Genomic DNA, 131,538 nt, shown 5'->3' with positions numbered 1-131,538 from the left:
ATACGCCCTCGCTCAAAGTCCGTCAACTGCACATACGGTTCACGTCCACGCTGTCGCGGCATGCTACCAGTGCTAAAGACTGCGATGGAGCTCCGTATGCCACGGCAAACTGGCTGACACTGACGGCGGCGGAGCACAAATGCTGCGCAGCTAGCGCCATTTGACGGCCAACATCGCGGTTCCTGGTGTGTCCGCTGTGCCGTGCGTGTGATCATTGCTTGTACAGCCCTCTCGCAGTGTCCGGAGCAAGTATGGTGGGTCTGACACACCGGTGTCAATGTGTTCTTTTATTCCATTTCCAGGAGTGTAGTTGGTGGAGCTGAGCTGGGATTTGTTGATTGAAATGGGAACTGTGTTTAATGAGTGATTGTTTCAGGCTATGTAAAAAACCAATGCAAGAGATAAACAGTGACAACTTTTGCCAAGAGAATTATTTGTGGTGACAGATCTGAGGAAAAGATTTGCCAGATCTTACATCTGGAGCATTGCACTATATAGTGTGGAGACCTAGACATTGAGGAAGGAAGATGAAAGAAGATTGGACGCACTAAAGATGTGGATATGGAGAAGAATGGAAAAAGTGAAATTGGAAGACCAAGTAAGGAATGAGCAAGTATTAAGAAGAGTTGGAGAAGAAAGAAACATGCTGAAAGTCATCACAAAAAGAAAATGGAACTGGATTGGACATTGTTTGAGGAGGGACTGTTTATTGAAGGATGAAATAGAAGGAATAGTGGAGGAAAAAAGGGGAAGAGGGAAAAGAAGATATCAAATGCTGGACAATATCAAAGGAGGCAAATATTCAGAAATGAAAAGACTGGCTATGGACAGAGAAATCTGGAAGAGGCTTAACCCTTGACAAGACCCGCCATGAGGCAGAATACCATACTACTACCACAGTGTATGGTAAGACCGAAGGGAAAGAAAAATCTTCACCTGCTGTGGGAAGATCGCAAATCATCTGTTGAATATTATTACCAGATGATAATGGACCAAATTCTCAGACTGCACCACTGGAATTCAAATGAGTAACTGCTTTTAATTTTCTAATTTTTAATAGTGTTGTGTGATTTTTTCAGACACACACACACACACACACACACTGGCCATTAAAACTGCTACACCAATTGTTACACCACGTAGATGACGTGCTACAGACGCAAAATTTAACCGACAGGAAGACGATGCTGTGATATGCAAATGATTAGCTTTTCAGAGCATTCACGGAAGGTTGGCATCGGTGGCGACACCTACAACGTGCTGACATGAGGAAAGTTTCCAACAGATTTCTTATACACAAACATCAGTTGACTGGCGTTGCCTGGTGAAAGTTGTTGCGATGCCTTGCGTAAGGAGGAGAAATGCGTACCATCACATTTCCGACTTTGATAAAGGTCAGATTGCAGCCTATTGCGATTGCGGTTTATCGTATCGCGACATTGCTGCTCGCGTTAGTTGAGATCCAATGACTGTTACCAGAATATGGAATCAGTGGGTTCAGAAGGGTAATACGGAACGCCGTACTGGATACCAACGGCCTCATATCACTAGCAGTCGAGATGACAGGCATCTTACCTACATGGCTGTAATGGATCGTGCAGCCATGTCTTGATCCCTGAGTCAACAGATGGGGATGTTTGCAGGACAACAACCATCTACGCGAACAGTTCGATGACGTTTTCAGCAGCATGGACTATCAACTCGGAGACCATGGTGGCAGCTACCCTTGACGCTGCATCACAGACAGGAGTGCGTGAGACGAACCTGGTTGCACGAATGGCAAAACATCTTTTTTTCAGATGAATTCAGGTTCTGTTTACAGCATCATGATGGTTGCATCCGTGTTTGGCGACATCGCGGTGAATGCACATTGGAAGAATGTATTCGTCGCCATACTGGTGTATCACCCGGCGTGATGGTATGGGGTGCCATTGGTTACACATCTCAGTCACCTCTTGTTCGCATTGACAGCGCTTTGAACAGTGGATGTTACATTTTAGATGTGTTACAACACATGGCTCTACCCTTCATTCAATCCCTGCGAAACCCTACATTTCAGCAGGATAATGCATGACCGCATGTTGCAGGTCCTATACGGGCCTTTCTGGATACAGAAAATGTTCGACTGGTGCCCTGGCCAGCACATTCTCCAGATCTCTCACCAACTGAAAACGTCTGGTCAATGGTGGCCGATCAACTGGCTCATCACAATACGTCAGTCACTACTCTTGATGAACTGTGGTATCGTATTGAAGCTGCATGGGCAGCTGTGCCTGTACACGCCATCCAAGCTCTGTTTGACTCAATGCCCAGACGTATCAAGGCCATTATTACAGCTAGAGGTGGTTGTTCTGGGTACTGATTTCTCAGGATCCTATGCACCCAAATTGCATGAAAATTTAATCACATGTCAGTTCTAGTATAATATATATGTCCAATGAATACCCGTTTATCATCTGCATTCTTCTTGGAGTAGCAATTATAATGGCCAGTAGTGTGTGTGTGTGTGTGTGTGTGTGTGTGTGTGTGTGTGTGTGTGTGTGTGGCGCGCGCGCGGTGTTGTATGATCAACAACGAGACTATGAAAATGAATGAAGAGAACCGTGTTGGTGGTGAATCTTCTGTAGAAAACACTTTGGACCTAGGATCAAGTATCAGTGAACTATCGTCCAACAGTAATCCAAGTGTAGATCAAAGTTTTGGCGGAGATGGTTCCAGTGAAAATGTCACCACGAGTACTCCAATTGCACAGGGAAGAGTAGGCGGAGATGATTTGTTAATGTTATTAATGCAGCATATGAAAGAAACAAAGGAACAGATGGGACAGGTGAGGCAAGAAGCGAAGGAACAGATGGGACAGATTAGGCCGAATACTAGTAAGGTAAGGGAAATCCAGGATGGTTTGGCAGCACTAAAAATTACCGTTGAGACAGGGCAGGGTGAACCCAATACTCATGTAGGAGCAGTAGAAGGAAGGTTAGAGATATTACAAACTGATTTCACACAAGAATTGTCCAAAAATGAGGAAAGATTTAAAAAGCTAGATAAACATGTGGAAATAGAAAATTCTAAACTTACAGTAGAGGTTGCTCAGACTAGGAGAATCTTAGAAGAAAAAGTAGAAACTTACAAAAGGAACTTTGAGTTAAAACTTACAGACATTTCTAATCAAATAAGTAATGTAGAACTGAAAGGTGATGAAAAAATTGATTTATGTAAAAATAATGTTGTAGATTTAAGTAACAAAGTTGTAGAATTGCAAGAAGGTGTAGCCCAAAGAAATTTTGTTAGCAATATTAATTGTGTATGGGGTGGCATACCTTTAAAATGCTTTCCAGGAGATGGGAAATTGCATCCTGTTGATTTTTTACAGAATTGTCAGGATAATTTTAGTAATGATGTGACAGATAATGTTAAAATTAAATTTGTTAAGCAATTTTTGGACAGGGAGGAAATCTCATGGGCCAATCAGAATGTAAATTCTACCATATGATATGATGAATTTGAAAGAAAGTTCTTAAATATGTTTTGGTCACAAATTAAGCAAGCTAGGATTAAAAGTGAGTTTTTGAATGGTCGGATGTATAGGGAAGGTGATGGTAGCATGAAGTGTTTTTTTGAAAGCCAGTAGAGGAAATTAATACACTTAGACAAACCTTCTGATGAACTAATACAAATAGATGCCTTAAAAAAGAGATTACTGAAAAGCGTACTGTGGGAGTTGATTTATGGACCAGACGACTCTGTAGATCAGTTCTTGAGATACGTAGATAAATGAGAGACTAAATAATGGCAGATTTTACAATCAACCATCTGTGGGGTGGAATCAGAGCAGGAATCAAGACAGGAATGATAATCAAAATCAGAACAATAATAGTGGTTACAATAGAAGTGATAACAGATTAATCAACCATAGTAATTGGAATGGAAACAGAGGACATGACAACAGGCAGAGACCTTGGAAGAATAGTAATAGACAATTAGATAATCACCAATCAAGATGAGGCAATTTATACTGATGGACACCTCATGGGAGCTTGTCAGTTTTGGGAGGCAATTTAAACTGACAGACGCCTCATGGGAGCCTGTCAGTCTGGGGCGAGAAATAAGTACCGAAATCAGGCTAAACACCACCAGCCTAGAGACATTGAAAATAATTACACAAGACAGAGTAATCAAAGATATTGGAGTGAAAATGACAGAACTAATATAAGAAGAGCACATCAGATTAGCAGATTAAAGTTTGACAGTAAATTCTGGAAAAGTATGAATGAAAGTGTGGAAGAGAGAAGTATTAGCATCTGTAAGAATGTTGAAGAAGTTCCGTTAGAGGAAGAAACTATTCCAAGTCTATATAATCAGTGTGGTGAAGATGTTTGCAAAGAAAATGTTGGTTCTGACAGTAATCTTAATGAGTTTGGATTAAGTAAATTAATGGAGGAAGAATCTATTCCTGTTAAGTAATTAAGTGATGATACCTGTACTAGTGTACTTCTCAACAATTCTGATGATCATTGTAGAGATGTTGTAGAAGTGTCTAGTATTGGAGATGACAGCATGTGTAGTAATGTTGATAGTGAAAGTGTCAGTAGTAATGATGACTGGGAGGTTGAAGAAGATTTAGTTGATAGTGAAGAAGACGATGTCAGTAGTATTTGTGAAGATATGAAAACCAGATTGTACCAATGGAAACTGGGAAGGTATCATCAGATAAGGAACAGCCAATACAATTTAGATGTGATCCTAGAAACTTTATGGGATACTTACAACGGTTATAGTGACAGTGACAGTGACAGAGTAAAAAGGGTCATCAAGATTATTTGTGTTGTGGACTGGCAAGACAGCCAATTCACAATGACGGGTACCCTAAAGTCACGCGTTTATCTCATGCAGGCTGGCGTGAGATCTGGAACAGGTCAAGGTCTTATAGTAGCAAAAATAGTACGTAGCTTCTGGAATACTTAACTTTAATCCATAATTGGTGAACATCGGTCTGACGGTACATGCATCACAAGATAAATAGCAATTGATAATGGCACCTTGCTAGGTCGTAGCAAATGACGTAGCTGAAGGCTATGCTAACTATCGTCTCGGCAAATGAGAGCATAATTTGCCAGTGAACCATTGCTAGCAAAGTCGGCTGTACAACTGGGGCGAGTGCTAGGAAGACTCTCTAGACCTGCCGTGTGGCGGCACTCAGTCTGCAATCACTGATAGTGGCGTCACGCGGGTCCGACGTATACTACCGAACCGCGGCCGATTTAAAGGCTACCACCTAGCAAGTGTGGTGTCTGGCGGTGACACCACAATTTGTGAAGAACTGCATTCCAACTGGGAAGGTAGAACCAATCAGCAGGCTTACAGTGAAAAGTAGAAACTGTGTAAAAGAGGGACATGACATCAAGCAATCATCTGATGTAGCTCTAAGTAAAATTCAAACAAGTAAGAGAAATTGTGCAGGCAAAAATGGTATAAATGACTTGGACTTTAGAGAGATTGAGGATGATTTGTAGCATGAAGATGAGGAAAGCAAGAAGGAAAAAGTTTTGTGTTGCCCATATATAAGTATAGAAGTTGCAAATTATGAGGGACTTTGCCTCTTAGACATGGGTAGTCCTGTTTGTGCCATTTCTGAAAAATGTAGAGACCAGATAAGACACAGTGCTGACTTTGAAGAACATCCTGTTATTGGAATCAAAATTAAGGAAGCAACTGGTAGGCTCAGCAAAGTAGTAAACAGACAAGCCTTAATATACAGGGTGCGTCAAAAAAATGTATACACACTTTGAAACATCATAGAAAATTTATTTCCCATTCTACAATGTTAAATTTCTGGAAATGGAAAGCTTAAAGTCCTATTGGAAAAATAAATGTACTTTGCAAATGTGATTAATATTCAAACTGGTGGCCTTCAGCATCAATACATTTCTGAGTATGAGTCACCACAGATTCCGTACATCATACCAAAGTGTCCAATGAGATTTCTGCGCACACCTCCTGAATCTCATTCCAAAGTGTGTCCAGGTTACGTGGTTTACGTTTGTACACCTCATCTTTTACTGTGCCCCATAAGAAGAAATCCAGTGGCGTGAGGTCTGGAGAGCATGCAGGAAACTCAATTGGTCCCCTGCGTCCTATCCACTGGTCTGGCATATTGTGATCCAGGTATCCTCGTACGTCCCTATGATAGTGTGTTGGAAATAAAACTCATCATTACCATATAATGCACGAATGGCAGGGAATATGGAGTCAGCAAGCACTGTTAGATTCGTTTCTCTAGTAACAGTACCTTCAAAGCGAAAAGGCCAAATGAGTCCCCTTGCAGACAAACTACACCACACATTTACACCAGGCAAATTCACAGCCTTTTCAACTGTAATGTGCGGCTTATCTTCAGCCTAGTACACACAATTGTACCTATTGACAGTTCCATTGAGTTTGAATTGGGCTTCATCCGACCAAATTATGCTACCCATAAATTCTGGTTCACGTCTCACCATCTCCTGAACCCATTCACAAAATTCTAACCGTCGATCTGGGTTGTCGTCACTTAGCTGTTGCATCAGGCCTTGGACTAAACACACGAAACTTGCCTTTCTTCAGAATGCGTAGCACACTACTAGCACTTACATTACTCTCACATGCCGCTTGCCTTGAAGATTTTTGAGGCGAACGCTGAAACAGTTCCAAGACCTTGTAGCTGTACAAGTTCGCCCTGATCGACCTCTATGCACATCACACACTGTTCCATGAATTTCGAATTTATCTCGTAGACATGTAATTGTTAACCTTAAAAGTGGTTCTGTACCATAGTCAGATTAGATTAGATTAGATTAGATTAATACTAGTTCCATGGATCATGAATACGATATTTCGTAATGATGTGGAACGAGTCGAATTTTCCAATACATGACATAATTAGGTTAATTTAACAACATACTTAAGTTGATATAACAACTTTTTTTGTGTTTTTTTGTTTTTCTTTATTTTTTATTTTTATTTTTTTTATTTTTTTTGTTTTTTTCTTTTTTTTCTTAATTTATATCTAAAAATTCCTCTATGGAGTAGAAGGAGTTGTCATTCAGAAATTCTTTTAATTTCTTCTTAAATACTTGTTGGTTATCTGTCAGACTTTTGATACTATTTGGTAAGTGACCAAAGACTTTAGTGCCGGTATAATTCACCCCTTTCTGTGCCAAAGTTAGATTTAATCTTGAATAGTGAAGATCGTCCTTTCTCCTAGTATTGTAGTTATGCACACTGCTATTACTTTTGAATTGGGTTTGGTTGTTAATAACAAATTTCATAAGAGAGTATATATACTGAGAAGCTACTGTGAATATCCCTAGATCCTTAAATAAATGTCTGCAGGATGATCTTGGGTGGACTCCAGCTATTATTCTGATTACATGCTTTTGTGCAATATATACTTTATTCCTCAGTGATGAATTACCCCAAAATATGATGCCATATGAAAGCAATGAGTGAAAATAGGCGTAGTAAGCTAATTTACTAAGATGTTTATCACCAAAATTCGCAATGACCCTTATTGCATAAGTAGCTGAACTCAAACGTTTCAGCAGATCATCAATGTGTTTCTTCCAATTTAATCTCTCATCAAAGGACATACCTAAAAATTTGGAATATTCTACCTTAGCTATATGCTTCTGATTAAGGTCTATATTTATTAATGGCGTCATACCATTCACTGTACGGAACTGTATGTACTGTGTCTTATCAAAATTCAGTGAGAGTTCATTTACAAGGAACCACTTAGTAATTTTCTGAAAGACAGTATTGACAATTTCATCAGTTAATTCTTGTTTCTCAGGTGTGATTACTATACTTGTATCATCAGCAAAGAGAACTAACTTTGCCTCTTCATGAATATAGAACGGCAAGTCATTAATATATAATAAGAACAACAAAGGACCCAAGACTGACCCTTGTGGAACCCCATTCTTGATATTTCCCCAGTTTGAGGAATGTGCTGATCTTTGCATGTTACGAGAACTACTTATTTCAACTTTCTGCACTCTTCCAGCTAGGTACGAATTAAACCATTTGTGCACTGTCCCACTCATGCCACAATACTTGAGCTTGTGTAGCAGAATTTCATGATTTACACAATCAAAAGCCTTTGAGAGATCACAAAAAATCCCAATGGGTGGTGTTCGGTTATTCAGATCATTCAAAATTTGACTGGTGAAAGCATATATGGCATTTTCTGTTTAAAAACCTTTCTGGAAACCAAACTGACATTTTGTTAGTACTTCATTTTTACAGATATGTGAAGCTACTCTTGAATACATTACTTTCTCAAAAATTTTGGATAAAGCTGTTAGAAGGGAGATTGGACGGTAATTGTTGACATCAGATCTATCCCCCATTTTATGCAAAGGTATAACAATAGCATATTTCAGTCTATCAGGGAAAATGCCCTGTTCCAGAGAGCTATTACACAGGTGGCTGAGAATCTTACTTGTCTGTTGAGAACAAGCTTTTAGTATTTTGCTGGAAATGCCATCAATTCCATGTGAGTTTTTGCTTTTAAGCAAGTTTATTATTTTCCTAATTTCAGAGGGAGAAGTGGGTGAGATTTCAATTGTATCAAATTGCATAGGTATGGCCTCTTCCATTAACACCCTAGCATCTTCTAATGAACACCTGGATCCGACTATATCCACAACATTTAGAAAATGATTATTAAAAATATTTTCAACTTCTGACTTTTTGTTCGTAAAGCTTTCATTCAATTTGATGGTAATACTGTCTTCCTCTGCTCTTGGTTGACCTGTTTCTCTTTTAATAATATTCCAAATTGTTTTAATTTTATTATCAGAGTTGCTGATTTCAGACATGATACACACACTCCTGGATTTTTTAATAACTTTTCTTAATATAACACAGTAGTTTTTATAATTTTTGATAGTTTCTGGGTCACTACTCTTTCTTGCTGTCAGATACAGTTCCCTTTTCCGGTTACAAGATATTTTTATACCCTTAGTAAGCCATGGTTTGTTACAAGGTTTCTTACGAGTATATTTAACTATTTTCTTGGGGAAGCAGTTTTCAAATGCATTTACAAAAATGTCATGAAATAAATTATATTTTAAATTGGCATCAGGTTCACGGTACACCTCATCCAAGTCTAACTGCTGTAGGCTTTCCCTGAAATTTGCAATTGTTAAATCGTTGACTGAACGTATTACTTTGGAGGACTCTTTAGTGTTGCTGAATGGAACTATGTCATATATTGTAACTAGCTGTGCACCATGATCAGAAAGACCATTCTCAACAGGCTGAGCATTTATCTGGTTAAACTTATCTTGGTCTTCGGATCGCAGCTCCATTGTCAAACATCCAGTACCACTTAATTATCTGCTTCTGCGCTTCAAAGCTCAAACGCATGTCCGCCATGTTGCAGTTACTTCCTTGCCACTGCTGTCACCTGTTGAAGAAACATAACATTACTTTCTCACAGATATTTAACCTTGTAGAACGGGAAATAAATTGTATACTTTTTTTGGCGCACCCTTTATTTCACCATTAATGATGTACAGTATAACAAAGGATGTTTTGTAGTACCTGACCTAAATGAAAATATTTTGTTCAGAATGAATTGGAAACATGGAGTAAATACAGATTTTGACTGGAATAACAAAAATTGAAGGTTTACCAACCCAAAGACAAATGTAACACATGTGACTGAACTAATCATCCAAAACTGCCTAGAGAAAAATTTTCAAATTAGAGGAGTGATTTGTGCAAATGAAAAGATTGGCATTAATGAGGAAGACAATGCAGTGAAGACAAGTACACTGAATTAGTGGCCACCAAACTAAAAGAAGCTGGAAGTCTAGATAACGAACAGACAGATCAATTAGGTAGTTTGTTGTGGGTATACAAATGTGTTTAGTGAAAAACTGTGAATGTAGACTTAATCTAAAACCTCACAAATCATTTATCATCAAACCATATGGAGTACTCATCACAAAAAGAAAAGCTGTGGAGAAAGAACTAAAAAAGGTGGAAGAGTGGAAAGTAATTGAAAGGTGCAATAGTGAATACAATAACCCATTGGCGGTAGTTTCCATTTGTGATGGTGGAGTAAGACTTGTGCTCGATTCAAGACATTTAAACAAATACCTTGAGATGGAAACTGATCACCCTGAGAACATAGATGAGTTATTACATAAGTTTGAACATATGAAGTACATGTCTAGATTAGACTTAACAGCAGGTTTCCATCAGGTACCATTGGAAATTCAGTCTAGAAAATATACTGCATTTTTGTATGGAGGATGAAGTTATTGCTTTTGTGTTGTACCATTTGGCCTTGATGTATCAGCTGCAGAATTTATCTGAGCACTGGATTTTGTTTTAGGAAAAGAACTGTTAAGCAAACTAATCCTTTATGTTGAAGATATACTTGTAATAGGACAGAGTTGGGAAGAACACATACGTTTGTTGGGTGAAGTGTGCTACAGACTAAGGCAGGGAGGCATGTTATTAAAACTAGAGAAGTGCAAATTCAGAGCTAAACAGCTCAAATTTTTAGGCCATACCATCTCAAAGGAAGAAATCTTACCTGATGAAGAAAAACTTGAAGCCATTGCAAAATTTCCTGCGCCCAAGATGATGAAACAACTTAATTCATTCTATGGAATTTGTGGCTACTACCAGAAGTTTGTCAGCAATCAAGCTTTAAATGCACCACGTTTGAACAACTTGTAGAAGAAGAACACCATTTGGGTATGGGACAAGGACTGACAGGAAGCATTCGACAACATCAAGAAACAGATGTGCAATAGTAAAATGTTATACATACCTGATCTTACAGACCCATTTTGCATTATGACTGACAGGAGTGACTACAGACTGGGAGCTCATTTGTTCCAAGAAAAGATTGTAGATTGTGTGATGGAGCATAGATCAATAGCTTTTGCCAGTAGAACTTTACAAAAACATGAGATATCATATACCGTGATCAAAAAAGAATTGTTAGTAGTCTATTGGGCTTTCACCAAGTTCAAGAATTACTTATTAGGACTTCAAGTAGTAGTATCCACAGACCAAAAGGCTTTGATCTATATACAAGAGTGTACTTCGCATCACAGCAGGATAACCAGGTGGGCACATCAGCAGTTCAACTATAAAGTAAAGTATATAAAAGGTGAAGAAAATCTAATTGCTGATGCTCTATCAAGATTGCCAATGGGAGGAGAAGGTGAAAATAACAGTGATGAGTGTGAAAGGGAATTCCAGGTTATGTATCTAAAAGTGGAGAAAGATGAGAATGAAATCAGGAAAATTTGTAATGACATCCGTAGATATCAGAACCATGATTCCAACTGGAAGTTAGTTAAAAGTTATCTCGGTAAGAGAGGACATGAGGAAGTAGAGCAGTATTATATAGTGCACAAGGGTATACTTTTCAGAAGATACAGTGCACACAGTAATGCTTGGAGATTGTGTTGGCCATAGGAGTATATTGAAGTATTGATGAAGTGGGTACAAGAGAGTTTTGGACATTGTGAGACATTGAAATGTATCCAAAAGATCCAAGAAACTGTCTACTTTTACAAAATCGCCAGGAGAGTGAGGAAGCAATTATCTACATGTGACAGGTGCCAGAGGGTAAAAGTTAGTAATCGAACCTGCAAAGGATATATGCAAAACATCGTGTCAAAAGAACACAACTTATAGCAGTTAATATTTATGGATCATTGCCTAAGGCTACAGAGCAGTGCCTGTGACGGGACAGGAGACAAAGTTTTAATCTGGTGGGAGCCATTCTTCATCTTAGAGATGGCTGCAACTTCCCCGCATTTGTCTTAAAGGTGTTTGACAGAACTTACGGCTTTGTGACCAAAAAGGAGTCCCTGTAAGTCCTTGTACAGAAGAGGTATTGGAAGAGGATTTTTCTCCTTATCGTCGAGTCTTGCATTCCTCCAACAATACGGCCAAGGATGGGAACATGTTGGGATCATATTTTGTTGAATCATATGAGGCCTTTCCATTCAAAGAGACTGCCAGTGCTGTGTAACAACCAGTGGGAGAAAGTTTAAGTTGCTACATGTGCAAACAATTCCCATGGTACCACCAACTCCAAAAGGGGGCTGTCCCACATGGGTGTCCCCCAGCCACAGCAATTGCTACCTGGCCAGTAATTCGTTGCTGGGAGTCCCCATGCCCCAGTCATGAAGGGCACCTACTCCATGGCATACACATGGACTGTGCAGCACAGGCACCAACAATGCAATCCCTTCATGGTTAGGGGGCTACCACCATGCATGTACTTGACGACCCCCCCAAAGCAGGATGGGTACTGTGCTGGGTTTTGGGCATACAACAACAGGAAGGAAGGGTGGCAGGGTAGATGGGCACACAGGTGGAGCACACCACAATGGGTGACCTTCCCTGCATGACATGCACTTCTGCAAAATTTGAAAAAGACTGCAGGTCAAACCCAATAATGGCGACCACACAATTGTTAATGGAAGGTTGAGATAGTGCCAGGAGTGAAACTGAAAATCAAGACCAAAAATGTGAACCAAGTCCAGGCAGGGTCTGCACCAAAAGGACCATCTGCTGGAAAGTCAGAGAATATAAGACAGTCAAAGTGTATGTTTGCAGCATAGAAAAAGAAAGTAGTGCTGCAAAGGCTGGGGCCCCATGGTAGCCAAGCACATACTCACCTGAGTAGTGATCCTCCTGGGGCGCAGTTTTGCATGCTTCATATCTATTAGTTTAACATTCTTGAAGCATGTGAACTATATTGTTATTGTTGGAATTCTCTTCCTTCATGGCCGCGTTCTTGTGATGGTGCACAGGATTATCAGACTAGTAACAGAGAGTCAAAATGATGACCCCTCAGGCACAAGGCTGTTAACCCAAATTTATCACAAACTGACAATACAAAGATTCTAATCACTTCTTACTTTTTTGAGAATTTGAATTTATATTCTCTGGCCCTGAATGTGTACAGCTGCACATTGTCCTTCATGTCAATATGCCACTAATCAGTCCTAGGGAGATATCACCACTGCTAATTCAGCATTGAAGGAATTGTTTTACACTTGGTACTTCCAACACAGTCAGTTAGTAAATACTTTTTCTGTTGACACACCAGTTGGGAAGGTCTTTGTATAGTACATTGCAGTTATTTTTGTTATATCTCTCTACTTTCAGAACTTGCTGATTCCACTAATTAGTTCTTCAGAACAGTTATTACACAAAAGAACAAGAAAATCTCATTGGAAAAGGCATGTACCAGTACAATGGAGTTGTATTATCACAATAAGTTACTCAGATCAATTTACCTCATTTACAATTGCAATGTTATTAATTGTAGGAATGTTTGAATATTGTTTGCCCAGCCAACCAGACAGGGTTATTGAAGAATGAAACATAACCCATCTCCTGTTGCTGCTCTGCCTAACATACAAACTGAAGGAAATTAGAGCTTGCAAAATGTGTCACTGCATTTCACTTTGTTCCATGTATGAGGTGAGTTCACTAAGTAATGCAACACACTTTTTTCTCAGTCAGTTTCAGTCGAAAAAAATGGGGAATATGTTATAGGATGTACTCAGATATTCCTGCTTCAGCGCTTAGAGTTTCATGAAGTTCTGGTAGGTGGCAGCACTATACACAGCCTTTAAAATGGGTCCATAATGGAGGTGCATTCGAAGCAGAGAGCTGTCGTTGAGTTTCTTTTGACAGAAAACTAGAGCATCACAGATATTCATAGACACTTGCAGAATATCTACAGAGACCTGGCAGAGAACAAAAGAATGGTGAATCATTGGGTAAATGAAATGTCGTGTGGCTAGGGCCTCCCGTCGGGTAGACCATTCGCCTGGTGCAGGTCTTTCGATTTGACGCCACTTCGGCGACCTGCGCGTCGATGGGGATGAAATGATGATGATTAGGACAACACAACACCCAGTCCCTGAGCGGAGAAAATTTCCGACCCAGCCGGGAATCGAACCCGGGCCCTTAGGATTGACAGTCTGTCACACTGACCACTCAGCTACCGGGGCGGACAATCATTGGGTGAAGCCACTTCAGTGTGTTTGTCGTCACAAAAATGCAACTGAAGCTGTCCTCCTCCATGACAGTGCAATGCCTCACACAGCTCTGCACACCCAAGAAGAGCTCTCAGAACTTCACTGGACTGCCCTTCCTTACACACCCTACAGCCTTCCATCTACTTGGCCTAATGAAGGATATACTTCGCAGGAACCAGCATGTGAATGATGGGGAGGTTACTGATGTAGCACGACATTGGCTCTGATGATGTCCTGCAGAGTGATACAGTGTGGGCATTTAGGCCATCCCAGTAAAGTGGCATAAGGCCATCACATTGAACAGAGATTATGTTCAAAAGTAGGGTTTTGTAGGCAAAAGAGTGGGGAATAATATGGTGAACTGGAATCCTGAATAAAGCCAATCTGCTTTCAGAAAAACACTGATTGCAATACGTATTGAATGAACATCCCTTGTACATTAGTTGACTCTGAAAGACATATTTTTACTGTATAATTTATTTCAGTATTTTATTCTCTAACACATTACCTCTGTTAAGGAAAAGACTACAATGTATTAACTTGATGTACCTTGCAGCACTGCACTGGCACACCCATTTGAGACAACTGGAAGGACACCAGCGCAAGTAACACCTCTGACCAGAGAAAACATGCAGCTGACTGCAATATCTGTGTAGTCTCCAATGAAGTTAATTCAGTTTATAACCTTGTTCCGTAAGGATATCTTCTACCTTGGGCTGTAAGCAATAAAGCAGTATTGTCATATCAATGTGTCACCTCAGTTATCAGTACAATCCCTGCACCTGACAGTGACAACACTGGTGGACTGTGACAATGGGGAGACATGTCATTCTTTATCCCGATAATAAGCAGTAACAATGCATTCATGTTGCATCAGTTACACCACATCTCCAAAGGCTGTGTTCTGTATCTTTTAGCCACTCTGCCAATCGGGTCAGTAGGTGAGCACACCAAGCAGCCTTATTTTCGAAGGAGAGCTCCCATATTATTCAGTAAGCATTTCGGAAGCAATGCCACACAGTTCTAATGAACTGAAGCACTGTTGTCGGTTCACCTTGCACTGGCCAGTCACAAGCATGCGGCTGCAGATCTGTGTGCGCGCGCGCGCCAACACACACACACACACACACACACACACACACACACACACACACACACACTCTCCCTGTCTCTCTCTCTCTCCCCCCCCTCTCTGTCTCCACCCCCCCCCCCTCTCTCTCTCTCTCTCTCTCTCTCTCTCTCTCTCTCTCTCTCTCTCTCTCTCTCTCTCTGCAGCGCACACAGTACCATGAATCCAAAGCGGCTAGCAGCCAGCACATGCATGCTATTCTTTGCAGTAATGAAAAGTGTGTTTAAAGTACATAGTGTTGCTCAAATATGAGTGGAAATGTCAGAAGAAAATGAGGTTAGTTGGTTCATATTCCAGTGACACTGAAATGGCTTTGAGGATTTCTATTGTGTTTGTCGTTTATGGGTGCTTTATTTGAAACAAAACCAGCAACCCAGGATGCGGAAAGTCACTTTGTTATTGACAAATTTCAACTAGTATTTGTAGTATGTGCTAAAAACTGTAGCCATCAGGTCATACCTGAGACCTGTAATTCGAAAATGGAACTGCAGAGAAATGGTCTGAAAGTGATTCAATTTAGTCTTTAGTTCAGTCTTTCATTTCAGTCCGATTAGTCTTAAGTCACAACATCAAATAAACTCATTACTGATACAGCATGCTTTTACATGTATGTGTAAATGAAGGCCAGATACACTATTCAAAACCAGGCAATAATAGCATGACTTACTGCATAGTTGCTTGTTTTGTTTAAAATGTACCACACATAATCAAGAACAACATGAAAAAGTTTATATGTTGTTTATGTGTTGTGTAGGTAAGGTACTGAAAACATTAGTTTACATGAATCTCCACAAAGCAGTGAATGCTGATGTTGGATTTCATGATGAAACATACAGCACTACAGACTGGGAGTCACAGGAACAGATGGAGTCTAACAAAAGCAGAGACTTTTGCAAACAATCTGCAACCAAGCTCAACAGCCTGCTCAATAGAGCATTGACAACAGTAGATAAATGGATGAAGGTAACGTACGTACACTGTGATGCAATGCTGATTACAGACTGTTTTCACTAAATATTACGCATCAATGTTGCAGCTCATTTATTTATTTTCTTTTATGTCTATTTCATATGAGACATGGCAAGAATGGAGAAGTGATGTATAGGCAAAAGCTTCTCTAGCACAGAAGGAAACACAGAAAACAGGAGGAGGACTAAGTACAAAAGCTAAGCCCCTGACCTGTCTCAGGGGGCGGCCTCCTGTCTTCTTGGGTCCGTGCGTTGTTTCTGGACATGAAGAAGTACCAGACACCTTAATCATAGCATGTCAGGTATTGGTGTACTTTCTTTGGCCTCTAGCAAGACATGTGGATGCCAATGTCTCTGAGCCTTGTTTCATAAGCCATTTCGCAAGATACTTGTGCAGTTACTACCTTCCTTCCTGTAAACATCAGTGAGTGTTTCAAAGATTTCCTAAATTCAACTAATGTAATTCTGTATTGCAGGACACCCAAAATTACTCATATGATTAAGATACAATGGAAATGAGTGAATGTGTTGTCCTTCCACTGGAAGGACCAGCCATAATGTCTGCATTGGATATTTCATCAGACAATGTATCACCAGCTCTGACTACAAAATCTTTGGCTTCACCATAAGAATGTATGCTCTATATATCAGGGTTCATTCCTGCTTCACATGTAACTGAATCTTCGTGTGCTACAACTGTGAAGAAGTGCAAACATAGTACCATTGTCATTATCACCTAAAGTTAATCTGCAGAAGTTAATCGTTTTTTAATATTTTGATCTTGTAATTTAGATTATTTTGGTAAATGTAGGTGGTGCAGCTGCCAAAGATGATGATCCTCAGGTAGACATCACCAGACAACAGTTGATATGGATGCAGGAGCAAAATACCATCAGACGTGCACAGCTTCAGTGTGAAGAACACAGAACTGTTGCCATTGAAAATACAGGTGAGGCATTTGTAGGAGCAGCTGGGGTGTTTGTATGAGCCATGAAGGAGTAAATTTCAAATAAATTTCAATGTTTTGATTTTTCCCCAGCTTATTTATTGTTTAACTGTTGTATGTTCTTCCAGACTGGAAGAGTACCTGAGGCATAGGAGAGACAATGAGTAGTGTAAACAGCGAAATTTGGTTTGAATTATATTACATTCTAATCAGACATTGAAATCGAAGCAAGCAATGAAGCATAATTAAAAATTCATGTCAGTGATGCAAACTATGTATTCATGCTTTTATACTAATTTATTAAATCATGTTTGTACAAATTTGACTCAGACTTTCATTACAGTACTAATGAAACAATACTTTCACTAAAATACAGAGGAAATTGTAACATGCTGACTTGCTTTTAAAAGGTAATTTGTCTTGATTGAGGAAATAAATTCTTATCTAAAGAGTTAACATCATTTTCATTACATAAAAATCAAAGATGGCTACCTCACAGTGTCTGTTACCTCACAGTATCTGTTACTTTAACTGGGGACAAGCTTACTGAAAGATAAATTGGTTACTGTGCTGAAACGGTTAGTATGGAATGCAAATTTCACACAGACTGCAGCACAGATATAAAACAAACATTTCTATCACATAGTACATTAACCACAGGAGGAAATTCATGGGGATTCTACTCTAATAAAAGAAATTCCATGTTTCTGAAAATTTGAGACAAATACTATCTTTAGTAATGTGAATGGGCCCTGCAAGGGTTGTAGGGCCCACCAGGTGGAAGTGGGGGCAATCTGGCAATAATTCCCGCTCTGACAACTCGAGCCTCCTGCAGCAATCTGTCTCTTGCATGGCCTTCATTCACCACTGGTGGTGGCTCATCTTCATCACTGCTGCTGTCACTGTGATCTGCTTCAGATTGAGGCAGAGGAATATGGGCAGTCACACATTTGTTGTGCAAAACTGCACACGCATTTGTAATGAAGCCTGCTTTCACTGGGTTGTACTCCAGTACTCTGTGTTTATTTAAACACCTGAATCTGTTGTGTAGGTGTCCTACTGTCTTCTTCACAATGCTTCTAGCTATCATGTGGGCTTGATTAAAACTGGCTTCTTTGCTGTTAGGTAGAGGATCAGTTACTGGTATATGGAGCCACAGTTCATTAGGGTATCCAGAATCCCCTATTGAAAAAATAAATCAAAAAAATATGATAAATATGTGCAAATAATTGTAACTTCCGTTAGGTTGCATTACAGCAAAAAAAAAAAGATAGCATTTAATATTTCTTTGTAGTTACCTAATAACCAGCATTCTTCTCCTCCTCTATACAACTCTTCTATTTTCGATCTAAGTGCAGAACTGGCCCACACAAAGGAGTCACTCGATGACCCAGGGTATCGTGCCAAGATATTTATGATCATCATGTCCGAGTCACATGCCTGCAAAGTATAAATGACAAAGCAGCAAACTAGAAATATTGTTGTCATTTGTATGTGCAGCAACTCAAGGTTTCAAATCTTAGTACTTACCACTTGAACATTCAGGGAATGTGTGCCATGCCTGTTCACATACTGCTCTTCGTGAACATCAGGAGCTGCAATAATTACATGAGCTCCCTCCACATGCCCAATGACACCATGAATGGATGAGCATCTGAAGTTCCTGTAACATGTCATTTATTTGTAAAACAGTAACTTTTAGTGTAAGGAAACAATGTTCACCACAAAAGGTGGTACAATATATGCAGTACCTTTGCATAATACGAAACCTTTCTTCTCGTGTATCAGGAAAGGGGACACCAGCCCTCAGAATTGCAGGCACATTAAGAGCCTTCACAACTTCATCAATGCACCTTGAAACGCTTGGCTGACTCATGGCAGCTACATTGTCAGCCCCTACCCCCTTTTGAACAGACCCATGTCCCAAGAAGTGAAGAGTTGTCAAAACCTAGAAGAAAAGAAGTAACAAATGCATTTAATGACTGATTGGGCATGTTTAATTGATTTAATCATTTCAGGATTTGCTAAACAAATGTACCTTCAAGTGCAGAGGAATGGCTGTAGTTCTTTGACGGCCTTTCACGTACGGCCGCAGTTCCTCAACCAAATTACAGACCACCTCCCGACTCAATCTGTATTTCGCCATGAAGTTGCTCTCGGGCATTTCAAATGGATTCATCTCGTCCCTCAGGTTACGTTGCCATATTGCATGGTGCCTCATTCCATTGAGCTGACGTGTCCACCTTCGACGCTCTTGCCTCCTCCTTAAGAGTAACATGCGCACCATGTCCACTTCCATGAGTCTCAGCTGAAATGCACAGAAATGTTTACCCTGACCACATGTTTCCATGCAGGCATAATAATGACAGGGTATTTGACTGTGTTCTGAAAATTGCCGTAAATACTGTTTATGTCATTTTATTCTCAGACACATTGACATCTTGTATTGGATTTTGCATTTCAGACAATGAGTTAGGAATAGTGTGTAGTACCACATTGTACAAATATATCTATAAAAACACCCAAAAAATTGTTTCAGGCAGTGTCAAAGAATAAGAAAATGCAGAGAATGTGGTTGTAACTTGCTCCTACAGATCCAAATGATGAAGTAGCCTACTTTCCTATATGATACATCAAACGATTTGGGTCTTAAAAAAACAAAATTTAAAAAAATGCATTTTTGAGAACTCCTGCAGTTCATCAAAGTTTATAACATGTATCAGACAAATCAAAATGTTTCTCATATGGTGGTATAGTTTAAAAATATTATGGCAGGGATCTTTCATTCTGTTTACTGTTTTTAAGGACTCAATAGCAGAAAGATGGTTGCTGCCAGTTTCATTTGCAACAATTTAAGCTGTGATCTTAAATTCCTGCCTAACACCAAACTCAGAAATAAGTATGCATTTGGAAAAAATGGTGAATAGGCTACTTTCCAGTATTAAAAATATTGTTCAGTTTGCTGTTATTCTGATTCATTATAACATTTAAATAGTATTTACGGTCAATATACTCACAAAATGTCTGTTATTTTTATGTAATTAAAGCTTAAAAATCATTAAATGTCAAGATCTGGTCACATGTTCAAAAATGCACTGTTATTGGCTGATGCTCTGGTGACATCACACACTAGGAGTAAGATGAAGCTATACTTGTCTTATAGGACCGTTAGCCCAAGTTACGAGGTTTTTACACACTTTTACTGCAAATAGTTCAGCTATTTAGTAGAACACACAATTACAAGTTTTAAGTAGCAATAGAAAGGAATTTTGTGAATTAGGACAGTGGAAGCCTCCTTTATGTTCTACCCATTTACAGAGGCAATATGTGGGATGACTGACATTCTTTTTCCTGTAATTCTTCATCCTTTCCCAGCGATCTGTTGACATCTTGGATATTCAGGAATCCAGCCAGATGTACGCGTCATTCTCGCATGATATTTCAACAGCGTGCCTCGCTGTCTTCTTCAGGTGCTACCTGAGACTGGTCCTTGGGTCAATCGAGTCCAGTATTTATGCCTGGGAGGAGCTGGGCGTTCCCTAATCGGTCCGCGCCGAGTCGAGTGTTCCATCTGTGGTCCGCGCCCGACAGACTCGGCTTCAACGGACCCCTCCAGTCACGGATGTTCCAACTGCCATCAGCGCCCGTTTTGGCCGTCCTCAACGGTTGTGGTTGTCATCTGAGGTGTGTCAGACCCGATCTGATATGTTGGGTACTCTATCTCATGACTTTTACTATGATATCCACTTCTGTTTCGTGCTGGACGCTCCCTAATCGGTCCGCGCCACGTCGTGTGTTCCGTCTGAGGACCGTGCCCGCCAGACGCGGCTACAATGTCCCTCTCTGGTCTCCGGTGTTCCCTCTGCCGTCCGCGCCCGGCCTGGCCGTCTTCTGAAGTTGAGTTCAAGATTTGGGGTGTGTCAGATCTGGTCTCTAATGTCCGACACCTTGTCTCACGGCTGTTCTCTCGGTCTCCACTTCTATTTCTTGTAGAATCCCGGAGTGTCCTGCGTTGAGTTTTCACAAGCTCAAGCGCTGGAATCCAGGCAGTGCTGATTTGGTATCCCGAGTCACAGTTGATTAGATTGTCTGTGACCTTAATCTCAATGGCTTCTTTAATGACACTGTCCCAAAATCTTGAGGTCTGTGTCACAATCTTGGTGTCATTGTAATCCATTGAATGACCACGTTTCAGACAATGCTCTGCTATGGCTGATTTAGTTGCCTGCCTAAGTCTGGTATGTCTCTGGTGTTCTTTACACCTAATGTCCACAGTTCTGGTGGTCTGGCCAATGTAGGACATCCCACACTGGCATGGTATGTTGTAGATAGCTGGCTTGCGTAGCCCAAGGTCATCCTTTATATTCCCCAGCATAGCCCCAATTTTGGTGGGTGGGAAAAATATGCTCTTGATGTCATATTTCTGGAGAATCCTGCTGATCTTGGCAGAGATAGGTTCGGCATATGGCAGGTATGGCATCTTCTTTGCCTCTTCTGGTTCTTCTTCTCGATCCTTTGGCCGGTTGGCAGGTTGAAGTGCCTTCTGGATATCTCTAAAGGAGTACCCATTCCTGCTGAACACTGATTGTAAGCGTTCTATTTCTGTGGCCAGACTATCAGGATCTGACACAGTTAGTGCTCTGTGGACCAGTGTTTTGAGCACTCCATTCTTCTGTGCCGAACAAACAGAAGGGGTGGCGATGGGCAGCCCCCTATCACCAGTGGTGGCCAACCTATTTATGGAAAGGTCTGAAGAGGAGGCACTCTCTTCAGCCACATATCAACCCAAGTGCTTTTTTAGGTATGTGGATGATACATTTACCATCTGGCCCCATGGTAGAGAGAAGTTAGATGAGTTCCTGCTACATCTGAACTCTTGCCATCCGAACATTCAGTTCACAATGGAAATGGAGAAGGAAGGACTACTTCCGTTCTTGGATGTTCTGGTGAAGAGAAAGGCAGATGGCACATTTGGACACAGTGTGTACCGCAAAACTACGCACACTGACTTATACCTACAAGCCAGCAGTTGCCACCATCCGGCACAGAAGAATGGAGTGCTCAAAACACTGGTCCACAGAGCACTAACTCTGTCAGATCCTGATAGTCTGGCCACAGAAATAGAACACTTACAATCAGTGTTCAGCGGGAATGGGTACTCCTCTAGAGATATCCAGAAGGCACTTCAACCTGCCAACCAGCCAAAAGATCCAGAAGAAGAACCAGAAGAGGCAAAGAAGATGGCATACCTGCCATACGCCGGACCTATCTCTGCCAAGATCAGCAGGATTCACCAGAAATATGACATCAAGAGCATATTTTTCCCACCCACCAAAATTGGGGCTATGCTGGGGAATGTAAAAGATGACCTTGGGCTAAGCAAGCCAGGTATCTACAACATACCATGCCAGTGTGGGATGTCATACATTGGTCAGACCACCAGAACTGTGGACATTAGGTGTAAAGAACAACAGAGACATACCAGACTTAGGCAGACAACTAAATCAGCCATAGCAGAGCATTATCTGGAACTTGGTCATTCAATGGATTACAATGACACCAAGATTGTGACACAGACCTCAAGATTTTGGGACAGTGTCATTAAAGAAGCCATTGAGATTAATGTCACAGACAATCTAATCAACCGTGACTCGAGATACCAAATCAGCACTGCCTGGAATCCAGCGCTTGAGCTTGTGAAAACTCAACGCAGGACACTCCGGGATTCTACAAGAAACAGAAGTGGAGACCGAGGGAACAGCTGTGAGACAAGGTGTCCGATATTAGAGACCAGATTTGACACACCCCAGATCATAAACTCTACTTCAGAAGACGGCCAGGCCGGGTGATCAGGGAGGGACAATGTAGCCGCGTCTGGCGGGCGCAGACCTCAGACGGAACACACGATGCAGCGTGGACAGATTAGGGAGCGCCCAGCACGAAACAGAAGTGGAAATCATAGTAACAGTCATGAGATAGAGTACCCAACATATCAGATTGGGTCTGACACACCTCAGATGACAAACACAACCGTTGAGGATGGCCAAAACAGGCGCCAACGACAGTCGGAACATCCGTGACTGGAGGGGTCGGTTGAAGCCGAGTCTGGCGGGCGCGGACCACAGATGGAACACTCAACTCGGCGCGGACCGATTAGGGAACGCCCATCTCCTCCAAGGCATAAATACTGGACTCGATCGACCCCAGGACCAGTCTCAGGTAGCACCTGAAGAAGACAGCGAGGCACGCTGTTGAAATATCGTGCGAGAACGACGCGAACATCCGGCTGGATTCCCGAATATCCAAGATGTCATTCTTTTTCCTGCGTCCTGCAATGTCATTAAACTTGCTCAAAACTAAAGAATGGCAGATCTTTTGCAAATGGGTCTGTATATAATAACTAGATTGTGAACTATCACTCATGAGCTATGATCCAAAGTCCAACAAAATTATTCTTGGCAAAACTTGGTTCTGATTTCTTTTGTAGAAGGTACCCAGCAGAGACACTGCATCTGGCAGGTGTTCCATGCCGCAATAGTTAGCAGATACGACTGCAGTTAAAGAGGTTACATGTTTGAATCATGGAAGAGTCATATTTTTAAATGTTTTACACAAAGTACGACAACAGTGTTAGCAAGAACTGATCATAGCAATTGTTTCGATTGTGGGATGTATTATATATAGTTTCACATTAGTCCTAGTTTGAAAAATGGACAACTGAGGATAAATGTATTTACTTTGTGTACAAACAATTCAATGTTTTGGAAGTCATTGCTAGTAGTAAAGATACCACTATACGCCCACGATATGCAGGACGATTGGGTTATACGGAGAGATATGAAACGTGTACAACATGCAGGTGACACAAGAGATGCTTGTGAGTGAAAACTACTGTCAGCATCTGAAGCAGACTTACTTCACCTTTATGTAAGATGATGAAACTGCGAAAGTTTAAACAGCAAGGATCCTAGCTAGGCAGCACAAAGATTAAAAAAAATTGTTCCTAATAAAGTAAAAAGTGTGTGGTCACATTAACTAGAAAGTATCTTTTTGAATGTGATGCGTGAACAGTGACTGTAAATGTCAGCACATGTAAACAGCAAGGAAAACACAGTAATATGCTGTTTCTGATTGGTGTGGTGAAGTTTTGTAATTGTGATTTGGTTTTCATATGACAGGACTGTCGAGTCATTTTACAAATAAGTTACCGTATTTACTCGAATCTAAGCCGCACTCGAATCTAAGCCGCACCTGAAAAATGAGACTCGAAATAAAGGAAAAAAAAATTCCCGAATCTAAGCCGCACCGGAAATTTGAGACTCGAAATTCAAGGCGAGAGTAAAGTTTTAGGCCGCACCTCCAAATCGAAACAAAGTTGGTCCATTGTAATATGAGACACAATTTAGGTCGAATGAATGACGATAGAGCTACAGTAGTTTGGTTCGAGTCGTAAGCTTAGCAGTTAAGCTTTACAGGGTAGCCATTGCTATGCGTCAGGCGCTCCGTCCGTATTTATACGGGTATACCCTTCCTTTTTCACGTGCTTCGTCTGGTTTGAATCGATTGCTTATTTTGCTTTGATCTGATAAGTGCCGTTTTCTTTGTTATAGGTGTTCACGTCACTCAAAGCTGAAAATGCATTACTGTACTGTGTCACGTATTGTTTGTCGCATACTGATAGTGCGTGTTTACGGTCTGTCGCCGCTCGCGGCATGGCTTGCTTTTGTGCGCGCTACCGCCGCTTACAATTCAAAAAAAAAAAGAGAGAGTAATCGTCTCATTAGTGAAACAATGGCAAGAGACTGCTATTTGTTGTTACTTACACTGCTGCTTTCTTTGATAATGATCAACAAGAACCAAATAATAGACTGCCTATGATAGAACATGTTCTGAACGAGAGTTAGGCGAAAATGTTTCTCCGTTTGAAAATCTTTGCGGCCGCTTCTTTAGTACATCAAATTCTGCACAGAAATTAGTCATCTTAGAATTAAAAATCTAGTCTGTTGCCGTGCTTCATTTCTGACTGTATCACTATTAGGCATAAGAATAATGCGAATATAAACATGACACGATACGTATATTCTTCCGCGTTTGCTGTTGTCTCACTCTAGTTTCGTAGTTTATTAGGCAGACAAGATTTAAATGAGAGAGCAGCAAACATGAAAGAATACATGGCAAAATGTTGATATTCGTATTATTCTTATGGTGAAAAGAATACTGCATGTGATTCACATTTCATCAGGTTCCTATTAGCAACCATCTCTTCTCACAGGTAGGAAAAAATTCAGAAAGTAGAGTTGGCCATATTGACAAACATCCCAAACAGTCTTGCATGTCGGATTTTCGTAGTACATTGAAATTCTGCTACATTCGAAGATGAACAATACGGAATTTGTATTTACTTCGTTGGATAATGTATGAAAATGCAGTGGTCGAAACTCGAGGCGGAGAAAAAAGCTCGTCTTCCACCTTTTTTAAAAAAATTTATTTACTGACGCGGAGGTTTTGGCGCCAGTATTTGTCTTTGTGCCTACAAAGCATGCCTGTGTAGCGCTACATATATTCGACGGCAGAAGTTAGTTGTGGCAGCACCTACCAACATTTTTCAGAACTTCCACTTGCTTTGCACTCGATTCTAAGCCGCAGGTGGCTTTTTGGATTACAAAAAAACAGAAAAAAAGTGCGGCTTAGATTCGAGTAAATACGGTAAAATGTTTTTTCGTGTCAGATTAGAACCAGCAATTTATGGACATCCATTTTATAAAATTCAGCGGTTTACCACTCTAACAACTGAGCTACCGAATGATTGAGGTGTCATTAGTTAAAATGACAATTTTCACTTGGAGTTTAATTTTGTTGCATGATACTATCCTTTGTTGTAACGGTGGGAGAGCATGTCTTTGAGGTAAGTTAATGTTAACTTCACAGTGCAACACATTTTTAATTAAGTTAGTGAAATTGTGTGTCAATGTGATGGCAACTTGCCGGTACAGTGCAACCACATTTTACGCATCTTCTCATTCTCTGGAACACTTAAAAACAGCTTTTAAGGAATTTTTGTAGATATACTTGTACAGTATGGTACTACATACCAGTTATAATCCATTTTCCGACATTGAAATTCCCAAACAAGACATCACTGTGAATTAGGATTATGATGGTAGGAGCAGCGAGCTAGCCAGTGACATCACAGGCATCATATGACTCGAAGGGAGCGTTTTAGTGCGCGTTCAAATTATTTGAATTTCATTTCCATTTTATAAAAAATACTGAAAGTCAAGAGGAAAAAAGTTATGTTAGGAGCATAAAATAACATAAATAATCATTTAAGACCATTTCCAGAAACCAGTCAAATATCCTGTTATCTGTGACAAGAAAAAATATAAATGTCACAGTCAGCTATTTCACTCAGCAATTTCATCTTTTGTATTTTTAATATGCATGAGTCACAAAATCAAAGGTATTCATTACTACGAAAGCAAGCTCTTACATGTAAATAACAATCAATGCTGCAGAAAAATACTTTACTTTCATGAGTAAGAAAGTGTCAGAATGTGTTAAAAAAAAAAAAAAAAAAGAAGTTACACCCAGACCCAGCTTGACGCAGAGGAAAAAAAAATTACACCCAGTTGGACGCAAACCCATGTCCTTTATCACCACAGTCTTTTGGCTTGACCAGTTGGCCATGATAAACAATACATACCAGTTGCTCTATTTCTGCTGAATTTAATGGAGAGGAACACTGAAGGATGTCGCTGTAAACCACAAATGCATTAAATTTTGCAAAATTTCGGCTCTCAGGCTTTCCATAATTCCTTTCCATAGCTACTTGAAAGTTGCAAATGCATTTAGATAGTTAAAAACTAAACCATTTGTGGGAAAGTCACAAGTAATTTCAGCTAAAAGTCAGGTAATATACGTAAGCAGAGCCAATGTCTCAAAATTTAATGATTTTTAAACTCTTAATTACATAAAAATAACAGGTATTTTGTGAGAATATTGACCAAATATGTTTTCTGATGTTATAATCATTCACAGTAACAACAATACAAACCACATTTCTAACAAAAGAAAACAATCTCTTATGAACTCACCTTCCACTAATTGGTCCTAGTGATGCTTCAGTAAAATATAATCACTAAATATGAACCTAAAAACCACTCAATATTTCTAAAAAAAACAAATTCTAACTGTAAACAAATCACAATGAACTGAATGAGTGGCGATACCGAAACCTAACCATCTCTCGGTACAGTCATCAGAAAATCGGCAGGCGGACCAATCAGTAACAGGTCACAGAAGCTTACAGAATAGCAACTTTGACCAACAAACTGAAAATGATGTCACTACCAAGGCTAACCTACTGCACTAACTAGTATGAACGACAAGAATAGGGCCTCACCCCCTTCAAACAACACCTTAAGGGTTGATGTAAATGATATTACATTGATTTTACTGATAAAGCATAACTGTCAACCAGTGCTCAAATACAAACTCAATATGATTACAGGTGCTGCTTCTGAAAAAGACACAGGCTCCGCAACACAACAACAATGGCCACCATCTAACAATTTACTGCTGACCTACGTACAAGATTCGGCATCAAGTGCAGCAGGACTGGTTGGAATAAACATTAACAGTAATATTACCCCTGCACCAACCACATTACAAACACTATTTGGAAATAGGACCGCCATGTATGATGGAACGCAGAGTGCAAAATAAAATGCATGGTCCAGATGCAATTACCAGATACGCAACTGCGCTGAGTGCTCCTCAGTACTTCGTCAGTTACACCATTTTGCAGGACAGCAACAGGACATAATTCAGTTCAGACTCGGTATGCAATCCAATCTGCCACTGTTCTGGCCAGAATCAGCACTGCAATTAGCAACAGAAGAACATGTGTTTACTTCATTGCAAACTTTGCATGACAACCTTCGATTTGTGATCTTGCCACCTAGTACAGAATGCAGACATTATCAACAATGTCATCCTTGCACCACCCAAATGAAATAAATATGAATTGTCAAAAATCTGACTTGCTTCATCACTTGTCACGCACCCCAGAACAACCAATGAAACAGGCAATCTATGATGAACAACTCACCACCAAGACAAAATCCTAACTCTGACACCAGCTGCAGATACTACTCGATGCGAACCTCATTCCAGACACTGTATTACATATTCTATGGATCGTCAAGCTTCTGCCGCAGCTACAATTCGCCATGGCTGCTCAAGGAGGCAGAGTCACTAGGGAAGACGCTGAACCTCGGAGACAGATTGTTCACTGTGCAAAAACATAGATAACACATCAGTGCTGTGGATCACAACATGACTTGCAGTGTTAGATCTCAGTCAAACACAACACATGCCGAACCACTCCGAAAGCTCACGATGGTGACGTCACTCCCCTAGTCTGGACACCACCCTGCACAGCACACACACCACTGCTCTTGCAGATGGCAATGATGTTCCAATTGCCACCACTGCGTCAAAGTCCCTGAAATGTCGATATCGTGTCCGTCCTGTTTGGTAGCATCATACAACTACCAGCCTCCTTGCAGCTACCTAAACTGCAACAACGAGCCTCAATAGGCACAGCACCCCACGCCGACACATCAACCCACCAATGTCCACAATGTGTGCAGCAAACATTCTATGCGTCACACCCACCACTGGATGGAAAACTGTTTTGGCTAAAAGTATATGTAAATATTTCCTCGTCAGTACTGGGGTCAGACATCAATTTAGAACTGAAGGACACAAATGCAACACTATCAGGCACAAAATCCCTACAACTTCATGCCGCAAATTATTTGCATTTCACCTTGCGCAGAACCGCTAACTGTACCTTGGAACTAAGTTCAGGTCAACAATTTCCATGGATTCCATACATTACCGATGTGAGTGAACCAGTAGTAGGCATCAACTTCCTATGACACTGACGCCTTTGCCAGATTTAAAAAATGCAGAGCTAATACGTCACGATACCAGATAACTAATCCCATGGTTGTTTGCCTCACTGCCTCCTTGTCCATCAGAAACTACCTAGTGCCCTGCTGAGCATTAGCATGATGAGGACACACATTCTAACACACTAAAGGAGAGCTTTCAATGACGGAGTACCTAATGATGACACAGCAGCTTTATATGGACATCCGCAAAGCATTGGATACACTCCACACTGACAACTCAGAACTATACTCATGCACACACAATGTGTCTGCTGCATTCATGTGCATGAGCAATACAACAGTCTTTCACTCACGCATCACACAGCCAAAGTTGGCACTACATTCACCATAACCACTTTGACTGACCATGTCTCACTGTCACTACAGAAGTCAATGACTGCAAGCACACCACGTCACACACAGATCAGTATGGCACACTCTGTTTTGTCTCTCAGCAAATCAAATGAGTGTACCATCCCCTCAGACAACCAGACACAAATGAAAGTTAAACAATGCACCATCCCTAATGGTACACTGCATCAAATTCTCAAAACTCCTGTTCCACCATAAATCACATCAGCTGGCATTGACACAATTGTGGTCTGCAAGGTGGTGGTCAATGAACTATTACCATCAGGGATAGTCTGCCTTTGGACAGCTCATGGGCTTCCACAATAGAAACTGTACCAAAAACTGACAGTTCTGTGAGACACTGCCATGATTACACAGCTTCGAACAATACCCAGCTGTTAATCAATTCGTTATATTCAAGATCTAAAACACACATTAGCAGGCACCATTACTTTCAGCATCTTGATTGCATGAAAGCTTACCTCAAGATACTTATTAGCGCAGACAACATCTCTAAGACCACAATAATCAGACCATTTGGACTTTTTGCTTCCTATTCATGTCTTACAGACTAAAGAAAGCTGCTCAAACTTGGCAGCAGTTCACTGATGAAGTTCTCTTCAAATTTGACTGTCGTTAACATTTATCTTTATGATATAACAGTATTCTCCGCCATCCCACATGATCTTGAATGGCATATGGAACCAATTCTCACTCTCCTATAAGATGCGGGCATGGTCATTTATGAGGATACATCACAATTGTGGAAGGGCAAAGTGAGCTTTCTCTCGCACATACTAAATGTCACAGTGATCAAACCCACCTCAGCTCACACTCATTAAGCAGTTACCACCTCTGCAGAATTACCATGACCCGTGACACTTCTTCCTAGGCATCGCAAATTTTTATCAGTGTCTCCTGTCACAGATGGCAGTGACAGACACACACCCCCACCCCTCACTGAACTCTAACCGTGCCTAACACACAAGGAAGAAAAAGGCAAGAAGCATTTAAACTAGCTGAAGACTTCCTCCAAAAAGCGAACACTTTGGCCCATCCAGTACTCAATGCACAGCTGACTGTCACAACTGACACTAGTGATTCAGCCATTGGAGCTGCCTTACAAAGATGTGGCAGGTGAAGCACAACTGCTTGGCTTCTCAAAGAAATCCATGGCCTTGCAGTCAAAATGGACCATGTGCGATTGTAAATTACTCACTGTCTACACAGAAGTCAGATGTTTTAAAGAAGATATTGAAGTAAGAAGACATGTTATTATCTGTAAGGATCGCAAGCCACACGCAGACACCATATAGCATCCCTCAAAAGGCATTTGTCCTTGTTGCTTCAGTCATCTCGAACTTACTGTGCAATATATGACAGATGTCATCTACATGGTGCCTACAATACCATTGTAGACTACCTCTCATAGATCCATATAATTTCTCTGCAACCAGACTACAACAAAACTAGTAGAAGAGCAGATGCCATGAGCATTACAGACTTACTTAACACTGATTCCCCCAATCTCTGCATAAAGAAGACTGTAGCCAACACCAGTTTACAGGAAGAACAAACACTTGATGAAATCTTATATAGGTACTTCACTTGCTGATATATCAAGTGTCCAACAGTAAAGAAAATTTAGGAATTCGACAGGCATAGAAAACTTTAAGGCTGACACTATCTTGTCAGTTCATGTAAGAAGAGTACAAATGATACCATGTCCCTGCTGGCACACTGTTGAACACTTAAAGAGTCCCAGAACCAAGGAGGATGTGTGCTGTCCAGGGCAGTAGCTAAGTCCTTGGTACAGCATTGGTTAAACATCTTCTGGTTGCTGGCTGCGACAGAACTGCTGTCTGGGACTCGTGGGCCATCATAAATAGCCACCTCACAGATGGATACTGCGGGCCTATTTTAGGCACATGACACGGCAAATGCATGAAGAAGTGAGGTTTTCAGTTACTTCTATTGTTGCCATATACACCACCTGGTGGCCTGGCCAGAATGCTGTTGACGCCTTATACCAGCCTGGCTGCAGATTTCTTGGATTGCAAAGCCCTGTGTCGTCTGAACCATACGGGTTGAACTTGCTGCAACCTGCATGATGTATATGTTGTGCACATTGTCACTGCCTATCTAGGACACCATGGCATGTATGACCATGTATCAGTCCTCAGAGTAAAGGGCTTGTGGTACAGTGAACAAAACCCTCAAACCTCCACTCATGTGCCAAGGACTGTGGATGGAAGCTTTGCCATGGGTGCTATTAGGCATTTGAACGGCATTCAAGGAAGACCTACACAGATCACTAGTGGAAATCTTGTATGGAGAATCACTCACACTCCCAGCAGAGTTATTCTACCAACCCAGCCTCTTTAACAAGCAGATTTTCCAGTATTGATCTAAGGATGGAGAGCCCCATCAATTGTAAGCAGATGCCACCGCCTATCCCCCATACCAGTCCAAACGTTTTCGCACATAAGGCACTGAGTAACAGTGAATTCATAATACTGCAGGACAATACGATTTGGCCAACTTTACAACCATCCTACTCAGGCCATATTAAAATGGGACACACACACATCCAAAATTTTGGTTAACAGAAAAGCAATGACAGTCTCATAATGCCATCTAAAACCATTGCGGACTCTCTGCAAATACACCGTTGTATGTGACACAGACCCAAATGAAACGGACAATGATCCATGCGGATGTTTACTTCTCAACATGCAGACGGCCAGAGTGCAAATAGTGGAGCTCTTGGAATGAGAGGATATTTGGCAAGTGGACTTATCTGCCTCCCCCTTCCCAACTTAGATCCCACTGAGCATGTGTGAGACGCATTGAGGAGACATACTGCCACACATCTGCATGTACCAACAACCATCAGGCAGTTGTCAACTGTGCTGGAGTAGTAATAGAATGCCCGACCACAAGAAGTCTTCATCAACCTTATGGCCAACATGCAAAGCAGGTTGCAAAGCATGCATTGCTGTACATAGCAATGACACACACTATTAAGAACCATGCACCATCTTTTTGTAATGTGCATAGGACCATAATGAGTTGTGGTGACTTCAGTGTAATTATTGTTTTTGAATAAAAGTGTAAGCTCTCTTTGTCTCATTGCATATCTCTTTCAGCTACCTTCCATATTATACTGTAGCCTTTCTTTCTATGTAGGGTGCTAGTTTCATCAAGCAATGTTACTTGACAGTGGCACATCATATGAGAGTTACTTTAAACCTCAAGTTTTGCTTAGCAGTTTGGTTTCATATGCACATTAACATTGTTCCAAATGAAAACTTTCATGTCTGCATTCATATGCTTTCCTACAATGGCTCATTGCTGAAGAGATCACATCTATGCATTTTTTGCCTCATGACTGATTCTTGTGAATATGAGTAACTAGAGGAGGATATTATGGCTATTATGATATCTACAGAAGGAAAGCTCTTCCTCTTTTTATCAGTTTAGCCACACAGATAAAACTGGATATTCCTGCTATGTTTAACCCATTCTTAGATATGTGAAAGAGATCAGTATAGTTCCTAATTATTTTCTTAGTCTAGTTTGGAGTACCTAATTTAGAACATACCAGGGCAAGGCTTCACAGTCATGATCTCGTGCTCTGTGAGCAGGCAGTAAGTGCAGGCCCACGAGCACCAGTTATCCTCTACATCCCTCCATCAACTTATCATCATGTAAGAAAGGTGACCCTTGTAGGAACTTGAGAGGAGATACTGCATATTTTTATGGATAATTCTGCATGCAGAAATGTGTAAGGCACTGTAAATGAGATTTCACTGCTACAAATGGAACAAATAAACTAAAAATGCAATGCTGCCACATCATTTCATTATTAAGAAGATACTTATTTCTCATATTCTCAATCAGATATTATACATTTAATAACTTTCAATCACCTCTTGTACTCTCAATCTCCTTGTGCTTTTTCTCTTTTACAAGAGCATTCAGGGGTCCGCATTGTAGATGTTGCATTGAAGCCACCGTTAAGCAAATCTCTACTGAGTGTCATACACAGCACACTCTTCATCAGTGGTGTTCAACAGCTGCACAAACAGAGCAATTTACAAACATGTCTTATTGTTAAAAAATCCACATTACAAGTAAGTTTCTCCTTAGAAATGTCCAAGGTCTTTGATAATGCTCCAAGTACCAATACAACTGTTACAATAGGATTGCCTCACACAATTGTTTATTATAAAACAATACTTGCATTAGAAATAGAATACATGTTAATGATTCTTTTGAATAACTTGTATAATGTTGCATCGGTGATTAATTATGGAAATGTGTTTTTAGAGTTATTATAATTAATAGTACATTTAATTTGACTAGAAAGCGAATTTAGTACTTTCTCGATAAACACGTACATTTAGGTGACAAAATTCATGGCACGGCGAAATGCGCATATACAGATGGCGGTAGTACTGCAAACAGATAGTATAAAAGGCCAGTGCATTGGTGGAGCTGTCATCTGTGCTCAGGTGATTCACATGAAAAGTTTTCCAACATGATTATGGCCAACGATGGAAATTAACAAACATTGAACACACAATGATAGTAGGAGCTAGACACACAGAATATTCCATTTTGGAAATTGTTAGAGAATCCAATATTCCGAGATCCACAGTGTCAAGAGAGTGCCGAGAATACCAAATTTCAGGCATTACCCCTCACAATGGACGACACAGTGGCAGACCACCTTCACTTAATGACCAAAACAGAGAAGCAACGCTGGGTGAAATAGCCACAGAAACTAATGTGGGGTGTACAAACATATCCGTTATGAAATGTGGCAAAATTCTGGCATTAATGGACTATGGCAGAACACAGCCAACACTAGTGCCTTTGCTAACAGCATGACATTATCTACAGCACCTCTCCTAGGCTCATGACCTTATCATTTGTATTCTATATGACTGGTAAGAGGTGACGGTAGGGTTCAAGTGTGGCACAGACCCACAAAGCCATGCACCCAGGTTGTCAATGAGGCACTGGATGCTCTGGTCCAACTGAACCGATCACTTACCAGAAATGGTTATGTTCAGCTGCTTTGAGACCATTTGCAGCCATTTATGGACTTTATGTTCCCAAACAATGACAGAATTTTATTGATGAAAATGCACCATGTCACCAGGCCACAACTGTTCACGACTTGTTTGAAGAATATTCTGGACAGTTTGAATGAATGATTTGGCCACCCAGATTGCTCGACATGAATCTCATCAAACAACTATGAGACATAATTAAGAGGTCAGTTCATGCACAAAATGCTCCACCAGCAACACTTTCGCATTTATGGATGGCTGTAGATGCAGCATGGCTCAATATTTCTGCAGGGGATTTCCAACAACTTGTTAAGTCCATGCCACATTGAGTTGCTGCACTACACCAGGTAAAGGAGGTATACCATGACTTTGTCACCTTGCTGTATTTTAAAGTGAGTTAACTTAAAGATGTGACTTTTCAGTGCTGTTCAATTAACTTAACAGTGTAAAAATATAAATAGAATTTTGGTGTTAACACTGATACAAATCAGTTCTGTTTTGAAGTTTTTAAATCACGATGCCAATTAAATCTTACTTATTTCAATACATCCTCAATCCAGCAAGTTTGCCAAGAAGTGACTGTCTTCCAGATTCTCCATCATCTAAGCATTTTACTGAGATACAAATTCTTGAATAGGCAGTTACTTTTTGTAACACAAGGTGCAGTAAATAATGTTTCTCATGTATTTCAGTGTTGCTTCCATTATGTTGTAGTTCTGAAGATTATTTGTGTGTTGTGGCCAATAACAGACTAGATTGAGAATCATTGTGCTTCAAACTGTCTCAATGTTTATTAGCATCATTTCACTGAGTATTTTCAATCATAGTACTAATTTTGTCTTTGAAACAAACATTGCTAATTTGAAGAAAATAATTCAACTTATGTGTTACTAAGTAACAACAAGTATCATAGATGGCATTTAGGAGGTTGTTATTCCAATTACAAGTGTTATTAATTAAACTATAGTGTAAAATTATCAACTTAAAATTCTGATACTCAGCACCTTGAGATTTGATGCTCACCAACAGATCTGGTTACAAAATGAATTAACTGATACCATGTGTAAAGTGTGCAGTTTAGGTTACAGCCTGAAAATAAGTTTCTCAGACTTGTATTGTTGTTCCCTATTCTTGAAAATAGTTGTTCACAAACACAGGTAAATGTAACATTGATATTACACCTGAAGTCATCTTATGTAATCAGAGAAATGGGTTCTGAGGGAAGTGCTTGTAGAAATCTAGAACTTTCTCCTGTAGTTGAAGTTGTTAAATTCCCTTTTGCACTACTGGACAGTTACTTCAAGATGCAGACCAAAGTGAATGTTATCAATGTTCACTGAATATAAAGAGGAGAACAGATGAAAATCACTCTGTAGTGATGTCACATAGTTAAATCAGTACTGGAAATCTTCATTATGATAAAACAGAACAGATGGACAGCATTTAAAATCTGTTAATACCAGAGTCCTTCAATGAAGACAATTTTGGAAAATGAATTGCATTTGCTCCGTCCATCTGATTATTCCCAAAGTGACAATTTCATTTTGAATGCTTGTATACAGCCAATGAAATGTATTATCAACAGATCCTTAACCTGAAGTGTTAAGTCGTTTGAATGCTCCTTGTATAAGGAATCCAAGGTCACTTTCCCTTGAACACTGTTTCAGTGCAGGAACACGTTACTCATTTCCATAAACATATCTATAACACTACAAAAAAAGGAAAAAGAAAAGAAGAACAATTTAACAAATAGCCCCCACTAAGCCAGTGAACTTACTGTAACAAGGTAGACTTCTTTTCTAGCTGTCAATATCTTCAAGAACATTCTGTACTCCATTTATGGGCACATTTTCCTGAACTTATTACAGGTGACAGTTGGGGGTTCAGTGATTCGTTATAAATCATTTATGCCATATCACACCAAATGATGAAAATTAAGCATCTATTTTTTTGAAAATTTAAATGGGGAGCTGGCTTCCCACAGACTGTGAGATGATGTAAGCAACATTGAACATATTATTCTTGTTCTTTTTTCTTCTTTTCTTATGCAACACAAATGACAACACATACAGTTCACAATCTTCTTTGGTAGATATTCATCCACATTTGATAAGAGTTCATTAGAAACTCCAACGCTGTTTTTTTTTTTATGTGAATACAGTTGGACGCCCACTTCATCTTCTTGATGAAAATCCTGGTAGTAATTCCATTACTAACTGTAAACAGAACTTTAGCTGCTCTCCATTTCCTGTGACTGATGCCCGCATAACAAACACATTCAAAAAGGCAGCACTGACTAGAAAATAAACAATTTTGTGCCACCATTTTATAGATAACTGTCCAACTTTATTCCATTCTCGATTCTGATCAGAGAGATCCACACTGCCCATTATACTGTTGTACAAATTTGTGGCAATCGGACAAGCCATGCTGCACATGGAACCATCTCTTCCTTTTCCAGAAACGACTGTTACATCCTTAGGAGATTGCTGTAGACAGAACTATTACTGTTTTTCAGTCTTGCAAATCTACCACAATCATTGCATCTTTGATCTGTGCCTTGAACTCATCTCTGAAAGTGTCGTTTTTTATCATATTTCTGAAAGAACTTTTCTGCTGACTCTGACAGTATATAAAGAATATATTTCATTATCAAGAAGGCTCTTTCATTAGGGAGTATGAAGTGAAACAGGTGTCAAATGTAACACCACATTTACTGTTTCTCAAAGGTGAATACAATTCAAGTAGAACCCTTTCAACAAGAGGAAAAGTGGCGTCATTGTCTTTCTCTTTTCCACAATCGACCTGGAACTTCAGTAGACAGCCTGTCTTAGCATTATCCCTGTATTCTCTTTTTATATGCATCATGGCCATACATTGTTTTACGCTCTATCTCCTTTGAAAGGAATCATACCTTTGTCAACAGATAAGCTACCGAAATGACAATATCCCTCTAAGAAGCTACTATTTAGGGCACTAGCTTCACTTTATATATTTTATCATATCCAGGAGCAGCCTTCCCCACTGCCTTCAAATTATCATTGAAATGAAGGTTTTATGAAATTTTTTGGAAACACTTGTTGAGTCATCACTCTCAACAGTGATTCAACATGCAAAAGAGTATCTGAAACACACTAATTTGATAAAATGGGGCAATTTGTATATGCCCATAATGACAAGCAATCCAATAAATGCTTTCATTTCACAGTCTGTTACAAGTTTTTCAACACCCAATCAAAAATTTGCCACTCATGAGATGTGTACAAGTTCATTTGTTCAACAATATTCTGAATGCTATTTTCATTGCAGATATCAAGAAAATAATCATATGGATGATTCATTTTTGAAAGTGCTTTCTTTGGCAATGCTAAACTTTCTCTAATAGACTGTATGTCTAAATACTGAGGCAGTGTTTCATCACAATAAGTGTCAGGGCTCTCATCATTATCACAGAGCTTGAGTTTTGGCGACTCTGTGGGATAATCTGCAGAGACTGAACAGAACTGCAGGGACTGAAACATTGTCTACTACTGTGAGCACTTTTCGGAAAGTAGCAGGATAAAGTGGTAGGTTGTTCAGTTTACCAGATTCCTCATCTGTTGAAACATTATCCGATTCAGTGTTGTGACTCATCTTCAGGAGTAAGAAAAGATACTCTAGTATGTCTTTCTCTCTGGTAACATAATTTGTAATGAGACATACCTGAACTAAGTGAATATGCTTAATAAAACCTCAATAAACAGGTATATTGTCTACAGTAAAAGTGGTCACCTTAGACTATGGGTGTAAATATTTCCACATAATTCCAACATATTTTTGATGTGTCAGAAAGGACAACAAAATTTTCTTGAATTTTATCTACATCTACATCTACATCTACATTGATACTCCGCAAGCCACCCAACGGTGTGTGGCGGAGGGCACTTTACGTGCCACTGTCATTACCTCCCTTTCCTGTTCCAGTCGCGTATGGTTCGCGGGAAGAACGACTGTCTGAAAGCCTCCGTGCGCGCTCTAATCTCTCTAATTTTACATTCGTGATCTCCTCGGGAAGTATAAGTAGGGGGAAGCAATATATTCGATACCTCATCCAGAAACGCACCCTCTCGAAACCTGGCGAGCAAGCTACACCGCGATGCAGAGCGCCTCTCTTGCAGAGTCTGCCACTTGAGTTTATTAAACATCTCCGTAACGCTATCACGGTTACCAAATAACCCAGTGACGAAACGCGCTGCTCTTCTTTGGATCTTCTCTATCTCCTCCGTCAACCCGACCTGGTACGGATCCCACACTGATGAGCAATACTCAAGTATAGGTCGAACGAGTGTTTTGTAAGCCACCTCCTTTGTTGATGGACTACATTTTCTAAGCACTCTCCCAATGAATCTCAACCTGGTACCCGCCTTACCAACAATTAGTTTTGTATGATCATTCCACTTCAAATCGTTCCGTACGCATACTCCCAGATATTTTACAGAAGTAACTGCTACCAGTGTTTGTTCCGCTATCATATAATCATACAATAAAGGATCCTTCTTTCTATGTATTCGCAATACATTACATTTGTCTATGTTAAGGGTCAGTTGCCACTCCCTGCACCAAGTGCCTATCCGCTGCAGATCTTCCTGTATTTCGCTACAATTTTCTAATGCAGCAACTTCTCTGTATACTACAGCATCATCCGCGAAAAGCCGCATGGAACTTCCGACACTATCTACTAAGTCATTTATATATATTGTGAAAAGCAATGGTCCCATAACACTCCCCTGTGGGACGCCAGAGGTTACTTTAATGTCTGTAGACGTCTCTCCATTGATAACAACATGCTGTGTTCTGTTTGCTAAAAACTCTTCAATCCAGCCACACAGCTGGTCTGATATTCCGTAGGCTCTTACTTTGTTTATCAGGCGACAGTGCGGAACTGTATCGAACGCCTTCCGGAAGTCAAGAAAAATAGCATCTACCTGGGAGCCTGTATCTAATATTTTCTGGGTCTCATGAACAAATAAAGCGAGTTGGGTCTCACACGATCGCTGTTTCCGGAATCCATGTTGATTCCTACATAGTAGATTCTGGGTTTCCAGAAATGACATGATACGCGAGCAAAAAACATGTTCTAAAATTCTACAAGAGATCGACGTAAGAGATATAGGTCTATAGTTTTGCGCATCTGCTCGACGACCCTTCTTGAAGACTGGGACTATCTGTGCTCTTTTCCAATCATTTGGAACCCTCCGTTCCTCTAGAGACTTGCGGTACACGGCTGTTAGAAGGGGGGCAAGTTCTTTCGCGTACTCTGTGTAGAATCGAATTGGTATCCCGTCAGGTCCAGTGGACTTTCCTCTATTGAGTGATTCCAGTTGCTTTTCTATTCCTTGGACACTTATTTCGATGTCAGCCATTTTTTCGTTTGTGCGAGGATTTAGAGAAGGAACTGCAGTGCGGTCTTCCTCTGTGAAACAGCTTTGGAAAAAGGTGTTTAGTATTTCAGCTTTACGCGTGTCATCCTCTGTTTCAATGCCATCATCATCCCGTAGTATCTGGATATGCTGTTTCGAGCCACTTACTGATTTAACGTAACCCAGAACTTCCTAGGATTTTCTGTCAAGTCGGTACATAGAATTTTACTTTCGAATTCAATGAACGCTTCACGCATAGCCCTCCTTACGCTAACTTTGACATCGTTTAGCTTCAGTTTGTCTGAGAGGTTTTGGCTGCGTTTAAACTTGGAGTGGAGCTCTCTTTGCTTTCGCAGTAGTTTCCTAACTTTGTTGTTGTACCACGGTGGGTTTTTCCCGTCCCTCACAGTTTTACTCGGCACGTACCTGTCTAAAACGCATTTTACGATTGCCTTGAACTTTTTCCATAAACACTCAACATTGTCAGTGTCGGAACAGAAATTTTCGTTTTGATCTGTTAGGTAGTCTGAAATCTGCCTTCTATTACTCTTGCTAAACAGATAAACCTTCCTCCCTTTTTTTATATTCCTATTAACTTCCATATTCAGGGATGCTGCAACGGCCTTATGATCACTGATTCCCTGTTCTGTACATACAGATTCGAAAAGTTCGGGTCTGTTTGTTATCAGTAGGTCCAATATGTTATCTCCACGAGTCGGTTCTCTGTTTAATTGCTCGAGGTAATTTTCGGATAGTGCACTCAGTATAATGTCACTCGATGCTCTGTCCCTACCACCCGTCCTAAACATCTGAGTGTCCCAGTCTATATCTGGTAAATTGAAATCTCCACCTAAGACTATAACATGCTGAGAAAATTTATGTGAAATGTATTCCAAATTTTCTCTCAGTTGTTCTGCCACTAATGCTGCTGAGTCGGGAGGTCGGTAAAAGGAGCCAATTATTAACCTAGTTCGGTTGTTTAGTGTAACCTCCACCCATAATAATTCACAGGAACTATCCACTTCTACTTCACTACAGGATAAACTACTACTAACAGCGATGAACACTCCACCACCGGTTGCATGCAATCTATCCTTTCTAAACACCGTGTGTACCTTTGTAAAAATTTCGGCAGAATTTATCTCTGGCTTAAGCCAGCTTTCTGTACCTATAACGATTTCAGCTCCGGTGCTTTCTATCAGCGCTTGAAGTTCCGGTACTTTACCAACGCAGCTTCGACAGTTGACAATTACAATACCGATTGCTGCTTGGTCCCCGCATGTCCTGACTTTGCCCCGCACCCGTTGAGGCTGTTGCCCTTTCTGTACTTGCCCAAGGCCATCTAACCTAAAAAACCGCCCAGCCCACGCCACACAACCCCTGCTACCCGTGTAGCCGCTTGTTGCGTGTAGTGGACTCCTGACCTATCCAGCGGAACCCGAAACCCCACCACCCTATGGCGCAAGTCAAGGAATCTGCAGCCCACACGGTCGCAGAACCGTCTCAGCCTCTGATTCAGACCCTCCACTCGGCTCTGTACCAAAGGTCCGCAGTCAGTCCTGTCGACGATGCTGCAGATGGTGAGCTCTGCTTTCATCCCGCTAGCGAGACTGGCAGTCTTCACCAAATCAGATAGCCGCCGGAAGCCAGAGAGGATTTCCTCCGATCCATAGCGACACACATCATTGGTGCCGACATGAGCGACCACCTGCAGATGGGTGCACACTGTACCCTTCATGGCATCCGGAAGGACCCTTTCCACATCTGGAATGACTCCCCCCGGTATGCACACGGAGTGCACATTGGTTTTCTTCCCCTCTCTTGCTGCCATTTCCCTAAGGGGCCCCATTACGCGCCTGACGTTGGAGCTCCCAACTACCAGTAAGCCCACCCTCTGCGACTGCCCGGATCTTGCAGACTGAGGGGCAACCTCTGGAACAGGACAAGCAGCCATGTCAGGCCGAAGATCAGTATCAGCCTGAGACAGAGCCTGAAACCGGTTCGTCAGACAAACTGGAGAGGCTTTCCGTTCAGCCCTCCGGAATGTCTTTCGCCCCCTGCCACACCTTGAAACGACCTCCCACTCTACCACAGGTGAGGGATCAGCCTCAATGCGGGCAGTATCCCGGGCAACCACAGTCGTAGTCCGATCAGGGGATGCGTGGGACGAGCTGGCCGTCCCCGACAAACCCCCATCCCGACCCCCACAGTGATGCCCATTGGCAACAGCCTCAAGCTGTGTGACCGAAGCCAACACTGCCTGAAGCTGGGAGCGAAGGGATGCCAACTCAGCCTGCATCCGAACACAGCAGTTGCAGTCCCTATCCATGCTAAAAACTGTTTTGCTAAGAACGTCTGAACTAATCTACAGAGAGCGCAAACAAATCGACAAAATTTAAACGGTTATTAAAATACAAGATTGCCTAGTAAATACAGTAATGCTGCTACTTGCGCACTGCTGACACTGCTCGGCAGCGGAAGGAGACTAAGCGAAATTACACTATTCAGGTACTAAAACACGATGCTACACTCTCAAATACTATAATACGCCCGAAATTTATGAATTAAACAATGCAAGAACCAAAAACACGCAAAGAAATTAAGAGTTAAACTATGTAACAAATGAGTGAGCTAGGAGTATACGACTTGCTGCTCAGCTGCTTATCCAACGGCGGCAGGGAGCACACTGACTGCGACCAACCGACACTGGCCGTTCAAAACAAAACAGTAGACAAACGACTACGCGAATTTACACTATTCAGGTACTAAAACGCGATGCTACAACTCTCAAATACTATAATACGCTCGAAATTTATGAATTAAACAATGCAAGTACCAAAAACACGCAAAGAAATTAAGAATTAAACTATGTAACAAATGAGTGAGCTAGGAGTATACGACTTGCTGCTGCAGCTGCTTATCCAACGGCGGCAGGGAGCACACTAACTGCGACCAACCGACACTGGCCGTTCAAAACAAAACAGTAGACAAACGACTACGCGAATTTACACTATTCAGGTACTAAAACGCGATGCTACAACTCTCAAATACTATAATACGCCCCAAATTTATGAATTACACAATGCAAGTACCAAAAACACGCAAAGAAATTAAGAATTAAACTATGTAACAAATGAGTGAGCTAGGAGTATACGACTTGCTGCTGCAGCTGCTTATCCAACGGCGGCAGGGAGCACACTCATGTGTTTCTCATTTTAATGTAGAGACGTGTGAATGTTGAATCCATTGGTCCTTGGAGGACACCGAAGTATGTGGGAAGGTACCTCCTCACTGCCGATGAAAGGACTAATTGGCAATGTCGAAGTCCAAGCTCTCATATATTATTAATTGTATGAACTACGTTCATTATATTTCTGAAAGTGACAATCTTTGCACATACATTCTCCTGGTGAATCATGTACAGAGCACCTCTGACTTCTTGGGTACTGGAAATTTTTCTCACTTTTCCTTTCAATTCTACTACAAGTCCTGATTTATTTACATCATTTACACAGAAAATAATAAATTCCATTATAAACCAGTATTTTGCATACTTTCTTCAGTGCTGCTAAGAAAGTTTTTCATTTTTACTACCAAGGCCAGCAGCTCTTCTCAATCTAAAGTTGATTGTTTTTTGCATCTTATACAAATGGCTAGCTGCTCTGTAACAAAATCTTCACAAGCTGACTGTGAACATTGTCTGCCATTTCAAGTATGTGATACAGGATCATCATGCCGGATAACGGCACCTTTTGTAATTGATGATTACTCCTATTGCAAATTGGTGAAGAAATTGCCAGTATTACACTGCGCTGAGTAGCCATTGGTGCTTATGTGGCTCCGCTACCCAATTTCGCAGTTGTCACTTCTGTGTTGTATCGATCACAGTTTGTGCATACATTTCCCCTCTCTCCCCACCACATAACAACTGCTCTGCTTGGGAGAAGGAGACTGAGCAAGTGCAAGGGCTCACGCACAAAATCAGCAAGCTGTTAAACCCTGTAATGAGGCATCAGGAACATATAGCTATTTAGGTGATTTAATGGGTGATATTATGATGAAGTGAGCAGAATAGTTTATGCCATTTTTTCACAATTCCCAGAAAGATATACAAATTACTTAACTCTGATTTTGTCACTGCTATTCCAAATGCATTAGTAAGTTATGGAAGCCTGCACGCATAATATGTTGTTATCACATGCTCAAAGCGAGAAAGTAAAAGATCGGAGTGATTACTCTTAACTTCTACCTCCTTTAAATCACTGAAGATTTCACATAAATTTTGGGCTATGACGTTCTATATAGTACTCTCTAATTTCCCAATTATTATGCTCATATGAGTCGTATGAGTTTCAGCTACTCTTCATGTGTCCACTTGTACAGCCTGACAGCTACTCTGACCTGCCTAGGGGATCTCGTCGCATCACCAAGCCACAGCCACAGCTCACCGGAAGGCCAGTCAGACGAATGCTGCTGTTGTTATTTTCATGACCTTCACAAATTGCATATTGTGAATTTAACACCTTTAAATTTTTCTTTTTCTTTAATACTCCCTATATTAGTTAAAAGCCTCAATCAAAGCAAAATCACCACACCACATGGACCTTTGTGGAGAGGGAGAAGTGTACAACATATAATTATTACTACAAATTGTAACACCCTCAATATTCTCAATCCCTCCTTCGGGGCCGAAGTAGGGAAGCAGGGGTCCCACATGCCACACTGCCAGTGCTGATGCTGTGGTGTCAGTGTTGATGGTGCAGCACTTCCCAGGCAACTAAGAAGCTTTCCTCTCAATCAGGCACAGTGAGATTTAATTATAGCAAGTATCTGGAAGGCTATTTGTAAACTCATGTTACTGGCCTTAGTGTGCAATGGACTGATCTTTGAGTGACTGAAGTTTTCCATCATACTTCCCCATATGTAGGGACTCTGTATCCTGTTCTCCAATAACCCCTTGACCATTCTGTACACTGCTTTGAGCTTTCACTTGAGCCAAGTATTTGTATTGCCAGTCAATTACATCAGTTTTCTCTAATGGAGTCTTTCTTTTACTTGCATTTTTTTCCCAAGCTCACCTCATCTCACTTAGTGTCTTGTATACAACATCATCTGCCAAGGAAGCTTTTCTTCTACAGTATTTCACAGTAGTTTGCGTAATGTTGGCACTTTTTTAGATTCATATAAAAGTCAAACATTTTTTGATGAATTATTGATTTGTCACTTCTGTCTGTAACAACAGATTCTCTACGCAATTTCTACTGCTCTTACATGGCAATTACAGTATTTCATTTGGTTTATTTGGGTGTTCCTTTCTGAGGCAAGACTGACTTAAATATAAATTGTAGCCCTTTGATTGGGACACACAATATTATCCACCAGTACTTTTATGCCATCTTTTTAATAAAAGTGTTAATTATGTCAGAGATGACCAAACCCATTTTCCTCTGCAGATTTGTTGTCCACCTACTGTGCACATTACTTGTGATGTAGTAAACTTATCCATCAGTTTGAAGTAAGTATCTCAAATATACAAACGGAAATGACTGATACTGGTAATTACTGTAACTAACAGAAGAAACATACATGACTGGAATCGACCTAAATCAACAGACTTGGCATTATACAGCCAGACAGAAGAAACAGAAGCAAATTCTTGCGTTTCTGTATGGATTTTTGACTGTTCTTCCTGGAAAGGCCATTTCTCTTACCAACAGCTCTGCTCACTCTTCACTTCACAGAAATGGTATGTACATCATTGAATATAAGTGCCTATATTAAAAATGCTTCTGTAAAACTGTTGTGTCTGTATATCTCTGAACATGCTTATCTCCAAAACTTCTAGACGAATTTTCATTGAGTTTTGTAGACAACCTGAGTATAATTTTGGGCTCCATACAGGCTTCATTTGATCAAAATCTGTGTTTAAAAACATGGATGTGTGTGTGTGTGTGTGTTCCACATCTCCTATGAAACCACTTGACCGATTTCAATCAAACAGGGTACATATATCACTCACCATCTGGGAAGAGTTGCTGTGGAGGTGAGAACCACCTAACTATCAAAGAGGTGGGGCGAAAAAGAATTGCACGCCACAAAGTGTGAATACCCAAATTTTATTCATCCAATACTTCAGAACAAGGGCATTTAGTGACTTGAAATGAACTTTAAATATAATTTCAAACCTTTACGAAACTTTTTCTCAAGACACCTCACTCCCCCAAAATGATGAAGGTAAACAGTTTACGATCTACTACATTTTCACATCAGATATGATGTTTTAATTTACTACTACTTTACTACTATCTGTATTCGCGACACATTTTGCAGACCGTGTTCACATATACCACTGAATTTACCAGCAAAATTATATCATCATACAACATACAGTTCATGATATATATGATGCCATTAACACTGAGATATGTGAAAAACTGCCACATCATGCATGACATTTAAACCTGCTTAGCTGATTTCAATCAAATTTTGAAAGGAGCTATCTTGAACCCTGAGGAAGAATGCAGTCCTCTTTGGAAACTCTGTAGTACAAGATACTTATTGATTTGAAGAATATTACTTCAGTTATGTAAAATATTTACTTCTGAACATTATCATATTTGTGAAAATGACCTTACTGGTTGATTGTGTTACAAGATATGATACAAACTAATGACTATAATGCTTGTACAATCTTCACTGTGTTTCATCCCTACTTCACACTACTTCAATAGCATGAAGCATAGATGCACCCTCCTGCCCCTGATCCTCTGAATGCAAGGGAGGAAAGCAAGGAGCACATCACGAGCCGTGCTTACCCAAACAGGCAGACATGTGGGCAGCAGATTTTATTGCATGTGCAGTAATTTACTTACTCACCATGACTCAAAATAACAAATCTACTAATATTTGAGCACAGCTGCGGGTAACAGCTAGTCATTAATAAATCTCAGAGACCACAGCTGGATATTTTCCTTTAACAAGCAATGACAGTGCAAACTCAAATGATTTTTACTATTTCTTCAAGAGATCCATTGCATTTTGTTTATTTTTTAGCACAGAGACAACTAGTACCCTTCCTTACAGCCCTGCAACAGAAATTAGATGCATAGCAATGGCAAGGCCTTTCAAGGCACTGTAGCAATGTAACAACTACATCAGGAGTTACAATGGCAAAATACAGGAGGATTATAATTGAAGTTCCAATTTCATAACACTATAAAAAAGGAGTCGCTGCTCAGGATGACATCAAATTTGAAGGGAGTATTATCAGACAAGGGAGAAACAGAATGGAAACAATAAAAAATTTTAAAAAAGTTCCCACTAGATGGTTCTGTAAGTATCAGAACGTAAATGAGCTTGGCTGCAAATCACAGATGAATTTAAATACAAAGACTATGGTGTGAGTTGCACTTTAAACCAAACATAGTACTGTAACAATATAGTTGCTTTTCACCATATAGCAGAGATGCTAAGTTGCAGATATGCACAACTAAAAGACTCTCACAATTTTGAGAGTCCAATTGTGAGGGTCTTTTTGTTGTGCCTATCTGTGACTCAGTATCTCCACTATATGGTGAGTCGCAACTTTCCTTCTCATAATATTTTTACATTCCATCCTGAATTTTCCATTGTATGATGAAACACACTACTGTGCAATATGCTAGGCTGTACAATTTTGGCAATCCATATCTGTGACACTGTTCGGTAAGCTGATCCACCACGGCAAGGTCGTACATGTCAGATACAAAAATTCAGTCTACAATGACCAGAAACCACATAAAAAGCAACAATAAAATTGGTTTTTATTTGTCATGAGACTGCCACAAGACATGCTCAATATGTTGACCACCATTTTCTACAGTTGAAATTGAGAAACAGCAAGTTCCACAACAGACTGGTTGTCCAGGTGGTTCTGTTCAGAATGTGTTGCTTTCAATTCAGCTAAGTTTGTAACTGGAGCAGTGAACACAGCATCTTTCAGATAACCTGACAGCCAGAAGTCACACAGATTACATGATCTTGATGGCCAGGCTGTAGAGAAATTCTAGTCTTTCCAAAATGTCTCTGCAGCTGCTGCTTCACTGGCTGTGCAATGAGTGGAGTACCATCTTGCATAAAAATTATCCTACACACACATTCACACTGTTGAAGGGTTGGAATGACAATGAGGCATGAAAGACTCTGATAGTGTTTATCAGTGACAGGGCAGGTAACCATATCTGCACAACACATCGCCTCAAAAAAAAGTGGCTCTAAGATAAACAATGCCATCAACCCTCACCACATAGTTGCCTTTGCAGAATGAAGTGGTATCAGTTGACGTGCAAGCACATTTTCTATATCCCATATTCTGCAGTTCTATATATTGACATGTCCTTGGAGATGGAAATAGGCTCTGTCTGTCCACAGACTGTTTCACTAACCACTGCCATCCGAGCCAGAAATCCTAGTGCAAACCTTTATCTTACTGGCAGGTCAGCAAAAAGCAACTCCTGAACATGGGTTATTTTGTACAGATAGCAATGCAGGGTGTTTTGTAGAATTTTATGCATCATGCTCAAAGACATGTCCAAAGTTTGGGCAATTCCTCACGCACTACATGTTTGCACATCACCACCCGAGCCCTCCAGCAATGCTGTGGTCACATCATCTATTGACATCGAATCAACTGCTTTCTTCCTTCAGCCACAGTGCGCCTCAAGACAACCTGTCTTAAAATTTCATCATCTTTTTCCCCACATCCTTGGCAGACATCAGACCAACGCCTTTTTTCATACCCTTAAGTGTCTGGAACTTCTGCTGAGCTACTGGCACACAGTCACTGTTCCCATATAAGTGCTTTACCAACAACACACGATCCTGCATTGACACAGTCATGCCAAGAGTCTCGGATGTAAACTGAGGTACAGCCATGCACCTCCCATCTTATTTTGTATATCCTGGTGCTTATACTACCATCTAGTGGTATAACTTTCATCAAATTCCCCCTCCCTCATAACACCCCCCCCCCTTTCTCTGACAATATTTCCTCCAAATTTGACGTGAATCTGGACAGCAGTTTATTTTTTACAGTATTTTGTAATTGGAATTTCTATTATAATCATCTTCTATATGCTAATAAAGGAGCCGTAAGCAACTAGCTTATTGTTTGTAACTAAAAGACAATATTCAGCATTGTTTGATTTGTAATTATCAATATTAATTATTAACTAAAATCTGAAAATAAAGTACAGGGTGATTCAAAAAGAATACCACAACTTTAAAAATGTGTATTTAATGAAAGAAACATAATATAACCTTCTGTTATACATCATTACAAAGAGTATTTAAAAAGGTTTTTTTTTTTCACTCAAAAAAAAGTTCAGAGATGTTCAATATGGCCCCCTCCAGACACTCGAGCAATATCAACCCGATACTCCAACTCGTTCCACACTCTCTGTAGCATATCAGGCGTAACAGTTTGGATAGCTGCTGTTATTTCTCATTTCAAATCATCAATGGTGACTGGGAGAGGTGGCCGAAACACCATATCCTTAACATACCCCCATAAGAAAAAATCGCAGGGTGTAAGATCAGGGCTTCTTGGAGGCCAGTGATGAAGTGCTCTGTCACGGGCTGCCTGGCGGCCGATCCATCGCCTCGGGTAGTTGACGTTCAGGTAGTTACGGACAGATAAGTGCCAATGTGGTGGCGCTCCATCCTGCTGAAATATGAATTGTTGTGCTTCTTGTTCGAGGTGAGGGAACAGCCAATTCTCTAACATCTCCAGATACTGTAGTCCAGTTACAGTAGCACCTTCGAAGAAAAAGGGACCAAAAACTTTATTGGCTGAAATGGCACAGAAAACTGTTTATACCAACATTTAATACACCACCTATCAGGAGGTTTAACACCATACTTCGTTCGAAATGCACGCTGAACAACTGTCGTCGATTCACTTCTGCCGTACTCAATAACACAAAAAGCTTTCTGTTGAGCGGTCACCATCTTAGCATCAACTGACGCTGACGCCTAGTCAACAGCGCCTCAAGCGAACAAATGTACAACTAAATGAAACTTTATAGCTCCCTTAATTCGCCGACAGATAGTGCTTAGCTCTGCCTTTTGTCGTTACAGAGTTTTAAATTTCTAAAGTTGTGGTATTCTTTTTGAATCACCCTGTACGTAAGCGAGGTCTTGACTCTTACATAATTACTTGTGAAAGACCACCAGTAGGCATCTTACATCAACTGTGTGGCCCCAGAAGATACTACAATTGGAGCAAACTAGGAAAAAGATTGAATCTGCAAAATACACCGCTAGATATTAAGTAACCAGACGACATACATCTGTACGCAACACTGCCACAATTGAAGCTGTGTTCTTTTTCAAGAAAAGAACGGTAAATGAGTTAAGTGAACTTCAAATTAAATTGAGACTGGCTTTAAATCTTTAACTACTTCATCACTGATATCACGTATGCTGAAAGTGTCTATATCACTTGTAAGCACAAAATCCTCATCATATGGAGAAATTAAATGTTTATAACCCTAAGAAGGTGGTACCTGAATTTCATTTGTGCTTGCTCTCGGTATTTTACTTTGCAGCACCTGCTAATACAGAGTAAATTTATAGAGAGTTTAGAACTCGAGTGAAAATTACTTTTGTTAATAAAGATTTGTATCATAAAATTTTTACTTTATTTTTCTACACTTTCTATTTTTTTTTTTTTTTTTTTTTTTTTTTTAGGCAGTCCTCAGAGTTGTCACTCCGTAACTGTTGCTGTAGTAGAATTGGCTTCTACTACTTTTAATTTCTGGTAGTAGCTGATGTGGAATTTCGAGCAACATTACTGCCTCACAATCTGTGCAACAAGACCAGCCCCTGGTTAAACTTAGGTGCATCCATTCTTGCTATTTTGGATGGTGGGACAGCAGCTGATATGTTAGCCTTCATCGGGAAATTCAACTCCAGTTTAAATTATAGGCTACTGGTTCTGGCAACATAATCCACCATCATCCGGCCCTAAACACCAAATTTTATAGCAGTGTTAACAACAAGAATTACATAGGTTAAGGATACTATCTGGGGATTATGGAATCATATTTGCCACTAATCAATAACATACATATGAGTAGACTTATTGTTAGCACTGCTGTAAATTTGGTGTTTAGGGCTTGACGATGGCGTGTTATCACTACTGAAACTGGTACCTATAAAATAAAATGAAGATGAACTTACAGCTGACAAGTTTTTTTGTATTTATTACAGCCATTAATAGGTTAAAATCTGAGTATATTCTAGCTTACAGCACATACACCCATGCTGTATTCCAGGTTGTTGACTGCATTGCTAAGTAAGCTGCTGGCTGCTTACAAACCCAAACTGCTGAATTAAATTTAAACAATATCGCACCACCTTGGTGGCTGCCCGTCAGAGGTTGTGTTTTTGCCACATGACTGTGCACCCAGTCTTCCTCATAATCAAACTTTGGAGTGCAGACACCTTTCTATTCTACAAACCCTGCCTCTCCTGTCTAGTCTGGCTTACAGCTACAAAAACTACAATGCCCAGTGGTTGTTCCTTCTAACTTACCACCTCTAATGAACCAATGTCTTCTCCTCGAGGTTGATGATGTAAAAACATCTCTCTTTGATGACTGTATCTTTTCACATAAAAACAAACAGGGCGAGGGGGGGGAGGGGCCTCAAGTGGGATGTGTCTGTGTACACCCATTTCAAACGAATGTTAAGTCCTTCCTAAACTTCAGCATGGATTCTGATTTTTCCTGATATTAATACTGACTGTGCCCAGTAAGAGTTCCACTCAATGACAAGTACATACATCCTGACATTACAAGGGTCACTCCAAAAGAAATGTACACTAGTTTTGTAAAAATACAGTTTTCATTCTGCGTGTGTGGAAGTTTTACAGTGTGTAGATACATCCTTCCCGCTTGTTTTCAAACTTAGTTCAACCTGTTCCCGTCAGTGGCGCCATCATAGAATGTCTTCAATATGGCTGCTACACTTGATGTTTATCAGAAGCAACGTGCTGTCATAGAATTCCTGTGCTGTCAAAACGAGACATTGGGAAACATCCACATGAGCTTGAAAGAGGTGTATGGAGATGCTGCTGTCGATCACAGTACAGTTAGTCGGTGGGCAAGCAGGTTACGTGATGAAAGCGGGCACAGCAATATTGAGGATTGTCCTCGCAGCAACAGGCCTCGCACTGCACAGACTCCAAACAATGTGCAGAGAGTTAACGAATTGGTGACTGCTGACAGACGCATCACAGGGAATGAATTGTCACGCTACATTGGGATAGGGGAAGGAAGTGTTTGCAGAAGATGATGACTCCCTTGTGCACACTGCCAAACAGTGGGTCCAACAGGTTGGTCCAGAATTTTACTGTGCTAGTATACAGGTGCTGGTTCCAAGATGGTGTAAGGCAGTTGAGAGGGATGGAAATTATGTGGAGAAATGAAAATATTGTTCCTAAAGGATGTATCTACACACTGTAAACCTTTCAAATATGTAGAATAAAAGATGGATTTTTAAAAAAAAAATAGTGTGCATTTCTTTTGGAGTGCCCCTCGCACGTCTTATACGACTATATAGATAGACTGAAGTCCACTTACAGGTAGACAAAACAAGAAATGTGAATAGCGTATGATAAATCTTAACAAGATATGATGGCATGACATTCACTGTGCAATACCAGAATACGAGACATGGTAATATATAATACTACAACAAAATACTGACAGCTTGTTGAAGATGTCCATATGGAGCCTGGAGGGAAACTGACATTAGTGTGTGGTGAAACTATGTGAATAAATATTAACAGAACAATCACAGGAGGAACACGTTTGAAGTTGCATTGAACATTCACAAGGGATATCTAAAATGAATAATTTTAAGATTGAATCCACATTTAAGTAGCCTATTACATTGTCATACGCTTCTGCCTCAAAGTTTATTATATCATTGCTTTAGGCAGAAGGATGGAAAAATGTGTATTTTAATGCAGTTGTTAATTAAACTATGATGTCACTATTTATTTGAAACCAAATCTTACAAATGCACCACAGTTTACAACCTTTTAAGAAAGTGCATGAACACATTATCTTTCTATAAAAATCAGCCTCATCAACTGCATACCATTATTCTTGTATATGTTCAGATGTACTGAGGAAAGCTGAGATCTTCTTGGCCAACATAATGAAAGTAGAACCTTGTTCACTGTCAGGGTGACTAATGACAATGGGTGCACCAAAGTCTGTACATTCTGCTATCGAAGGTGACAAGGGCACACTGCAAAGCAATTCAGTTCCAAGATCACTTGCCACTTCTGCAGCTTTGTTATTTCTACCCCAGAGTGGAACATGGGAGTGACAATTTGTACAAACAACTGATGCCATATTCTCAACAATACCACATATTGGCACTTCAAGTTTCTTAAACAACTGAGCACCCCTCTCTGTCACCTGAAAAACACACAAAAATCTACTTCAAATATTAAACCAGTTTTAGCTACGAAATCAAAACAAACGAAAGATATCATAAATGCTTTGAAATGTCATGTAGTCATTTGGTGCATGTTGTGAACAATAGTTATGAAAGCAGGAGGGAATATTAGAGAAATAAAAACAGTAACAAGAAATACAAGATAAGTATTAACACACAAAAAAATGTATTAAATGATCCAACAAACCAGACACTAAATACCTCAACAAAATGTAGTATTTCAGATATACCTGCACAGCAGCAGTCTGAGGTGTAGTCACCAAGACAACACCAGAAACCGGTACATTCTGAATCAGTGATAGATGTGCATCACCAGTGCCAGGTGGTGTATCAATAATAAGATAATCTACCGAACCCCACGCAACACCACGAAGCAAACGCTGTATGGCACTCATAACCATCGGGCCCCGCCACACAAAAGGTGACTTTTCATCTGCCAAGAAACCAGATGACATACATTTGACACCATGGTTCATGAGAGGTATGAAATAACCATCTTCTGTCAATAGTGGTCGTTCATGCAAGTTCATCATCAAAGGCACTGAAGGTCCATGTACGTCAGCATCCAGCAAGGCAACCTCCTTCTGTGGTTCCACACATTTCATCCCAACAGCAATGTTAACAGCAACTGTAGACTTGCCGACACCACCCTTGCCTGAAGCTACAACGAGAATTTGCTTCACACCTGGTATTGCCTTTCTTTTGGGAAGTCCTTTTGCCATTAATTCTCTCTGTCTTGCATCGTGTAAGGAAGAGTACTGTTTCCTAAAATATAGATCTCTTGTCTGTACAGACAATAATACTCTCACAGATTTCAAAGCTGCAGTTCTTCTCATTGTAACAACTGTAAGCAACGGAGGCACAGGAACTGAAACTGCCAGAAAGTCTGTTCTGGAAAGAAAGTACACTACATGAGAACCATGTATGACAACCTACACTCTACATAACGAAATCCCTATTAAGATGAAGAGGTGATTCATAGTTGATAGCTATCGCTTTGATTACACATAAATTCTACTGGGACAGTCCCAGCACGTGAAACATGATATGAGGATAGCATAAATCCACTTTAATAGAAAGATCTAACAAATATCTTTATAAGATACATGTATTAAAAACAGTCTTGGTTGCAATTTATTCTTTTATTAAAAACACATTTTCCTATTGTGAGGTATCTTCAGATTATCTACAGGGATAACAAAATAAGCAAAAATTAGGGTATTATTTCCTATTAACAGTTGTTTGCTTCTCCAACGTAACCAAACTGTCACCTCCCACACTAACCTAGATTTCAGCCTACATTAGAAATCAGTCTGTAACCACAACTAAGAGACTAAAGAGGATATACTATCACATTCCAATGACAATCTTTATAACCACAGAATGATACAAACTACTATTCTGTATATGACACAGGACAAATTTAAATTTCTACATGTTTACATTAGCAAATTCTGCAACTAAATGAGCCTTCTCCATTCAAGGAACACTTCTCATTGCATCACATGTCCCAAAGCATTGATTGTCTTACCTGATCAAAACGGTATCCCAAAGTAACAACAGAATAAACTAATAGTGGCACGATCTGATAGACCTTGTAAATTCATTTTTTCAAATTATACCTACCAACTTTTTCGCAATATCTCACACATTTCAGAGTTCTGCAGATTTCCTTTAGACTGTTTGCCTTATTCCCTTCCCACTCATTGTTAGACCTTTTTTTTTATTTATTTATTTGTCCATATAAATTTATTTTTTGTCTACATAAATACATTTTACATTACATATTGCATATAAAAGATACTGAACAGAAAATTGTAGTTTTGCAGTAGGTAGAAGTCACAGATTTTTTTAAACGTATGTAGCTCAGAAGGAGGTGTTATATGTCCGGGTAATATGTTGTATAGCCCCACCCACCCCCCCTCCCCCCAAGTTTCTACATTCTAATGAAATAAGCAAAACTCTCAATGATTCTGCTGCCTAGACACAATCATTAGGTTTACAACTGTCACTATTAGCAAAGAAGTGTAGTATTTAAAGTTTAGTATATTACAAAAAGAACAATAGCCACAGAATTTGTAAGGGTCAACGGAAGCGTCCAATTCCACCTGTCTGCTTTGACCCACAATGGAATGATGTTGTGGTGAGACACATCATTACAGCGTGGTGTTTTTGAGTTGGTTTGTTGTGGATGTGGTGTTTTATTTGATGAAGCCATTTGGTTGTGGAGTGGTTAGTTTAACATGTGGTATTGGGTTCACTTGAGTTTTGGCTGTCATTGTGCTAACATGGTTTTGAGTTTAGGTAGTTGATGCAGTAATGAGGATTGTGGAAGTGTTTTCAGTGATTTACTAAGGTTTTTTGTTTGTGTGTTCGGTGTTTTTGATAGATCTGAATAGTTAGGTGTTTGTTGTGTGGAAAGAAGTCTAATTTTTTATTGCTTTTTGGTTAGGGATGGATGTGACAGGCATGTGGGTGTGCACGCACATGTGCACGAGCACCGTGGCCAACCTAGGTGGTACTGCTGGAGGATTTTGATAGCATGTAATTTTTGCTTTGGTTTTATTCTATCGTAATTATGATGTTTTCTCTGTTGTATATTTATGGTGGGTCAGTAACGTTTTAATTCATGTAGTGAATATGGGGTATTTGGTTTTTTGAGCTGGTGAGGCTTGGATCCACTTTTCCGAGTTATAGGTGTTGGTTTCTTTGTATCGATAGCTGCAGTTCAGCTATATAGGCCAAGGGAAATGTGGGATTCCACTTTTCGGATATGTGTTTTTGGATCAATAGTTGTGGTTGAGCTATACAGCTCTAGGGAAACGTCTGATTCCTGTGGTTTTGTTAGTGTGGCGGAATCTTTTAATTTAATTTTCTTTGGACATTGTTTTAGGATGGTGCGCCGTTTTTTCATTGTCGTACATTTAGCTAGTCTCCGCCCAAATTTTTCGCGGTTGTCCCGCTTGTTTTATTTTATTTCTGGAGTGATACGTTCTTGTGTTATTTTTATTTTTGATCGCGTTTGTTGATGTATCCATGCAGTGACTTCATTGTCCCCATATTGTCTACGCTGGAACTAGCCGTTTCTTCCATATTGGTGACGTCATGGTACAAAGCGGACAGCTGGAATCGGACGCTTCTGTAATACCGCCCGTAAAATTTGCATAACATTGATACAAATTAAAGGCGTAATTGTGTTCGCCCTGTTCTGATCTTACATCTCTGTGATGATGCATCTCAAAATCTTTGGTATGCAAAAATTAATATTTTTTTTTGTTCCTTACAATATACATAAAAATATGACTGTTCAATGTCGACAGTCCGACTTGTTTTCATTAACGTCCTGTCCGACATGGTCCCGTCGAGAAGAAGCACCTTCAGGTACGAGGAAAAATTGAGCACACAGCTCTCACAAACTACTCCTAGTCTTTGTATTATCGATTAATTGGCATGTATACTTACACAAGCCAGAAACTGACACGTTCATATAACCGGAAAACTGCGAAATCCTCAGTGTTACAGAGTTCATGGAAATACTCAACAGTTGCATTTACTGAAACAAAAAAAACCTACAGGACAATGTGAGGTGGCACGGAATTGTGCTGTAGCATGTTAAACTCAGAATAAAGTCATCCACCTGCAGTTAAAGAGTGTAAATATTACCGGGAGAACAATGGCCACAACTTTGCTCATATATTTTACCTCACATTCATATGCTATTATCCCTCTCGGATCACATCAGGTCTTCTTGTGCAATGAAATGAGAGAATCATAACTGCCAAATAAAAAAAATGTTAACCCATTTCGACAACATCAATGTTATTTGATTACGCGTTAGACAATTGCAATAAAACTGATACAAATTATCTCAATTCGCTTAACTTGTACATGAATTCATTCAGTATAACATAACTAATGGCACCTATCAACGTCCCATGTCGTCGAACAACATACACAAAACTCCGACTCCGAAACTCAACTACCTATACTCTGTACTCAACTCAAGTATTGATGGTATAATACCGGCCTAGCTCATAACTCAAGTCATAACACAGTACACACAAACGACTATCGATTTAAGCAGTCTCGATTTTACCACTTTCAAAAGGCATTGAAAACTTGCACATGCATGTCCCCATAATTGACCATGCGAGCCAACTTGCGTGTGGAAACACACTGTTGGCTTAGTGCCATCGTAGCTCAAGATGATGGTCAGAAGCCATGTTTAAAATTTTAATAAATTCAGAGTAAAAGTTGTTTAAGTTACTCGTCTCACTCTTGCAACTCCCCTCAGCTCTGCACAAGGGCTTCACTAATTGCCGTTAAACGGAACTACAGTATCCTGATACTGTTTAATGTTCGTTCAGTAGCACAAACGTTCAGTGATTGATTTTTTATTTTATTTCGTTGACTGTTTGTAACGGAGCATAGCACAAAGTTACAGTATTTGGTAGACGCGGGTGCTGACGTGTCAGTCTATCCATCTGCCTGTCTGCCACGTCACAAATCTAATCACTGCCACCTTTTCGCGGCCAGTGGTTCCACAAGAACAACGTATGGCCATGTCGCATTAGTTCTGAACTTGGGCCTGCGGCGCAAATTTGAATGGCAATTTGTCGAAGCAGATGTGACGCACCCCATACTTGGAGCGGATTTTTTATCATTTTATGGACTCCTGCCTGACCTCCGTCACCGACGCCTTCTTGACACTACTACCAACCTAGCAAGCCAAAGTCGTATGCGTTGTGTGGAGGACACAGCAGTACGAGTGGTTACTGGTGATTCTCCATTTATAGAGCTCCTCAGCCAGTTCCCAGAGACCACATACCAGGTGATAGGTGTTCTGCCTCTGAATTGGACATGTCCAAAACGTCGTCAATATACACCCCACCCCCACCTGTGCAGCACTCGACGGTGTACTATATTTTGACTACACCTGGGCCACCACTTCATGCTCGACCGCGCCACTTGACACCCCAGAAACTAAAGAAAGTTAAGCAGGAATTCTCGTGCACGCTAGCACAAGGAATCTGCCGCCCATCGAGCAATAGTTGGTGATCTCCTCCACACATGGTACCAAAGAAGAATAACGGATGGCATCCATGTGCTGACTACAGACAGCTCAATGCCAGAACCATTCTAGATCGTTATCCAGTCCCGCATATCGAAGATTTTACTGTCAATGTCCACGGTAAGCGAATCTTTTCTACTTTGGACTTGGTTCATGCGTTTTACCAGATACCTGTGGTACCTGACGACGTTGCTAAGACTGCCGTCTGCACACCTTTCGGACTCCTTGAATTTACCCGATTGCCTTTTGGACTTTGTAATGCTGCCCAAACGTTTCAACGGCTCATGGATGAAGTGATACGTGTTTTAGACTTCTGTTATGTGTATATTGACGACGTTTTGGACATGTCGAATTCAGAGGCAGAACACCTATCACACTTACGACAGATCTTCACTCGTTTACGTGCACATGGCCTGCTCATCAACCCATCGAAGTTCATTTTTGGAGCAGCTGAAGTACAGTTCCTAGGCTACACTATCAATGCTCAAGGCATATGGCCATCACAGGAGAACGTAGACGCTATAATGAATTTCCCCGAGCCTACGACAGTTAAAGAATTACGTAGAGTTCTTGGCGTAACCAATTTTTACCGTCGATTCGTTCGCAATCATGTCTTCCTAGTTGCACCACTGAATAAGTACTTGCAAGGTTCACCGAAGCAGAAAGACAAACTCCAGTGGGACAGTAAGGCTGAGTTGGCATTTAAGAAGCTGAAGACTGCCATCGCAGAAGCTACACTGTTAGCGCACCCAGTTGTGCAGGCGCCTCTCGCCCTGATGGTCGACACATCAGCAACTGCAATCGGTGCTGCACTGCAACAGCAAATAGACGGGCACTGGCAGCCCTTAGGCTTTTTCAGTAATAAGCTATCGCCATCTCAACAGAATTAGTCCACATATGATCGCGAACTGTATGCTGCATATGCTGCCATTAAGAAATTTCGTCACTTGTTGGAGGGACAGCAGTTCACTCTCATCACAGACCATAAGCCACTAATGTACGCATTCCGCCAGCACCCTGAGAAGGCATCGCCACGTCAGCTGCAACACCTCGACTATATCGGACAGTTCACTATCAAAAATGTCCACATTGAAGGAGAGCTAAATGTGCCAGCTAATGCACTCTCCATGATTGAAGCAATCACTGAAGCAGTTGATTTTGAATCTCTCGCCATAGCGCAAAAATCTCATACTGAGCTCCGAGATTTGTTGGCGCGACCATCGGGCCTACAACTCCACCGTATTACACTGCCACTGTCAACCTTGCTGCTGTATTGTGATGTCGCCACCAACAAACCGAGACCTTTGTGACTATTGACTTTCGCCAACAGGTAATCACCTCTTTACGTAACTTGTCGCACCCTGGAATATGAGCCACTACCAACATGGTGAAGCGAGCTTTTGTCTGGCCACACATGAAAAAAGATTGCAAGCAATATGTGCGACAATGTGTGACTTGTCAACGGAATAAAGTTAGGCAGCACGTTAGGTCACCTCTTGGCACATTTTTTCCTCCAACTCAGAAATTTGATCATGTTCACCTAGACCTAGTAGGACCTCTCCCACCATCGTAAGGATACACCTACTGCCTTACAACCATCGATCGTCTTACACGCTGGCCCGAGGTGTTCTCGATCGCCGACATTACCGCCGAAACTGTCGCGACTGCATTCTTCAGGGGATGGGTCGCTCGTTTCGGGTAGCCACTACGAATCACAACATACCAAGGAAGACAGTTTGAGTCGTATTTGTTCAAAGCATTCTTTATCCTATTCGGTACAAGGTACATTAGAACTACAGCTTACCACCCGTCAGTAAATGGTTTAATTGAACGCATGCACCGCCAACTGAAAGTGTCGCTTCATTGTCACGACTCACAGTGGTGGACAGAGACGTTGCCCATTGTCCTCCTGGGTCTCTGTGCGTCGCTGACAGAAGACCTGAACGCCACAACTCCAGAACTTGTTTATGGCCAGCCGATATGACTTTCCAGCGAGTTCTTTGCTAATGTGCCAGACAACGGCAGCAGCACTTCAGATTCTGTACAAAAGCTGTGTACACAAATCCGGCAACTACACCCCATTGCTTCAAGGGATCAGCAGACCCCTCGCCCATTTGAGTTTGACGAGCTACAGGAATGCCAATATGTCTTCTTATGGCATGATGCAGTACACAAGCTGCTGCAGCCACCCTACGACGGACCTTATCATGTCATCAGTAGGGAGAACAAGACAGTCTATGTCGATGTTATGGGTACACCAACCACCGTCTCCATCGAAGGCTCAAACCAGCTTTCTGCGCTCCCTACACTGGTATGGGTGCATCTACACACATTAAGGACATGACTGAAGATCCAGTCACTCCACTGGACGTCACAGGCCAGCCTCAACGGACGTCTGAGGCTACCTCTAATGCACCATCAGCAGCCTGTGCACGACCCATTGTAACCCCGTCCAGACGACATCTCCATTTAAACAGAAAGTACCATTGAAACTAATGGGGGAGTGGTGAAGTGCAGTCTTACGTGCAGTGTAATGCTGTGTGCAAGTGATTACCATTTGTAATTATTATCTCTGGCGCATTCTCTGACTTATGTTTCCTCATTTGTTTTTATGCTGTTCTGTTGTTTAATTTTTTTATTAAAAGAGTCGTATGAGTTACGGTGTGTTTTTTATGTTACAATTAAGTAAATACAATGAGTCCCACAACAACTTCTTCGCCAACAGCTACATTTGAGACACATTTTACAGATGATTTGCACATATATCACTCAATGTAAGTGCAATATTACATCATTTAACGATAAGTAGTTCAGGAGATACGGCGTCATAATGAATGAGATGCGTGAAAAACTGCCTCATCATGCATGACATTTAAATTTATTACTTCTTTGTTAGTAACTCTATTTGTAACAAATTTCGTGGACAGTATCCACATACACCATTCAATGCACCTACAATATTGTACCATTGTATGAGACATAGTTAAGGAAATATGAAGTCATAAACATTATACACAAGGTCAGATACTGCATTGTGCGGATATGGACACTGAGCTATAAATAAATACCCTGGCAACGCCGTGTTTCTTCGCCTGTCTATTATAAAAAGTGCAACACAACATCAACAAAGAGTTAAAAATGCATCTCATTTATCCCAATAATATGTAATATAATCGAGTATTATACATAACAGGTTAAATACACTACCACTTACTCAGTTTTACACATCAGGACTTCATGTCTCGCCTTTCTATTGTTACGGCAATTCAAGGCATTATAGCAAAAGTGTACAACTGCTTTTAGAATAAGACAGTTCTGTAACACTACCTGGTATGAATAAAGCCTTCAACCCAGTTTTCCATAAAACACTTGTTAATAAGCAACGCCACTGTGTAACATAGGCCATGAAGATCAGAGAAAATGCCTTGATTGAACTAGCTCTCCTGTTTTGTTTCGTCTAGCGGTAGGCCACCATTGTAGTGCTGTTTGATAATTAACGTAAGTTTTATCTGTATTTTTGAAAAATGTAATAGAAATTGTTATTAGAAAGTGTGTATTATTGACTTAGATGTCACCTCTCATGATCAAACCATTAATTATAATTAACAAAGTTTTTGCAGAATTTCATAGTGCAGGGAGCTCATCTCCCATAGCAGGATTTAGTCGGCCATTATGCTGACTGTATTATTTAATTAAAATTTCATGTCATAATATTAAATGTAAATGTGAGAGGTTTCTCTACCTTGATCTTACAATAGTCTCAGAGTTAACAGAGTAAAAATAAATCTTGTTTATTAATATTTAGAATACTGAATGAGTTCAGTATGTTTCGAGTTTGGCCGCCTAACGGCAGATGAGATTCTCTCCAGTTTTGCCTTACAAATAGTGAACAAGAAATATTGAAAATATTTTCATCCAATAAGCTCTGCAATTAAATGAAACAACTAGTTCACTGTTATCAATCACTATTTTATTATAACATAACAGCTTAAATACACTGGGTAACAGTGAACTAGTTGTTTCATTTAATGTCAGTAACAGTCACGGTAAAGCCTAAGTAACCAAAAAATGTTCGCATTTAAAGCTCTGTAATATCTCAGTTAATCTTTATGTAGTTTGGTACATAAATAACCAGTAGCCCCTGAGACCCATACTAATAATTATAAAAATAAAAATATATAATCATCCCATGATAAATAGCCACACACACACACACACACACACACACACACACACACACACACACACACACACGTATACCATTATAAGTGGCGACCAAGAACGTGGGGCTTGAATTTTTATGTACCAACATTCTATACAGAAATATTGAGTACATAAAAATAACTGAGGTATAGTGGTATTTATCAAAAATTTTACAAAAATAGTAGTAAATATTTATACGTATGTAACGACGTGTATGATGCAAGAATTAATACCATATATATAACATTGTTCCATGTTCCCAATATAAAAACTTTCACCTGTACGAGACTGAGGCAGTGAAGATTTATACGCCTGAAGCTGAATCAATACATACAATTGTTTCAATGGAGATACACTCAGCAGCCAGCAACACTAATTACTTAAGGTAAGGGTATAACTGCATGTGTACCGAGCGAGGTGGCGCAGTGGTTAGCACACTGGGCATTCGGCAGGACGACGGTTCAATCTCGTCTCCGGCCATCCTGATTTAGTTTTTCCATGATTTCCCTAAATCACTTCAGGCAAATGCTGGGATGGTTCCTTTGAAAGGGCACGGCCGATTTCCTTCTCCATCCTTCCCTCACCCGAGTTTGCACTCGGTCTCTAATGACCTCGTTGTCGACAGGACGTTACATACTACTCTCCTCCTCCTCCTATAACTGCATGTGCTTCTGGGCTGGAAACGAGAAGAGGAAGGAATCTGAGGGCCATGCACTGCTCTGACTTTCTTAGCACAAATTTATCATAATTGTGAATCACGTTCTTTTGCCACAGAAAGAGTTTGGTTGGATTCATTTACTATAACTTAGTACTAGTGTGTGAATCAGTACTGGAATCTGCTGCACGGCGGATAGTATTTGAGATAGAGCTCACATAATCACCTGTGCAGTTTTCAGATAAACTCAAGTGCAATTAACGATAGGTTCACATGTGTGTGTACTGACACCAAAACAACATTTCAGTAGAGATAGATTTTTTGCAGTACACAGGAAGTATTTAAAGGATTACACCACAAAGTGAGTTTTTGAATAGGTGATAGCTTCATTTTTAATAATTAGTATGATTTCATAAGGTAATTTTTTGAAATTTACCTTTGTGTTTTGTATATTTTGTTTATTTCTTGTGTGTGACTTTTGGGGAAACAGATTTCCGTTTATATTTGTGTCCGGTTAGTGAGTGTAAATTTATGCAAACATGGTTAAGACACGGAAGGAAAAACTAGTAGAGAGCGAGAATATGTCTGGGTATGATACAGATGATAATGTACAGGAATTTCCAGTAAAGAATCCACTCGAAATGTCAGGCTCTCAAATATCTAGACAGGAAGGTGAACAGCCTGTGACAGACAATGTATCAGGCAATGCTGAGGATCAGACTCAGATGAGCAGAGAAGTTCACTCAGTTGCTGGGACAGCGAAAGATGATGCCACTGTGTCAACAACTAATGTTGTGCAAATATCTGCACCAACAGCTGATTTCTTGACTGTAATTATGGCTCAATTGGATCTGAGAGAGAAGCAACGTGAAGAGAAACAAAGGCAAGAACGCCTTGAACGTGAACGCAGGGAACATGAACGTGACGCTCACATCCTGGCAAAAATGAATGAAATGTTTGAACAAGGCGCTAGTGTCATATTTGTCACAGGAGATCGATGTGGTAAAACAACAAGTTGCAGAATTGGTTGAACAAAACATAGACATTCCTCAAAAGGTAACACAATTAAGCGAACACATAGATCAATTAGACAAGGCGCATGGTGTCTTAGAAAATCAAGTGAAACATGTTGTTAAAACTGTAGGCGAAATTTCAAACAATTTAGGACAAAAGATTGATGACTATGTCACACAAGCTGTGGCTCTATTGGAACTCGAGGCACAGTTACCGACGTGCTCGACATCTAGTAGAAAGATGCATTACGAAAATGTACCACTTAATATATGTGGACTAAAAAAATCAGACTGCGAGAGAATGCAACCACTAACGCCGATGAATTATATCGGCATTGTCGCTGCAAACGAGGAAGCAGGTTCAGACCGAGATTGCCACGGAAAAAGAAGCCATATTATGCTCATTCCTTGTGGTTAAAAATCTTACAGTGCCTTGCATCCTGGAACTTGATGCGCTGCGTGAAATGAAGGCTAGAACTGACCTCTCCTGGGCCAAATGCACTTTATCCTATCACAACCTGAAAATTGACCTGGCACTGATAAGGACTCCGGACGCATATATAAATTACTGCCGGAATGTCTGAGTAACTGTAAAAGATCCAGATACATTGAATATCAATGACTGTATCATTAATCAAAATAGTAATGAACAGGAACCCGATTGGGAGACGGAAGCTGTCACTATCAAACAATAAACTAAAGAAAAAGTAGTCAAATCATCTGACTTAAGCCTCACACAACAAGATGACTTAAGTCATGTATTAAATCAATTTGTAAAAGTGTTCTCAGAGAAACCAGGAATCTTTAAGAGATATAAATTGGACATGCAGGTTAAGCCCCATCAAACATCCTGCCATGCTACCTACTCTATGCTGTGGTCAAAAGACACACCATGAGAAAAGAGATCCAAAGGAATATAGATAATTAAGATTTATTTCATGTATGTTTAATTTTGTGTATATGCTTAATATATGTGGTAATTTTTAAGTATGTGTATGAGAGAGTTGCTTATGAATGAAGGTCATGCATTTAAATGTGTGCAATCAAACAAAGTGTTAGTAAATGAATCCGCGTAATGGTACTTCACACAAAGGTGGAAATGAGAGAGAGGCATTGTGCATGGTTGTCGGAAATGCATACTAGCAGCGGATAATTGACTGAATGCGATAAATAGGAGGATTTAATCTCTAAACAGTATAGTACCTTAAGGTATGACAGATATTTAACATCTGCACAGATTCCAGCTTGGAAACACTTGCAGTTACACCCGTACAAACAAGGCAACTGCAAACGCAGCAACAATAAAAGCAATGAATCAGTGTTGAATCACTATAAAGAACATACGTAAAAAATTTACTGAACTCACGAGTCCAGAAAGACCAATCTGTTGACACTTTCAGTAAGAGGTGCCAACTAGATCAATCACTTAGTACAGAGTGATAAGACGTATCTAGAAGGAACTCTGATTCGTGTAATATATGAAATACGATGATGTAAAGTCAGAGCCATATTTCTTATGTAGCTCAAGTAATAGTTGTTAAAATATGTTCCAATTTACAATTGAGACTATTCGGACACTTAGTTAGTGCAGTATGGATAAACTGAATCACTAATTGGAATGTGATGGAGAAAGTGAACAGTAAACTATGTGGTAACACACTGAGTGTTGACTGTATTTCTTCTTCTTCGGTTATCAACCCACAGGTTGGTTGGCAGCAGCACGCCATTCCGTTCTTTTGTCAACTTTCTTCTTCATATCTGCATAGGTCTGGCACCCGATGTCATTTATTACTTGTTGAATGTAGCTTAATCTAGGTCGTCCTCGGCGAGTTCTTCCTTCAATGATTCCTTCTAATATTCTCTTAATGAAATTGTTATGCCGTAAAATGTGACCTATGAAGGTTATTCTTCTTTTCTGTATATTTCGCCAAAGAGATCTGTTTTCTTTCACTCTTCTGAGGACATCTTCGTTTGTAGCCTTGTCTCGCCAGCTGATTTTTTCCATTCTCCGGTAGCACCACATTTCGAATGCCTCTAATCTTCTCTTTTCTTCTTTTCCACTAGTCCAAGTTTCACATCCGTAAAGGGCTGTACTCCACACATAGGTTTTCATGACTCTCTTTCTTACGTCTAAACTAACATTTCTACTCGTCAGTAAGTTTCTTTTTCCATTGAATGCTATTTTGGCAAGTTGTATTCTGTTTTTAATGTCACTTTTGCTCCTTCCATCTGCTGTTATTTTGCTACCTAAGTAGTTAAATTCTGTAACCTGCCCTAGTTTCTCTCCCTTTATTGTTATTCGTATGGGTTCATTGTAGTTCAGGGCGCCACTCACCATCACTTTAGTCTTTTTCTTATTTATTTTCATTCCATACTGTTCTTTTAAGGTGTTTTCCATTTCATTGAGTGCGGCTTCTAAATCTTCTTTCCTTTCTGTAATTATGGCGATATCATCTGCATATCGCAACATATCTATTTTCATTCCGTTAAGTTTTATTCCTACTTCAATATTCTCTCTTATTTTGTCTATTGCTTCTTGGATATATGCGTTGAAAATTACTGGAGATAGTGGGCATCCCTGTCTCACTCCTTTCCTTATTCTTGCTGTTTCTTCTTTGTTTTCCTTCTTAACTAAGGCTGTTTCATTTTGGTATATTTTAAAGATTATCCTTCTATCATTATATTTCAGACCAGCCTTCTTCAGAATTCTAAACATTTCTGGCCATACAACATTGTCAAATGCCTTTTCGAGGTCTACGAAGGCTATAAATACTTGTTTGTTTTTGGAAATTTGTTTCTCAATTATTAGTCTTAAAGATAAGATTGCTTCCCTCGTCCCTACACCGCTTCTAAAACCGAATTGGTCTTCACTTAGAGTGCTATTCAATTGGTTTTCAACTCTTTTCAAAATTATTCTTATTAGAATTTTTGATGCGTGTGAAAGAAGACTGAGTGTTCGATGGTTTTCACAGTCCATAGTAGATGCTTTCTTAGGTATGGGGAATATGATGCATTTCTGATAGTCTTCAGGAACTTCACCTGTTTTGTATATTTTCTGTATGAGTTGCAGTAGTGTAGCTTTCATTTTGTCTCCTGATTTCTTAATTAGTTCAGAAGGTATATCATCAACACCTGCCGCTTTCTTATCTGGTAGTTCTTTTAGTGCTTTTTCAAATTCATCTTTCAGAATTGTGTCCCCTAGTTCTTCTTTCTCTACTTCTTCGCTTAATTCTATCATATTATCTGTTAGAGGGTCTCCTTGATATAGCTCTTCAATGTATTCTTGCCATCTCTTCAGCGTGTCATATCCAAATAGTACCTTGCCCTCTTTGTTCTTTATAGTTCCTGAAGATTTTACTTTCCGTTTAGCAAAGTTTTGTTTTATTGTTCTGTAGGCCAAGTCAGTTTTTCCTTTAACCATGTTTTCCTCCACCTCTTTACAAATGCTGTTGAGGTAATTTTCTTTTGCTTTCCTAGATTCTCTGTTTATTTGGTTTCTAAGCTTTCTATATTTGTTTTCGCTTTGCTCGTCAGAGGCATTTTTGTATAGTCTTCTTTCTTCCATTAGACAAATTATTTCAGGTGTTATCCACTCTTTCCTGTTTACAGGTTTGGCTTTCCCAATAAATTCTTCTGCTGCTTTATGTATGCCTTCTTTGATTTGTTTCCACTCCTCGTTAGTACTCCCGGGAATAATGTTTGATGCCATCTCATCAGTTTTCCGTGCATAAGGGATCACTAGTTCTTCAGACTTTAGGTTATCTCTGTTCCATACTTTGTTCGTTTTTCTCTCTAATCGCTTGAGTTTGAGTAAGCATTTCATCATTACAAGGTTGTGATCACTATTAATATCCGCAGACGGGTAGCTTCTGCAATCCTTGATTTGGTTTTTAAAACGCGATTTTACTAATATATAGTCGATTTGGTGTCTTCTAGTATCTCCTGGGGCTTTCCACGTGTACCTTCTTCTTTTATGGTGGTTGAAAAGGGAGTTCGCTATGACCAACTTGTTTTTGGCACAAAATTCAATTAGCCGGCTTCCTCTTTCGTTTCTATCTCCTAGACCATATTTCCCTACAATTCCGTCAACTTTCTCTTCTCCAACACTAGCATTCCAATCTCCCATTATAATTAAGTTCTCTTCACCTTTAACATAATTTATAACTTTGTTGATGTCTTCATACACTGTTTCTATTACATCGTCTTCTTCTGCCGATGTCGGCATATAGACTTGTACTATTACCGTGTTCTTTGGTTTGGTTCCAATTTTGACTAGTATTATCCTAGTATTTAGCAGTGAAAAACTGTTGTTCGAGTACAGTGAACTAAGATAAATAAAATTAACAGCATACATTGTGGTCCCTTCCCTAAGAAACAATCTAATATGAGAAATAATACTGACATTCATACTGTGGAAAAATGTTTCTGTGGACAAGAGAAACTTCCGATGAACGGAATATTCACAGTGGACTGTGAATGGACGCTACGGGTAGCGCACAGCGAACTGCAGATTCCAGGGCCGAGAAACGCACGCTAGAAATGACACAGGCCAAACATAGTGAAGTGAAAAGTGTCACAGCAAGGTACTCGCATGAACACTCAACACAGTGACAGTGTGTGTGTGGTGTCACCGCCGGACACCACACTTGCTAGGTGGTAGCTTTTAAATCGGCCGCGGTCCGCTAGTATACGACGGACCCGCGTGTCGCCACTGTCAGTAATTGCAGACCGAGCGCCGCCACACGGCAGGTCTAGAGAGACGTACTAGCACTCGCCCCAGTTGTACAGCCGACGTTGCTAGCCATGGTTCACTGAGAATTACGCTCTCATTTGCCGAGACGATAGTTAGCATAGCCTTCAGCTACATTTGCTACGACCTAGCAAGGCGCCGTATTCAATTGATATTGAGATTCTATTAATGTATCATCAAGAGCGATGTTCTACAAATGTGGATTAAAGTTAAGTATTCCAGAAGCTACGTACTTTTCTTTATAGCATTCATTACGTATCCTGTTTCAGACCTCACGCCAGCCTGCGTGAGTTTAAGCGCGTGCCTTTCGGCTCCCTCTCATTGTGTCTAGGCTGTCTTGTCTAGACACAACAGTGTGTGCTGAGTAGCGATCACTTTAAAAAAATGATTAAATCTGTTATATAGCTAGAGAAGGCCGAAATGCACGCTATAAGCTCACGCAGGATGGCGTGAGGTCTGAAACAGGACACGTAATGAATGCTGTAAAGAGAAGTACGTAGCTTCTGGAATACATAACTTTAATCCATCATTTGTATACATCGTTCTTGATGAGACATGCTTCATACGATAACTATCAATTGCTATGGCGCCTTGCTAGGTCGTAGCCATTGACTTAGCTGAAGGCTATTCTAACTATCTTCTCTGCAAATAAACGAGGCTTCGTCAGTGTTGCATCGCTAGCTAAGTCGTCCGTACAACTGGGGCGAGTGCTAGTAAGTCTCTCAGTCTGCGATCACTGACAGTGGCGACATGCGGGTCCGACATGTACTAATGGACCGCGGCCGATTTAAAGCTACCACCTAGCAAGTGTGGTGTCTGGCGGTGACACCACAAAATCCGAGTAGTGAAATGTGTGAGTTCGACCAAGAAACTTATCTAAAGAACTGGACCCCGTACGTTCGTACATTACTTCAGTGCATACAAAACAGTAAACGCGAATGACTGTGGAGTGCTTGAAAACTAATAACATTTCTTTCAGCACTTGTGATATGTGTATTTGTCTTGTTTTGCTGATGAATTGATATGCGGTCAAATATTTGCATGTTACGCGAGGCGAGGGCCGGCAGATGTTCCTGACTGCACAGCTGATGCGCCGCACCTGTCGACTGACCGTCAGCTGTCGGCACGGACATCACAATGCAGGTCAACAAACTGTCTGTAACTGTGGCAGGCTGCTGCACACGCTTCTGTTGTCACCAACAACGATTCGCCGACAGCTCTAAACTACACCAGCGTTGACGACTCTTACTTCGATGCAGTTTCGAAATGTATTTATGGTTGATGACGAATTAATGAACACCGACTACAATGTGAATCTGTAACAGACACAATGTGCAAAGGACACCGAAATTAATTACATTGACACTATATATAGTTCTTATTGCGATGTATATGTGTACGTGCAAGCACAGACAAACATTCTACGCGAAGATGATTAATAGTTCAGGACAAACGTACTGTGTACGTAATTTCAATTAACTTCTATTTCTTGTTGTAGTGTATGTATATATAGATATATATATTTCTTTGTTGATTAATTCAATGGACATATTATCAGCATAAATAATATAAAGAGAGACTGAATGTTAACAATCCGAAAGCTCCGGATGAGGTTTTTAACCTGTATTTCCTTACGCCTGTAATCCAAATGGGAGAGCGTAAGCAAATTCGTACCGGGTGTGTAGGATTCCGGTTTGTTCACATTCCTGATACAAAATATGGTTGGAACAAATAGTTCTATAAACCTGTAATAATGAGGTCGAAACATATCTAAAACATACGAACGATATAGTACAAATGTAACCATACATGTAACTGTGACTTGACCACAAATGTACCTACCTTAATCATGCAAACATGAACACTTAAATAAGGATGTAAGACGGTAGTGAGACTGTACATAAAGAAGTAAAACACATTAAGTATACCCTCACTAGGGGGCCCATGTGACGATATTTCACATAAATGGACGTTTGGAGAAAGAGAAAAGAAGTTTTTGTCATGAGACGTGTGAAACATAAATTTTCTAAAGACTAAGTACATCTGCACGATGTATAACAAATAGTAAAGAATGTAAGTTATTATTATCAAAACTCAAATATCGATGTAATTAACAAAACACAGTTATTTGTAAGATCTCTGTGTAACATAGGCCATGAAGATCAGAGACAATGCTTTGATTGAACTAGCTCTCCTGTTTTGTTTCGTCCAGAGGTAGGCCGCCTTTGTAGTGCTGTTTGATAATTAACGTAAATTTTATCTGTTTTTTTTAATGTAATAGAAATTGTTATTAGAAAGTGTGTATTATTGACTTAGTTGTCACCTCTCATGATCACAACCATTAATTATAATTAAAAAAGTTTTTACAGAACTTTATAGTGCAGGGAGCTCATCTCCCATAGCAGGATTTAGTCGGCCATTACGCTGACTGTATTATTTAATTAAAATTTCATATCATAATATTAAATGTAAATGTGAGAGGTTTCTCTACCTTGATAGTCTCAGAGTTAACAGAGTAAAAATAGATTTCATTTATAAATATTTAGAATACTGAAAGAGTCCAGTATGTTTCGAGTTTGGCCGCCTAATGGCAGATGAGATTCTCTCCAGATTTGCCTTGCAAATAATGAACAAGAAATATTGAAAATATCTTCATTCAATAAGCTCCACAATATCTCAGTTAATCTTTATGTAGTTTGTTACATAAATACCAGTAGCCCCTGAGACCCATATTAATAATTACAGTTTGCATAAGAATACACATATTTTCTTTTCTAAATAGCAGCATTCACACAAACTATTTATTAGAAGGCGGTGAGTCGCACATTGTGTTTAAAAAATATTATATCGTTCATACTTTGGGGCAGCTGACGTCCATATGAGTGTTATTGCGGTATAAGTTAATTAAAAGTCTCATGCTAGCCCACAATATTTAAAGCCACCCCAACCAAAATCATAAAATAAAATAATAAAAATAAAAATATATAATCATCCTGTGATAAATGTCCACACACACACAGATTTACACTTATACCATGATACTGGTCTGTGCTTAGGAAACGATAAATCAGTTTAATTTTAGGAACTCAGCACATCAATATGACATAGAAAATGCACATTTAATTAATGTGCCATACAACAGACTAGCACAAATTCACCACAGTTATAAACAAATTCACATGAAGCGCCAATATAGTGTATATGAATAAATTAAAAAACAATACAACAAAGTTGATTAATAGTAAAGAATATTGCATATTGAAAGAATTTTACAACAGTTTCCTTTTATGATGATGAGCTGCTCACATAATAAAATGCAGTATTGTACAGAATACAGTGTTAAGCAAACCAATAAGCTAGATGTAGTGTGTAGTGTCTAGTTGCGAACATTACATGTAACTGAACTGTAACTGCGTTAACTAACTGTTGTAAATACACTAATGTAATGTGTAAAGTCTATTGTATAAACACGAAGTTGCATGCAAGATTCGACATAATTATTTGCATCAAAAATGCTCAAATGTGAATAAGTCTAATCTGTTCTTTTCTACTCTGTTCTGTTTTATGCTTACTGTGAATATTATTCTTTGTCTGTATATTATGCTCACAAAATCTCCTATTCATTTGAAATGTCTCTACATTTTTAGTGACAAACTTACAAGGGAAAAATACATTAATTTAGAGTTCTAAGAACTTTAAGTTTCTGGGAACTTTTCTGCGTGAATCTCTTGAGTGCAGTTTGTAAATAGTTCTTACACCTAACTTCTGGACAATGAACACTTTCGTCTCTAATGGCTGATTACCCCCAAAATCAAACCACAATCACCCAATGTATGATAATAGCTGTAGAGTGCAGCTTATACAGAATTAGGTTCTGAAAGTGAGAATGTGTAAGGCAAAATTAGAATGAAGTCCCTAACAGAGGTTAAAATATTTCCATTCCAAGAAATATATTCACTTCCATTCTTTCTGTTGGCTGATTTCTATGTGATACATTTACTCCTCCTTTTTCTTACACAGAATTGAATGAAACTGGTTTTATTAACATTTAGTAAGTAGTCTGCAATGGCAAAAAGAGTGCATTGTCTTCAACTATCTAAATAAAAACTTAGCAAAATGGCAACATTTTCTTATATCTTATAACAAGAATCTCATTGTTCTTCTTCAGTATATCCATCTATATCATCTCACATATTGCTACAGGTATCGACTGGATGCTCTACACTTTGTCCAGTGCCTCTTCCTAAATCTAATCGTAACATCATCCACTTTTAATGTCACCCAGCATTCCATGTCATCTTCTTCCTCTTTGTCCCTTCTCTGAAATCTTTCCCTCAATGAACCTTTGTTACAGGTAATTTTTTCACAGTATCTGTCCCACACAATATATTTTCCTCATTCTTCCTATTTCTACTAGTATTCTCTCCTTTTCTATTCCACCTTTATAAGCAGTTCTTTGTTTATTGTTCTGTCACTCCATTTTTCTTTTAGCATTTTTCTCCATAACCACATCTCAGAACTATCCAGTTATATAGCCAGTTTCTTTCTGATTGTCAATGATACACTGCTATATGATACTAGATTCCATACAAAACCCTCAGTGAGCCTCTTTCTTAATTCTGGTGGAATTCTTTTTACTGTCAACAAAACTCTTGCGTTTTGAAACCACTGTTACCTATAAATATTCAGGTTTTCTTATTTCCTTTCCTTACAATGTTATTTTGAGAGAGCCTTCATGTTTTCTACCTTTCAGTACTTTGGTTATTCATCTATTTATCCTCATTCTATACTCTTTTGCCACTTTTTTATCCTCTTCATCAATTATTGCAGTCCTTCCATAATTCCCCTGATTCTGACAACACTGCTTGATCATTTCCATACTTAATCATTTTCATTCTTTCTTCTCCAATATTACAAATCTTGTTTTTTCTAACGCTTTATCTGTTAGTTTGTCAGCATAAATACTGAAAAGTGTTAATGTCAAATTATACCCTCCTCTAACCTCTCTTCAAATATTTGCTTCGTCTCTTTCCCCATCGCCAATCTTAACCACCTGCGTGGAGTTCCTTCATAAGTCTTCAGTCGTTCCAGTTTACGCCAACATCTTTTAAGAAATTCAGGAAAATACTTCAGTCCTCTTCATCAAACGTCCTTTCTGTCTCAAACAAGTGTGTATGAATATATCCTTGATAATTTGCAGCCTTTTTGTCTTATCAACCTCAAAAATAAAATAGTTTCCTTGTTCATTTTTCATTCCTGAATATCATCGAATCCTAATCCATGTTTTCCTCAACTTTTCTTCACAAGCTTCTGAATAATCATATTGCAGTATATATCAGAATTAATGAACAAATCATCTAGTTCCCCTGAATATTTTATACTCACTTTTGTACTGAATATTTTTTTAATATTCTTCTTATCTACACTCCTGGAAACGGAAAAAAGAACACATTGACACCGGTGTGTCAGACCCACCATACTTGCTCTGGACACTGCGAGAGGGCTGTACAAGCAATGATCACATGCACGGCACAGCGGACACACCAGGAACCGCGGTGTTGGCCGTCGAATGGCGCTAGCTGCGCAGCATTTGTGCACCGCCGCCGTCAGTGTCAGCCAGTTTGCCGTGGCATACGGAGCTCCATCGCAGTCTTTAACACTGGTAGCATGCCGCGACAGCGTGGACGTGAACCGTATGTGCAGTAGACGGACATTGAGCGAGGGCGTATAGTGGGCATGCGGGAGGCCGGGTGGACGTACCGCCGAATTGCTCAACACGTGGGGCGTGAGGTCTCCACAGTACATCGATGTTGTCGCCAGTGGTCGGCGGAAGGTGCACGTGCCCGTCGACCTGGGACCGGACCGCAGCGACGCACGGATGCACGCCCAGACCGTAGGATCCTACACAGTGCCGTAGGGGACCGCACCGCCACTTCCCAGCAAATTAGGGACACTGTTGCTCCTGGGGTATCGGCGAGGACCATTCGCAACCGTCTCCATGAAGCTGGGCTACAGTCCCGCACACCGTTAGGCCGTCTTCCGCTCACGCCCCAACATCGTGCAGCCCGCCTCCAGTGGTGTCGCGACAGGCGTGAATGGAGGGACGAATGGAGACGTGTCGTCTTCAGCGATGAGAGTCGCTTCTGCCTTGGTGCCAATGATGGTCGTATGCGTGTTTGGCGCCGTGCAGGTGAGCGCCACAATCAGGACTGCATACGACCGAGGCACACAGGGCCAACACCCGGCATCATGGTGTGGGGAGCAATCTCCTACACTGGCCGTACACCACTGGTGATCGTCGAGGGGACACTGAATAGTGCACGGTACATCCAAACCGTCATCGAACCCATCGTTCTACCATTCTTAGACCGGCAAGGGAACTTGCTGTTCCAACAGGACAATGCACGTCCGCATGTATCCCGTGCCACCCAATGTGCTCTAGAAGGTGTAAGTCAACTACCCTGGCCAGCAAGATCTCCGGATCTGTCCCCCATTGAGCATGTTTGGGACTGGATGAAGCGTCGTCTCACGCGGTCTGCACGTCCAGCACGAACGCTGGTCCAACTGAGGCACCAGGTGGAAATGGCATGGCAAGCCGTTCCACAGGACTACATCCAGCATCTCTACGATCGTCTCCATGGGAGAATAGCAGCCTGCATTGCTGCGAAAGGTGGATATACACTGTACTAGTGTCGACATTGTGCATGCTCTGTTGCCTGTGTCTATGTGCCTGTGGTTCTGTCAGTGTGATCATGTGATGTATCTGTCCCCAGGAATGTGTCAATAAAGTTTCCCCTTCCTGGGACAATGAATTCACGGTGTTCTTATTTCAATTTCCAGGAGTGTATTTAGTCTTTTACTCAATATTGGTGCCACAAACTACATCAGGAGTGACCAGTCTTTCAGATTAACCAGGCCACATTCGCGTTATATAATATACTTAACTCTAACAATAACTGCTGTGTGAAACAAAACTTATTTTTTACTCTTTGTGTGCTTTACTCTTGAAAAAAACTGTTCACAAATGTACAAAATTCCAAACAATGACGACATACATAACGATACATGACTGTGCAGTAAGGGTTGTGGTTTATAAAAGTTCAACAAAGGTACATGATCAAATTTTTCTTCAGATGTCAGACTGCAACTCTATGCATCCCATTTGAAAATCTTTTGGTAATGTATCTACATTGTTTTCAAAAGGTGTCACATAAATATAAATTTTTTATTATTTTTCAAGAATTCTTGGCCAATGAGTACAACACTCTATTTAATTTATGTTCTTCATTACAGCATTTGCCCACAGTCTGTATTATTTTATGCACCTTACTGTGAATAACAGGCTTATGAAGAGTCATTGAAATCATGGACTACAACTGGCCCTCTCTTGTGGTCTGTCGACTTTAGTCACAGCGTAATAAAAGTCTCTGGTAACAATGCACGACTGTCTACTGACAGTTCGCTTCTATGGACAGTAGTTCTAATATGATGAATTCTGACATCGACCAACAAGTACTGGTCAGAGACAGGGGCCAAATTGTTGCAGCCAGACAGTGCAGCACAACTGCATTGAAAGAACTTTCTGTACTGTGGGTGGGGTGTGAAAGGAATAAGCATGATGAGTTATGTGATGCAATGAAGGGTAAAGGAATCCACATCAACCATCATGTTCAGTACCAACGTATTACGATTTCTACTGACCATCTGCTATGGAAGAAACAGCACACGAAAGTAAGAAGATAGGTATGTTCATGTTCAATGTGGTTCATGTTTGTAGCAATGGATGTGATATAAAATTAAACTTTTATAACAGAATTATGGTACTGTTAGAAAGCAAACATTTGCAGTAATTACAATCTACGTGAAGATTTCTAACTTCTATGACTCGTAGAGATCGGAACGACTGTGAAAAAAGTTCTTTAATATAATTGTACAGAAATAACACAGAATTTCCTTGTATTTTCATATATTAATTTCGTTGTACATCTCTAAATCTCTAGTTTTGCGTTGTCTGATAGATGCATGGGTTGGACGTCCCTGACCAACATGATGGCAGCCATAATCACCCACAATATTCCAAATGATACCTTATTATCGTGATCCTATTTAAAACAGTGCTATTTAATACTTATCTGTGAGAAAGATGTCTTTGAGTAATCTCTCCAATTTCGAGCAGCTAAGGAGGTTAAACTGCATATCCACAGACACTCAAAAACTGGCACATGCATCCTCTCCATGTCCATTTTTACTCAATTCAAAGCTAAATTCTGGCTTTCTTGAAGGCACAGATAGACGTCTGTGTTTTCACAGTCTCATGTTCTTACACTGTGGTATCCATTCTTGTAGATGATAACACAGTGGTTGTCATGAGGCCATTGATGGACACAGCAAAGCCTCATACCAGTTTGATTTTTACCGCCGTGGCTTTTGCTGTCTGGTTTGAGTATATCGAAGAACAAGGAAAAAATAATAATTAATGATAATAGTACGTGATCAGTTTATACAAACTTTGCGTGCTTGACAATGGCTTTTTGTGTAAGATCTATTTATTGTAAACTGACCATGATTTTACTGAAAATATCGAACTTCGTAGTTTGAATAATTCCAAAGCTTTGGTTTGTACTGGACCTTTGATATAATTTGTAACACAGAACCTTTAGCGTTGCTAAGACGCAGTTTAGTTGGAATAATAGCTTGTCATATAAATGAAACACAATATTAAGTGTTAGCACTGTGTTTACAAAATATTATACTAAATTAACCACATAGACACTTACATAAATTCTATTGCTGTGTGCAACTATGAGTACACCTAGTGAGATTCCGTCTCGATATACAGGGTGTTACAAAAAGGTACTGGCAAACTTTCAGGAAACATTCCTCATACACAAGTAAAAAAAAGATGTTATGTGGACATGTGTCAGGAAACGCTTAATTTCCATGTTGGAGCTCATTTTAGTTTTGTCAGTATGCACTGTACTCCCTCGATTCACCGCCAGTTGGAGCACGTTATCATGATTTCATATGACATAATCTACCTGTGCTGCTACAACATGTGCCTTTACAAGTACGCCACAACATGTGGTTCATGCACGATGGAGCTCCTGCACATTTCAGTCGAAGTGTTCGTACGCTTCTCAACAACAGATTCGGTGACCAATAGATTGGTAGAGGCGGACCAATTCCATGGCCTCCACGCTCTCCTGACCTCAACCCTCTTGAATTTCATTTATGGGGGCATTTGAAAGCTCTTGTCTACGCAACCCCACGCTCTCCTGACCTCAACCCTCTTGACTTTCATTTATGGGGGCATTTGAAAGCTCTTGTCTACGCAATCCCGGTACCAAATGTAGAGACTCTTCGTGCTCGTATTGTGGACGGCTGTGATACAATACGCCATTCTCCAGGGCTGCATCAGGGATTCTATGCGATGGAGGGTGGATGCATGTATCTTCGCTAACGGAGGACATTTTGAACATTTCCTATAACAAAGTGTTTGAAGTCACGCTAGTACGTTCTGTTGCTGTGTGTTTCCATTCTATGATTAATGTGATTTGAAGAGAAGTAATAAAATGAGCTCTAACATTGAAAGTAAGCGTTTCCAGACACACGTCCACATAACATATTTTCTTTCTTTGTGTGTGAGGAATGTTTCCTGAAAGTTTGGCTGTACCTTTTTGTAACACCCTGTATACATATACGCAGAGTGGTCCATTGATCGTGATCGGGCCAAATATCTCACGAAATAAGCATCAAACGAAAAAACTACAAAGAACGAAACTCGTCTGGCTTGAAGGGGGAAACCAGATGGCACTATGGTTGGCCCGCTAGATGGCGCTGCCATAGGTCAAACGGATATCAACTGCGTTTTTTAAAATAGGAACCCCCATTTTTATTTCATTTTTGTGTAGTACGTAAGGATATATGAATGTTTTAGTTGGACTGAGAGGCACCCACATGCCTTGCTCATACTGTGGCATCAAGCAGTCAGGCCTGCAAGATGAGTGGTCTGCCAAGCGAGTGGATTCATTCTTATTTATCGAGTAACATGAACTCTCGTACTCACAATTAAGTTACAAATTATCCTCCTGTATGAATAATACGCAACGGAAACTCGCATCTGTCTATCAGTAATTTACAGAACTCTGACTGTTCACTACGCACTGGCAATACCACATTTTCTTTCCTTTTTATTTAACGGCTTTTATCAACACGTGGCCATCGCACTGAATATGAGTGGCGCACACATTATAAATTCTAGATATCATGACAACATACAATTCGAAGGAAAAGGCCACCAATCTTTTTCTTTTCACTATCTTATTTATTCCGATAAATTCTATAACCTAAACACACAAATTCTATAACCTACAACAATAACACATGAGAAATTCCGCCCAGTGGGCATGGCTTAACATTGGTGATTCTCTACCTTATGGTCTCGTAATTATTTAACGCTACAGTGCACTTTCTGGATAGGATGGTGGATCTTTTATTATTTCTCACACTTCGAATCTCACAATCATCATCACGAAACTTTCCTCCAGACCGAGCAGTACAAAAGGAACAAGCATTACCCACTAATCTTTTGAAACTACCTCGCTACTCTCCCATGCAAACCACACATACCCAAATTACATGACATACACCACACTACGACATGGAATACAAACATCACTTTCAACTTTCCCACTTCAATTAATATTTATCCCAGTTTCACATGACACTGCCCCACTTCGTAATTCTACTTTCCTACTATGAACTCTGGAGATATTTGCACGTCTTCCTGTGCAATGCAAGCCAAGTGGCGTTGCTGGATAGACAGCCGACTCACCTTGCTTCTCTCTCAGAGTTTGAATCTAGCGTCACACGGAATCATATCACACAAAGTAATATTAAGAACATATTCATCACACACGCGGGTCCTCAACTGATACCATGGACGGGTACTTCACTTTATCTTTTGTCTCATACACAGTTTGAGACTCACACAGTACTCACCACGTGGAAGTACTCATCTCTAATTTCAAGTCCTGCACACGCCATTTCTTAAATATTTCAACTTGTTGTACACACGCTAGTAATTCAGCTTAACTTAAGCACACGGAAGTATTTCAACTTATTGCTACACGTGGTTTCATTGTGACCGTTGGTCACTTCTGAAGATTACTACAATCCCATTAATATTACCTGCCTGACTTTTAATTCTCCCCACAAAAGTTCCTGAAATAGAGAAATTAATATTTCAAACTACTCTTAAATATTCCACATGCATACCATGTCTCCACTCTTTCATCATTACGGAGCACAACTAAACCAGGTCTTAACAGCACAAGATCCACCGGCAGAGTGCTGAAACATGGCCGTTCTTCGGTTCTCTCGCACCTCTGTCGAAGTGGGGGAGCACCTTGCTACTTTATTGGTCAGCCACATTTCAGCGCTCAAATCAAGTAAATTTCATCTCTTTGGTCCCACCAAAGGTGGCCAAAGGGTCGTCTCAAAGATGATCATATATTCACATGCACTATCTGCGGTTAGCAGACGACCATACATTCATTCATTTCACAGATCTCATCAAACTGGATGTAGGGATTTACTTTGTGGGAGTGCACATGTGATCAATTAAATAAATAAATTGTCATTCTTTCCCACACTGGTATCTGGCTTCGCTGTATTAATTGAAATTGAGTTATTTTTATATAAAAAATGTGTTGTTCTGACAAAAATAACGAAGTATGTTGTACCTATTTTCAATGTTGGGTGGTACTGTACCCTTTTTTCGCTTTGTGATAGATGGCGCTGTAATAGTCACAAACGTATAAGTACGTGGTATCACGTAACATTCCGCCAGTGTGGATGGTATTTGCTTCGTGATACATTACCCGTGTTAAAATGAACCGTTTACCAATTGCGGAAAAGGTCGATATTGTGTTGATGTATGGCTATTGTGATCCAAATGCCCAATGGGCGTGTGCTATATATGCTGCTCGGTATCCTGGACGACATCATCCAAGTGTCCAGACCGTTCACCTGATATTTAAGGAAACAGGAAGTGTTCAGCCACATGTGAAACATCAACCACAACCTGCGACAAATTATGATGCCCAAGTAGGTGTTTTAGCTGCTGTCGCGGCTAATCCACACATCAGTAGCAGACAAATTGCGCGAGAATCGGGAATCTCAAAAACGCCGGTGTTGAGAACGCTACATCAACATCGACTGCACCCGTACCATATTTCAATGCACCAGGAATTGCATGGCGACTTTGAACGTCGTGTACAGTTCTGCCACTGGGCACAAGAGAAATTACAGGACGATGACACATTTTTTGCACACGTGCTATTTAGGGACAAAGCGTCATTCACCAATATTAACGTAAACTGGTATAATATGCACTATTTGGCAACGGAAAATCCACGATGGCTGTGACAAGTCGAACATCAGCGGCATATGGGAGGAAGGATAATTGGCCCCCCATTTTATCGATGGGAATCTAAATGGTGCAATGTATGCTGATTTCCTACGTAATGTTCTACCAATGTTACTACAAGATGTTTCACTGTATGACAGAATGGCTATGTACTTCCAATATGATGGATATCCAGTACATAGCATGCGTGCGGTTGAAGCAGTATTGAATAGCATATTTCATTACAGGTGGATTGGTCGTCGAAGCACCATACGATGGCCCGGACGTTCACCGGATCTACGTCGCCGGATCTCTTTCTTTGGGGAAAGTCGAAGGATATTTGCTATCGTAAGCCACCGACAACGCCTGACAACGTGTGTCAGCACGTTGTCAATGCATGTGCGAACATTACAGAGGGCAAACTACTCGCTGTTGAGAGGAATGTCGTTACACATATTGCCAAATGCATTGAGGTTGACAGACATCATTTTGAGCATTTATTGCATTAATGTGGCATTTAAAGGTAATCACGCTGTAACGGCATGCATTCTCAGAAATGATAAGTTCACAAAGGTATGTGTATCACATTGGAACAACCAAAATAAAATTTTCAAACGTACCTACATTTTGTACTTTAATTTTAAAAAACCTACCTGTTACCAACTGTTTGTCTATCATTGTGCGCCATATGTTTGTGACTATTACAGCATCATCTGTCACAAAGTGAAAAAAGTGGTCCAACTAAAACAATCATATTTATTTACATACTACATGAATATGTAATAAAAAATGGGAGTTCCTACTTAGAAAAACGCAGCTAATACCCGCTTGACCTATGACAGCGCCATCTAGTGGGCCAACCATAGCGCCATCTGGTTTCCCTCTTCAAGCTAGACAAGTTTTGTGCTTTGTAGTTTCTTCGTTTGACGCTTATTTCGTGAGATATTTAGCCCAGTCACAATCAATGGACCACCCTATATATATCCTATTGTTTCAGCGGTTGCACGCCACAATCGATACAACTGCTTGTACTAATTATTATTTTATGTAATTCTTTATGTGTATTCTGAACTTATATCTACATTTTTGCTATTCATCCATGTCCATATTGCAAATGTGCCTTTAAATTGTGCCTGAATTGCGTGGCAAAAGGATGCACCTGCAGGGGAGAAATTCACTCTAAAGCACATTCAGTAATATATATATATATATATATATATATATATATATATATATATATATATAAGATTTCAATGTTGGTATTGCGGCTGCCACTAGAAATGACTTCAGTTGTTGTTTAGTGTGAGGACTATAAAATTCCTAATAGAATCCAACTTACCTAGATCAGGGCTATACTTTGTCCATCAATTATGTGTCCAAAATACCTAATCTCACTACAAGCAAATTTTGACTTCTTTAGGTTAGCTGTTACGGCAGCTTGTGCTAATTTATCCAGAATTTTTTCAAGGGTTCCAAGATGTTCATTCCAAGTCTTAGTAGCTATGATAAGGTCATCAACATATTGTTTAACAGTCTCAACTAACTCGTCGCCAATCACAGTATCCGAAGCAGTAACAAATACTCCTGAACTAACGCTCAGTGGGAAAAGAAGAACAGAGAATTGATATATTCGCCCCCCGAATATGAAAGTAGTATATTTTCTGGAATCAGGAGTGATTGCCACTTGCCAAAACGAATTTGCTAAGTCGATCTTGGAAAAGTACTTAGGAACTAAAAATTTCTGTAATTGTTCCTCTAAATTTTCTGGCTTAGTGTGTACAGGCAGTATCATTTATGGCATGTGCATCCAACACCACTCTAATATTCCCGTAAGGTTTTTGACAACAAATAATGGACTAAAGTAGGGGGATGTGGAAGGTTCGATGGTTTTCCACTCGAACATCTGTTTAAGTTCTTGCCACACCACAGGTCAATGAGATAGTGGTACATTATAGGTTTAGTGATTGAAAATTTGGTGAGGCTTGACTTCAGTTTTATAAAAATATGTCTTAATGGCACCTGGTCGTTTGGTAAAGACCTGTATATACTTGGACAGTACTTGATAAAGCTCACTGCGTTCATCACCAGTAATAGCAGTGGTTTCACTCAACGTATGGCTAATAAGCGTTTTCAAGTCATCATATTCTTTATCAGGTGCAAGTGGCTGTATGTTTGTTTTGTCGCTCTCTTGAAAAAATTTAGTTTTGTAGCCTGTACAATACTTATCATGTTTGAGAGTCCTGGTACCCAAGACAATTGTGATTTCACTGCCCTTATATTTAGGGAAACATTTACGTTTCGAGAAGTCAATACTACTGTCCTTCTCACATAACATAACTAAACCTATAATACAATTAGTAACTGGACCATAAGAAATGGCCATTGTACTGTTCCATTACTTACATTAACGGCCACAAAAACTTGTGTCGTAACTATACTAGTCTTATTACCTACGGCAGTTAAAATCTTACACTTTTGAACAGAAAACTCTGGTACAGGTTCGAGTTCAATCATTTTCTTATAGAAATTATACGACAAAACACTCACAGCCGCTCCTGTGTCCAAAACAATGCCGATTAGAATTCCTCCTACTATACTATTTGTTGTAGCTAAAACTATTTCGTTGCTGGATGAACGACGTTGTGTGTTTTCCTGTAATAGTTCATCAGATAAGCTCTAATCATCATTGTAGCGCATAAATAACAGTGGTTGCTGCTTAAAACTATTTCTCATATTATAATCGTGTTGTTCATCAGTAAGTGCATCAAACAATGATTTGATATTGAAGTCCCCCCCCCCCCCCCCACCTTCTTCAGCTACGACCTGGGGCACAGTAGTGACTGTGTTTGGTCTGACATCATCGTAATCGGTGCAGGTGATGTTACAGGCTGAGGCGAAGTTTCACTCGACACTTCCATTATGTTTACATTAGGGTATTGTGTATTCCACTCTCCAGTCTGTTGTGGCTTTTGCGGTTGAGCACCTTGACTTACCTGCAGATTGGTGGGAAAATCCCAATATTGATTTTGCACATGCTGTGACAGTATTTACCATGGACCTGTAGTTATGATGTACGGAGGTGATGGACAAGTATTTTGGTATGCATTACCATAGTTACTGTTCTGGTTTCGCTGTAGATTTTGTACAGGCTGACAATTGATTCTGATTTTGTTCCAGTTTTGGTTGTTTCCCTTTCTGTTGGTTCCATTACAGTACTATTGTTGTGGCGCCTCTTGTGTGGGTAGTCGCTTGTTGTGTATCGTATGTTATGATTATTGTTCATAATGGTGTGTGTCTGCTGATATTTGGTACTTGTATTGGTTTGCGGAAGGAAGGTGTTGATACTGCTGCACTGGTAAGCCACAGCAGCCGGTGCGTCAAGATTAAGTTGGCTAGCCTGCTCGTTTTTCATACCACTGAGGTACGCACTGTGACAGCTGTTTTGCCGTGCGGAACGTTGATCCTTATATAATATATCAACAGAATCAAGCACAGACAGAAAATATTCCGCATCATTGTCTGGAATGTGCAGTAGCTTCTCTTTAATGTTAAAAGGCAATCTGGCTTTCAGTGTGCGAAGTATATCGCGCGTAGCTACAGTTTCATCAAGAAAGTGGCCCATATTCAATTTTTTTCAAAATACCGGCGCAAATTGCCATGTTTAGCATTGAACGACTCTAGTTCACAATCTGTTTCCTTAAACGTTCTTGTACCGACTGCGACCAAAATTTTGTCAAGAAAGCTCTATCAAATTGCTCGTATGTCACTCATCTTTCGGCTTCATTATATGCCCAGACAGCTGCGTCACCTTGGATGTAACCTACAATGTAAGAAATTCTCTTTCAGGCACTCCATGCTCTTGGGAATGCATTTCTAAATCCTTTCAAAAAAATTACAGGATGTGCAGTACGTTTTTCTGGGATGAAAAGTTGAAATTTCCGATGTTTAATCACCCTTTCTTCTTCTTTGGCACTGTAATGTTGATTGCTTTCACTGTAATTTTTGTAGTAATCGATTGGTGAATGGAAAGGAATGTACTGTCCGTAAACGTCACGAATGTAATTAGGTGTCATGTGTGCAGGTGTGTACAGTTGTTGCTGTGAGGAGTGTGTTGTGTACAGAGAATATGTGTCATACATACATCTGTTTTCATTATCAAAGCGAGCACTTGGATTATTGGTATTACTACACTCCTGGCGTATCTCATCGTTTAATTGTTTTTGTTATGCTGCATTGGATTGAGCTGCTTCAGCTATGACATTTTTATTATTTTCAACATATTCGGCTACAGTGTCATACACAACCGTCGATAATTTTTCCTCTATACATTAGCCAAAATGTTTATTTTTCTGGCAACCCAGTCATTAAATTCTTTATTTCTGTTGGCAAAATGATTGTCAGTGTGTAATTGCAGTTTGTCTATAAGTTGTTTATCCTTAGTGTTAACTTTACCTTCAATTACAGTAATGCGTTATTGGGTCATGAATTGATGGATAAGACTTCACTTGAATAGCAAGAGCTTCGCATGCAGCGTTTAAATGTTGGACTTCAGTTTGAATGTCTTTTATGTCTTTAGTGGTTTTTCCTGCTGTATGTTCAACTCGGAAAATTTTGAGTCATGTTAGGACACTTGACCACTCAGTCTCGTATTAACGTCGATACTCTTTCCCACAAAGTATCGTTATAACATTTTAGTGCTCTTAATTCAGCCTGAATCTCGTCATGTCGCGTTTTTAAAGCTGTCATGTGTTTGTCAATGTCTTTTTTTGTTTTTGGTTATCCGAGTTTTGTTTTCAGTCATCTGATTATGTATTGATAACGTATGTGCGTCGGTGTCTTCCTTGTTTTTAGTCAATTGATTTTGTATTGATGTCATATGATTTTTGTTTTCAGTCATTTGCTTGATAATAGTGTCAAACATACTGGCAATATTTGTCAACTGAAATAGCTCTGCCCCCATCACGTCTTTTGCCATTATGTCATGGAGAAGAATGGGTTCTGAGCTGGATTTAGCTATTTGACTAACGGTCGGTCTATTTATGAAATTTCCGTCACTAGACATGTTAACTGCTGATTTATCATTACTATCATAGACAAATCTGGAGTAATTGTCACTGTTTTGTTCAATGTCGAAGTTGGATTCGGTTCGTGTCTGTTCCCTATCATGTCCCATTTTTGCTAATTGTTTACGCATTACCACTATGCTACACGTAACATATATTGCAAGAAAAAATCTTTAAACACATTTTAGAATGAATTCACGAAAATAATTTCGTATAGCAACAATGTTGGATTTGTTGTGACTTGGCAAGACAGCCAAGCCACTGTGAGGTAGCCGAAAGGCACGCATTTAAGCTCACGCAGGCTGGCATGAGGTCTGGAACAGGTAAAGTAATTATACTAGCAAAAGAAGTACGTAGCTGCTGGAATACTTAACTTTAATCCATAATTGGTAAACATCGCTCTTGACGGTACATGTTTTACAGCATCAATAGTAACTGGTAATGGCGCCTTGCTAGGTCGTAGCAAATGACGTAGCTGAAGGCTATGCTAACTATCGTCTCGGCAAATGAGAGCGTAATTTGTCAGTGATCGATCGCTAGCAAAGTCGGCTGTACAACTGGGGCGAGTGCTAGGAAGTCTCTCTAGACCTGCCGTGTGGTGGCGCTCGGTCTGCCATCACTGACAGTGGCGACACGCGGGTCCGACGTACACTTACGGACCGCGGCCGATTTAAAGGCTACCACCTAGCAAGTGTGGTGTCTGGCGGTGACACCACATTCCTTCCCCGCAAATCGGCGAACGGTTGTGTTATAAGGCTTCCGCCCGCCGTGGGGAGGACCCCATGTTGACGTATGCGACGAGGTGGGGAGCCTAACAACAGGCGAGGCTGTGTCACCCGCACCCTGCCATTCGGTCCGAGGGGAGCTAGGAAACGCCTGAAAAACTAGTCCAGGGTGCACGCCAACATGCGGTGTATGCGCCCGTAAAGAGACAGGAGGGGCCGAAGGGTCGACCTCCATCAGGTCGGGGCACCCGACGGGCGAAGACGCCATGTGGTCCGGAGTGGGCAAGAGTTCCATGTCGGAGGACAGCTGGTCACGGGAAGCGATCGGCGGCATGTGACCCAGGGAGGTTCCCGGCGGTTGCAGCGACGCGTCCACTGCGGGCGTCGCAGGCGGGAGAACAGGCGGCGGCGCGTCGCCATGGGGCAAAATGGGAGGCAGCGTCGGTAACACCTGGGGATGAGGCGAGCCAGTAGATGGGTCCCCAGGGCGCTGACCGGACGGCACCGTCGCTGAAAGCAGACGGGGAGCGGCAGAACCCGTTCGACGACAGAGGCGCAGCTGATTGAGATGCCCACGCACCTCACCAGAGGCCCCCAAAACCAAATACATAGCGCGGCCGAGGCAGCGAAGAATGCGCCCTGCGAGCCAACGCCGTGAACCTCGATAGTTGCGATAGTATACAACGGCGCCTGAGGCGAAAGCAGGTGTCTGCCGCTGCACGGGAACCTGATGCGGCGGATGTAGCAAAGACATCAAGGTTCGAAGAGGACGACCGTGGAGCAACTCAGCCGGCGAGCGACCATCTCGAGGCTGAGAGCGATACGAGGACAAAGAGAGCAATAACGCGTCCTTCCGAGAATGCGACTCTTTCCACTTCAACATCTGGGACTTGAAAGTCCTGACCAATCGTTCAGCGGCACCGTTTGACTGCGGCGAAAACGGCGCGGACGTCAGATGTTGAATACCATTGGCCTTGCAGAATGACTGAAATTCTGCGGACATGAATTGTGGGCCATTGTCGGAAACAATAATCTGTGAAAGACCTTCAACGCAAAAGATAGCGGATAACGCTTGGATGGTGGCAGAAGACATTGTGGAAGACATCCGGACAACCAAAGGGAAATTACTGAATGAATCTACCACAACTAACCATCGAGCATTCCAGAATGGACCAGCAATATCGATGTGTAAGCGTTGCCAAGGGGTAGTGGCTTTCGGCCATGCAAAGAATTTCCGCGGTGGTGCGGATTGTTGTTCGGCACACGCCATGCAAGAAGAGCACATATTCGTAATCGCGGCATCGATTCCGAACCAAGTACAGTGCTGAGGAGCAAGTTGTTTCGTTCGCACTATACCCCAATGTCCTTGGTGGAGAAGCCGTAAGACAGAGGACTGTAACGATCGTGGGACCACGACCCTGGACTGATCATTATCAGAACGCAACAGCAAAACACCACGTCGAACAAAAAGTCTCTCCTTGTGAGCAAAAAATCGGCGAACCAACGGATCCTCGATCCGTGACTTTGACAAGGGCCATTGCGTAGCAACAAAACGCAAAACGGTAGCAAGGGCATGTTCAGCAGCTGTGACTGTAGCTACACGACGAAAATTAGTCGGAAACGATTCTACCACGTCATCGGTTTCCGAATCAATGAACATGCAAGCAAGTTCGGAAGAATCGAATGCTCTATCCTCAGCAACAGGCAAACGGGACAACGCATCGGCGTTTCCGTGCTTAGCAGTGGACCGATACGAGATATTGTAGCGGTACTGCGAAAGGAAAATAGACCAGCGAATGAATTTCTGCGCTGTACGTGGAGGTACAGGCTTGTTCGGATGAAAAAGGGATGTCAAAGGTTTGTGGTCTGTGATGATGGTAAAGTGACGACCATACAAGAAATCATGAAACTTAGTAACACCAAATACGAGAGCCAAAGCTTCTTTCTCTATCTGTGAATAATTTCTTTGCGCAGACGAGAGCAATTTGGACGCAAAGGCAATAGGGCGATCATGCGATCCATCATTGTGCGCAAGCACAGCACCGATCCCGAAATCCGATGCATCCACCATCATCAAAAGGGGTTTCTGGGGATCGAATGGCGTAAGGCAAGTATGGGAAAGCAACGCCGATTTGAACTGGCGAAAGGCGCGTTCGCATTCCGTCGTCCAGACGAACGGAACACCTTTACGGCGTAAGCGATGAAGCGGAGCTGAAATGGAAGAAGCGTGGCGTACATGGCGATGATAATAATTGATTTTTCCCAGCACGCTCTGTAGCTGCTTCAAATTCTGCGGCGAAGGCAAGTCTTGTATGGCACGGAGGTGCTCTGGACTGGGATGTATGCCTTGGGCATTCAGTACATGGCCCAGATAGGTTAAGTTACAAGCAAAAAACACACATTTGTCCTTCCGCAAGCAAAGACCATTTTGTCGCAAGACCTGAAATAATGTTCTGAGATTGGCTAAATGTTCTTCTTCTGTCTTTCTGGAGATCACAATATCGTCCAGATAGTTTGCTGCAGCAGGGACCGACGCACAAACTGTTTGCAGATATTGCTGAAACAATGCAGGGGCGGATGCACACCCGAATGGCAGTCGTTTGAATCGATACAAACCAAGATGCGTGTTAACCACTAAAACGCGCTGGGATTCTTCGTCCACCGGTATTTGCAAGTACGCATCTGCTAGGTCCAACTTCGAAAAATATTTACCCGGGCACAGTTTGTCAAAAAGATCTTCCAGGCGGGGTAAAGGAAAAGTTGCAGTTACTAGTTGGGGATTCACTGTTGCCTTGAAGTCCACACAAAGTCTCAATTTTCCGGAAGGTTTTTGCAAAATTACTAAGGGTGATGCCCAGAGAGAAGCATGCACACGTTCAATTACAGCTTGTGAGTCCAAATCGTTTAATGTTCTTGCGACCTCATCACGCAATGCGTGGGGAACATTGCGCGCTCTGAAAAATTTCGGTTGCGCGTTGACTTTCAGTTCCAAATGTGCTTTATAGTTCTTAGCGCAACCAAGGCCCGGTGCAAAAATGTCTGCAAATTCTTCACATAGACGAGAAACACTGGCTGAAGGCACAGTCTGGTTCACTGATAGGACCTGATTGACTATAGACAAGTGAAACAACTGAAACAAATCGAAACCAAACAAGTTCAGTGCAGAAGAAGAATGTAGGACATACAATGACACAAGTTCTGTTTGTACCTTGCATGTTGCAAGAAGGCTGCACTGTCCTAACACAGGGAGCCCGTAACCTGAATATGTAGTTAGCCTAACATTTGCGGCACGCAACGAAGGTGTGCCCAGCTGTTTGTACGTGTCGTGATTGATCAAAGAAACTGCAGCTCCGGTATCGAGCTGGAACAGTATCACTTTGCCGTGAATGTCCAAGTCCACAATAAGTTTATTGTCCTGCTGACGACAAGATCGACTGTCTCGTGCAACGTGAACTGACACTGGTACAGAATCACTTGCGACGTGACGGGATTTCCATCGATGTCGACGCACACTATTTGTGGGACGAACACAGTCACCGTTAGAGAGTGAGGCACTGGGCGGAGTGGAATGAACTACATGAATTTCCATGGGCGAAGGTTCATGAGCCTGAGTATTCTGGGTTCGATTCCGATTCCGGCGTGAAGCAAAGGGCCTGGAATAGTTGTGAGAGTCCGATCAGAGCTTTTCCTGGCAAACACTCTGAACATGTCCTCGTTTATTACAGAAAAAGCAAATAGCTTGGCGTGACGGGCAGTTCTCACGCGAATGTCTAGTAGCACACCGTGGGCATGATTTTATCACTGCATTTGCTTGCTTGCGCGGCACACGTGGCTGAGAGCTCGGCAGCAGTTGCGTGGACGGGCGTGAGGGCTGTTTACTGTTCCGTGCAGCGCACCCGGCAGGCCGGTTAATGTGACACACGCCTGGTGCAGTTTCAAATAATTCCTGAGCAAAGTCAAGTGTGTCCTGCCAATCCAATATGTCCATCACTTGTTGAAGGGAGGGACTGACTAGTTTCAAAATCTGTTCCCGTATACGAACATCAGAAACGTTCTGTGCAATTGCATCACGTACCATAGTATCGGAATAAGGGAGGCCACATTGACACTCAAAAGCACAGTCCCTAGTAAGGCCTTGCAAAGTTGCAACCCACTCCCTATTAGTCTGACCGGCGGTACGTTTTGTACGAAAGAACGTGTGGTGTCACCGCCAGACACCACACTTGCTAGGTAGTAGCTTTAAATCGGCCGCGGTCCATTAGTACATGTCGGACCCGCGTGTCGCCACTGTCAGTGATCGCAGACCGAGCGCCACCACAAGGCAGGTCTCGAGATACGGACTAGCACTCGCCCCAGTTGTACAGACGACTTTGCTAGCGACTACACTGACGAAGCCTTTTCTCATTTGCCGAGAGATAGTTAGAATAGCCTTCAGCTAAGTCCATGGCTTTGACCTAGCAAGGCGCCATTAGCATTATATTGCATTTATCTAGAGAGAGTCTCACTTGTACCATCAAGAACGCTGTATACAAATGATGGATTAAAATTAAGTATTCCAGCAGCTACATAATTTTTTTTATAGCATTCATTACGTATCCTGTTTCAGACCTCACGCCACCCTGCGTGAGTTAGCACGTGCATCTTGGCCGCCTCTTTCTATTAGTGTACGTAGTGTTGGTAAGTCTGCCAACACTACAGAACGTATACCGTTTGGCAACTACATTGACTGATTCTTTGAAATATGCATGTAATGCAGACAAAGTTTCTTCGTAGGACAGAGTTGCTACGTCGCGTCGGGGAAATAATTTCACTATCACACGGTACGTCTGGACGCCTATGGATGCTAACTAGAAAGGCTGCCGCTCATTACCTTGAATTCTGTAGGCAGCGAGATGGAATCCAAATTGGCGTGACCACTCCGACCAGCTTTCCAGTGCAGCATCAAAAGGACGAAAAGGTGGTGCAACTGCGTGTTGTGGCTGTGGTAGCGGTGGAGCGGCGGCTGCCGCATCGTTTTGCAGTGCGCGTTGACTCTGGAGGAGCTGTCCAAGGGCATCCAATAAGGCCTGCGTCTGCTGATTCTGCAAGCGATAAAATTCGGACTGTTACGTCGTGAATCACAATAGAGCAGCGATTAGCAGTCCAACAACACTTTATTCCATAGTCACAGAACATACAATATAACAAGTCAAAGATACATTGTCCTAAGAGTAAACAAACAGTCTCTCACTTGCGAGAAGTACATCACTCTGTGACATCCTCCCCACCCTGGTCGACCTCCAAAGGTACGGCCAGCTGCACAGGACGACTAATGATGTGACCTTCTGGTGTCCGGAGTATTATCGTCCTTACCCTGCCGTCTCTTCCTGGTAGTACCTTTTCTATCCTGGCCTTCTTCCACATATGTCGCGGACGAAGGTCCTCTTGGATCAGCACGATGTCGCCAGGGCGAAAGGGGATGACTCGTCCCGATGGGCGTTTAACTTCATGGTAGTTCCGGAGCTCCAATAGGTATTCTTTAACCCAACGGTTCCAAAAACTGTCACAGAGTTGCTGTCTCAGTCGGAATTCCTTTGTTAAATTCGTGCTCGCTGAAGGCTCTGGTCCCGTCGGAATAGTCGTAAGTTTTTCTCCCGTCAGAAAATGGGATGGTGTGAGTGCATCACAATCATCTCCTGGTGTGATGGGCCTGGAGTTCACCGTGGCTTCAATACTGATCAAGGTGGTGTTCAGTTGTTCCTCAGTGAGCTTTGCGAGTCCCAATACCTTCCGTAGGCAACGCTTTATAGTGCCCACCATTCTTTCCCACCATCCTCCCCACCAAGCCGCACGGGAGACAATGAATTTCCAAGTAATACCGTGGTGGGCGAGGAACTGATAAGATTTTGTGGTAGTTAATGCCTTCCAAAGTTGGGCTAGTTCCATATTCGTGGCGTGGAATGTTTTCGCGTTATCTGTATATATCGTGTGGGGTAGTCCGCGTCTTCCGGCGAATCGCTGAAGTGCCATAAGAAACTTGTCCGTTGACAAGTCTGTACAGAGTTCGAGGTGGACAGCTCGTGTGGTAGCACATGTGAAAAGAGTGATATATGACTTGTGCGTTTCCTTCCCCACTTTGATGAATAGTGGGCCAGCAAAGTCTATTCCGGTTACAGCAAATGGTTTGGCAGGTGAAACTCGTTCAGGTGGCAGCGGTGCTTCGATCTGTTGCCCTCGTGGATTCTTCAAGATCTTGCATGCGAGGCATGAGTATAGGATTCTTTTGATTGCCTGACGAGCTCTAAGGATCCAAAATTCGGTTCGCAGTTCGGATAGTACAGAACGAACACCAAAGTGATGAAGGCGGATGTGTGTCTCTCGAATAACCAATTGTGTGAAGTGGTGGGAACCGTCAAGGAGTACAGGATGTTTTTGTTCCCTATTTAGGCTAGTGCACTGCAGTCGACCTCCTAGACGTATCAGTCCATCTTCTAGGAAAGGATTGTATCGTGCGATTTTTGACTGTCTTGGCAGTGGTAAGTTATTCTGAAGTGCATGTAATTCGTTGGGGAAGGAATCTCTCTGGCCCACTCGAATCCAATACATTTTGGCAGCTGATAATTCGGTGGCTGTAAGTTCTCCTGAAGATTTATTCTTCTGACGAATGTTGTGTAGGAAACGGAGAGTCCATGCTGTGATACGAATGAGCTTCCAGTACGAGCTGAATTTAAGTAAGTTCAAAAGGCCGGTTGGCGTAGATATCGACAAAACTTGGCTCTGGGTTTTCTTCCTCTTTTCTTCGGGAGGAAGTCGTACCATCGTTGGAGTATCGTTGTTTGGCCAGCATTCAGGAGGGCGTGTAAGCCAAGGCGGCCCATGCCACCAAATATCCAGAGAATTCATTTGGTAGCCGAGGAGTCCACGTGAGAGGTGGTCAGCAGGATTGTCTGGTCCTGGGCAGTGTTTCCATTGCGTGGGAGTCGTGTGTGTTTGTACCTCAGTTGCACGATTACAAACGAAGGTCTTCCATCTGTTAGGATCACAGCGAATCCAACTTAGTGTTATTGTAGAATCCGTCCACAGTATCACACGGGCAATTTTAAAGTCCGTTGCGCGGCAAAAGTAACACAATAGTCTGGTCCCAACTACTGCCGCTAAAAGTTCGAGTCGAGGCAATGTCACCTTCTTAATAGGAGCAAGTCTGTTCTTGCTACAGACTAAATGGGTTACGACGTCATCATCTAAGACAGTACGAATGTACAAGGCTGCTCCATATGCCTTTTCCGAGGCGTCACAGAATACGTGCAGCTGAGAGTCTCTTCCATGAGCTGTAGCTATCCATCTAGGGACACGTATATGTGACAATGAAGGTAAGCTAGATATCCAAGCGCGCCATCGTGCCCCTAAGTCCCAGGGCATAAGTTCATCCCAGCCAATTCCTCGGCACCATGTGTCCTGGAATAGCAATTTCCCAACAAGAGAAACTGGGGAAAACAGTCCGAGTGGGTCGTAGAATTTAGCCTTACATTGTAAAAGGAGTCGTTTGGTGGCTGGCTCTTCTGACGACCTTCTAATGATTTCGCTAGGATCGATACAGAAGTAGTCACCTGCGGTGTTCCAGTCTACACCTAAAACTTGAGTCTGGGTGTGGAGTTCTCGCCCTTCTGCCCTCCAGATAGTGTGGAGTTGTTCACAGTTGGTAGCCCATTTTGATAAGGGGAGACTGATCAATTTCATTAGGGTTACAAGTTCATAGTATATGGTTATCACCAAATTGTCACCTTCTACTGAGATCACAAAGTCGTCCATGTATGCAGTCTTGTTTATAAGTGGCGCTACGGTGGGAAATGCTGTCATACACTTGTCGGCAAGTTCTCTTAGTGTTGCAGAAAGTAAAAATGGGCTGCAGGTCAGGCCGAATGGGAGTCTGTTAAAACGGTATTCTGTTAGTTCGTCCGTCGTTTGAAGATTTCCTGTTTGATCCTGGCTAATCTTGAACCAGAAAAATCTGGTCAAGTCTTTGTCCTTTTCGCTCAAGGTTAATTGAAGGAAAGCTTGTGTGATGTCCGCGACGATAGCCGTAGAATATAATCTGAAACGCAGTAAAATTTCCAGAATCTCTGGTAATAGGTTCGGTCCTGCTTCTAATACCTCATTCAGAGAAGGTGCATTGTTTTCGTGAGATGAGGCGTCAAAGACTATTCTCCACTTAGGGGTTCCGTATTTCTCCTTCCTCACTGCATGATGAGGGAGATAAAATAGCTCCTTTCCTGAGAGTGGGGTGGGAGCGACCTCTACTTGCCCCTTCGTAATGTAGTCTAGCATAAGTTCGAAATACATTTGCTTAAATGTCTCTTGACGTTGAAATCTTTCCCTGAGGTGCTTGAATCGTTTTTCCGCGATAGGTCTGTTACTCGAAAGCACTTTATGTTGCATTTTGGGAAGTGTAACGACTGCTCGATGATCCTTTATAGAGAAAGATGCTCTAAACTCTTCAAGAAGTCTCGTATCCTTGTTGTTCACAGGTAGATCCTGATCGGCAGTAATCCCTATAGTTTCCAAGTCCCAAAAGCGTCTGAAATCATTGTCAGAGTGCAGAGGAGATCGGTCAGTCTGAGCAAAATTTACCACGGTTGCATGCACACAGGCTTGTGACTTGTTACCACTAAGTATCCAGCCAAACAGAGAAGGAACTAACACTAAGGTTTCAGAGATGCGTATGGGCGAATTGTGCTTCACTATCTTCCAATAAAAATCGCCTCCTACAAGAATCTCCACGGGAAGATCTTCTGTTGAATCGGTTTTCGGATCTGCTAGCGTAATCTTACGGGCATCTGGTAAACTCTTTATATGTTGTGGAACTGAAGGCTGGTGAGAAATAACGTGAGTACTTTCGAAGGCAGTAAGTGGCACTGAAGAATTCTGCCAAAGCCCCTTCATACTAAACTGAACAAGCCTGCGGTGGCGTGGGCGTGTAGGGTTTGATTCAAAGGAACAAACAGTTAGTTCTTGTCGATCTATCGTTTCCAGTTTGAGATCATCAATCAGCGATTTTGCTATGAAGCTGGACTGACTGCCTGCATCCAGTAGACATCGCGTTGTCCTGCTCAATCCTGTAGGTCCTGAGACGCATACTTGGGCTGTCTGAAGGTACGTGTAACCGTGGGGAGCGACGGATACCTTTCCAACGGAAGTAACGTTTGTCTGACCCGCAGGACCCCTAATATCCTTTCGTTCCTCACAAATGGACTTATGATGCAGTCTTTTACAGTTAACACACCGAGCCTTTTCTTTCTTTTTGCAATTTGACACTTTGTGCCCACGTTGAAGACAAAGAAAGCATCTGTTTGCTAGTTTCAGTTTATCTATTCGATCATTAACGCGTACGATCTTCTTACAGTCTTACGCCCAATGACCGTCAGATTCACAAAAGACGCAGAATGGTTCCTTTACGCTGGTATCCTTCGGAGTCGATCTTTTAGATTTCGCGTGTACGTGAAGTGTGGACGCTGTGGGAAGGTTATTAGAAGTGCTTGAAAATTCACCGCGTATCTTCTGCGTGGTAAGCGCCCCGTCGACTTCCTCGTTCAGAAACTCCATCAGTTGCAAAATGTCCCCTTCGGATATTCCTGTACGCTTAGCGTGAATTATCCAGCGGCGGCATATATCATCCGGAAAAGCGCGTAAAATTTTCGGCGCAAGGACACGGCCGTATCCGTTCACGTCTTCCCCAAGTGCCCGGAGAGCTTGAATACGTCGCTGGCATTCAATGAATGTTGAATTAAGTTCCTCTGGGGTGGACAGCTTAATTGGTTTTATGGCTTCGAGATAATCTAAGTGGGCTTGAATTATTCGATCCTTGTTGCCATAACGCGCTCGGAGAATCCTCTTCGTTTCTGCGTACGTCTCGGCCGTCACCGCAATACCGTCCACTAAATGCTTTGGTTCTCCCGAGAGATAGCCGCGAAGAAAAATGTGTTTATTGATTGTAGTTACCGTCGGATCTTTGTCAACCGACTGCTCAAACTGCTCCCAGAATCGCGCCCATGTTTCAATATCGCCTGAAAAAGGCTCAAGTTTGATCGGCGGAAGTTTTACTGAAGCTGTGGGAACACTCATTGTTACAGATTGTGCCGGCGGATTGTCGGGAATCTTTATGTCTGCTACCGATTTCGCAAGCTGTTTCTCTATTTCGTGAGACAATCGGGAAATTGTGAGTCTCGCGGTGTCTATATAATCTTCGCATTTAGGAACATCTTCTTCGTATTCGCCATCGTCTAACAACTCGTGAATATCCTCATCTAATTTAACGAGGCGGTCCAGAACGCTTCCCAATCTGTCATTGTAATATTTATAATCCGCGATTTCTGATGTGTCGGGCAACCTTGCAACTTCCGCCACGAGTCGCGTAATGTTTGCTCTTTCTCTCATACGTTTTCTCTTTAGAGAGTGTAATTGCGCTTCTGGTTTGTGGTCTGGCACATCCATTCCGTCCGATTACTCCAAAGTTTAAAGCAGTGTCGGCTAGCGATCAGCTGGTCCTAGTAATGCGTTATCTTTGGATCGCCAGTCGAAGTAGTTCAATTGATGGTCGCTAGATGGCAGCACTAGTCATAAACAATCTACAGGCGTAGCGTAGGATCTGATAATTCGTTAAAGCGCTAATCGAACAGCTACAATAGCAGTACACAGCGGCAATAATGTAATCAGTTGCCTTTACAAATGGCATTACAAAACATGTTGCGTGATAATTCAATTGAACTTAGCTGTGTATGATGGCGGTTGTCGTCGAAGAGCTTGTTGCGTGGTGTAACAAATCGCTGCAGTAAACCCCGTCGTAGTATTGCCGCGTGACGTGCGTCCAGAATTCCGTGCACTACAACAATCGTGGAATTGTCTCGGGCAAAGTCTTTCCCGGGTTTCGGCACCAAATTGTTACGTCGTGAATCACAATAGAGCAGCGATTAGCAGTCCAACAACACTTTATTCCATAGTCACAGAACATACAATATAACAAGTCAAAGATACATTGTCCTAAGAGTAAACAAACAGTCTCTCACTTGCGAGAAGTACATCACTCTGTGACACGGACAGTACATCTGGAGATTGTGGCGAAGCCATTACACAAGTAAATCAGAAAGTATAGTTACAAACGCGAATCCCATCCTCGTCGGCAAACTGTTGTGACTTGGCAAGACAGCCAAGCCACTGTGAGGTAGCCGAAAGGCACGCGTTTATGCTCAAGCAGGCTGGCGTGAGGTCTGTGACAGGTAAAGTAATTATACTAGCAAAAAAAGTACGTAGCTGCTGGAATACTTAACTTTAATCCATAATTGGTGAACATCGGTCTGACGGTACATGCATCACAAGATAAATAGCAAATGATAATGGCGCCTTGCTAGGTCGTAGCAAATGACGTAGCTGAAGGCTATGCTAACTATCGTTTCGGCAAATGAGAGCGTAATTTGTCAGTGAACCATCGCTAGCAAAGTCGGCTGTACAACTGGGGCGAGTGCTAGGAAGTCTGTCTAGACCTGCCGTGTGGCGGCGCTCGGTCTGCCATCACTGACAGTGGCGACACGCGGGTCCGACGTATACTAACAGACCGCGGCCGATTTAAAGGCTACCACCTAGCAAGTGTGGTGTCTGGCGGTGACACCACAGGATTAACTGATCAAGCATTACAATTAATGGTGGAAAAAATTAACATTCATGCTAGCTTGCCATTTTGCATTGCACATGATACAATTCGGCCATTTCGTGGAATGGTATGACTGTGTTGTTGTAAGAAATTGTATGACAAAAATAATTTGGAATAGGCGATCTTGCACAAAAATGGTTGCTACAGTTACAAAAAGTTTTCAGAAAGTTGGGAAGCAAATTACAATTACTAGAAGTGCTTGGATTGGGATGCTAATGTAAAAAATGCAGTGTCTTACCTTGAATCCAAATATGCAGTGTAGATTCCAGATTTCATCATCAATTTCAATGGTTCGTCTTTTTGGTTGGTCTTTACAAATATTCAATGGCAGTGGCTCATCAGATATGATCCCATTATCTATGAACAATTGAACAATGTAGCAAATACAATAAAGTGTCCAGACACTGAACTCTACAGTTTGATTGTTTACAGCTACAGCTTTACCTGTCTGGTTGAGTATATTGAAGAACAAGCAAATAATAATAATTAATGATGATAGTATGTGATCAGTTTATACAAACTCTGCACGCTTGACAATGGCTTTTTCCGTAAGATTCAGTCACTGTAAACTGAGCGTGATTTTATTGAAAATATTGGACCCCATGGTTTGAATAATTCCAAAGGTTTGGTTCATATTGGACCTTTGATATAATTTGTAATACGGAACCTTTACCCTTGCTAAGACGCCGTTTAGCTGGAGCAATAGCTTGTAACATAAATGAAACACAAAATTAAATTTTAGCACTGTTTCACAAAATATTATACTAAATTAACCATATAGACACTTACATAAATTCTGTTGCTGTGTGCAACTATGAGTACGCCTAGTGATATATATATATATATATATATATATATATATATATATATATATATATATTAATGGCGGTGTGCCCAATAATTATCTTCAGCGATGGCAGATATACATCTGGACAGGACAGTTCCCAGAACAAAAAAGGGTCTTCTTGGCAAGACAACTGAACTACATAATTATTCCAATGTTTCAGTGGTTTCACGCCACAATCGATACAACCACTTACACTAATTAATATATTATGTAATTCTTTATTTATATTCTGAACGTATATCTACATTTTTGCTATATATCCACACCCGTCCTGCAAATGTGCCTTTAAACTAGACATGTGAGTCCACCAGCGGCCACACACTTCCCTCTGTTTAGTATAGTACATGTAGTACAGTACTGTTCATTTATATGTATTTCTTGATTGAGTTGATGCTATTATACATGAAATCAGTTACAGTCTCTCGTTCAGTATTTCGAATTTTGTCTTTTTCAACTTTATCTTCAACAAGACTTTCATTAATAATTCTTACGAAATTTCAAAATCACTCTACATCAGTTGTAATGTAGATTGCTGATTTACATTTTAGTATCAGTAGTGTGATTTTCTGTATTATAAAATCCAAGCATAAATCGTTTTAGCTCAAATGGATCTTACACCTTGAACCAGTGGGGCAGCACAACACTGAAAACGTCGAAAAACGAGTGAATTTACTGTTGAATACTTACTGATGGTGTTGGAAGAATCAGATTTTGGTGTTCGTGATCCAGCATTCTCAAAGTTTTGGTGAAAACTGCGTTTGTGGATACAACTGACAGCAACAGCAGTGCTGATGACAACAATTGTTTTGACAGTGGTGATGGCGATCGTTAGTAAGGTATCTACAGTAGATAGAAGTGTAAAAAGTCGCAACTGCGATCAAGGCTAAACTGATAGTACCTCCTAAACCAAAGATTGCATTACAGGCCACGTTCATCCACATTATACAGAGTGATTCAGCTACTCCTACCTCTGGGTTTTAAGCAGCTTACACCTCAAATACCACACAGAAGATTTTCGCATTCTCTCGCTCGCTATGTGCAATCTATTAGTCCTTCAGAAAATATAAACAGGACCTTTTTGTAGGAAACTTAATGTAGTTAAATTTTGTACTGGATACGTTTTCACTGGAGGTCACAGTCTTCCTGTTATTCGAAAAAAAACTGAGGGTCACTTTTTTATGTTCTCTTGAATAATTCGAAAATTATGGCCTCTAGCGAAAACGCATTCCAATACAAAATTTAACTACATTAAATTTCCTACAAAAAGGTCTTGTTCATTCTTTCTATAGCACTAATGGTCTGCACATAGCGAGTGAGAAAATATGTATTTGCTTTATCACATAATATGAGCATAAATCGTTTTAGCTCAAACGGATCCTGCACTGTTAACAGGTGTACAGCACAACATTCTAAATGTCGAAAAACGAATGAAGAAGACTTATTGATGATGTTGGAAGAATCAGATTTTGATACTGATGGCCCAGCATTCTCAAAGTTTTCCAGTGAAGAAAATGCCTTTGTGGATACAACTGATAGCAACAGCTGTGATGATGACAACAGTTGTGTTGGTAGTGGTGATGGCAATGGACTGCAAGATATGGGGCATGAAAATAATGACAGCTTAAATGACCTTGTGCATATGATAATTCGTCTAATCTCGCCTTTTCAGTCTCTAATGATACGTAGACAGCTTAAGAATATTGTGGACTGAATGTTGGTTTTTGAAACTTTTCTAAGCAGACTTTCGCTGGGTAAAAGGCATCTTTCTTCAGGCATCTGACAATTCATGTTGTTCAATGGTGGCTGGTGAAAAGTTTTACCAATGTGTTCCAGTGTAGTGGCCTATCGCCGTTTTTGTGATGTGCTACCAAACATCAAACAACCTTGTGTCCATTTTTACTGCCCTTCTTTGTACGCATTGAACAACTTCCACTGGCAGTTTTTGGTTTGGGTCTCTCACATCTAACTGGTTTTATAAAATGCCTTGCAAAGTGTTTAGTACGCACTCACCTTTGTAGACACCATCTTTAATAGTGTTTAGAACACACTGCTTTACAGTATGGAATTGTTCCTTTTATGTTAGCAGAAGAGCCAACACCATGTTACGAGTGGAGGCCGAAATGCACGCGTTTTAGCTCACGCAGGCTGGCGTGAGGAGGGAAAAACTATACTGACGTGAGGTCTGGAACGTGACAAGGAATGAGAATTCAGAAAGCGGACGTAATTAGTTTGATACTTAACTTTAATCTATTAATGATGAACGTCGCTCTTGACGGTACATGATTCACAATATGATCTGTTCAGAATACATTCTTGAAGATAGTAATTATAGTAACTGAATAGGGCGCCTTGCTATGTCGTAGCAAATGACGTAGCTGAAGGCTATGCTCTCTGCCAATGAGAGCGTATGTTGACAGTGAACAATCGCTATCGAAGTCGGCTGTACAACTGGGGCAAGTGCTAGGGAGTCTCTCTAGACTAGCCTGCTGTGTGGCGGCGCTCGGTCTGCAATCACTGATAGTGGCGACACGCGGGTCCGACGTATGCTAACGGACCGCGGCCGATTTAAAGGCTACCACCTAGCAAGTGTGGTGTCTGGCGGTGACACCACAGTTCCCTTTTCGATTTGAGTTTTCTGTTTTTAAGGTTGCTTTGTCTGATCTCAAGTGCTGTATTCCATAGTGATCATATTACTGGAAATGTTCTGGAGTGTTACTGGTGTTAAATTTGCATCTTGAAATTGGGTGCAATTTAATCTTTCACAGGCATTGGCTGTCGATTGCATAAAAAAATTATGCTTCAACAAGTATGATTTGAAAAATTGGTAATCTACACGGTGTATGTAAAGTCCAGAAACACTTTCAATTATTTATTGCGCAAGAACTAAACATTGTACAGATGTCATACATATTGCATTTTGAAGAAAAACTCTGAAAAAAATTTTTTTTAGAAACATTCGATATGCGAACCATGAGAGACCCAGCAGACGTCAATATGTTAATCGAATTCTTTCCATACCCATCCTAACATGGTATCGTCGACTGTGGCAGTTGTTTCCCATATTCTCTCCCAGAGCTCTGTTACATCACGTTGTAGAAGCAGTACATCAGATCTTTAATGTGTCTCCACAGAAAAAGTCACTCAGAGTGAGATCTGGTAATCAGGGCGGCCATTTAATGAAACAGCTGTCCTCTTCTGTAGCACAGCCAATCCATTAATGCGGGAGCTCCATGTTCAGGTACCCACCAACTGCACGACGAAAATGGGGTGGAACCCCATCCTGCTGAAAGATGAATGCAGTGTCTGACTGCATTTGAGGCATCCGCCACTGCTGCAACATGTCCAAGTAGGAATATCCAGTGATAGTGCTCTCGGCAAAGAAGAATGGCCCATACAGTTTTCGACATGACCACACAAAAAGCATTTACCTTTGGGGAATCACACTCAAATTCAGTGCATTTGTGTGGATGATTTGTACCCCAGGTTCGACAGTTATGCCTGTTCACTTTCCCATTAGTGTGAAAAGTGGCTTCGTCGCTAAAAATTAAGTAATCAACAATGCCATCCCTGTCCTCATTCAACTGTTGCAACTGCGAACAAAACTCAAAACGCCTGTCTTTGTCGTCGTCATTGAGGTTCTGCACTAGCTTCAATTAGTATGGTTTCATAGGCAGCTTCTGTCGCAGAAATTTCCACTCTGTCACTGGAGCCATTTCGAGGTCACGGAACGCATGATGCACTGATTTCTTTGGACTCCTTATGAATGTCTCTCGTACATGCTCCACATTCACTTCATTCACACTGGGATGCCCACTTCTCTTTGCCAGGCACAAACAACCCGTCGTAACGAATTTGTTCTGCCAATGGTAAATGGCCTTCCTTGCTGGTGGTTTCTTACTATACTTGGTTCTAAACTTCCGTTGAAAAGTTGTAGCACACTTGTTTTGGCGAATTCCAACACACAGAAAGCTCGCTCAACACCTGAACTCGCCGTGTTTGCGACTAGCGCTGACTATCGGCAAGTTACCAAACTATGTTGTAGCGGTATTCATAAAAAAAACTTTCAGAGTTTCTCTTCAAAAAGACCCACGTATGATATCTGTACAATGTTTGATTCTTCTGCAGTAAATAATTGAAAGTGTTCCCGGACTTTATGTACAACCTGTGTTTCAACACTTCTCACATGTTCAGACTAAATCCGTCGTTGAATATTACCATTATCAAGGACTGCAGTAACAGTATCTTGCTTCTTCTTCTGATTCTACATCTAATTTATAAAGTTTAATGTGGACTCCATAAATATATGCCTGCCTGCACTGCAGTATCAGAACTTCGCTTAAGACAACAGAGTAGTATGGTCCATTATTCGTTAGTATTGTTCAATTTTTGGGGAATATTTTGCAGCTGCAAATTGAAAAGTAATCCTGTGAAAATTATGCCTTTTATTTCCTCATGGAAGCCATTGTGGGCCAAAACAGCAATAAACAGTTTTAAATGAAGCCACAAGCCGAGCCAGAGTTTACGATAATTGTCCTGCCACCATTTCCTATCGACATTGTTGTTGGTTCTTCAGTTGTGTTGTCCACCTACCCTTTTTCAATGTGTGACGAACATTAACACACTTCCTGTCGAGGTAAACGATGTCGTGAAATGAATGGTTTTTGTTCTAGCATCACTATGCCACTGTAGCACTTCTCTCAGTGATAAAAATCCGAGAGGAAACACTGTCATTCAGGAAACCAAGCACATGATAGCAGTTCTGAAGAGATGACAGTCCCATTAAATCACTCCGTTTATTTGAGGCCAAAAAATTTTTTTGTGATATGAATTTTTTGTCTATTGATTGCTCTTTCCGAAACGTCTATTTTAGGTTCACTTGAGCCTTTTTGCTAAGGTCATCGAGACATATTTGATTCGCTCCATTTGTAAGAGCTTCTTTTGCTGTTATTAAGATAATAAGAAAGTTATTATATCACTAAACAAATACAAAAAGATTAAAATTAAATCAGCACATTGAAGATGAAAGGAGTTAAATATTGACAGACTACAATATTGACAGTTTATGGAAGGAAAACAGGTAATTTGTAGTTTACTTATACGTAATTTAATACAACCCATAATTTTTTGTGGTGCAGACAAAACAAGATGCTTAACGCACAGACAGTTTTAAAACAAGCACTTCAAGCAAGTGAAAAGGTTTTATGGCAGGGTACAATAAATTACTGAAAAAATGCAGGTGAGTCAATGGTAATGACATTAACATATGGGAAGACAGGGCAGATTAAACAGGAGCAAACTGACACATCAGAACATGAAAATGATATGAGACACACAAAAGATTATGGAAAGAAGTTTGGATAACAACAGGTAAGACAATATTTTACAAGATCTAATTTAATCAGGAAAAGAAGCACAATTTTCTATTGGAAATATCAGTGAGATGGACTTAGAGAAACAGAGAGGGAGGTCGTTTTCTCTCTGCTTTGATGGAATTTGCATTGGCAGTGACATACACTTTCACTGACACAAAACATTTCATATGTGTCACTGTATCACTATTTGATTGATACTTGAGAGGGGAGGGATTTGGGTGCATAGACAGATCGAGGCCATTGGCTGGAGCAGCGATGGTAGTGTCGGCTGCAGGCCGCTAACCTAACTCAGCTGGGATGGAGTCTGCATGGTGTGAGGGTGGCAATGACCTAATGTGGGTGGGACGGCTTTCCTGAAGGCCGCCTCAAAGGAGAAAGTTCACGACATGTGCTTCGATGTTTGCAAAGCATGCATGAGGGTATTCCATTCTTTCTTTATGTTTCTTTCTTTTATTGGACACACAGTTTAAACTATGATTGTGATTTGCCTGTTTTAACACAAAATATTTTTTATGTCATGGACAGTCAGTAGCTCAACGTTTATATTATCTGGGCTGTCTCCACAATGAAAATGATGTTTCAGGGTATCAGTTCCGTTTCAGATGCGGCATTTTCCTGATGGCCCAAGTTTTACGGCTGCATGTTTCATTTTTGCTGGCACAGTATCATTGGTTACTTTGTACAATGTCGCCGTCACTTGGGAACTGAAGGCATCATCATGTGTGTTCTGTTACACCTGTTTCCATTTGCGATTTGTTTTTTTTTTCGCTTCAATCCTGTTTCTATGTGCTTTTCCTAGTAACTCTACATACAGTTTCCTCATCGTCCTCATGTACTGGTTTGCAGGTTTCTAAAATTTATTTTCTTTGCAAGAAATATTCCCTTACATATTTCAATTTGTACTGTGTTTGCAAGCACTTCCTCTACAGTATCCTGTAAGTCTATTAGGGCGGCTTTGAGGTTGTTGAGGTTGGTTTCAGCTGTTGTTCCGTGGGTCACCAGAGCTGCAGAATTCCTTTGGAAGTCGATCAGATTCAGTTCTCCTTCATGCAGGTCTAGTGTGCTGTGGTGCACTGTACCTTAAAGATTTCGAGGAGGTAGTAGAACATCCCTTTAATGGCTGTCCCTATTTATTTTGTAGATTATATATTTGTGCCAGTGACCACACTTTGAACGTCAGCTGCTCGTTTATGAGCTATGCCTTTTGGAGCAAGTGTAGCTGTCTCTCTTTATGTTCGTCCTTGTGATGCCTCTGATTGTGTGTAGTACTGATCGCCAGTTTTCCCCCGCCATTTTTAGTGGATCTGCATAAAATTGTTCCCAAAGCACTTGTGTGCCTCTATCACCATGTACCAAGAGCTGTTGTCGTTAGATTTTTGTTTCCATTTGGCAAAAGAACTGTCTTTCTTGGGCTTATTTTTTGCCCCTGACACCTGTTTGAAGTTTTGCAATGTTGCTTGTATCCTGTCATGGTCTGCCTTGTCTCTTACAAAGTATCACATATCATTTGCGTATATTTTGGATCTTATTGTTGTGATGCAGCGTAATTCCACTGATGCTGTTGTGGATCTGGCGCAGTATTGGGCCCTGTGCGGTGGCAAACAGGGCCCTGGGGAGTGGGCAGCTCTGTCTTACTGAGTTCTGTGTTGGTATCAGCTTTGTCTTGTGACCATTTATCGACGCTATGAACGTAGCAGTGGTGAGGATGTTCTACATAACTAACAGAAACGGTTCCCTGATGCCGAATATCTCCAGAGTCTTGTCTTCAGCACCGGTCATATCATTTACGATATATGTGATGGTGTCAACTATAGTGTCCTAGTAAGTCCTATAAAATTTGGTGTGAATGCAGTCCATTCATAGCGATTTTCCAGTAGCGCTGGATTTCATGACGTCATGGACATCGACTTTTTCTTTGTTCCCTGCCAATTCTCTCCTGTCTAGGGTTACCAAACATCCAGCTTTATCGAGACATGTCTAGTTTTCCGACAATAATAATAATAATAATATTTATTCAGTGTCGAATAATCAAATACAATCCTTAAAAATAAAAAAGTTTCATGATATCATACAGATTATCCTTCTGAATACATCAGTTTATAAGTTACAAAGTAAAGATTAGATTGTATTAATAAAATTTTACAGTTATTTGCATTTTACATTTGGTAATGTTGCAGATATTGTTGTTATCAACATTAGATCAGTTGTGTTACTTAACTGTGAGTCTGGCATACTTCCAAAGCATTTTTCATAAAGATAAAGTACTCATCAAGGGAGTAAAAAGGGTTTCCAGTTAGAATTCTTTTAGCTGGACTTTTAATTTGTAAGTAGTAAGGGCTGTAAAACTTTTTGGTAGGCCGTTGGCTAGCTTCAGCTACAAATGAAGTGCATTTTCTTCATACAAAGCTGTTCTTTCTCTGTTTACATGGTATCCGAATTTTTGTATTGTATCATTCTGGTGCTGGTCACTGCTGAAATTTGGATTTATTGCATTCATTACCAATACCATATTCAATATGTATACACCTGTAATTGTAAGCATACCTAATTTTGGGAACAAGTTCTCACATGATTCTCTAGGTTTAACACCACAAATAACTCTGATTACGTTTTCTGTAGTGTTAATAATGTACTTACGTTGGCTTGAGTTGTTGCACCCCATATTTTTACAGCATAGTTTAAATTTGATGAGAATAGTACATGATAAGCAGTTTTTATTGTACATATATCTTTACAATATTTGCTAATTATGCTAATGGCAAATATGTTCTTTGGCAGCTTGCAGGCTAAGGAATGTATATGCATGTCTCATTTCAGGTTGTCCTGGATTGTGATTCCCAAGAATTTTATCCATTTTCCCTTTTTTACAATATAATTTCCTATGGATAATGTAATTCCAAATTTTATTTGTTTCCTTGTGTTAAATTCCACTATAACATTCTTTGAAGCATTTACATTTATATGGCTTCCATTGAAATTCTAGACTATTTCATTGGTTACACTGTTACACAGCACCTCCAGATGATCCTTTTCATGATGTCCAGCCATAATTTTTGTGTTTTAGAAAATATCTGCTTTCTCGTAACAAAATTGCATTTCATCATCTGACAGCTCTCAATGTAACGTAACTGATCTGAATTATAAGCCGCATATATTTGGCTATGTACCTTTTCACAAAGTATGCTTGTGATGATACAGTGTTTGGAGTGCTGTACCATCGATTTGTTTCTGGCACGTGACACATGGAATGTAAGTAGTTGTAGGTTTGTTATAATGTTTAGGTATGGTGAAATGAATTTTATATTTTGTTGTTACAACTGTAATACTGGAAGAAATGTTTGTCTTTGTTTTTGTTTCATGGTACGAGTGAGGGTGTGGCATTGGTGGAAGGAAAGGTCTTCCCATTGTCACTTAGTGAGAGTTACCAGCCATCAGCTTGTGTTCAGCATTAGTCACGAATGGTTGCAGACTTACTCATCCACATTGTTAATATTTGATATGTGGCTATTTATAACTGTATGATTTCACTGTAATACAGTGGATAAAAAGTGAAGTTATTAACTGTGAATTGTTCAGTCGAAAACTGAGTCTGAGTGGAATATATTGTGAATTAAGTGAAGTTGAGGATGACGCGACCTTAATGAAATGAGAGATCAAATTATATGAGATAATGCTATCTTTGGAATACTGAATGCATGGACGTGATATTTTATTGACTATACTTCATGACGATTAGGATGCTGAGATATTCTTTAGCAGGCATACAAAACATAAATATAAATTTATAACATTGCAGAAACGAAGTTTATCAAATTATGGGTGAATTAAATTTTTAGGTGACAGACAACAGACAAAGATCATTTTTGTACTTGATGCCCAGCGGTGGAGTAACACTATACTTAAGTCACTTGATACTGTCAGTTACGTTAAATGCAATTTTAAAGTGCAAAGTCATACTAATTACGGAAAAGTGTTAAGTGGAACTAGACCAAAAGTCAGTTATTCTTTAAAAGAGAAACTTTGTGTGTGTGTGTTTTTTTAGTAAAAAATCATAAACTCTACCAACATTAAATGTTTTGAGGACCCAAGATCAATTGCTGTGGAAACTTGACGGGATGTGAGTATCTTTGGGTTGCTATGTCGACAAAATAATAAACAAGACCGTGATAAGGAAGTTTTTAGAATCATGAATACTACTAAAGCTACCACTACCAATGTGCTTACGCCCTCGACAATCGACCGTTAAAATCGAGCCTACATATTGATTATATCTTTGGAACTATACAGTGTATGGCAGCTACAGTATATGCTTTGATTTATTGCAGTAGCATATCGTAACTGACAGGTCACCAAGCAAGAAATGTTACTGTGCCACTGTACGCTACCAATGATGTAACTGTTGGAGAAACGCTGCATTCATAGTCGACATATACGATATCTAAATTTGAGGTGGTGTATTTTGTCCAAGCCCCTACCACGCCGTAGCAGCAAAGTGAGGCAACTGCTCCCAAACTGAAGACCCTAAATTTGGAAATTTGTGGTAAGGACTATGGGAAACTTCCTGGACTATGGGACCAAACAGTTGAGGTCATCAGTCCCTAGGCTTACACACTACTTAATCTAACTTAAATTAACGTACAGTAAGGACAACACACACACCCATGTCCGAGGGAGGACTCGAACCTCTGACCGCGGGGGGGGGGGGGGGGGGGGGGGGAACTGCATGAACCGTGACAAGACGCCTAAGACTGCACAACTACCCCAAGCAGCCAAAGGCCCTAACCGCCGTCATTTGCATGGAGGAATGTAACTTTAGGCCTGGTAATGGTAATATGAAGGATGTAAGAAACAACAGTAGCATTGTGAATGAAAATATGGGTGTTGGCTCCACTATTCTTACCGAGTAACCAAATATGTCTCAAACTTATTCTTAAATGAATAATTTTCCGTATTACATTTACATCAAAAGATATTTGTTTACGAATATATAATTCCTTTTTGTCATTATGGAGCGAAAATGTGACAAGTTTCAGTTCAAAATACACTCCCGGAAATTGAAATAAGAACACCGTGAATTCATTGTCCCAGGAAGGGGAAACTTTATTGACACATTCCTGGGGTCAGATACATCACATGATCACACTGACAGAACCACAGGCACATAGACACAGGCAACAGAGCATGCACAATGTCGGCACTAGTACAGTCTATATCCATCTTTCGCAGCAATGCAGGCTGCTATTCTCCCATGGAGACGATCGTAGAGATGCTGGATGTAGTCCTGTGGAACGGCTTGCCATGCCATTTCCACCTGGCGCCTCAGTTGGACCAGCGTTCGTGCTGGACGTGCAGACCGCGTGAGACAACGCTTCATCCAGTCCCAAACATGCTCAATGGGGGACAGATCCAGAGATCTTGCTGGCCAGGGTAGTTGACTTACACCTTCTAGAGCACGTTGGGTGGCACGGGATACATGCGGTCGTGCATTGTCCTGTTGGAACAGCAAGTTCCCTTGCCGGTCTAGGAATGGTAGAACGATGGGTTCGATGACGGTTTGGATGTACCGTGCACTATTCAGTGTCCCCTCGACGATCACCAGTGGTGTACGGCCAGTGTAGGAGATCGCTCCCCACACCATGATGCCGGGTGTTGGCCCTGTGTGCCTCGGTCGTATGCAGTCCTGATTGTGGCGCTCACCTGCACGGCGCCAAACACGCATACGACCATCATTGGCACCAAGACAGAAGCGACTCTCATCGCTGAAGACGACACGTCTCCATTCGTCCCTCCATTCACGCCTGTCGCGACACCACTGGAGGCGGGCTGCACGATGTTGGGGCGTGAGCGGAAGACGGCCTAACGGTGTGCGGGACCGTAGCCCAGCTTCATGGAGACGGTTGCGAATGGTCCTCGCCGATACCCCAGGAGCAACAGTGTCCCTAATTTGCTGGGAAGTGGCGGTGCGGTCCCCTACGGCACTGCGTAGGATCCTACGGTCTTGGCGTGCATCCGTGCATCGCTGCGGTCCGGTCCCAGGTCGACGGGCACGTGCACCTTCCGCCGACCACTGGCGACAACATCGATGTACTGTGGAGACCTCACGCCCCACGTGTTGAGCAATTCGGCGGTACGTCCACCCGGCCTCCCGCATGCCCACTATACGCCTTCGCTCAAAGTCCATCAACTGCACATACGGTTCACGCCCACGCTGTCGCGGCATGCTACCAGTGTTAAAGACTGCGATGGAGCTCCGTATGCCACGGCAAACTGGCTGACACTGACGGCGGCGGTGCACAAATGCTGCGCAGCTAGCGCCATTCGACGGCCAACACCGCGGTTCCTGGTGTGTCCGCTGTGCCGTGCGTGTGATCATTGCTTGTACAGCCCTCTTGCAGTGTCCGGAGCAAGTATGGTGGGTCTGACACACCGGGGTCAATGTGTTCTTTTTTCCATTTCCAGGAGTGTAGTTGCATTAAAATACAGCGAGAGATTATTTTACTATTCATTATGTTTTTTCACTTTCAGTTCTGGTTCAATTTTTCATGGCGTGTGTCGGTTCCCTTGCATTTATTTCCGCGTGGTACGATTTTTTCTAGCTCCCATTCCACAATATGTTGTATTTTTCTGTCGCTTTGTGTGGAGTTGTGAGCTCCATTATAATGTTAACCACACGTTTCATTCATAGTCACTAAGGGACATTCCATTTCAAACGGATTGTGTATGCAACATTTTGCTAGATATTTGACATGTAGCATATGTAACCACCACCAGTCAGTATATGTAAAGTGTCTAAATCCTGTAAGTTTCCAAGTTATCTCTGCATCATACCGTCATATTTTCTTTTTAATTTAAATATACATGATCTACCTAATTACTGAGTGAGTCCCAGTTCATATCTTAATTTAGATAGGAGTTATGAACCTTCTGCCCCCCTGCCCCCTTACTTCTTTGTAGAAAAACTACAACATGTGTACATGATATGCACTAAAACACTAATTACCATTTTTTCTGCAATGCAGTACATCTTTTCTGTATGTATCTTGCAGTTCTAGCGTTCTTACAGCAGAAATTGCTTTGGATACATGGCACTGACAGACACTATAGATCAATTTACCACAACCTTTATTTAGCATTCGTTACCTTCCAAACCAACATAGACCTCGGACTACATTGCAGATCAGACAGTTACCACAGTCAAGACTTCAGTGGAGTAGGTGCACAACCAAACTCAAGCCATTAAAATAACTAAGAAATATAATCACTAGTTTGTTCATTGCTATTATTTACACACAAAGTAAAAAAGAAGGATCTGGAAACGTACAAAAAACTGATGTTTTCGAAGTTTAAACAGCTATTTTTAAGAAAATGACATTTTACTTGTTATTTACATCACTGATTATGAAATAAAATAGATTTTGTCAGTGTCTGTCTAATTATTTTCCTGTTCAAATTGGCATTGTATGTATTTGCAATGTGATGACAACGAATTTTAATATACTGCTTTACTGCTGTTTTTAGAATAATGTAAATGTGATTCTCAGGGAAAACATTTTCAGCTAAACTCTCTTTCAGTTACGGGAATCAATCTCGCTGCATCACTACTGGCACAACATTTAGTATTGTGTCAGTGACCACACTGCCTTTTGGAAGTACGTTACTAGATGACAGAACTCGCAATCATCTTTGCTTCTCTGTCTCTCTGCACACAGTAACAACACCTGTTGATAGCATGATCAAGCCGCCATTATCTTTTCTTATTAAAAAATCTAAGTATTGCACAGTTTCTGCACTAAATAAAGTATGTAAGCGAGTGCTGCAGTATAAATAGCCACATTGCTAGTACACTCTGTTAGGTCGTCGGACAATGTGACATAATTATGATCAGACAGAGCTTCCACATTTCCTTTTGTATGGTCATATCTTCATTTATTACAAAATTCTGCGGGATCATGAGAAACAGATTTGTTTTTCCCAGTCCATGGCAGGAGACATGTGTTATCTTTAACCTGAAAATTTAACGTCATTTGAAAGCTGAAGATTTCTGTGCACTACTCTAAACTGGAGATAAGTTGGATCGTTATTCCTACCTAAGCTAAACCTAACTAAAGAAAAATACATATGCAGGTGATCCTGGCTGAACTTCTACATGAGAAAATATTTCATCTCTTTTGTTTTTGATACATCATTGTACAATCCTCTGACAGTTTCACAATGCGCTAAAATCCCTAGTGGTACTGTCTTTCTGTTACCTGTGCACAAAAGCTTCCCATCTGAATTCTTGAGGATGTTAAATAATTTGCTACTCTCTCAAGAAAAAGTCCCCATGAGCGATTTCATCTCAAATGATCCAGCTCAGGAGTGAATGTGTCACATCACTATTTCTGAGTTTGCTGAAAGAAAATATATACTGAAGTTCCAGTTGATACCTCTCTAAAACTACAATATTTTGATTTTCTGATGATTTGTTAAAATGCTAGAGACCTCCACAGATGAGAATGTGAAAATGTCATAACGAAATGGGAAATTGAAAAATTGTAATAAAAAAAGCAAAAGATATAGAGATCTGGATTTATTTTCAATAAATACTTTGTTAACAATACCATGAGACAAGGTTAACGCATACACACTTCTGAACTTTTTTCATTTTTTTGGAAAAATAAACTGAAAATTTGTAGCTTTTTGCAGATATTAAAATTAGGTTTTGAAAATATGAATAGTCACTGAATGTTAACTATCTTGAGAAATGATGAAGTGGGAGGTCTGTTAACTGTCAGCTATGACATTAATGCATGAAATTCTTAAGGTATAAAAATGTTTATATGTAAAGATGTAAGAATCTGAAATTTTTTGGTTATTTAGAAATTATTTTCGCCAAACCCCCATCCTAAATGTTCTAAAAGCTTCATGGTATGTTAGTTGGTCACTGTACTTAGGAAATGTACAATCAGAGTGAGCCATACGTACCTGAACAAAATGTGAGAAATTTTGTAGGTAAACTTAGCTCTGCTCTCAAGGTCAAAAAATCATGGAGACTTAAATGTTTAAATTGATCACTGATTATAAGTAGTTGTCATGCAAAACTGTTATTTCTATCAAAATAATTACTTTACAACATTATAAGTGAGTGGTAAAACAATTTATAATTTTGTTCGAAAGCGTTTTATAGCAAAAATGAGATACAGAATATTTATGCCCATTCTCCTTTTTATGATATTATTCACAAATTATTATTATGTTCTGTCATGATTTTACTTCTTCATGACTTTCCATGAATTAAAATGCCTACAATGTAACAATTAACACTGCACTGTTGGAAAGAGTACATTTGTCTTTTTCATCTGTTTCTCATTGAACTTGTTTAGCTGACCTGAATTTGCACATAGACAAGGATGATCCAACAAGAGTAGTCCTTGGGAAATGGGAATTGCAGACTGGTCTTTTTATCATGGCCATTTGACAGTATTAGTAGGACTATGAGGTGTTCTAAAAGAGGTGGTTATATCTTGCTGCTCATGAGAGACTCTTGTTATCTGTCCCACCCACCACTGATTGTCTTACACACAAGAAATGAAGTGGCTCACTACAAAGTCTTCTAATGTATACTGTAGTCCCTGAATTTCAGGCCGGCTGGAGTGGCCGTGCGGTTCTAGGCGCTACAGTCCGGAACCGAGCGACTGCTATGGTCGCAGGTTCGAATCCTGCCTTGGGCATGGATGTGTGTGATGTCCTTAGGTTAGTTAGGTTTAATTAGTTCTAAGTTCTAGGCGACTGATGACCTCCAAAGTTAAGTCGCATAGTGCTCAGAGCCTCAATTTCACACACAGTAACAGGTTGCATTTCGTGGAAAATCATTTTTGCTATGTATGTGCCAATCTGGGATGCAACCCAGTAGTGACTTGATTGAACCACAGACTTCATAGCAGACCACTCTTCTCTCTTTTTTAAATGGAATTCCTTTAATTTAGAATTAAGGGTTTCATGTTTGTTAATAATGTTAATATGGTGTGTACAAATCCAGTAGCATCTCTTATAGCATCAACAGCTTCATGCTGGAGATTAAATCTTTTTGCAAGATATATACAGAGACCTCCTACCTCATGACATGCTCTTTTTCCACGACCTGTTACTGAAAATACCCATTTTTGTTTTAATTCCTGTAAAACAGTATTGACAAAGCTCATATAGCTGAAAGCTGTTTTTTAAATGAGATGCTGCACCATCAGTCACATACTCAAATTTATGAAATGTATGGCCTCTGGATGCTATGTCATCAATTATCAAGCCGACACCATTGCATGAAAATGCACTGTCATGAATGAGATCATCACTGACAATAGCAAAACAGTGTGATGTTCCAAGGAAGCGAGCAACACATGTTAATATTAATACCTGTGATGGTTGCCAGTGTTAGCTTTGAAATTCGTTCTGTAAAGCAACCGACCAGTTCTTAGATATACTATATTTCAGTGGCTGTTTTATTCTGATTACGACATAAAGTTCTTTTGGAGATACATGCATGTCTAAAGGAACAGACACTGGCGACTACAGCCACTATGAAATACATTTCATGTAGCGAATAAGTACAACCATCAGCTGTAGGATGGAATGATGACAAAGAAAATTTGTGCCAGACCGGGACGCGAAGCCGGATTTCCAGCTTGTCACGAGCGGTCGCCTTACCATTTGGCTATTCGTGCACCATTTATGGCCAGACTCAAATTTCCATATGTTGTCCACCGTGCATCAACCATTCATGATCTGGGTTCGAGTCTGGTCCCACACATTCTATTCTACAGCTCACGGTTAATATTATTCGCAGTTGCAAATACATTTAATATAATTTAGCTCTCAAATAAGTCGAAATGAAGAACTAATATGTAATATGTCAGTATTCTGGGGTGTGGCTGATTTTGCTTCTGCTATGGCCTTTTTCCAAATCCTCCGAACATGATGGGGACCTATTCCTTTCATGATCCAATGCCTAACCTCTGTAAGAAACTTCTCTGGCTCCACAGTCTTCTTCACCAACTCTCCTCCTTTCCTCAACGCATAGGTTAAGTCATTGTCAGTATTCTGAATGTTACCAGTCAGTTGCACAAATCAAAAAAACATTGGTAATTATTGAACAAGCAGCAAGCAACAAGAGACAGACTCAACTTACACTTACCAAGAAAAAAATAAACATAAAGCTCAAAACAGCATTTTCTACCAAGGAATGAAACTGTACAATATATTACCAAAAGAGATTGAAGAAATTGCCAAAATACACTTACTTAAAAAGGCAGCTAAAAAGTACCTGTTATGCAATACATTTCATACATTGACGGATTATGTAACATCCACGAGATAAATTTTTGGCTACAGTGCGACGAGAGGAAATTATGCCTCTAACAGTTATAAACATTATGCATTCGACATATGAAAAAACCGTGAAAACTTATAAATATTAATTATTTATATAATATTCTATGATGTAATTAGACATATCGATGTGTATCATAGAAAGCCAATGATAATTGTAAATTCCTTTTATGATCTGCGTTTGTCTTCCTTTGTTTTTACCTTTTATTGGTTGGTTTTTGTAAGTTGCGGACGCATATCGAGCTGAGGTCTGTTAAGAAATTGTAATTATTTGTTAATTATTACTTGAAAATAGAGTTCATTATTATTATAAACATGAGTGAATAATTATTTGTAACTTTAATTCATCTCTCAGTAAGCATTATCTGTGTTAATAATTTCTTTCCTCTGCAAGGAGTGCAGCCATTGCTGATAGCGATTTGTATCGCGTTTTTGACTGTGTTTTCCTTAGAAACAAATCAGATGTTTGCTTGATGAGGTCTAAATACTGCACAATATGAAAGTATAGTTTATAGAATTTAATAATCATTTCAAATACTTACTTATTTGGTCTAACAATAGAAAGTCTCTATCAATTGTCTACCGCCATCTTAACAATTATCTCAGTGGCAAATTCAAATTGTGCAACTCTGCAGACATAAATGCTGAACGTAATACAAATGTGTAAAAATAAATGTGCACCAGTGGTTCCGAACTCATTTTAATGAAAATAATTCTATTCAGATTGGTTCTTTAAAAACAGTGCTCATAGCACGATCGTTATAACAAACTGATGTATGGAGCCGAAATTAATTACGCACGAGTTGTGAAGAATAATGTTTCAGATAACATATGTCAGTGTGATGCGCGGCTGATATTCGGTGGCTTTAATGATCATTTTGCTGAAGATAACTGTTTCCATCATAATCCATAGTTGTATAGAATCTGTTGTATGAACTGTGATTTAGTGACACACAAATTACAGACAACACTTTAACATGACGTTAACTTGGAGTTCTTTAGCAACTTGACCAATTCTTTAGCCGGGAGAAAATTTATTCAGTAATTACTCAATGTAATAAATAAGATTATCATTTTCATTTACAAATTAGTTAAATACCAAACCACTGAATAACCCAGCGAACGCCACAATTACATAGCTAAAACCAAGTAGGTGTTTGATAAAGAATGTTACACAAATAAATAATAATAATAATAATGATTATAAAATATCCAACATTCCACATAACACCTTCACTTTATGTATTTTTTCCTTTCTAGACATACTTACCCCAGGCTATGCATAGCACAATACTAGTGAGTGAAGTGTTATGAATCAATGTGTGTATAGTGTGTGCAGTGACTGATAGTGAGATATGAGTGAACAATGTGGCATTACATTATATAATAAGTTATTCGTAAAAAAGTGTTGTATACCAGGAGTAACTCTAATGATTGTCTCTAACTAGAAGTCTGTAAATATATGTGTATACGAGTTACTTTATTTTAAATTGATCTAAATTTGTAAATACTTTGACATGTCCTATAACATTATAGAAAGAAATCTATTGATGAATAAAGCAACTACTACTACTAGTACTACTACTATTTAATGCTTCAACGGTAAGAATGCCCATGGTAAGAATATGGGCAAACCAAAATACCTTTCTCATTCTTTATTTTATGAGCTTTTGAAATCATATCATGTGAGGAAGTGGGTGTGTATTTTTGTATCTGCACTTACAGTAGCTACCTGGTATCAGTGTCACTAACTGTACCTTGTCAGTATAGGCAGCTGCTGAGATAGAAGTATTTAGGTTTTGAAACAACACATCACATTTCCTGCAGATATCACTATCTTCAGGTTCTGGATCAAGTGCATTTACATTATACACTTCACAAAGTTCTGGAGACATTGCTTGTGTAACCCTTGTTTCAGTTTCTTCCACTTTTATTTTTACATATTGTTTTTGCTTGTGCTTCTTACCATTCCTGGATGTTTGAGGAGGGATATAGCAGGTGTTATAGCAGAAATGCTAACATTCAATGCATCAACAACTTCACACTGAAGAATAGAATCAACGGTACTGTCTGCTTCAGTTTCACATTCAGGTGATTGTGATCAGTCAGGTGGGTCATCACTAAATTTCTTCTTGTAGTGAGTGGAGCAATTCTTGCACATCAGATATGATGCTAATACCATTACTTGAGGACCAAGATATTTGCACAATACCTCTGACAGATTTCCAACAACTTGAAGTGTTTTTCACTTTTCTTCAACGCCACCTTCTTGTATCTTAGTCCACACAACTCACTCTTTCACTTCTGTATTTCCTCACTGACGTTGTATATAACAAAAATGTCACACCAAACACAAAACTCGACGCAGAATGGTTTGTGTGCAAGTTCTCATTCGTTTGTTATAAACAGAAGAGCGCTCGAAATCAATTTGCCAACATGCATATTTTACACTAGAAATTCAGGGCTGTGAGATATGCAGAATGTTGAAAAAAATTTTAATACTTTACACACAAAAATGTTGTCCACTGTGTTTGCACTGGCAACTAACATATTAACTAAACAATATTTTGTGTAATTGTCAAAATTTTCATGTGGGAGTTTTCATGTACATAATTTGAAAAAACTCATAAAAATGCAATTTTCTACATTTTAGCAATAAATAGTTACATAATACAGATAGCTGGAGGAGAGAAGATACTGTTTATAATTACATCAATAGTATCTGTTAATATGACAGTAAAGATAGCGTTCTGTAACTTTCCGAATTCGAAAAAAATTTAAGTGGAAAAATTAAATTAAATTTCGTATTTGTGCCTTTAATTTTCAGGTTAAAGGAAACCATTAGTATGCAGGTCTCAACTAAATTTCAGCACACTAAGAGGGAACTTCAACAACGAACATCTGCCAGGTCTCCAGTACATTTGGTTTATTAGTTATTTTTTTGTTCTCTACTGATTTAAGAGTTATTTACGAAATATACATTTTTCAAAGTGCCGTACCATTAATAAAAATTAAGATAAAACGAACACACTTAATTTCTTAACACTTATGACATAGATGTCTAGTGTATATTTTTTCCAGAGAAATTCATAACGAGTTGACATGAACTGTACCATTTGAGATGAAATCACCCTTATGTACTTATATTGGTATTATGCATAGATGATTTGTATAACTTAGTCAATGGAATCTTGGAGTTATGGAGACCAAACATTTGGTCAAAAATAAGACAAAATTTGCAGTTCCTGAAGCCCCCTGAAATTCTTGTGATTTCAAGTCACAGCATAAGTAGTGTAGGGCACTACTAATTGAGGCACATAAAACCTGAACATCTGGATTTACTTTCATTTTCTGCTGACGAAAGTTAAGATGTAATAATTTGAGTTTATTTGCAAGATGAAGCACCTCCTTTTCTTGTACAGAATGAAGCTTTTGATTGTGTTCCAAAGATACTTTTATTCCACTCCCACCAACTAAACTCTTAAATGTACCAAACATACACTCCTGGAAATTGAAATAAGAACACCGTGAATTCGTTGTCCCAGGAAGGGGAAACTTTATTGACACATTCCTGGGGTCAGATACATCACATGATCACACTGACAGAACCACAGGCACATAGACACAGGCAACAGAGCATGCACAATGTAGGCACTAGTACAGTGTATATCCACCTTTCGCAGCAATGCAGGCTGCTATTCTCCCATGGAGACGATCATAGAGATGCTGGATGTAGTCCTGTGGAACGGCTTGCCATGCCATTTCCACCTGGCGCCTCAGTTGGACCAGCATTCGTGCTGGACACGCAGACCGCGTGAGACGACGCTTCATCCAGTCCCAAATATGCTCAATGGGTGACAGATCCGGAGATCTTGCTGGCCAGGGTAGTTGACTTACACCTTCTAGAGCACGTTGGGTGGCACGGGATACATGCGGACGTGCATTGTCCTGTTGGAACAGCAAGTTCCCTTGCCGGTCTAGGAATGGTAGAACGATGGGTTCGATGACGGTTTGGATGTACCGTGCACTATTCAGTGTCCCCTCGACGATCACCAGTGGTGTACGGCCAGTGTAGGAGATCGCTCCCCACACCATGATGCCGGGTGTTGGCCCTGTGTGCCTCCGTCGTATGCAGTCCTGATTGTGGCGCTCACCTGCACGGCGCCAAACACGCATACGACCATCATTGACACCAAGGCAGAAGCGACTCTCATCGCTGAAGACGACACGTCTCCATTCGTCCCTCCATTCACGCCTGTCGCGACACCACTGGAGGCGGGCTGCACGATGTTGGGGCGTGAGCGGAAGACGGCCTAACGGTGTGCGGGACCGTAGCCCAGCTTCATGGAGACGGTTGCGAATGGTCCTCGCCGATACACCAGGAGCAACAGTGTCCCTAATTTGCTGGGAAGTGGCGGTGCGGTCCCCTACGGCACTGCGTAGGATCCTACGGTCTTGGGGTGCATCCGTGCGTCGCTGCGGTCCAGTGCCAGGTCGACGGGCACGTGCACCTTCCGCATGCCCACTATACGCCCTCGCTCAAAGTCCGTCAACTGCACATACGGTTCACGTCCACACTGTCGCGGCATGCTACCAGTGTTAAAGACTGCGATGGAGCTCCGTATGCCATGGCAAACTGACTGACACTGACGGCGGCGGTGCACAAATGCTGCGCAGCTAGCGCCATTCGACGGCCAACACCGCGGTTCCTGGTGTGTCTGCTGTGCCGTGGGTGTGATCATTGCTTGTACAGCCCTCTCGCAGTGTCCGGAGCAAGTATGGTGGGTCTGACACACCGGTGTCAATGTGTTCTTTTTTCCATTTCCAGGAGTGTATTTCTAATTAACTTTATTATATGGCATGGGTCAAAAATAATATATACATTATTAGCTGAAACAAGATGAGAGAAATAGGGTTTAATTTTGTCAACAGTAATAATTGCACCTGTACCCGTGGCCATTGCAATATTTGTTGAAAGGCCATCACGATGACAGCTAAGAAAGTCACATTTACATCATGTAACATTGCAATGGCTATTTCAACAATGGTCTTCTTCGCATAGGAAGAAACACCATCAGTCATGAAGTACACTATAGGGGTCTTCCAATGCTCATTGATTCCTACTGCCATAAGAACTAAAGTATCTTTACATTCAACTCCCTCTGTTCCTGATGTAGTAGGAACACTCCAAAAATTAGCATAGCCCACAAATTCGTTCCTATCCCACTCAACAGTCCTCTTCATTGACATTTCATCAAACATTGATGTACAAAATACATCATGGGATGATTTCGCAGTTCTTGCTTTTATAATTTCAAAGCTCTCTGCTCTACATCCCAGCCTATCTTCAATAGAATTGTACCATCTACGTAATCTCCTTTCACGTGGCAATGAGAAATGCACTGTGACAATATCTGTAGGCAGCTGGAGAATAAAAGTTAAAAGTAATAGCAAAAGATTTCAGAATACTGTTGTGCCCTGTTTTTGCTACGATCTAATATTTCCAACAACGCGTTGCTGTGAGTAGCGTTAATTGGAGTGATCATTTTATCGTTAACTAAGTTTTTGCTTTCAGTTCTTCTAAAGTTTTGCCGTCTGACATATCTTCTGTGCCTGTCTTTTGCACTTATTTTAGCCATCTTCTTTTCCACAATTCGATCTCACTTTTCCTAGGTTTTGTTGGAATTGACAGAAATGAATAACTGTGGTTCCAGTATAAACACAAACAGGAATTTCATTTTCACATACGATCTGAACAGCCTCGACTTCATTTCTTGGCTTTCGAGGTTCCCTTTCCTTAGTAACCTGAGAAAAATACACTTGTATATAATTATTACATTATTTCCCAAACACAGTACGTATTTCCACATATATTACACGATTTCTAGGATAATGTACGTTATTCAAATGAAGTGGAAAGTCAAATACGGTATTGTAGAAATAGCATCGTCCTTTAGTTACCTTCTATTCATATAATTTTCAAGGTATGAACTCTCTTCAAAAGGAGCACAGTAAATGATTTGCTGTTGCTCTAAAGTTCTCTTTGCGAGCTGCAACTATCCATTTCTGATAGAATGAATAATTACAAAGAGGGACGTAGACAAACACAACCTTTTTATATCATGTCAGCTGTGTAACGCAGAACTATTAGTTTTCAGAGAAGTTTTATGCAAAAGTAATGAACGAAAGGAAGAAATAACCAGGAATGATTAGCCTGTGGAATGTAACATTCTTTCCATCTTTGTTTTTGCTTCCTTCTTCTTATTGCAATAGAAAGTGGCACATGAACAGACCATATTTCCACACTGTTCGCTTGCAAATGGCAGCTCCCTTTCTGTTCAGTGTGGCAGCGTTACATTAACGCCACTGAGTTACTTTTAGCAAGTCTATGATTTTGTCCAGCGCTGTTCTGATATTTTCATAGTCAACTTTTGCGATATGTCGATTCGAAATATTGTAGTTTGTCTAGGATTGCCTTCATATTTCCATTGTCTGAAACAGACTCAGCAGCATTAGTAGCAGAACAACTGAGAGAAAATTTGGAATACATTTCACATAAATTTTCTCAGCATGTAATAGTCTTAGGTGGAGATTTCAATTTACCAGATATAGACTGGGACACTCAGATGTTTAGTACGGGTGGTACGGACAGAGCATCGAGTGACATTATACTGAGTGCACTATCCGAAAATTACCTCGAGCAATTAAACAGAGAACCGACTCGTGGAGATAACATCTTGGACCTACTGATAACAAACAGACCCGAACTTTTCGACTCTTTAAGTGCAGAACAGGGAATCAGTGATCATAAGGCCGTTGCAGCATCCCTGAATATGGAAGTTAATAGGAATATAAAAAAAAGGGAGGAAGGTTTATCTGTTTAGCAAGAGTAATAGAAGGCAGATTTCAGACTACCTAACAGATCAAAACGAAAATTTCTGTTCCGACACTGACAATGTTGAGTGTTTATGGAAAAAGTTCAAGGCAATCGTAAAATGCGTTTTAGACAGGTACGTGCCGAGTAAAACTGTGACAACAACAAAGTTAGGAAACTACTGCGAAAGCAAAGAGAGCTTCACTCTAAGTTTAAACGCAGCCAAAACCTCTCAGACAAACAGAAGCTAAACGATGTCAAAGTCAGCGTAAGGAGGGCTATGCGTGAAGCGTTCAGTGAATTCGAAAGTAAAATTCTATGTACCGACTTGACAGAAAATCCTAGGAAGTTCTGGTCTTACGTTAAATCAGTAAGTGGCTCGGAACAGCATATCCAGACACTCCGGGATGATGATGGCAGTGAAACAGAGGATGACACGCGTAAAGCTGAAATATTAAACACCTTTTTCCAAAGCTGTTTCACAGAGGAAGACCGAACTGCAATTCCTTCTCTAAATCCTCGCACAAACGAAAAAATAGCTGACATCGAAATAAGTGTCCAAGGAATAGAAAAGCAACTGGAATCACTCAATAGAGGAAAGTCCACTGGACCTGACGGGATACCAATTCGATTCTACACAGAGTACGCGAAAGAACTTGCCCCCATTCTAACAGCTGTGTACCGCAAGTCTCTAGAGGAACGGAGGGTTCCAAATGATTGGAAAAGAGCACAGGTAGCCCCAGTCTTCAAGAAGGGTCGTCGAACAGTTGCGCAAAACTATAGACCTATATCTCTGACGTCGATCTGTTGTAGAATTTTAGAACATGTTTTTTGCTCGAGTATCATGTCGTTTTTGGAAACCCAGAATCTACTATGTAGGAATCAACATGGATTTCGCAAACAGCGATCGTGTGAAACCCAACTCACTTTATTTGTTCATGAGACCCAGAAAATATTAGATACAGACTCCCAGGTAGATGGTATTTTTCTTGACTTCCGGAAGGCGTTCGATACCGTTCCGCACTGTCGCCTGATAAACAAAGTAAGAGCCTACGGAATATCAGACCAGCTGTGTGGCTGGATTGAAGAGTTTTTAGCAAACAGAACACAGCATGTTGTTATCAATGGAGAGACGTCTACAGACGTTAAAGTAACCTCTCGCGTGCCACAGGGGAGTGTTATGGGACCATTGCTTTTCACAATATATATAAATGACCTAGTAGATAGTGTCGGAAGTTCCATGCGCCTTTTCGCGGATGATGCTGTAGTATACAGAGAAGTTGCAGCATTAGAAAATTGTAGCGAAATGCAGGAAGATCTGCAGCGGATAGGCACTTGGTGCAGGGAGTGGCAACTGTCCCTTAACATAGACAAATGTAATGTATTGCGAATACATAGAAAGAAGGATCCTTTATTGTATGATTATATGATAGCGGAACAAACACTGGTAGCAGTTACTTCTGTAAAATATCTGGGAGTATGCGTGCAGAACGATTTGAAGTGAAATGATCATATAAAATTAATTGTTGGTAAGGCGGGTACCAGGTTGAGATTCATTGGGAGAGTGCTTAGAAAATGTAGTCCATCAACAAAAGAGGTGGCTTACAAAACTCTCGTTCGACCTATACTTGAGTATTGCTCATCAGTGTGGGATCCGTACCAGATCGGTTTGACAGAGGAGATAGAGAAGATCCAAAGAAGAGTGGCGCGTTTCGTCACAGGGTTATTTGGTAACCGTGATAGCGTTACGGAGATGTTTAATAAACTCAAGTGGCAGACTCTGCAAGAGAGGCGCTTTGCATTGCGGTGTAGATTGCTCGCCAGGTTTCGAGAGGGTGCGTTTCTGGATGACGTATCGTATATATTGCTTCCCCCTACTTATACTTCCCGAGGAGATCACGAATGTAAAATTAGAGAGATTAGAGCGCGCACGGAGGCTTTCAGACAGTCGTTCTTCCCGCGAACCATACGCGACTGGAACAGGAAAGGGAGGTAATGACAGTGGCACTTAAAATGCCCTCCGCCACGCATCTTTGGGTGGCTTGCGGAGTATAAATGTAGATGTAGATGTAGATATCTGATTTGAAGTACGCCGTCTTCAGTGCTAAACAGTAGTGACAGCATAAAGAGACAGACAAAATAAAAGCAAAATACCAATATTTTGTATTTGAATGAAACGAAAGTGACGCTGAGTGTGTAGTTTGTGACTTGCGTTAACAAGGGAAATAGGAGTGTTGTGGACTTGGAAAAACATCTTAACACAGAGAAACATAAAAGGATTATACAAACCAGCTCCACATCTGGCTCAATGCTCGATTTTGCAAGAAACATACACCTGTTGTTAGAAACGTTCAAGCCAAAGAAGCTACACTGGCTTATCACACTGTTTCCCACAATCATTCGTACGAATCGATGGATTATGCATGTTAATTACATATATAACTATTTCCCAAACCTGCGGTTGCACAAAATTTATTTTGTGCAAGATCTAAAACACAACTGCTAGTAGATTATTGCACCTCACACTGTAGATGTATTTGTCAAAGCAATGAACGAATGAACGATGAAGTTCCAAATTTTGGGCTGGAGACAGATACAAGTAATCAAGCTGCATTAAAAATCCAATATTTTGATAATGAAAACAGTTGTATTCAAAGATATCGAACAATGGAAAATAGGGGATGGAATGTAACAATATTGTGCAAGGTAAAGTTGCTACTCACCATATAGCGGAGATGCTGAGTCGCAGATAGGCACAACATAAACTCTGTACAAATATAGCATTCGGCCAGTAAGGCCTTCATCAAAATTAGATGACAAACTCACACATACACCCTCAGGCAAACACAACTCACACACACACGACTGCAGTATCAGGCATCTGAGGCCACACTGCAAGCAGCATTCTGCAGTTTATGTGGGCATGAAAAACAACAAGTTGTCTGTCCACGTCAATGGCCACCGACAAACTGTGAACAATAAACAAGTGGACCACCCTGTTGCTGAGCACGCTGCCAAACATGACATGACTGCTTCACAGCCTGTGCCATATGGATCCTTCCCACAAACACCGGCTTTTCTGAATCGCGCAGGTGGGAACTTTCTCTGCAATATATCCTACATTCCCATAACTCTCCTGGCCTCAACCTTCGTTAGTCATTGTCCTCTCCCATCCAGACCCTTCTCTGTTTCCATTCCAGCACTACTCAGCTCTCATTCCTCCATCACACCCAGCCTTTTTACTTCTCTCCTTTTCCGCTACCCCCTCTTCCCACCTCTCTGCTGCTCTCCATCTAAACTCCCTACTGCACATAGCTGCCCTACCCTCTTTCCACCTCATCCCTGCATGCTCCCCAACAGCACATCACTGTCTGCCATCTGTAAATATTATAAAAGTTTCTCCCAGCTTCAAAAGCTATTCAGATGTGTTTTCCAAGCTTTTAGAAACTGATATGATAGATATGGTAGTATCCCATAAGAACAAATATATTGACAACCTTAGAAGAAACTACAAATTTACAAGAGATTGTGAAGTTATGGACAGACGTGAAATTATGGCACTATTAGGCGTTTTATTTTTGATAGGTAAAACAACTTTGGGACTCAAACAGCACAGATATGGCTAACCTGTGGGCCACAAATATTTCTATTTGCAGTGCATTGCATAAGGTTTTATGACGTTTCTACTCGGTACGAAAGGAAAAAATCTTGACGAGTCAGCTGCTGTCAAAAAGCTTTCACATTCCTTCACAATCAACTTGAAATGATCCTATAATTCTACTGCATATGTGATGGTCAGTGAAATGTTGATTTCGTTTTGGGGCCACTGCTCCTGGATCTGGTATGTATCATCAAAACCCATCAAATATGGGATAAAAATATTTGCCTTGTGTGACACACCGGTGATATTGAAGCCTATGTGGGAAAGCAACCAGATGGGCCATTTCAAGTATCAAACATCCTAGTAAAAACTGTAAAAAGACTTGGCAGCGATATCAATGGTGCACACAGAAATGTAACCACTGATAATTGGTTTGCAAGTTGCCAATTAATGGAAGACATATTATGGAAAAACTGAACATTGTAGGCACTCTTCACAAGAACTAATGGGATATTCTGTCCGAATTTTTGCCTTCAAAAAATCAATCTGTCTTAGTTTCGAAATTTGGGTTTCAAGGTAATAAATCTCTTGTCTCATAGTGAACAAAAAGAAATCGCTCAGTGATACTCCTGTCCACAATGTATGATATGTATGACATAGACGCCAAAACAGGAAAGCCAACCACCATTATTGATTACAATCACACTAGAGGAGGTGTGGATACTGTGGACCAAATGGTAGCAGGGTATTCTGTTTCCAGAAGCAGACGACCTATGGTGTTATTTTATACTAAGTTAAATAAAGCTGTAATAAACTGCCAAATTTTACATTCACTTTCCAAACCAGGAGGAAACGTCTAAATTCGACATTTAGCGTTTGCATTGATTGAATGAATACTCGAAAAATAGATCGAAGATCATACCACTGCCGACCGATGTTATAGAATTTCTAAAGAGAAAATTCCCTTTAGAAGGAGTCACTGACACAAAAGTGCCATCAGAGAAGAGGAAGAAACGAATAGCAAGTCTGTGTGAAGTACAGTAGGTTTACTAGTCAAGCACATTTGACTGCAGAGCCTACATGCATAACATGTCATCAAGAGACTGACTGATAAGTGATTTATTCTATTTGTGTGATTTATTTATTGTGTAATTTATTTATTTTTGTAGAGTTAACATAAAATAACTAAAACTGAAATGAAAAGTCAATTTTATATTACTTACAAGTTATTTGTCTATTATATACAAACAAAAATAATGTATTTTTTCGCTTGTTATGACTTCATATCATGAATTCCTTCATTCAGGTACTTATTAAGGCTTTTTAAGTAATTGTATAACAATATTACTGCAAAATACAAATATTTAACTGATTCATAAAGAACTCATAACTTATTATAGAAGGTGGGGTACTGAATACCCTGTGCATGTACTCACGCAAAAGAAATCAGCGCACTCACTTGAAGGTTAATAAAAGTTTGCCTGAGCATCAGTGTTGTATGCATCGTGTACCATTCTATTATTGTTTGTGCTGCTCCTTCGTCTTCAGGCAAACTGTGGACATTTAGCTGTCTTTGCACAGCATTCCATCTTTATGGCCCTTAATGTTCATTCCAGAATCCATTTCCTGTTTGGTTCTTCTGGTGTAGCATCTAAGCGATACAATCCTGTCATTTGTGATCTGACAAGGATAAGGGCTGGGCTTAATTTCTACACTCGATATTGCTTGGATGAGGTTCAAGATGCATATATTCCGCCGAGTCGGCTCCTTCCGTTTTTGTGGAAAAATGTGAATTCAGTTGTGTGTTGGTACTTTTGTCTCCACGCATCCCCTAGTTGCTTTTTTCTAATAGAGTCTTGATAATTCTGTGGACATATTTCATGTAGGTAGCTGGTCTTCCTTTGCTGTGATGCTGCTGAAGTTGCTTCCAGACACTGCGTTTTCGTGATTTTCCGTGGTAAGGCCGCACATTTATTGCGTTACTAGTCTGTTTTCGGTTCCAAATTTTATATTGTCTTTGTTGAGAGTGGCTGTACTCCATTTCCCCTCGCGATTGGTGTTGATTATCACATTATAACAGGACATCTATTCTACGGTTTTTGCGACGACTTCTTATAGTAGTGCTTCGTCCACTGTATTGTAGCATAGCAAATTCACTAGAGAATTCGCTTCAGCCAGTGACGGCGTTACTGATGTTGATCGTGGTGACAGTGTATGTGCGGCTGGCTGTGTTATTTGTCAGAGATGTAGTCAGTGCACATGACCACATGTGGTCTGCTCAGCCAGTTGTGTTTGCCACTTGTCTTCCATTCTTGGGGTGAATTCGAGATATGCCGTTCTTTGTCACCTTTTTCCAGTTTTCTATGCCATCTTCTGTGTTCTGTAGTGTAGGCATAGATTTCTCGACGCTCCTCCTTGAGGTGGTTGCAGCGACGTCATCCTCCTGATGTAATTTAAAAATTTTTTTTGGTAGTTGGCATTTTCTATGGTCATGCGTCCACAGATCTGTTCTGTTGTCGTGTTTGGATTTCTACTTACAGCTGCTGGTGGCTCTACTTGCATCTTTTGAGTGGCCTGTTCCCGCTTCAATTGTTGTTTTTGCATACATAAAGTTTCAGTTGGATTTGCGGCTCTGTCTCTTCCGAGCTGGCGTCGCTGTTTTCCTTTTGTCTACGTGTCTGGCCACAGCAGGGGTCAGCATGGTGACAGAAGCTGGTGGGACCTAAACTGAGGGCTGCGCATTTGCTGCTATTTTCTCCACCCTAGAGTGGCTTGCCAAGGCATTTCCAATATTTCCATTGTCCTACGAGTACTGTGGTGTGCCATGTCCTTGAGTCTCGGAATTCAGTGTTGAGATTGAGCATTTGTCCACATATGAATTTTCCCTCAGCATTTGTACTGGCCTTTTGTGCAGGCCGACATTTCCCATATGGTCTGCAATGTGGCATTAGAGTGCATCTCGAGCTGTCTGGTGTAGGAGGCAAATCCCCCGTGTCTGCAAACGTTAATGAAAGAGGGGATGTGTTTCCTCAGATCCATTTTTACTATCGGCACACCTGAGTCTTCATGTATTCGGTATGCACTTGATCAGTTGTCTCTAGTAAGGCCAAAAATATTTCCATACAATTTGTAGCTGTTAATTATCTTCTTATCTAGTACCTCAAACAGTAAATTATAAATTTTGATAATTCTTATTTTGTAACCTGAACGCTGGACATTTACATTGCTTACTCTTCCACCTCTGTGTTTGAATTTCCAATTACCATTGTTTGTGGATACTAGTCTATCATTTTTCTGTCGATTTCCAGGTTTAATAAATAGTGACTACTAAATGAAGTTCACTTTCAGTCCTTGAATAGCCTCTAGCCACAGTTTTGTACTATTAATTATCACGTTGTGGATATTGTAAATGGTCGGCCTTCCGAAGTTCTGTCGATTGTGCACTGGATAGTATTCTTATGATCTAGTGACTCCATCATTTTTTCAGGTATTTGAATGTTAATGAAACAGAAAATACATATTCACCAAGGTGAAGACAGTGTAGCACAGATGTTGTCCACATCAGCTGGTGGGCGCAGTGTAGAGCCGGCAGTTGGCCAGCCAGCAATGGCTGGTCTGCTCAGAAGCTCACAATAGAAGTGGCATGTGGTGTTCCCAGGAGGGCATCCATCCTAGTTGGTGTACTTGACCGCTGGCCTAAGACACTTGCATGTGAACTGCTGCTCAAAAACACTTATAATCCACATGTAAATCCTTAGAGAGTCTGTTACCTTTTTCAATGGTCCATTCAGGCGAAACATCCTGTTAACCTGAAAGGGCCAGCTACCTGTTTCTGCTCACATAGTTTCAGGCAAATCGGTGAATCCTGTCTCACAACCTCCTGCTCTTGGATTTAAATTCAGAGTTCTCTACCTAACTCTTTCATTATCACTTTCTCCACTAAAGACGTACAGGAGAAAGGCCTCCTTAGCAGATCATACACAGAAGACACTTCAACACTAAATTTCTTCGTATAATCGATTTTTTTACCATGCTTGCAGTATTTTGGCTAATAATGGTAGTAATTATAATAAAATTGAATATATTAATTTTACAGTTATGACAGGAACTGTTTAAATATATTTAAATTTTATAATTAATAATTTAAATTGTGCAGTATAAAATAAAATGAAAAATTTTAGAGTAGCAGCTGGAATTCAACCTGAGCTAAAGAACTGCGTCAGTGGACTTGACCACTGGGCCATTGCACAACAATGTCAACTACTCCTCAAAACTCCATCTTAATCTATGCTTGCACAATTAATTCTTTTGAGTCATTAGTCCTCTGACAAGTCTGTAGCGGCCTGCCATGAATACTTCTCCTGTGTCAACCTATTCATCTGAGAGTAGCAATTTCAACCTATGTCCTCAATTATTTATTGGATGTATTGCAATATCTCATTTCCTCTGCAGCTTTTAGCCTCTACAGCTCCCTCTAATACCGTAGAAGTTAAT

The 131,538-nt window shown here is 40.6% G+C and overlaps 1 protein-coding gene across 12 annotated transcripts; it reads right to left on the bottom strand.

The window, feature by feature from the left end:
* Positions 1 to 17,396: 17,396 nt before the first annotated feature.
* LOC124619226 (iron-sulfur protein NUBPL) lies at positions 17,397 to 57,491 on the bottom strand. Of its 12 annotated transcripts, none has more exons than XM_047145455.1 (9): positions 57,343 to 57,491; positions 57,058 to 57,195; positions 56,883 to 56,973; positions 33,362 to 33,508; positions 19,157 to 19,426; positions 18,870 to 19,066; positions 18,649 to 18,781; positions 18,417 to 18,558; positions 17,397 to 18,300 (listed from the first exon to the last, which is right to left on the bottom strand). In XM_047145455.1, exons 5-9 carry the CDS (start codon positions 19,415 to 19,417, stop codon positions 17,852 to 17,854), a joined length of 1,182 nt encoding a protein of 393 aa, XP_047001411.1. In that variant the 5' UTR covers positions 19,418 to 19,426; positions 33,362 to 33,508; positions 56,883 to 56,973; positions 57,058 to 57,195; positions 57,343 to 57,491; the 3' UTR covers positions 17,397 to 17,851. The 12 variants fall into 12 exon arrangements, with proteins under 12 accessions (XP_047001411.1, XP_047001419.1, XP_047001418.1 ...); XM_047145463.1 differs by having other exon boundaries at positions 56,883 to 56,989; positions 57,123 to 57,195; XM_047145462.1 differs by having other exon boundaries at positions 57,123 to 57,195.
* Between the last annotated feature and the right edge of the window lie 74,047 nt (positions 57,492 to 131,538).

The sequence above is a fragment of the Schistocerca americana genome, chromosome 6, assembly GCF_021461395.2.
Source record: "Schistocerca americana isolate TAMUIC-IGC-003095 chromosome 6, iqSchAmer2.1, whole genome shotgun sequence".
Classification (NCBI taxonomy): Eukaryota; Metazoa; Arthropoda; class Insecta; order Orthoptera; family Acrididae; genus Schistocerca; species Schistocerca americana.
Note: the sequence above shows the minus strand (reverse complement) of the source record. Positions and strands in the feature narration are given on the sequence as shown.

Coding starts and splice junctions, on each gene's coding strand:
- LOC124619226 (XM_047145455.1), bottom strand. CDS start 19,417: ATGGAAGTGGACATGGTGCGCATGTTACTCTTAAGGAGGAGGCAAGAG. Junction 18,782..18,869: donor AGGTTTCGTATTATGCAAAG/GTACTGCATATA, acceptor GACATGTTACAG/GAACTTCAGATGCTCATCCA. Junction 18,559..18,648: donor ATTCCCTGAATGTTCAAGTG/GTAAGTACTAAG, acceptor TATACTTTGCAG/GCATGTGACTCGGACATGAT.